The sequence below is a fragment of the Lolium rigidum genome, chromosome 1 (assembly GCF_022539505.1).
Source record: "Lolium rigidum isolate FL_2022 chromosome 1, APGP_CSIRO_Lrig_0.1, whole genome shotgun sequence".
In the NCBI taxonomy this organism is placed as follows: Eukaryota; Viridiplantae; Streptophyta; class Magnoliopsida; order Poales; family Poaceae; genus Lolium; species Lolium rigidum.
In genome coordinates, this window is record NC_061508.1 from 343,037,485 (window position 1) to 343,181,663 (window position 144,179).

Below are 144,179 nucleotides of genomic sequence, written 5' to 3' on the forward strand. Positions count from 1 at the left end.
ACACCTTATTGGGCTTCCGGGCTTTGTATTCTTCGAGTCATGGGCCTTCAGTAAACCCTGGGTACCTTCTTCGGCAGGCCCATTGGGGATGCCTATGTCACCCGAGGCTACGGGCTTTATCGGTAGCTATGTGGTCTATCTCTCTCTCCCATCGTGTGATCTTTATGTGATCATGAGCTTTATAATCTAGTTGAATAAGTAGATGTTACTCTTCATCTATTATGCTACTCGAGTGGTTTTATTATGTGATCTCCGGATACACCTTGTCCCACGGTGTGAAGGTGACAGTGTGTGCACCGTGTGTGTCTCTTTGGCTAAAGTTTACATAAATACTTATCATGAGTTGGATGTCTCTATGAAATTGTGGTATTTGTTAGTACTATCTTTGGATGCTCAAAGTGACAGAGTGGGGTACCCCTAGGTTTTGAATCCAAACTTTAAGGAGTGCTTTTGCAGCCCTTGATGGGATTCATAGCATAGAAAACAAAAAAATTCCTACTGCAAGAACGAATAACAAGCCAAGAACCAATCTAGAAGATGGTAGCAACGAGAAGATCATGAGACTAACCCTCGAAGATTTCCAAAGCCTACGAGATTAGATCTCGTTGTTGCTGTAGTCGATCACTTGCCGCATTCGAAAGCGCGTAGAAGATCTTGACGTTGCCACAGTTGGGTAGCACCTCCGTACTCGGTCACACGTTCGGTGTTGATGACGACGTCCTTCTCCCCGTTCCAGCGGGCAGCGGAAGTAGTAGATCCTCCTCGGAATCCCGACAGCACGACGGCGTGGTGTCGGTGGCGGTGGAGATCTCCGGCAGGGCTTCGCCTAAGCGTTGTGGGAGAAGATGGAGGAGGAGAGAGGCTAGGGTTTGGGAGAGGGTGCTGCTTGGGCACCGGCCTGGGGGTCCTTGGTGGTGCGGCCAACTTGGTGTAGGCTGCCTCCTCCCTTATTCCTCATTATATAGGTGGAACACCCAAGGGTTTGCCCAAAGATCTGAATAAGACTCCAATTAAAAAACTGCCATATGGACGAAACCTAGGGGGACAGGGACTCTCCCTTTCCCCCCTTTCTTGGCCGGCCAAGGAGGTGGAGTCCTCCATGGACTCCACCCTCCCACTTGGTTGGCTGGTTGGGGTTGGTGGTGTCCAACCGGGACTCCACCTTCCATGGTGATTTCTTCCGGAAGGTTCTAGAACATTCTAGCGCCTTCCATAAATGCACCGGATCATTTCCAAACTTGCAAAGTGACTTCCTATATATGAATCTTATTCTCCGGACCATTCTGAACCTCCTCGTGATGTCCTGGATCCCATCCGAGACTCCGAACAAACATTCGAACTCCATTCCATATTCCATTTCTACTTAAAACAACATCAAACCTTAAGTGTGTCACCCTACGGTTCGTGAACTATACAGACATGGTCGAGACTCTTCTCCGACCAATAACCAATAGCGGGATCTGGAGATCCATAATGCCTCCCACACATTCAAAGATAACTTAGTGATCGATTGAACCATTTACATATATACGATACCGATTCCCTTTGTCACGCGATATTTTACTTGTCCGAGGTTTGATCATCGGTATCTCCATACCTTGTTAAACCTTGTCTCTGACAAGTACTCTTTACTCGTACCGTGGCATATCATCTCTTGTGAACTATTCACATGCTTGCAAGCTAATCAGATGACATTCCACCGAGAGGACCTAGAGTATATCTATCCTTCATCAGGATGGACAAATCCCACTCTTGATCCATATGCCTCAACTCATACTTTCTGAATACTTAATCCCACCTTTATGACCACCCATTTACGCAGCGTTTGATGTAATCAAAGTACCCTTCCAGTATAAGTGATTTACATGATCTCTTGGTCGAAGGATTAGGTAACTATGTATCGAAAGATTATAGCAAATTGAACTTAATGACGTGATCTTATGCTACGCTTATTTTGGTGGTTCCATTATATCATTCATCTAATGACATAACCTTGTTCTTAATAACATCCAATGTTCATGATCATGAAACTATGATCATCTATTAATCAACAAGCTAGTTATACAAGAGGCCTACTAGGGACTCCTTGTTGTTTACATAACACACATGTATCAATGTTTCGGTTAATACAATTATAGCATGGTATGCAAACATTTATCATAAACACAAAGATATATAATAACCACTTTATTATTGCCTCTTGGGCATATCTCCAATAGTCTCCCACTTGCACTAGAGTCAATAATCTAGTTTACATTTGTAAAGATATAACACCTTGGCCTTCTGGTGCTTATCATGTTTTGCTCACGGGAGAGGTTTCAGTCAACGGATCTAACATGCTCAGAAACATATGTATTTTGCAATTCATTTGCGTCTTCACGCATCACTCATTTTCCAAATGAGTTGGCATTAAATATGTTTGGTCTTCTGGTGGAACCTTAATTCCGTGGTTTGAAATATGTCACTAATATTGTCACACACAATATAGCTTCAAAGTTCTGACACTATTGGAACTACACCAAGTTCTCAAAGAACTTATTGACTTAACATCCTCAGTCATTGTCAAAACAATGACATACTCTGCATTCGTTTGTAGAATCCGTCACAATATTTAGAACTCATCTAAATCTCGCATAGACTTATTCTAGCTCATTGTGCTACCTTTTAATCAACACTTAGCCTAATTGAGATTTTATATGTGACCAAACTAATATCGGTGTAGCACCTTACAGCGATTTGTTTGTCATTACAGCATATAAAACTATGTATATCCTTGGTTGTTCTAAAGCACTCAAGGATATTCTTAGTGTCATCCAATGATAATCACATGAATCATTCTAGTATATGCTCCTAACTTTTTAGAGCACAGGACATCTGATTTTGTACATATTATTCGTGATCTAAAGTCACTCATGTGTTTTTACTCATCGAGTGTCAAATACACTCAAGTCTTGTTAAACCTACACATGGAAAAGAACACCTTCTTAATATTTTTATATTGAACTACTTCAATATTCATTCTATGTATTTCAAACTTACTATATGTTTCAATCTATCTTCATAGATCTTGACACTAAATATGTTTCAGTTCATATCCTTTCATTGAAGTTAATTCTCAATGAAACCTTTTTAATCATGTATATAATTACATCATTTATAACCAACTATATGTCATCTACATAAATTATTATAAATATGTCTCAGCGCTCCCACTTAATTTCTTTCAAATGCAAGCTTCTTCATCATTTCTGATGAAATCAAAAACTCTTTGACTATTTCATCCGGTGAAGATTCCAACTCCTTTTTATGTAGTTGGTTTATCATTGTTCAAAATCAATCCTTTGTCAACAAATCATTTATTTGATCACAAAGTAAAACATGACTACAAGGTTCAATGGGTACTTCGATCTCCATGACTATAACTCTTTGTAGACATGGGAGCTATGATCGTCGTGGCCGCTTCCGGAACCATTTCCGATGCTACGCTACTCTGATCATTATGCTCATGTTCATAAACCTTACCAAGTTCCATTGTCCTCCCACTCAAATACTTCGCTAGAAACAATTTCTTGGAAATAAGTAACATCGACAAACACTTTTGTCTTTGTCTCCATAGTGGAAAGAATTCCCAATCAATTCTCTGGGATAACCAACAAAGACATTCATCCGATTTTGGTTGTAAACTTATTTACTTATGCTATGCATACCAAAATTTAAGAAAGGACTATTAGGGTTTATACCCATGCCATAATTCGTATGGTGTCATTTCAACGGATTATGATGATGCTCTATTTAGTGTAAAAGCGGTAGTCTCTAAAGCATAATCCACAAAATTATAATGGTGTCATATTATTTTATCTCATCATAAACCCAACAAGGTTTGGATACGTCTCTCGGATACTCCAAGAAACGTGAGTTGTAGAACAATTTCATAACTCTCTTAGATGTTCGCTAAACCTCGTAATTCAAATATTTCCACCATGATCCAATCATAGATATTTGACTTTTCTATTATGATGATTTCCACTTCATGCTGAAATTTATTTGAATCTATTCAAATGTTTCAAACTTCTTCCTTATCGAATATATCCACATATATATACTCAATTCATTGTTGGAAGTTTTCATGAAGTAGAAGAATATCCCGCACACAACTATGCCTAGTGAACCAAATGCATCATCATGTATGTTTCTACTAAGTTAGTTGAGCGTTCAACTCTTGGCCTATGAATGGTATTTCAGTCATTCTCTTTAGAAAAGATTTGCAAGCGCCAAACGATTCAAAAATGAAATGACTCCAAAAATCCATTTGCATGGAGTTCCTTCATGCGTTCCTTTCTAACATGACCTAAATGGCGGTTCCACTAATAAGTGGAATTCAAATCATTTGCCTTATGGCATATTAGCGTCAGTGTTATGTATGTGTGTTTCACCATTAACTTATCCATCGTACATGGAGTAAGGTCATAATTTGAACAACTCATTGTTTTCATTTGACCAGAGAAAAATAACAATTATTAAGTTCTTTATTATAAATCCTAAGGGCTAGGTAGAATGCCAACGATAAACATAATAACACTTTATTATGTTCCAGACGTGCATTATTACCATATTCCTTATCAGTCACTTAGGCCATCGTATTCTTGTATTGCGTTGTATTGTATGACATCGCATACCAACCAATCTGGTACAAATACCCAAGAACTTCATTGTGTGACCAATCAAAGAATACATTCATAACATGTATATCATATATATACACCTGAGCTAGACTTTCTAGTCTTTTATGTCTTTCTGCCAAAATATTTTGTAGTTTCTCTTTTGGTTTTCCTCATTCTCAGAAAACACTTCATCTTCAATAACTTCTAGGTCCATTGGTCAGATACTAATAACCTTGAGGTTCTATCCTTGAAGCTGATCATCACATGACAAGTGTTCCAGATTTCACTATTAGTAACCTTTTAATGTGATGAACAATTTCACTCATAATTTTTATCCATCAAATCATGATGTCTTTCTGAGACCATGTTTGTACGTGCTAGGCTCGTAAAGTTTTAACCTTAGTATTCGCATGTGCAAATCTGGCTTGCACCCGTTGAATGCACACGTAGAATCTATAACACCCGATCATCACGTGATGCTTCGAAACAACGAGTCTTAGCAACGGTGCATCCTAACGACGATCACTTCATGGATATGCGAATATCGTTAGTGCCCAACTAATTGGAGGATTGGGACGCCTGGCATTTTCAACCTTCGTACATTCCCATAAACTTATGAGTTTATGTAGTCTCACTAGATTATATTCTATCATCTTGCAATAAGGTCTTAGATATCACATATATCTCATACCTTGCTTATTTCTGAAAACCAAAATTTCCAGCTCCTTACTTTTCAAACGGATTTGAACTTCAAGTTTCACGGAGACAAGATGATTTTAGGTACTAATTGAAACCATTTCTCTTTGAATCAAAGTGAGGTTTACCAAAAATTTGCAGTAGGACTTAATCATTTTTTGATTCTTCAACAATACGGTACCAGTCCGTAAAGTTTCTTATCAGACTTAACAGTGTTTCTATCTCAATTACAAGACTAGCGCTTCGTAGATAATGGATGCCAATTTTACAAATTAATTCAAAATACTATTCAGACTATGTTCATGATAATTAGTTCATGTTTTAATCCAATTACTAAAGAACTCCCACTTAATACAACATCCCTCATAGTTGTTAAGTGGTACATGATCCATATCCACTACAACAAAACCGATCATCACGTGAGATGATGTAGCTTCAATGGTGAACATCAACATGTTGATCATATCATCCATATGACTCGTGTTCAACCTTTCGGTTTCCAATGTTCCGAGGCCATGTCTGTACATGCTAGGCTCGTCAAGCAAACCCAAGTATTTCCGCGTGTGCAACATGGCTTACACCCGTTGTATGTGAACGTATAATCTATCATATCCGATCATCACGAGATGCTTCAAAACGACGAACTGTAGCAATGGTGCATACGAGGGGAGAACACTTTATTATCTTGATATTAATGTGAGGGGTCATCTTATAATGCTACCGTCGCGGTCTAAGCAAGATAAGATGCATAAAGGATTAACATCACATGCAATTCATATGTGATATGATATGGCCATTTAGTCTTTTTGCGCATTTGATCTTCATCTCCAAAGCACAGACATGATCTCCATCATCAACGGGCATGTTCTCCATCATCGTCGGCGTAGCGTCAATGTCCATGGCGCCGTCTTCATGGTTGTTCACCACATGTAGAAACTATTACAACTACTTTGAAATAACACTACTACATGAAATATAAAGACAACCATAAGGCTCCTGCCGGTTGCCACAATACAATAATGATCATCTCATACATATTCATCATCACATCATGGCCATATCACATCACCAAACCCTGCAAAAACAAGTTAGACGACTCTAATTTGGTTTGCATATTTTACGTGGTTTAGGGTTTTCGAGTAAGATCGAATCTACCTACAAACATGAACCACAACGGTGATACTAGTGTTGTCAATAGAAAGAGTAGATTGAATCTTCACTATGGTGAGAGAGACAGACACCCGCAAAGCCACTTATGCAATACAAGTTGCATGTCGAGTGTGGAGCAAGTCTCATGAACGCGGTCATGTAAAGTTAGCCCGGGCCACTTCATCCCACCATCCCACAAGATGCAAAGTACACGAACTAAAGACAAAAAAAAGCATCAACGCCCTCAAAACCATTGCGTTCGACTCGTGCAACCAATCTATGCATAGACACGGCTCTGATACCACTGATGGGATTCGTATCATAGAAAACAAAAAATTTCCTACCGCAAGAACGAATAACAAGCCAAGATCCAATCTAGAAGATGGTAGCAACGGGAAGATCATGAGACTAACCATCGAAGATTTCCAAAGCCTACGAGATTAGATCTCTTTGTTGTTGTAGTCGATCACTTGCTGCTTTCGATAGCGCGTAGAAGATCTTGACGGTGCCACAGTCGGCGGCAGCACATTCGTACTCGGTCACACGTTCGGTGTTGATGACGACGTCCTTCTCCCCGTACCAGCGGGCAGCGGAAGTAGTAGATCCTCCTCGGAGTCCCGACATGTGGTGACCCTGCATACCACTGCATGTTGTAGTATGCCAGTCGTTGATATAACATTCACGAAGTACCAATCCACAAATATTACATCCATCAGAGTAGTACAACAGAACATAGCAGGTCCATACTCATTCATTTATTATTACAAGCAACATGTACATATCATCTCGGAGCTCCTCTTGGGTCCTAAGAGGGATACTCCTGGGTTCGAGGCGAACCCGACTTAACTTACAATATAAGAGTCTTACTAAGTTATACATTTTACTCTCCTCGAGCAGCTAAGTACTAAGAGTTCGTACTGCTCGGTTACTACTACTACTCTGTCGGTCTAAGCTTGCTCTCCTCCGGAACCCTCCCCGGTTCCGTAGACTATGAGGTAGTCTACACCTCCAGAGAGGTATGGTTCTTCATAGCCGATGACTTCGGCTCCTTCAGGGTCGTCGTTGTCCTCCTCCAGTCGATTCAGACAATCTACGCAGGGGATTTAAGAGTGGTATGAGTACGAGCGTACTCAACAAGTTCATTATAGAAAAGAGGTGTTTAATGCACTAGCTACGATATCAGACCAGAAAGTCTAAAACCAATGCAGGTTTTGATAAACATTTCTTCAAGAGGTTGCTTTTATTCCAAAGAACTACGTCCGTCAGCCTTCACCGGTTTACTAGAACTTCATGGAGTTCCTTTCCGGCAGCGTTCGCAGTTCCAAATCCCGCAACGGGGAGTGACAGGTCACGATTCATTACACTGCTGAGAGGTGTGTTGCTTTACCCATAAGAGATCTTAACCTTGGTGCCAACCGGGCAGCTTTCCCGTCCACACTCCTTCGGTGTGAGGCCCGGTATAAGGTCTAGCCAATCATGTTCCTCCGCTACCTCGAACACCCACTCTTTGTGGCAATCTCCGACCCTGGGTCCTCGCCGGTCCTCTTACACCAATTAAGGATGGACCCCGACCACGACGTCAATGCAGGGTTCTACCATACATTCCTTCGCCGGCAGTTGCAACCCATCATAGACCATGATACGTCTCCAACGTATCGATAATTTCTTATGTTCCATGCCACATTATTGATGTTATCTACATGTTTTATGCACACTTTATGTCATATTCGTGCATTTTCTGGAACTAACCTATTAACAAGATGCCGAAGTGCCAGTTGCTGTTTTCTGCTATTTTTGGTTTCAGAAATCCTAGTAACGAAATATTCTCGGAATTGGACGAAATCAACGCCCAGGGTCCTATTTTGCCACGAAGCTTCCAGAAGACCGAAGAGGAGATGAAGTGGGGCCACGAGGCGCCCAAACCCTAGGGCGGCGTGGCCCAGGCCTTGGCCACGCCGACCTGTGGTGTGGGGCCCTCGTGCCCCATCCTGACCTGCCCTTCCGCCTACTTAAAGCCTCCGTCGCGAAACCCCCAGTACCGAGAGCCACGATACGGAAAACCTTACTGAGACGCCGCCGCCGCCAATCCCATCTCGGGGGATTCGGGAGATCGCCTCCGGCACCTTGCCGGAGAGGGGATTCATCTCCCGGAGGACTCTACGCCGCCATGGTCGCCTCCGGAGTGATGTGTGAGTAGTCTACCCCTGGACTATGGGTCCATAGCAGTAGCTAGATGGTTGTCTTCTCCTCATTGTGCTTCATTGTCGGATCTTGTGAGCTGCATAACATGATCAAGATCATCTATCTGTAATTCTATATGTTGCGTTTGTTGGGATCCGATGAATAGAGAATACTTGTTATGTTGATTATCAAAGTTATGTCTATGTGTTGTTTATGATCTTGCATGCTCTCCGTTATTAGTAGATGCTCTGGCCAAGTTGATGCTAGTAACTCCAAGAGGGAGTATTTATGCTCGATAGTGGGTTCATGTCTCCGTGAATCTGGAGGGTGACAAGAACCTCTAAGGTTATGGATGTGCTGTTGCCACTAGGGATAAAACATTGGTGCTATGTTCAAGGAAGTAGTCTCTGATTACATTACGCGCAAAACTTAATGCAATTGTCTGTTGTTAGCAACTTAATACTGGAGGGGGTTTGGATGATAACCTGAAGGTGGACTTTTTAGGCATAGATGCATGCTGGATAGCGGTCTATGTACTTTGTCGTAATGCCCAATTAAATCTCACAATACTCATCATAATATGTATGTGCATAGTCATGCCCTCTCTATTTGTCAATTGCCCAACTGTAATTTGTTCACCCAACATGCTGTTTATCTTATGGGAGAGACACCTCTAGTGAACTGTGGACCCCGATCCAATTCTCTATACTTGAAATACAATCTCTCGTAATATCTGTTCTACTATTTTTCCGCAAACAATCATCATCCAAACTATACATCTAATCCTTTGTTACAGCAAGCCGGTGAGATTGACAACCTCACTTTGTTTCGTTGGGGAAAAGTACTTTGGTTGTGTTGTGCGGGTTCCACGTTGGCGCCGGAATCTCCGGTGTTGCGCCGCACTACATCCCGCCGCCATCAACCTTCAACGTGCTTCTTGGCTCCCTACTGGTTCGATAAACCTTGGTTTCATACGAGGGAAAACTTGCCGCTGTACGCATCACACCTTCCTCTTGGGGTTCCCAACGGACGCGTGTTGTACGCGTATCAAGCTCTTTTTCTGGCGCCGTTGTCGGGGAGATCAAGACACGCTGCAAGGGGAGTCTCCACTTCCCAATCTCTTTACTTTGTTTTTGTCTTGCTTAGTTTTATTTACTACTTTGTTTGCTGCACTAAATCAAAATACAAAAAAATCAGTTGCTAGTTTTACTTTATTTGCTATCTTGTTTGCTATATCAAAAATACAAAAAAATTAGTTACTTGCATTTACTTTATCTAGTTTGCTTTATTTACTGTTGCTAAAATGGGCTCTCCTGAAAATACTAAGTTGTGTGACTTCACAACCACAAATAACAATGATTTCCTATGCACACGTATTGCTCCACCTGCTACTACAGCAGAATTCTTTGAAATTAAACCTGCTTTACTAAATCTTGTTATGCGAGAGCAATTTTCTGGTGTTAGTTACGATGATGCTGCTGCCCATCTCAATAATTTTGTTGAACTATGTGAAATGCAAAAGTATAAAGATGTAGATGGTGACATTATAAAATTAAAATTGTTCCCTTTCTCGTTAAGAGGAAGAGCTAAAGATTGGTTGCTATCTCTGCCTAAGAATAGTATTGATTCGTGGACTAAATGCAAGGATGCTTTTATTGGTAGATATTATCCCCCTGCTAAAATTATATCTTTGAGGAGTAGCATAATGAATTTTAAACAATTAGATACTAAACATGTTGCTCAAGCTTGGGAAAGAATGAAATCTTTGGTTAAAAATTGCCCAACACATGGACTGACTACTTGGATGATCATCCAAACCTTCTATGCAGGACTAAATTTTTCTTCGTGGAATTTATTGGATTCAGCTGCTGGAGGTACCTTTATGTCCATTACTCTTGGCGAAGCAACAAAGCTTCTTGATAATATGATGATCAACTACTCTGAATGGCACACGGAAAGAGCTCCACAAGGTAAGAAGGTAAATTCTGTCGAAGAAACCTCTTCCTTGAGTGATAAGATTGATGCTATTATGTCTATGCTTGTGAATGGTAGGTCTAATGTTAATCCTAATAATGTTCCGTTAGCGTCATTGGTTGCTCAAAAAGAATATGTTGATGTGAATTTCATTAAAAATAACAATTACAATGATCCTAGGCCATATCCTGCTAATGGTAACTCTCATGATAGATATGTTTCACCTAATGAAGAAAAGATGCTAGAAATTGAAAGATCCACTAAAAGCTTTATGCAATCACAATATGAGCAAAATAAATTGTTTACTAAAACAACGAATGAGCAATCTACCTTGTTGAAGAATATAGGGAATCAACTTGAAAATCTAAATAGGGAGATCTCGGGGTTGCAAACTAAACTTGCTAATGCTGAAAATCGAATCTCATACATGTCTGCATCACAATCTTCTTTAATTAATAAAATGGCTGCTAAGCCCGAGGATTTAGATAACAAAATTACTACTACATCAAATGCCATCCAAGTTAGAATTAATGAGAATATAAGACTAATGGCTGAACTGCGTGCTAGGTGGGATAGAGAAGAAAATGAAAAACTAGCTAAAGAGAAGAATGTAGCTAAAGTTTGGACTATTACCACGACTAGTAATGTTGATGCTACACATGTTGCTGCACCTACTACTATTAATAATAAAAGAATTGGTGTTAGTAATGTTTCCACTTCTAATGCAAAGCGCGAGAAACTACCTGAAACTGCTAAAACTGCTGAAACTGCCTGTGATAAAACTGCTGAAATTTTTTCCAACATCGGGGATGATGATCCCATTGCTTTAGATTATAATGGTTTGAATTTTGATGATTGCCACATCTCTGAAGTTATAAAGTTCTTGCAAAAACTTGCTAAAAGTCCTAATGCTAGTGCTATAAATTTGGCTTTCACACAACATATTACAAATGCTCTCATAAAAGCTAGAGAAGAGAAACTAGAGCACGAAGCCTCTATTCCTAGAAAGCTAGAGGATGGTTGGGAGCCCATCATTAAGATGAAGGTTAAAGATTTTGATTGTAATGCTTTATGTGATCTTGGTGCAAGTATTTCCGTTATGCCTAAGAAAATCTATAATATGCTTGACTTGCCACCGCTGAAAAATTGTTATTTGGATGTTAATCTTGCTGATCATTCTACAAAGAAACCTTTGGGAAAAGTTGATAATGTTCGCATTACCTTTAACAATAATCTTGTCCCCGTTGATTTTGTTGTCTTGGATATTGAATGCAATGCATCTTGTCCCATTATATTGGGAAGACCTTTTCTTCGAACTGTTGGTGCTACTATTGATATGAAGGAAGGTAATATAAAATATCAATTTCCTCTCAAGAAAGGTATGGAACACTTCCCTAGAAAGAGAATGAAGTTACCTTTTGATTCTATTATTAGAACAAATTATGATGTTGATGCTTCGTCTCTTGATAATACTTGATACACACTTTACGCGCCTAGGCTGAAAGGCGTTAAAGAAAAGCGCTTATGGGAGACAACCCATGGTTTTTACCTACAGTACTTTGTTTTTATTTTGTGTCTTGGAAGTTGTTTACTACTGTAGCAACCTCTCCTTATCTTAGTTTAGTGTTTTGTTGTGCCAAGTAAAGTCGTTGATAGTAAAGTTCATACTAGATTTGGATTACTGTGCAGTTTCAGATTTCTTTGCTGTCACGAATCTGGGCTAAATTCTCTGTAGGTAACTCAGAAAATTATGCCAATTTACGTGAGTGATCCTCAGATATGTACGCAACTTTCATTAAATTTTAGCATTTTCATTTGAGCAAGTCTGGTGCCATTTTAAAATTCGTCAATACGAACTGTTCTGTTTTGACAGATTCTGCCTTTTATTTCGCATTGCCTCTTTTGCTATGTTGGATGAATTTCTTTGATCCATTAATGTCCAGTAGCTTTATGCAATGTCCAGAAGTGTTAAAAATGATTATGTCACCTCTGAACATGTTAATTTTTATTGTGCACTAACCCTCTAATGAGTTGTTCTAAGTTTGGTGTGGAGGAAGTTTTCAAGGATCAAGAGAGGAGTATGATACAACATGATCAAGGAGAGTGAAAGCTCTAAGCTTGGGGATGCCCCGGTGGTTCACCCCTGCATATTCTAAGAAGACTCAAGCGTCTAAGCTTGGGGATGCCCAAGGCATCCCCTTCTTCATCGACAACATTATCAGGTTCCTCCCCTGAAACTATATTTTTATTCCATCACATCTTATGTGCTTTTCTTGGAGCATCGGTTTGTTTTTGTTTTTGTTTTGTTTGAATAAAATGGATCCTAGCATTCACTTTATGGGAGAGAGACACGCTTTGCTGTAGCATATGGACAAGTATGTCCTTAGTTTCTACTCATAGTATTCATGGCAAAGTTTCTTCTTCATTAAATTGTTATATGGTTGGAATTGGAAAATGATACATGTAGTAATTGCTATAAATGTCTTGGGTAATGTGATACTTGGCAATTGTTGTGCTCATGTTTAAGCTCTTTCATCATATGCTTTGCACCCATTAATGAAGAAATACATAGAGCATGCTAAAATTTGGTTTGCATATTTGGTCTCTCTAAGGTCTAGATAATTTCTAGTATTGAGTTTGAACAACAAGGAAGACGGTGTAGAGTCTTATAATGTTTACAATGTGTCTTTTATGTGAGTTTTGCTGCACCGGTTCATCCTTGTGTTTGTTTCAAATAACCTTGCTAGCCTAAACCTTGTATCGAGAGGGAATACTTCTCATGCATCCAAAATACTTGAGCCAACCAATATGCCATTTGTGTCCACCATACCTACCTACTACATGGTATTTCTCCACCATTCCAAAGTAAATTGCTTGAGTGCTACCTTTAAATTCCATCATTCACCTTTGCAATATATAGCTCATGGGACAAATAGCTTAAAAACTATTGTGGTATTGAATATGTACTTATGCACTTTATCTCTTATTAAGTTGCTTGTTGTGCGATAACCATGTTCACTGGGGACGCCATCAACTACTCTTTGTTGAATTTCATGTGAGTTGCTATGCATGTTCGTCTTGTATGAAGTAAGAGAGATCTACCACCTTATGGTTAAGCATGCATATTGTTAGAGAAGAACATTGGGCCGCTAACTAAAGCCATGATTCATGGTGGAAGTTTCAGTTTTGGACATATATCCTCAATCTCATATGAGAAAATTACTAATTGTTGTTACATGCTTATGCATAAAAGAGGAGTCCATTATCTGTTGTCTATGTTGTCCCGGTATGGATGTCTAAGTTGAGAATAATCAATAGCGAGAAATCCAATGCGAGCTTTCTCCTTAGACCTTTGTACAGGCGGCATAGAGGTACCCCTTTGTGACACTTGGTTAAAACATGTGCATTGCGATAATCCGGTAGTCCAAGCTAATTAGGACAAGGTGTGGGCACTATTAGTATACTATGCATGAGGCTTGCAACTTGTAAGATATAATTTACATGATACATATGCTTTATTACTACCGTTGACAAAATTGTTTCATGTTTTCAAAATCAAAGCTCTAGCACAAATATAGCAATCGATGCTTTTCCTCTATGTAGGACCATTCTTTTACTTTCAATGTTGAGTCAGTTCACCTATTTATCTCCACCTCAAGAAGCAAACACTTGTGTGAACTGTGCATTGATTCCTACATACTTGCATACTGCACTTATTATATTACTCTATGTTGACAATATCCATGAGATATACATGTTACAAGTTGAAAGCAACCGCTGAAACTTAATCTTCCTTTGTGTTGCTTCAATGCCTTTACTTTGAATTATTGCTTTATGAGTTAACTCTTATGCAAGACTTATTGATGCTTGTCTTGAAGTACTATTCATGAAAAGTCTTTGCTATATGATTCACTTGTTTACTCATGTCATATACATTGTTTTGATCGCTGCATTCGCTACATATGCTTTACAAATAGTATGATCAAGGTTATGATGGCATGTCACTCCGAAATTATCTTTGTTATCGTTTTACCTGCCGGGACGAGCGGAACTAAGCTTGGGGATGCTGATACGTCTCCAACGTATCGATAATTTCTTATGTTCCATGCCACATTATTGATGTTATCTACATGTTTTATGCACACTTTATGTCATATTCGTGCATTTTCCGGAACTAACCTATTAACAAGATGCCGAAGTGCCGATTCGTTGTTTTACGCTGTTTTTGGTTTCAGAAATCCTAGTAACGAAATATTCTCGGAATTGGACGAAATCAACGCCCAGGGTCCTATTTTGCCACGAAGCTTCCAGAAGACCGAAGAGGAGACGAAGTGGGGCCACGAGGCGCCCAAACCCTAGGGCGGCGCGGCCCAGGCCTTGGCCGCGCCGACCTGTGGTGTGGGGCCCTCGTGCCCCATCCTGACCTGCCCTTCTGCCTACTTAAAGCCTCCGTCGCGAAACCCCCAGTACCGAGAGCCACGATACGGAAAACCTTACTGAGACGCCGCCGCCGCCAATCCCATCTCGGGGGATTCAGGAGATCGCCTCCGGCACCCTGCCGGAGAGGGATTCATCTCCCGGTGGACTCTACGCCGCCATGGTCGCCTCCGGAGTGATGTGTGAGTAGTCTACCCCTGGACTATGGGTCCATAGCAGTAGCTAGATGGTTGTCTTCTCCTCATTGTGCTTCATTGTCGGATCTTGTGAGCTGCATAACATGATCAAGATCATCTATCTGTAATTCTATATGTTGCGTTTGTTGGGATCCGATGAATAGAGAATACTTGTTATGTTGATTATCAAAGTTATGTCTATGTGTTGTTTATGATCTTGCATGCTCTCCGTTATTAGTAGATGCTCTCGGCCAAGTTGATGCTAGTAACTCCGGGAGGGAGTATTTATGCTCGATAGTGGGTTCATGTCTCCGTGAATCTGGAGGGGTGACAAGAACCTCTAAGGTTATGGATGTGCTCTTGCCACTAGGGATAAAACATTGGTGCTATGTTCAAGGATGTAGTCACTGATTACATTACACGCAATACTTAATGCAATTGTCTGTTGTTAGCAACTTAATACTTGGAGGGGTTCGGATGATAACTCTGAAGGTGGACTTTTTAGGCATAGATGCATGTTGGATAGCGGTCTATGTACTTTGTCGTAATGCCCAATTAAATCTCACAATACTCATCATGATATGTATGTGCATGGTCATGCCCTCTCTATTTTTCAATTGCCCAACTGTAATTTGTTCACCCAACATGCTCGTTTATCTTATGGGAGAGACACCTCTAGTGAGCTGTGGACCCCGGTCCAATTCTCTAGACCGAAATACAATCTCATCGCAATACTTGTTCTCTTGTTTTTCCGCAAACAATCATCATCCACACTATACATCTAATCCTTTGTTACAGCAAGCCGGTGAGATTGACAACCTCATCTGTTTCGTTGGGGCAAAGTACTTTGGTTGTGTTGTGCGGGTTCCACGTTGGCGCCGGAATCTCCGGTGTTGCGCCGCACTACATCCCGCCGCCATCAACCTTCAACGTGCTTCTTGGCTCCTACTGGTTCGATAAACCTTGGTTTCATACTGAGGGAAAACTTGCCGCTGTACGCATCACACCTTCCTCTTGAGGTTCCCAACGGACGCGTGTTGTACGTGTATCAGACCACATTACCGTGGGGACTTCTACGGGTTCCCCACCCTGCATCTTGTCTCTCGAGATCAAGTGCCTACAGTAATGCGCATCCGTTGATGAACGAGAGGTGGAAACACTTTTGACTACTCCGTCCTACTCCGGATCTTATGGTTAACACGGGTATTACGGCATAAGAATCACTGGACGACATTTGTTGTTTAATCCTAGATGGATATAACCCTTGCAATGGAACCTCCACCATATCAACACAATCCATGGTTCCATTTCCCACCACTTAGTCATATTCATAGTTATGAAAATAGTGGTTTTGCTTTTTTATGCAATAGTGGTAAACATAGTACTTTGCAAGTAATTTGGTAAAAATACTCGAATGACATGAGCAAGTGATGAACTTGCCTGAACACTGCAAAGTGTTGCAGTTGGATGGTGTGGACTGACCCTTGTCCTCTGTTGCTGAAATATAGCATCATTGTCCGATAATGGCAATGGTTAAAGAAGCATTTATGCATGATTCCATTTTTAGGGTTTGTTCCCCTCTTCTGATGTCTTATCATTTCATGTGAGAGGTTAATACTAAGAATGATTTAGGGATACTCTGTTTAGGGTAAAATACAACCTTGAAATGTTGTCAAGGTGTTTTTAAAGTCCAAAAGCATTTATGGACTTATTTTCATTATTGAAAATATAAGGTGTGATTTTAATGATTATTTTAATCATCAAATTTTGGGCTTAATCTTGTTTGTCTCCAAAAATTCCTTTTCATATTTTATTATGATAGAGAATTTTATCCGGAGTAGTTTTCATATTTTTAATTATTTTTTAGAGATATTTATCATTTTCTATGTATTTTCAAAGTTTCTGTTTTAATTGGAAATGTGAAAAGTCTTAAATGCCCCTGGGCCCACTTGTCATGGTGGCCCAGCGGGTTAACCCTAACCCGAGACGCACGTCCGGCTCGGTCGGATGCATCCGTCCCCTTCCTCTCGCGCACGCGCTAACCCTAATCGCTCCCGTGCTCTGGCGACTCCCGCGTCGCCGCCACCTTCGCCGATTTACTCCGGCCATCGCTGCCGGTCAGATGTGGTGCATCTGAACCGCCGTTCGACGGCGCTTCAAATCTACCGCGCCGATCTGTTCTTCTCCGCCTCCTCGTTTCGCCCCCAACACTTCTGCTCGCCTGGCCCTGGTGATCCACGGCGATCTCGTCGCCGCCGACGTTTCTGGTGCCGTGGCGCGGGCGTGTGCCTCGCCGTGGTTGCGCGGGCGTTGCGGCGAGATGGTGCCTGGCTTGGCTTGGCCTGGCGCCGCTGTTCGCCCGGCGTGTGCCGCCGTGCCGCCATGGCCGAGCTTCTCTCCGCTTCACCTGTAAGTTCTCACCTCCTCCTTCCTTCTCTACTACATGTTCTTCCTCTTCTACTTCCCTTCTTGTCTAACTCTGGCCACTGGCCTGCTTCTCCTTGTGGAGATGCTGGTCATGCCGTGATGCTGTTGCTGCTATGCCTCTGTGTGCCTTGCGCCATGCCAGCTCTGGTGTTGTGCTAGCTTCTATGCCTACACTCGCCATGGCTGCTAGCTGTTGTGCTTGTGCTACGACTTTGCTTATGCTGCTGTGCTATGTTGCTGCCATGCGTATGCTGCTGCTGTGTATCTGCCATGGATCCTAGCTGTTGTGCTATGCTATTCTGCTCTATGGTTTGCTGTTGCAACTCCTGTGTGTGCAATTACTTGTCCCTGGCTTGATCATGATGCATGATCCTTGCCTTTGGCAAGTACCAGTGCTCCTGATGTGCTATTATCTATGGTTTAATTCATGGATATGCTCAATTGAGCCTAACTGTTCAATTAACAGCTCCATCCCTTGATGGAGTGCTTCTGGATACAATTGTGCGGCCTTATTCACTTATCTGTGATGCAATTGTTCAGTTATATTTTTGATTTCATTATCTGGTCCATGTATTGATACTAGAATTGGTTCTAGCATGATGTAGCATGCTCTAGCAAGCTTCTCATGATCTTGTGATCATCAGTTGCTTGTAAAAGCTGCTGTGTTGTCCTGTGCCTCACTACTGCTCACCCTGTGATGTGTGTGTCACACAGGCTTGTCCTGATGTGTGCTGTTGCTTGCTCAAGGATCAGGTGATGCTTGCAGTGATCCTCTGGATCATGTGCAAGTGTTCCAGTTACTTGTGATTTATGAATTTCATTTATCTGTATAGCTTGTCCTTGTTTACTAGATAAATGAGATGAACTACTTGCAGGGATGACTCTTACAATTAATTGGATTGAGCTAGAGGGATGCCAACAGCTGTTGGGGACCCTAGTGATACGTCTCCAACGTATCTATAATTTCTGATGTTACATGCTTGTTTTATGACAATACCTACATGTTTTGTTCACACTTTATATCGTTTTTATGCGTTTTCCGGAACTAACCTATTAACGAGATGCCGAAGTGCCAGTTCCTGTTTTCTACTGTTTTTGGTTTCAGAAATCTTACACAGGAAATATTCTCGGAATTGGACGAAATCAACACCCAGAACCTTATTTTTCCCGGAAGCTTCCAGAGCACCGAAGAGGGGCCAAAGGAGAGCCAGGTGGGCCCACACATGGTGGCGGTGCGGCCAGAGGGGGGGCGCGCCCCCCTGGTGTGTGGAGCCCCCAGACCCCCTCCGACTCTGACTCTTCGCCTATATAAGTCTTCCTGACCTAAATCTTCGAGAGGAATAAGCCACGGTACGAGAAAACCTTCCAGAGCCGCCGCCATCGTGAAGCCAAGATTCGGGGGACAGAAGTCTCTGTTCCGGCACGCCGCCGGGACGGGGAATTGCCCCCGGAAGGCATCTCCATCGACACCACCGCCATCTTCATCGCCGCTGTTGTCTCCCATGATGAGGAGGGAGTAGTTCTCCCTCGAGGCTAAGGGCTGTACTCGGTAGCTATGTGGTTAATCTCTCTCCCATGTACTTCAATACAATGATCTCATGAGCTGCCTTACATGATTGAGATTCATATGAGCTTTGTATCACTATCAATCTATGTGCTACTCTAGTGATGTTATTAAAGTAGTCTATTCCTCCTCCATGATGTAATGTTGACATTGTGTGCATCATGTAGTACTTGGTATAGGTTATGATTGTGATTTCTTGTAGATTATGAAGTTAACTATTACTATGATAGTATTGATGTGATCTATTCCCCCTTTCATAGTCTGTCGGTGACGGTGTGCATGCTATGTTAGTACTCGGTATAATTGCGTTGGTCTATCATGCACTCTAAGGTTACTTAAATATGAACATCGAATGTTGTGGAGCTTGTTAACTCCGCCATTGAGGTGCTCTTGTAGCCCTACACAATTAATGGTGTTTGTCATCCAACAAGAGAGTGTAGAGTGGTTTTATTATGTGATCAATGTTGTGAGTGTCCACTAGTGAAAGTAGGATCCCTAGGCCTTGTTTCCAAACATCGAATCTCCGTTTATTTACTGTTCTGTTGCATGTTTACTCGCTGCCATATTTTATTCAGATTGCTATTACCACTCATATTCATCCATACTACTTGTATTTCACTATCTCATCGCCGAACTAGTGCACCTATACATCTGACAAGTGTATTAGGTGTGTTGGGGACACAAGAGACTTCTTGTATCGTGATCATAGGGTTGCTTGAGAGGGATATCTTTGACCTCTTCCTCCCTGAGTTCGATAAACCTTGGGTGATTCACTTAAGGGAAACTTGCTGCTATTCTACAAACCTCTGCTCTTGGAGGCCCAACACTGTCTACAGGAAAAGAAGTGTGCGTAGACATCACCTAGCTATTCTTTGAACCCATCTAGGTGATGATACAAGTGTTTGGCTTGATGGTTTGGGCTGTTTCAGTGGTTGAGGTGGCCTCAACAGCAACTCTTTGCTGTTCAGGAAGCTCCCACCGATGTTGGCTTGTTGTAGCTTAGTGAATACCTCACTGGATGATTCCTTGTTGGATTTCCAGTGAGCTTTGCTGTTGACAATCAAGAATAGACACAAGTTGTCTATCTGTCTGATGGTTAGTAAACCATGTAGTGCTAGGTGAGTTGGGCTAGGCTAGCTGTGGATCAATCCTTGCTGGATTCTTTGGTTTGCCTCAGTGATAATACACTGGGCTTGACCATTTCTTCCCTAGGATGATTTTCTTCTGGCTTATTTCCCTTTTTGCCAGCATCAAATGGTTTTAACACCAAATGATGATGCACACAGGGTAATCATACCCTCTGGCTTGTGTATGTGTTATGCACATGCTTATTTATGAGCAAAACAGATGTTTGCTCATGATTTCTTGTTTATACCTCACTCCAGCTCCTAGATTAAGTTGCTGGTGTAGAGGATTGCTTCTGGTGGTTTGGTTTGCTTGCCCTGCTCCTCCTTGCAAGCTTGTGGTGCTTGATTAATTTCTGTGGCTGTTTGAATAGGTTGAACAACAGTGGTTGTTCTTCCTGTTCTTGTGTTCTTGCTGTTCTTGTGTTCTTACCCAGAGGCTCCTTGTTGATGGAATGGTTAGGGTTTTGCAGTGAAAAGCTTAAGTATGCTCTGCCCTTCCTTCTCTGGTCGACAACAAGGCCTGGCACTTGTTGGTGACTCTCTCTGGCTGTGTGTGTGTTGTTGTGCATGCACACACATGGCTTGCTATTGCACATGCACTCAAGCTGTGTGAGCAGCTTGTGTGTGTGTGTGTGTGTGTGTGTGTGGCTTGTGCAGCTGGATGGATCAGCTCGGCTGGTTCTTGGTCATATCCTCTCTCATTTACCATTTTCTTGCTAACCTGCCAAGTGGCAATGTTACTTGGCATAACCCTGGTTTGGTCTTTGTGTGCATGCAGGGTACAATGTGGTGCTCCAAATGAAGATCAAGATCATCTTGAGCAAGATTTCCATGATGATCATCTGATGTAGTTTAGGATAGATCATGCAATTGTAATTTTCTTTCCTTTTCTTTTTCCATTTAGTCAATTCTTGTAATGTGTTGTAATGTTTCTTAATTCATTTCTGGATATTGTAAATAACAATGTATCTTGTGTGATTATCAATAAAGCTCCAATTTTCCTTAATGAGCTTTGTATAATAGTTGTACTATTTATATTCTTGATTATTTATAATTTGTTTAATGAATTACCTCAATTTTGGAATTATGAGATATTCATGTGATGTTTGAATTTGAAATTCAAACACAAGTTTGTTTGAATTCAATCAGGCAACTTAAGTTGTAATGCACGAACTCTCCTCTCTTCTCAAAACCCTAAATTAGCTAAGTGAGATGCAAGTTTGTCGCACTCTCGAAACCCTAACCCTGTAAGGTGTCGAGAGAGAAACTTGTCCCCCTTCGATGCAGTTTTGTTTTAAAAACGCGAAATTTCCCCAGAATTTACGATGCAATGCACATCCCTTTCTAAAATCTACCCCTCGATTATCTCTAAACCTGGGACATTACAGCCTTTCCCCCTTAAAGAAAACTTCGTCCCGAAGTTGTGGTTGTAATACCTGAACAGTTCTGGGTACGATTTCCTGAGGTCTTCTTCCTTTTCCCAGGTGGTTCCCTCTCGGTGTGATTCTTCCATTGAATCTTGCAGTACTTAATGGCTCTATTCCTGAGTTGTTTCTAGTTCTCCTCGAGAATCTTGGCTGGCTTCTCGATATAGGTCAAGTCTGTTTGTAACTAGAGCTCTGATACGCGTACAGCACGCGTCCGTTGGGAACCCCAAGAGGAAGGTGTGATGCGTACAGCGGCAAGTTTTCCCTCAGTATGAAACCAAGGTTTATCGAACCAGTAGGAGCCAAGAAGCACGTTGAAGGTTGATGGCGGCGAGATGTAGTGCGGCGCAACACCAGGGATTACGGCGCCAACGTGGAACCTGCACAACACAAACCAAGTACTTTGCCCCAACGAAACAGTGAGGTTGTCAATCTCACCGGCTTGCTGTAACAAAGGATTAGATGTATAGTGTGGATGATGATTGTTTGCGGAAAACAAGTAGAACAAGTATTGCAGTAGATTGTATTTCAAGTATAGAGAATTGGACCGGGGTCCACAGTTCACTAGAGGTGTCTCTCCCATAAGATAAACAGCATGTTGGGTGCACAAATTACAGTTGGGCAATTGACAAATAGAGAGGGCATGACCATGCACATACATATTATGATGAGTATAGTGAGATTTAATTGGGCATTACGACAAAGTACATAGACCGCTATCCAAGCATGCATCTATGCCTAAAAAGTCCACCTTCAGGTTATCATCCGAACCCCTTCCAGTATTAAGTTGCTAACAACAGACAATTGCATTAAGTATTGCGCGTAATGTAATCAGTAACTACATCCTCGAACATAGCACCAATGTTTTACCCCTAGTGGCAACAACACATCCATAACCTTAGAGATTTCTGTCACTTCCCCAGATTCACGGAGACATGAACCCACTATCGAGCATAAATACCCCCTCTTGGAGTTACTAGCAAAAACTTGGCCAGAGCCTCTACTAATAACGGAGAGCATGCAAGATCATAAACAACACATAGATATAAATTGATAATCAACATAACATAGTATTCTCTATTCATCGGATCCCAACAAACACAACATATAGAATTACAGATAGATGATCTTGATCATGTTAGGCAGCTCACAAGACCCGACAATTAAGCACAATGAGGAGAAGACAACCATCTAGCTACTGCTATGGATCCATAGTCCAGGGGTAGACTACTCACACATCACTCCGGAGGCGACCATGGCGGCGTAGAGTCCTCCGGGAGATGATTCCCCTCTCCGGCGAGGTGCCGGAGGCGATCTCCTGAATCCCCCGAGATGGGATTGGCGGCGGCGGCGTCTCTGGAAGGTTTTCCGTATCGTGGCTCTCGGTACTGGGGGTTTCGCGACGAAGGCTTTAAGTAGGCGGAAGGGTAGGTCAGGGGGCGTCGCGAGGGGCCCAGGAGACAGGTCGGCGCGGCCAAGGGTGGGGCCGCGCCGCCTGCCCTCCTGGCCACCTCGTGGCCCCACTTCATTGACTCTTCGGTCTTCTGGAAGCTTCGTGGCAAAATAGGACCCTGGGCGTTGATTTCGTCCAATTCCGAGAATATTTCCTTACTAGGATTTCTGAAACCAAAAACAGCAGAAAACTGCAACTGGCACTTCGGCATCTTGTTAATAGGTTAGTTCCAGAAAATGCACAAATATGACATAAAGTGTGCATAAAACATGTAGATATCATCAATAATGTGGCATGGAACATAAGAAATTATCGATACGTCGGAGACGTATCAGCATCCCCAAGCTTAGTTCTGCTCGTCCCGAGCAGGTAAACGATAATCAAAGATAATTTCTGGAGTGACATGCCATCATAACCTTGATCATACTATTTCTAAGCATATGTAGTGAATCCAGCGATCAAAACAATGTAAATGACATGAGTAAACAACTGAATCATAAAGCAAAGACTTTTCATGAATAGTACTTCAGGACAAGCATCAATAAGTCTTGCATAAGAGTTAACTCATAAAGCAATAATTCATAGTAGAGGTATTGAAGCAACACAAATGAAGATGAAGTTTCAGCGGTTGCTTTCAACTTATAACATGTATATCTCATGGATATTGTCAATGTAAAGTAATATAACAAGTGCAATATGCAAATATGTAGGAATCAATGCACAGTTCACACAAGTGTTTGCTTCTTGAGGTGGAGAGAAATAGGTGAACTGACTCAACAATAAAAGTAAAAGAATGGCCCTTCAAAGAGGAAAGCATCGATTGCTATGTTTGTGCTAGAGCTTTGGTTTTGAAAACAAGAAACAATTTTGTCAACGGTAGTAATAAAGCATATGTATCATGTAAATTATATCTTACAAGTTGCAAGCCTAATGCATAGTATACTAATAGTGCCCACACCTTGTCCTAATTAGCTTGGATTACCGGGATTATCGCAATGCACATGTTTTAACCAAGTGTCACAAAGGGGTACCTCTATGCCGCCTGTACAAATGTCTAAGGAGAAAGCTTGCATTGGATTTCTCGCTTTTGATTATTCTCAACTTAGACATCCATACCGGGACAACATAGACAACAGATAATGGACTCCTCTTTAATGCATAAGCATGTAGCAACAATTAATTTTCTCATATGAGATTGAGGATGTATGTCCAAAACTGAAACTTCCACCATGATTCATGGCTTTAGTTAGCGGCCCAATGTTCTTCTCTAACAATATGCACACTCTAACCATAAGGTGGTAAATCGCCCTTACTTCAGACAAGACGAACATGCATAGCAACTCACATGATATTCAACAAAGAGTAGTTGATGGCGTCCCCAGGAACATGGTTATCGCACAACAAGCAACTTAATAAGAGATAAAGTGCATAAGTACATATTCAATACCACAATAGTTTTTAAGCTATTTGTCCCATGAGCTATATATTGTAAAGGTGAAGAATGGAAATTTAAAGGTAGCACTCAAGCAATTTACTTTGGAATGGCGGAGAAATACCATGTAGTAGGTAGGCATGGTGGACACAAATGGCATAGTGGTTGGCTCAAGTATTTTGGATGCATGAGAAGTATTCCCTCTCGATACAAGGTTTAGGCTAGCAAGGCTATTTGAAACAAACACAAGGATGAAGCGGTGCAGCAAAACTCACATAAAAGACATATTGTAAACATTATAAGACTCTACAACGTCTTCCTTGTTGTTCAAACTCAATACTAGAAATTATCTAGACTTTAGAGAGACCAAATATGCAAACCAAATTTTAGCATGCTCTATGTATTTCTTCATTAATGGGTGCAAGGCATATGATGCAAGAGCTTAAACATGAGCACAACAATTGCCAAGTATCACATTATCCAAGACATTTTAGCAATTACTACATGTATCATTTTCCAATTCCAACCATATAACAATCTAACGAAGAAGAAACTTCGCCATGAATATTATGAGTAGAGCCTAAGGACATACTTGTCCATATGCAACAGCGGAGCGTGTATCTCTCCCACACAAAGAATGCTAGGATCCATTTTATTCAAACAAAAAAAAACAAAAACAAACTGACGCTCCAAGCAAAGCACATAAGATGTGACGGAATAAAAATATAGTTTCAGGGGAGGAACCTGATAATGTTATCGATGAAGAAGGGGATGCCTTGGGCATCCCCAAGCTTAGACGCTTGAGTCTTCTTGATATATGCAGGGGTGAACCACCGGGGCATCCCCAAGCTTAGAGCTTTCACTCTCCTTGATCATGTTGTATCATCTCCCTCTCTTGATCCTTGAAAACTTCCTCCACACCAAACTCAAAACAACTCATTAGAGAGTTAGTGCACAATCAAAATATACATGTTCAGAGGTGACATAATCATTTTTAACACTTCTGGACATTGCACAAAGCTACTGAAAGTCAATGGAATCGAAATATCCATCAAGCATAGCAAAATAGGCAATGCGAAATAAAAGGCAGAATCTGTCAAAAACAGAACAGTTCGTATTGACGAATTTTACTGAGGCACCAGACTTGCTCAAATAAAAATTCTCATATTGAATGAAAGTTGCGTACATATCTGTGGATCACTCACGTAATTTTGCATAATTTTGTGAGTTACCTACAGAGAATTTTGCCCAGATTCGTGACAGCAAAGAAATCTGTTTCTGCGCAGTAATCCAAATCTAGTATCAACCTTTCTATCAAAGACTTTACTTGGCACAACAATGCAACAAAACTAAGATAAGGAGAGGTTGCTACAGTAGTAACAACTTCCAAGACACAAATATAAAACAAAGGTACTGTAGAAAAATAAACACATGGGTTATCTCCCAAGAAGTTCTTTCTTTATAGCCATTAAGATGGGCTCAGCAGTTTTAATGATGCACTCGCAAGAAATGGTATTTGAAGCAAAACAGAGCATCAAGAGGAAAATTCAAAACACATTTAAGTCTAACATGCTTCCTATGCATAGGAATCTTGTGAATAAACAAGTTCATGAAGAGCAAAGTGACAAGCATAGGAAGATAAAACAAGTGTAGCTTCAAAAATTTCAGCATATAGAGAGGCATTTTAGTAACATGAAAATTTCTACAACCATATTTTCCTCTCTCATAATAACTTTCAGTAGTATCATGAGAAAACTCAACAATATAACTATCACATAAAGCATTCTTATCATGAGTCTCATGCACAAAATTATTACTCTCCACATAAGCATAATCAATTTTATTAGTTGTAGTGGGAGCAAATTCAACAAAGTGGCTATCATCAAATATAGGAGGCATATTGTAATCATAAAAGGAAATTTTCTCCTCAATGCTTGGGGGACTAAAAAGATCATGCTCATCAAAGCCAGCTTCCCCAAGCTTAGAATTTTCCATAGCATTAGCAACAATGGTGTTCAAAGCATTCATAGTAATAACATTCCCATTAGCATGCATATAAAGTTCCATGGGTTTTTTAATTCTCTCTTCAAACACATCATGTCCTAATTCAAGATAAAGTTCATAAAGATCTCTCATATTTTTGTTGTTTTCCATTATGCTTAACTAGTGAAATAAAAACATGCATGATATTAAGTAAAGTAAAACAAGTAACTAATTTTTTTGTGTTTTTGATATAGCAAACAAGATAGCAAATAAAGTAAAACTAGCAACTAATTTTTTTGTATTTTGATTTAGTGCAGCAAACAAAGTAGTAAATAAAACTAAGCAAGACCAAAACAAAGTAAAGAGATTGCGATGTGGAGACTCCCCTTGCAGCGTGTCTTGATCTCCCCGGCAACGGCGCCAGAAAAAGTGCTTGATACGCGTACAGCACGCGTCCGTTGGGAACCCCAAGAGGAAGGTGTGATGCGTACAGCGGCAAGTTTTCCCTCAGTATGAAACCAAGGTTTATTGAACCAGTAGGAGCCAAGAAGCACGTTGAAGGTTGATGGCGGCGAGATGTAGTGCGGCGCAACACCAGGGATTCCGGCGCCAACGTGGAACCTGCACAACACAAACCAAGTACTTTGCCCCAACGAAACAGTGAGGTTGTCAATCTCACCAGCTTTGCTGTAACAAAGGATTAGATGTATAGTGTGGATGATGATTGTTTGTAGAAAACAAGTAGAACAAGTATTGCGATAGATTGTATTTCAAGTATAGAGAATTGGACCGGGGTCCACAGTTCACTAGAGGTGTCTCTCCCATAAGATAAACGAGCATGTTGGGTGAACAAATTACAGTTGGGCAATTGACAAATAGAGAGGGCATGACCATGCACATACATATTATGATGAGTATAGTGAGATTTAATTGGGCATTACGACAAAGTACATAGACCGCTATCCAGCATGCATCTATGCCTAAAAAGTCCACCTTCAGGTTATCATCCGAACCCCTTCCAGTATTAAGTTGCTAAAAACAGACAATTGCATTAAGTATTGCGCGTAATGTAATCAAGTAATTACATCCTCGAACATAGCACCAATGTTTTACCCCTAGTGGCAACAGACACATCCATAACCTTAGAGATTTCGTCACTTCCCTGCATTCACGGAGACATGAACCCACTATCGAGCATAAATACCCCCTCTTGGAGTTACTAGCAAAAACTTGGCCAGAGCCTCTACTAATAACGGAGAGCATGCAAGATCATAAACAACACATACATATAAATTGATAATCAACATAACATAGTATTCTCTATTCATCGGATCCCAACAAACACAACATATATAATTACAGATAGATGATCTTGATCATGTTAGGCAGCTCACAAGACCCGACAATTAAGCACAATGAGGAGAAGACAACCATCTAGCTACTGATATGGACCCATAGTCCAGGGGTAGACTACTCACACATCACTCCGGAGGCGACCATGGCGGCGTAGAGTCCTCCGGGAGATGATTCCCCTCTCCGGCAGGGTGCCGGAGGCGATCTCCTGAATCCCCCGAGATGGGATTGGAGGCAGCGTCTCTGGAAGGTTTTCCATATCGTGGCTCTCGGTACTGGGGGTTTCGCGACGAAGGCTTTAAGTAGGCGGAAGGGTAGGTCAGGGGCGTCGCGAGGGGCCCAGGAGACAGGTCGGCGCGGCCAAGGGTGGGGCCGCACCGCCTGCCCTCCTGGCCACCTCGTGGCCCCACTTCGTTGACTCTTCGGTCTTCTGGAAGCTTCATGGCAAAATAGGACCCTGGGCGTTGATTTCGTCCAATTCCGAGAATATTTCCTTACTAGGATTTCTGAAACCAAAAACAGCAGAAAACAGCAACTGGCACTTCGGCATCTTGTTAATAGGTTAGTTCCAGAAAATGCACAAATATGACATAAAGTGTGCATAGAACATGTAGATATCATCAATAATGTGGCATGGAACATAAGAAATTATCGATACGTCGGAGACGTATCAAGCTCATCATGTGATACTAGCTCATCTGGGGTCTTCAAACACTTCCTGAGTTGAGACACATGGAATACATTGTGTACTTGAGCTAACCTTCCCGGTAGATCCAATTCAAAGGCTAACCCTCGGTTTTGACTCAGTGTCTTGAAAGGTCCGATGTATCTAGGGCTCAGCTTTCCCTTTACTCTGAATCTCTGAAGACCTTTCATCGGGCTTACCTTAAGGTATACCATGTCTCCAACTTGTGGCTCACATGTCCTTCTCTTTTGGTCGGCATAGCTCTTCTGTCAACTTTGAGCTATCTTTAGCCTATCTCTTATGATGTCAATGATCTGTTGCTTTTCCTTGACATAATATGGGTTGAACTCCTTGCTTGATCCTGCCTCACACCAACATATCGGTGATCTACACTTCCTTCCATACAGAGCTTCAAATGGTGCCATCTTGATGCTGCTTTGATAGCTATTATTGTATGAAAACTCTGCTAGTGGTAAGTGCTCCTCCCATGATCCTCCGAAGTCTAGGGCACAAGCCCTAAGCATATCTTCCAATATCTGGTTTGTTCTCTCTGTTTGTCCACCTGTCTGAGGAAGATAGGCGGTGCTATAGTCTAACTTGGATCCTAAGGCTTCATGTAGTTGTTTCCAAAATGCTGATGTGAACACGGATCCTCGATCTGACACTATCTTCTTGGGTACTCCGTGTTTACTCACAATCTTTTTGATGTAAAGATCGATGAGTTTCTCTCCTTTGTCCTGCTGGTTTACTACTAAGAAGTGTGCACTCTTCGTCAACCGGTCCACGATTACCCATATCATGTCCTTTTTATTAGTCATGGGTAGTCCGGTGATGAAATCCATTCCTATCTCCTCCCATTTCCATTCTGGGATTGGTAAAGGTTGCAACTTTCCTGCCGGACTTTGATGTTCAGCTTTCACTCTTCGGCAGGTATGGCATTCCGCCACATATTGTGCTATCTCTCTTTTCATGTTATTTCACCAGAACAATTCCTTGAGATCCATGTACATCTTTGTACTTCCCGGATGTATAGAGTATGGTGTTTGATGTGCTTCCCGGAGTATAACTTCCTTGATCTCATCAATATCCGGAATGCAAATCCTTTTCTGGAACCATAATGATCTAGACTCTCCTCGGTGAAATTCTGATGGTCTTCCCTCATCAATCCTTCTCATCTCCTCCACGATGAATGGATCGTCCAATTGACCCATGATTATCTCATTCTTCAGATTAACACTTAATTCATCGGCTACTTGTAAAGCCGATAGTCCTTCATGAGCTTCTTTCTCCCAAAGTTGTATCTGAGCTTGGCTTATTTCCTTCTTAAACTCCGGTGATATTTCTTGTTCAACTCCTCCAGTACTCTTCCTACTCAAGGCATCTACTACAACATTAGCCTTTCCTGGAGTATAATTGATGGTCAAATCATAATCCTTGATTAGCTCCAGCCATCTTTTCTGCCTCATATTGAGTTCCTTCTGAGTGAAGAAGTACTTGAGACTCTTATGATCCGTATAGAGCTCACACTTGGCTCCATAGAGAAAATGTCTCCAAGTTTTAAGTGCAAATACTACTGCTGCTAATTCTAAGTCATGTGTTGGATAGTTCACTTCATGAGGTCTGAGTTTCCTCGATCCATAGGATATTACTTTCCGATCTTGCATGAGTACGCAACCCAATCCATGTTTGGATGCGTCACAGTACACGGTGTAATCCTTTCCAACTTCCGGAACTGCTAACACCGGTGTTGTGGTGAGTTTCTCCTTCAGAGTCTGAAAACTCTTCTCACACTCATCATACCACACGAATGGTGTGTTCTTCCTTAACAGCTTAGTCATTGGTCCTACTATCTTAGAGAATCCTTCAATGAATCTCCGATAGTATCCTGCCATTCCTAAGAATCCTCGGATTTCCTTGACAGTCTTTGGTGCTTCCCAATCTAAAACTGCTGCTACCTTGCTCGGGTTAACAGCTATTCCATCCTTGCTAATAACATGACCAAGAAATTCTACTTGATCTAGCCAAAATTCACACTTGCTGAATTTGGCATAGAGTTGATGTTCTCTTAGTGTTTGCAACACTATCCTCAGATGTTCGGCATGTTCAGCTTTATCTTTGGAATATATCAAGATATCATCGATGAATACGATGACAAACTTGTCTAGACATGGCATGAAGATCTTATTCATAAGATTCATGAAGATTGCTGGGGCATTGGTTAATCCAAAAGGTACTACTAGGTATTCATGATGTCCGTACCTTGAGTCAAAGGCTGTTTTCGGAACGTCTTCCTTCTTGATCTTTATCTGATAATAACCGGATCTTAGATCAATCTTGGAAAAGACTCCCGCGCCTCTAACTTGATCAAATAGATCTTGTATTCTAGGAAGTGGGTACTTGTTCTTGATAGTAACATTATTCAGATTCCTATAGTCTCCGCACATCCTTCGGCCTCCATCTCTTTTATCCACGAAGATAACAGGTGATCCCCATGGTGAGATACTTTCTTGAATAAATCCTTTTTGTTCCAAGTCATCCAATTGCTCCTTGAGTTCTTTCAACTCCTTAGGCCCCATCTTGTATGGTGCTTTAGCAATCGGAGCTGTTCCTAGAATTAGGTCGATAGTAAACTCTATCTCCCTATCTGGTGGCATTCCAGGTAATTCCTTAGGAAAAACATCCTGGAACCCATTCACTACAGGTATATCCTCCAGCTTTACTTCCTTCATACTATTCAACTGTAGCTCTACTTCAATCTGTGTATGTTTGTCTCCTTGGTAGATCATTCTACTTCCATCGGGACTTTTCAAAGACACTGTTTTGTTCACACAGTCTATCAATGCTCCATTTGCCTCTAACCAGTTCATACCAAGAATGACATCAATGTCCTTCGTCGGTAAAATGAACAGGTCTGCGTCAAACGTGCACTTATTGATCATAATGACTTGTCCTTGTTTGGTGTGGGTTACTACTATCGTTCCCCCTGCGGAAAGTATGGTTATAGGTGTATCTAACTTAGTGCAACTAATCCCATGTTTGATGATGAATTGCTGAGAAATGAATGATGTAGTTGCACCAGTATCAAAAAGTACTTTGCCTGGATGAGTAAGTATCTGAAGCGTACCTATCACTGCCTGTTCGGAGTTCACCACCTCCTCCAAGCTGCTGCAGTTCAACTTGCCGAAGGGTTTCTTGTTCTTCCAATTCCCTCCGTTGTTCCCGCCTCGGTTTCCTCCTCCTCCTGACTGACCTCCTCCATTCTTTTTATTAGGGCAATCCTTCATCATGTGCCCCTCCTGCCGACACCCAAAGCATATTATCTTGGGTTTCCTGCAATCTTGTGAGAGATGCCCTTTCATTCCACAGCTACGGCAAACAATCTAGTTTACAGCCTGGAATCCTTGGTTCCTCCTCTGGTTGTTGTTGTTGTTGTTGTACCTTGGTTTGAAACTCAAGCCAAAATTAGGCTTGTTGCTGACATATCTCTTAGGCTCAAACTTGGCCTTCTTTCTCTTCTCCTCCTGCAGCTGCTTGAAATCATCTTCAAGAGTGATGGCTGCATCCACCAACTCCTAGAACTCGGTCGCTCTCATTATCCTGAGATGTACCTTGAACTGGGGATTTAATCCCCGCATGAACCTCTTCTTCTTCTTGTCCTCGGTGTTGACCTCCTCAACAGCATACCGAGACAGTTTGGAAAACTCCCTGACATAAGTCAGGATCGCCTTATCTTTCTGCTTGGGACTTTCAAATTCTCGACGCTTCAACTCCACTATACTCTCAGGGACATTGGATTCCCTGAACTTCCTCTTAAACTCCTTCCAGGTGAATACTTTCTCAGCTGGATAAACGGCTACTATGTTATCCCACCATGATGCGGCGGGTCCACACAACAAGTGTGTTGCATACCTAACCTTCTCCATGCCGTTGCATCCAACAGTATTGAGCTTTCACTCAGTGTCCATCAACCAATCCTCAGCGTCCATAGGTTCGGGCGCGTATGCGAAGGATATTGGCTTAGTATTCTGGAAGTCTGACAAAGTGACTCCCTGATTGTCTGGCCTCTCCACCCTGTTTTGTTGAAGCAGCTCCTGGAAGAACTTGTTTTGCTGCTCCATAGTCGTACGTTGCCTTTCCTCCAACATTTGCATGTATTGGAGGAAGTTCTGCTGCGTCATAGGTGGTGGTGGTGGTGGAAACTGGTTTCTGGCTGCTTCATCAGCCTCCTCCTTCTACTTGGCCTCGCGCTCGATGCGTTGTGCTTCACTCTCCTCACCCGTCGCTTCCGACATATTCCCCTAGTTCTGCAACACAAAGTGGTACTCATAATTACTCCATGCGCAAGTTTTCTGAGCTCAACTTTGTGCACAGAACTAGTCACGCAATGGAAATCAAGAAGCAAATCCAAATCATACCAAACATATACCATGTATATACATACTTAAGTGGTTTTATTACAATACTCAGTGACGATGTGAGTATGCAAACTCACTTATTGAAGTATATGTATAAATTTATACAAATATTACACACTACAATACAAGTGGTACAACTGTATTGTAGTCTCGCCTCCCATGGTGGTCTCTAGTCGTGCTTTACTCCCGGTACATCCCAGGCTTCCATCCGGTCGAACGTGTAGTCCTCCTGATAGAATCTGGAACATAGGGCCTTCCCGTCGGCTGGTAGTCGGAATCATAGGATGATCCCAGGGAGAAATCTGTGTTCATGAACTGATTATTCAATACATCATAATCCACCCATCGGGTGTACTCCCCTGTGACTCCGCCATAGGTATTTCCACCATCAGTATCTGACTCAATTAGTATAGGATCTCCTCATAGTCTCCCCTATTATACTGATTGTTCTGGAACTGGGTTGTGGCGTCCTCATTCATCTCAGAATTACCTCTGACTGGATCGCCAGAGGTTCCCATGTCTGACCCCCAACGCCAACCTGTGGAGTTCTCTATAGGAGTCTCGAAACGTTGATGGTTTCCGGATTCCTCTCCACCCTCATATCCTCCGTGGGAACTACTAGGATAATACCTAGGTGTAATGGGTGTGGTTTGTTGCTCGGGATGGTCAATACTAATGTAATCACCAGCTGAATAAACTGGTGTGTGAACCTCACCCTCCATTGGTTCTTTTCCCTTCGCCTCCTCCTTGTGCTCAGTGAACTCTTCTAACATTGTATCAATTGCCCCCGACAGATGTCGGTTCAACTGAAAGAACAATGACGATGAAGCTGCGTTGTTATCCGTGTACTTAGCGGCTTCTGCTGGTTTGCGTTTTGCAAGCTTGAAGTGGTTAAGCATAGGATCATCTTCCTCCTCCATATGAGGAATGTGTGCGAATTCGGAACCCATAAGCTCCTTCGTCTTATGCTCCCGAATATCAGTGATGGCTCTCATTATGGCTATGTGGTAGGCTGTTCGGATACTTCTAGCCTCACCTGCTGGCATCACTATACTCATTCCTAGGGATTCTGGAAGTCTTAGTCCTACCCTACACTTGGCCAATACTGTACTGTCATAGTACATGTATTTCATTACTTGGATCTGGGGATTGCACCCAAATTCAAGTAACATGGCTCGAAGAATATCCGCGAGTCCTCCGTCATAGTCACTCAATGTTGACTCCATCACTTTCACGTTACGCCCCGCACGTGAACTTGCCATAGTTGGCTGTAGAATAGAAAGGATATAATATTAGTAATGATGCATCATAATAGAGATAATAAAGAATTATCGCACTAAAAGATATGATTGCTTTATTCTCAAGTGAATATACACCATATTTTTAGAGAATTCTTTACTAATCCTATTTGACTCCTAACGTTCTAACCCATTTACTAGGTTCCAACCTAAGGTCAAAGCTTTTGCTCTGATACCAACTATGGTGACCCTACATGTTGGATAACGTTGCATAGAAAAAAAAACTCCTACCGCGAACACGCAATCCAAGCCAAGATGCAATCTAGAAGACGGTAGCAACGACGGGTTTATCGAGTCTCACCCTTGAAGAGATTCCAAAGCCTACAAGAGGAGGCTCTTGTTGCTGCAGTAGAAGTTCACTTGCCGCTTGCAAAAGCGCGTAGAAGATCTTGATCACGATCCCTCCGACGCCACGAACGGGCAGCACCTCCGTACTCGGTCACACGTTCGGTTGTTGATGAAGACGACGTCCACCTCCCCGTTCCAGCGGGCAGCGGAAGTAGTAGCTCCTCTTAAATCCGACAGCACGACGGCGTGGTGTCGGTGGTGGTGGAGAAGTCCGGCGGAGCTTCGCTAAGCGTGCGGGATATAGTGGAGGAGAGAGGCCGCTAGGGTTTGGGGAGAGGGGGCGCCGGCCACTATAGGGGTGCGGCCACCTTGTGGTTCTTGGGTGGCCGGCCCCCTCCCCTTGGCCCCTCATTATATAGGTGGAACCCCAAGTGTTGGTCTCCAAGTCTTCGAATAAGACCCGAACCCAAAACCTTCCATATGGTGGGGAAACCTACCCAAGCTAGGACTCCCACTAGAGGTGGGAGTTCCACCTTCCATATGGGGGGGTGGCCGGCTTGGTGGTTTCTTCCGGAATTTTCTAGAACCTTCTAGAACCTTCCATAGAACCTTCCGAATCATTTTAATTCACATAAAATGACATCCTATATATGAATCTTATTCTCCGGACCATTCCGGAACTCCTCGTGATGTCCGGGATCTCATCCGGGACTCCGAACAAATATTCGAACTCCATTCCATATTCAAGTTCTACCATTTCAACATCCAACTTTAAGTGTGTCACCCTACGGTTCGTGAACTATGCGGACATGGTTGAGTACTCACTCCGACCAATAACCAATAGCGGGATCTCGGAGATCCATAATGGCTCCCACATATTCAACGATGACTTTAGTGATCGAATGAACCATTCACATACGATACCAATTCCCTTTGTCACGCGATATTTTACTTGTCCGAGGTTTGATCTTCGGTATCACTCTATACCTTGTTCAACCTCGTCTCCGACAAGTACTCTTTACTCGTACCGTGGTATGTGGTCTCTTATGAACTCATTCATATGCTTGCAAGACATTAGACGACAATCCACCGAGAGGGCCCAGAGTATATCTATCCGTCATCGGGATGGACAAATCCCACTCGTTGATCCATATGCCTCAACTCATACTTTACTGGATACTTAATCCCACCTTTATAACCACCCATTTACGCGAGTGGCGTTTGGTGTAATCAAAGTACCTTTCCGGTATAAGTGATTTACATGATCTCATGGTCATAAGGACTAGGTAACTATGTATCGAAAGCTTATAGCAAATAACTTAATGACGAGATCTAATGCTACGCTTAATTGGGTGTGTCCATTACATCATTCATATAATGATATAACCTTGTTATTAATAACATCCAATGTTCATGATTATGAAACTAATCATCCATTAATCAACAAGCTAGTTTAAGAGGCATACTAGGGACTTCTTTGTTGTCTACATATCACACATGTACTAATGTTTCGGTTAATACAATTATAGCATGATATATAAACATTTATCATAAACATAAAGATATAAATAATAACCACTTTATTATTGCCTCTAGGGCATATCTCCTTCGAGTCTCCCACTTGCACTAGAGTCAATAATCTAGATTACATTGTAATATACCTAACACCCATGGCATTCGGTGTTGGTCATGCTTTGCCCTAGGGAGAGCTTTAGTCAACGGATCTGCTACATTCGGATCAGTGTGTACTTTGCAAATCTTTACTTCTCCATCTTCGATGTACTCGCGAATCGAGTGGTAACGCAGACTTGATATGCTTCAGCCTCTTGTGTGACCTTGGTTCTTATGCATTGGCGATGGCACCCATGTTATCACGATAAATGATTAATGGGTCCAATGCACTAGGAACCACACCGAGCTCTACAATGAACCTCTTCATCCATACCGCTTCGATGAAGCCTCCGAAGCCGCTATGTACTTTGATTCCGTTGAAGACTTCGCCACCGTGCACTCGCTTCGAGCTTGCCCAGCCTATCGCAGCACCATTCAATATAAACACGTACCCAGATTGTGACTTAGAGTCATCAGGATCAGTGTTCCAACTTGCATCGGTGTAACCGTTTACAACGAGCTCTTGGTCACCTCCATAACAAAGAAACATATCCTTAGTTCTTTTCAAATACTTTAGGATATTCTTGACCGCTGTCCAGTGTTCTATTCCTGGATCACTTTGATATCTGCTAGTCAAACTAACAGCATGTGCTATATCCGGTCTAGTACATAGCATGGCATACATGATAGATCCTACCCGAGGCATAGGGGATATTACTCATCCTTTCTCTTTCTTCTGCCGTAGCCGGTCCTTGAGTTTTACTCAAGACCTTGCCTGGTAACATAGGTAAGAACCCTTTCTTACTTTCGTCCATTCTAAACTTCTTTAGAATCTTGTCCAGATATGTACTCTGTGATAGCCCTATTAGGCGTCTTGATCTATCTCTATAAATCTTGATGCCTAATATATACGATGCTTCACCAAGGTCTTTCATTGAAAAACTATTATTCAAATAACCTTTAACATCGCTTAATAGTTCTATATCATTCCCGATAAATAATATGTCATCTACATATAATATCGGGAATGCTACAGAGCTCCCACTCACTTTCTTGTAAATACAGGCCTCTCCATGACACTCGTATAAACCCGAAGTCTTTGATCACCTTATCAAAACGTCGGTTCCAACTTCTTGATGCTTGCTTCAGTCCATAGATTGAACGCTGAAGTTTGCATACTTTGTCGGCATTTTTAGGATCGACAAAACCTTTGGGTTGTACCATATACAACTCTTCCTCAATGTCTCCATTAAGGAACGCCGTTTTGACATCCATCTGCCAAATCTCATAATCGAAAAATGCAGCTATTGCTAACAAAATCCTCACCGATTTTAGCTTCGCTACAGGTGAGAAAGTCTCATCGTAGTCAACTCCTTGAATTTGTCGGAAACCCTTTGCGACAAGTCGAGCTTTATAGACAGTAATATTACCATCAGCATCTGTTTTTCTCTTGAAGATCCATTTATTCTCGACAGACTTTCGGCTATCAGGTAAGTCTACCAAAGTCCATACTTTGTTATCATACATGGATCCCATTTTGGATTTCATGGCTTCTTGCCATTTGTTGGAATCTGGGCTCATCATCGCTTCTTCATACGTCGCAGGGTCCTCATCATTGTTATCCACAATCATGACATTTAGACAAGGATCATACCAATCAGGAGTGGCATGTTCCCTTGTCGATCTGCGAGGTTCGATAGTTTCCTCGTTCGAAGTTTCATGATCATTATCATTAGCTTCCTCTCGTTGCCGGTGTAGGCGGTACAGTACAACTTCCGTATCTGCGCTACTCCGATCAACGAGTATAGATTCATCAATCTCATCGAGTTCTACTTTTCTTCCAGATCACTTCTTTAGTGAGAAATTCTTTCTCAAGAAAGGTTCCGTTCTTAGCAACAAAGATTTTGCCTTCGGATTCGTGATAGAAAGTGTACCCTATAGTTTCCTTAGGGTATCCTATGAAGACGCATTTCTCCGCTTTGGGTTCTAGCTTGTCCTGGTTGTAACTTCTTTACATAGGCTTCGCAACCCCAAACTTTCAGGAACGACAGCTTAGGTTTCTTATTAAACCATAATTCATACGGTGTCGTTTCTACGGATTTTTATGGTGCTCTATTTAAAGTGAATGCGGCTGTCTCTAATGCATAACTCCAAAATGATAATGGCAAATCATAGAACGAACCATATCTAAAAGAGTTCGATTACGACGTTCGGACACACCGTTTCGTTGTGGTGTTCCCGGCGGTGTCAATTGTGAAAGTATTCCGCATTTCTTTAAATGCATGCCAAACTCATAATTCAGATATTCATCTCCATGATCAGATCGTAGAAATTTAATCTTCTTGTTACGTTGATTTTCTACTTCACTTTGGAATTCCTTAAACTTCTTGAAAGTTTCGGATTTGTGTTTCATGAAATAGATATACCCATATCTACTCAGATCATCTGTGAAGGTTAGAACATAACGATAACCACCGCGCAATGCTACGCTCGTTGGTCCGCACACATCGGTATGTATGATTTCCAATAAGTCAGTAGCTCGCTCCATCATACCAGAAAATGGAGTCTTAGTCATTTTACCCATTAGACATGCTTTGCATCTATCAAGTGACTCAAAGTCAAGTGATTCAAGTAATCCATCAGTATGGAGTTTCTTCATGCGTTTCACTCGAATATGACCAAGACGACAGTGCCACATATAAGTAGAATTATCATTCAATTTAATTTGCTTAGCATCAATGTTATGTATATGCGTATCACTACTATCGAGATCTAACAGAAATAAGCCATTCTTTTGTGGTGCTCGACCATAAAAGATATTATTCATAAAAATAAAACAACCATTATTCTCAGACTTGAATGAATAACCGTCTTGCATTAAACAAGATCCAGATATAATGTTCATGCTTAACGCAGGTACATAATAACAATTATTTAGGCTTAAAACTAATCCCGAAGGTAGATGTAGAGGAAGTGTGCCGACTGCGATCACTTTGACCTTGGATCTGTTTCCAACGCGCATCGTCACTTCTTCTTTCAGCAGTTGTCGTTTATTCTTTAGTTCCTGTTTCGAGTTACAAATATGAGCAACCGAACCAGTATCAAATACCCAGGTACTAGAACGAGAACCAGTGAGATGAACATCTATAACATGTATATCAGATATACCTTCTTTCTTCTTCTTGACAAGGCCGCTCTTCAGATCAGCCAGATACTTGGAGCAATTACGCTTCCAGTGTCCCTTCTCCTTGCAGTAATAGCACTCAGCATCAGGTTTAGGGCCGTTCTTAGGTTTCACAGGAGGCGTGGCAGCTTTCTTGCCACCCTTCTTGAATTTTCCCTTAGACTTGCCCTGTTTCTTGAAACTGGTGGTCTTGTTGACCATCAACACTTGGTGCTCTTTCTTGATCTCAATCTCAGCAGCTTTTAGCATGCCAAAAGAGTTCGAGTAACTCCTTGTTCATGTTCTGCATATTGTAGTTCATCACAAAGTTCTTGTAACTTGGTGGCAGTGATTGAAGGACACGATTAATCCCCAGTCTATTAGGAATCACTATTCCCAAGTCACTGAGTTTCTTCGCATGCCCGGTCATGGCGAGCATGTGCTCACTAACGGAGCTGCCTTCTTCCATCATACAGCTGAAGAAATGTTTCGATGCTTCATAGCATTCCACGGCCGCATGAGTCTCGAATATAGCTTTCAGCTCATTCATCAACTCATGAGGATCGTGGTGCTCAAAACATTTTTGAAGATCGGATTCCAGACTGCACAGGATGGCACACTGAACTTGAGAGTACCGAGTTTTCCGAGTCTCGTAAACAACTTTTACTTCATCGGTTTCAGTTTCTGCAGGAGGGTCACCTAGCGGTGCATCAAGCACATATTGCAGATTTCCGCTAGAGAGGAAGATCCTCACATGACGGAACTAGTCGGTGAAGTTGCTACCGTTGCTCTTAAGTTTTTCTTTCTCTAGGAACTTGTTAAAATTGATTGGGGACGCCATCTCTACAACATATATTTGCAAAAGTTTAGACTAAGTTTATGACAAATTGAGTTCAAATTTTAATTCAACATAATTAAAAATCTAGGTGAACTCCCACTCAAAACAATATCCCCCGCATTGTCTTAGTGATCACACGAACCAAATCCACCACACCTATGTCCGATCATCACGAGACAAGGTGTGATTTCGATGGCAAACACTCAAAGTGTTTATCATATCAACCATATGATTCATGCTCTACCTTTCGGTATCACGTGTTCCGAGACCATGTCTGTACATGCTAGGCTCGTCAAGGCCACCTTAGTATCCGCATGTGCAAAATTGTCTTGCACCCATTGTATGTACTTGTTGATTCTATCACACCCGATCATCACGAGATGCTTCGAACTGACAAGACTTGGTAACGGTGCTACTAAGGATGAACACTTTATTATCTTGAGATTTTAGTGAGGGATCATCTTATAATGCTACCGTCGCGATCTAAGCAAAATAAGATGCATAAAAGGATTAACATCACATGCAGTTCATATGTGATATGATATGGCCCTTTTGTCTTTGCGCCTTTGATCTTCATCTCCAAAGCACGGACATGATCTCCATCATCTTCGAGCATGATCTCCATCATCGTCGGCGTAGCGTCAAGGTCAATGGCGCCGTCTCCATGATTGTCCTCCATGTAGCAACTATTACAACTACTTTGAAATACTACTCAACATGAAATTTAAAGACAACCATAAGGCTCTCGCCGGTTGCCACAATACAATAATTATCATCTCATACATATTCATCATCACATTATGGCCATATCACATCACCAAACCACTGTAAAAACAAGTTAGACGTCTCTAATTTGGTTTGCATATTTTACGTGGTTTAGGGTTTTCGAGAGAGATCTAATCTACCTACGAACATGAACCACAACGTTGATACTAATGTTTTCAATAGAAGAGTAAATTGAATCTTCACTATAGTAGGAGAGACAGACACCCGCAAAGCCTCTTATGCAATACAAGTTGCATGTCGAACAAGGAACAAGTCTCATGAACGCGGTCATGTAAAGTTAGTCCGAGCCACTTCATCCTACTATGCCACAAAGATGCAAAGTACTCAAACTAAAGATAACAAGAGCATCAACGCCCACAAAACCATTGTGTTCTACTCGTGCAACCATATATGCATAGACACGGCTCTGATACCACTGTTGGATAACGTTGCATAGAAAAAAAAAATCCTACCGTGAACACGCAATCCAAGCCAAGATGCAATCTAGAAGACGGTAGCAACGAGGGATTTATCGAGTCTGACCCTTGAAGAGATTCCAAAGCCTACAAGAGGAGGCTCTTGTTGCTGCGGTAGACGTTCACTTGCCGCTTGCAAAAGCGCGTAGAAGATCTTGATCACGATCCCTCCGACGCCACGAACGGGCAGCACCTCCGTACTCGGTCACACGTTCGGTTGTTGATGAAGACGACGTCCACCTCCCCGTTCCAGCGGGCAGTGGAAGTAGTAGCTCCTCTTGAATCCGACAGCACGACGGCGTGGTGTCGGTGGTGGTGGAGAAGTCTGGTAGAGCTTCGCTAAGCGTGCGGGATATAGTGGAGGAGAGAGGCCGCTAGGGTTTGGGGAGAGGGGGCGCCGGCCACTATAGGGGTGCGGCCACCTTGTGGTTCTTGGGTGGCCGGCCCCCTCCCCTTGGCCCCTCATTATATAGGTGGAACCCCAAGTGTTGGTCTCCAAGTCTTCGAATAAGACCCGAACCTAAAACCTTCCATATGGTGGGGAAACCCTACCCAAGCTAGGACTCCCACTAGAGGTGGGAGTTCCACCTTCCATATGGGGGGGGTGGCCGGCCCCCATAGGGGGAGTCCACTTGGGACTCCTCCCCCCTTAGGGTTGGCCGGCCATGGAGGTGGAGTCCCTCCGGGACTCCACCTTCCTTGGTGGTTTCTTCCGCACTTTTCTAGAACCTTCTAGAACCTTCCATAGAACCTTCCGAATCATTTTAATTCACATAAAATGACATCCTATATATGAATCTTATTCTCCGGACCATTCCGGAACTCCTCGTGATGTCCGGGATCTCATCCGGGACTCCGAACAAATATTCGAACTCCATTCCATATTCAAGTTCTACCATTTCAACATCCAACTTTAAGTGTGTCACCCTACGGTTCGTGAACTATGCGGACATGGTTGAGTACTCACTCCGACCAATAACCAATAGCGGGATCCGGAGATCCATAATGGCTCCCACATATTCAACGATGACTTTAGTGATCGAATGAACCATTCACATACGATACCAATTCCCTTTGTCACGCGATATTTTACTTGTCCGAGGTTTGATCTTCGGTATCACTCTATACCTTGTTCAACCTCGTCTCCTGACAAGTACTCTTTACTCGTACCATGGTATGTGGTCTCCTATGAACTCATTCATATGCTTGCAAGACATTAGACGACATTCCACCGAGAGGGCCCAGAGTATATCTATCCGTCATCGGGATGGACAAATCCCACTGTTGATCCATATGACTCAACTCATAGTTTCCGGATACTTAATCCCACCTTTATAACCACCCATTTACGCAGTGGCGTTTGGTGTAATCAAAGTACCTTTCCGGTATAAGTGATTTACATGATCTCATGGTCATAAGGACTAGGTAACTATGTATCGAAAGCTTATAGCAAATAACTTAATGACGAGATCTTATGCTACGCTTAATTGGGTGTGTCCATTACATCATTCATATAATGATATAACCTTGTTATTAATAACATCCAATGTTCATGATTATGAAACTAATCATCCATTAATCAACAAGCTAGTTTAAGAGGCATACTAGGGACTTCTTTGTTGTCTACATATCACACATGTACTAATGTTTCGGTTAATACAATTATAGCATGATATATAAACATTTATCATAAACATGAAGATATAAATAATAACCACTTTATTATTGCCTCTAGGGCATATCTCCTTCACTGCATACCACTGCATGTTGTAGTATGCCAGTCGTTGATATAATATTCACGAAGTACCAATCCGCAAATATTACATCCCTCAGAGTAGTACAACAGAACATAGCAGGTCCATAACTCATTCATTTATTATTACAAGCAACATGTACATATCATCTCGGAGCTCCTCTTGGGTCCTAAGAGGGATACTCCTGGGTTCGAGGTGAACCCGACTTAACTTACAATATAAGAGTCTTACTAAGTTATACATTTTATTCTCCTCGAGCAGTTAAGTACTAAGAGTTCGTACTACTCGGTTACTACTACTACTCCGTCGGTCTAAGCTTGCTCTCCTCCGGAACCCTCCCCGGTTCTGTAGACTATGTGGTAGTCTACACCTACAACACCTCCAGAGAGGTCTGGTTCTTCATAGCCGATGACTTCGGCTCCTTCAGGGTCGTCGTTGTCCTCCTCCAGTCGATTCAGACAATCTAAGCAGGGGATTTAAGAGTGGTATGAGTACGAGCGTACTCAACAAGTTCATTATAGAAAAAGAGGTGTTTAATGCACTGGCTGCGATATCAGACCAGAAAGTCTAATACCAATTCAGGTTTTGATAAACATTTCTTCAAGAGGTTGCTTTTATTCCAAAGAACTATGTCCGTCAGCCTTCACCGGTTTACTAGAACTTCATGGAGTTCCTTTCCGGCAGCGTTCGCAGTTCCAAATCCCGGAACAGGGAGTGACAGGTCATGATTCATTACACTTTGCAGAGGTGTGTTGCTTTACCCATAAGAGATCTTAACCTTGGTGCCAACCGGGCAGCTTTCCCGTCCACACTTCCTACGGTGTGAGGCCTGGTATAAGGTCTAGCCAATAATGTTCCTCCGCTACCTCGAACACCCACCCTTTGTTGAAATCTCCGACCCTGGGTCCTCGCCGGTCCTCTTACACCAATTAAGGATGGACCCCGACCACGACGTCAATGCAGGGCTCTACCATACATTCCTTCGCCGGCAGTTGCAACCCATCATAGACCACATTACCGTGGGGACTTCTACGGGTTCCCCACCCTGCATCTTGTCTCTCGAGATCAAGTGCCTACAGTAATGCGCATTCGTTGATGAACGAGAGGTGGAAACACTTTTGACTACTCCGTCCCACTCCGGATCTTATGGTTAACACGGGTATTACGGCACAAGAATCACTGGACGACATTTTTTGTTTTATCCTAGATGGATATAACCCTTGCAATGGAACCTCCACCATATCAACACAATCCATGGTTCCATTGCCCACCACTTAGTCATATTCATAGTTATGAAAATAGTGGTTTTGCTTTTTTATGCAATAGTGGTTAACATAGTACTTTGCAAGTAATTTGGTAAAAATACTCGAATGACATGAGCAAGTGATGAACTTGCCTGAACACTGCAAAGTGTTGCAGTTGGATGGTTGATACGTCTCCGACGTATCGATAATTTCTTATGTTCCATGCCACATTATTGATGATATCTACATGTTTTATGCATACTTTATGTCATATTTATACATTTTCTGGAACTAACCTATTAACGAGATGCCGAAGAGCCAGTTGTTGTTTTCTGGTGTTTTTGGTTTCAGAAATCCTAGTAAGGAAATATTCTCGGAATTGGACAAAATCAACGCCCAGGGGCCTATTTTGCCACGAAGCTTCCAGAAGACCGAAGAGGAGACGAAGTGGGGCCACGAGGTGGCCAGACACCAGGGCGGCGCGGCCTGGGCCTGGGCCGCGCCGGTCTGTCGTCTGGGCTCCTCGTGCGGCCCCCTGACCTGCCCTTCCGCCTACAAATAGTCTTCGTCGCGAAACCCCCAGTACCGAGAGCCACGATACGGAAAACCTTCCAGAGATGCCACCGCCGCCAATCCCATCTCGGGGGATTCAGGAGATCGCCTCCGGCACTCTGCCGGAGAGGGGATCATCTCCCGGAGGACTCTTCACCGCCATGGTCGCCTCCGGAGTGATGAGTGAGTAGTCTACCCCTGGACTATGGGTCCATAGCAGTAGCTAGATGGTTGTCTTCTCCTTATGTGCTTCATTGTCGGGTCTTGTGAGCTGCCTAACATGATCAAGATCATCATATCATGTATGTGCATGGTCATGCCCTCTCTATTTGTCAATTGCCCAACTGTAATTTGTTCACCCAACATGCTATTTATCTTATGGGAGAGACACCACTAGTGAACTGTGGACCCCGGTCCATTCTTTTACATTGAATACAATCTACTGCAATACTTGTTCTACTGTTTTCTGCAAACAATCATCATCCACACTATACATCTAATCCTTTGTTACAGCAAGCTGGTGAGATTGACAACCTTGTTGTTTCGTTGGGGCAAAGTACTTTGGTTGTGTTGTGCAGGTTCCATGTTGGCGCCGGAATCCCTGGTGTTGCGCCGCACTACATCTCGCCGCCATCAACCTTCAACGTGCTTCTTGGCTCCTACTGGTTCGATAAACCTTGGTTTCTTACTGAGGGAAAACTTGCTGTTGTACGCATCACACCTTCCTCTTGGGGTTCCCAACGGACGCGTGATGTACGCGTATCAAGCTCTTTTTCTGGCGCCGTTGCCGGGGAGATCAAGACACGCTGCAAGGGGAGTCTCCACATCCCAATCTCTTTACTTTGTTTTTGTCTTGCTTTATTTTATTTACTACTTTGTTTGCTGCATTAAATCAAAATACAAAAAAATTAGTTGCTAACTTTACTTTATTTACTATCTTGTTTGCACTCTATATCAAAAACACAAAAAATTAGTTACTTGCATTTGCTTTACTTATTTCAACATGTTTCCTTTTAATTTTACTGTAAAAGCTATACCTGTGGGACAAGGGTGTCTATAATTGGAAGAGATAATATAGAAGAATTTTTCACCCACGTTAGTATGCATGAAGATCTTAAAGATATACCCCTTGCAAAAGCTGTCCCTACCTACGAAGATGCCTCTGTTTGTTTGGTACGCATGATGGAAGCTAGATTTATTAGTCTCAACCCCATGATACAACACATGTTTCTTACACTTTCTGATATGGAGAGGGGAGAGAAGAGAGATTTTGTTCTAAAAGTATTAGTGCGAGAATTTGCGGATATAGCTAAAGAAGCTAGAAAAGTTTTTAGTAAGCATGATAGGCTTGGTATGATCACTGATTTTAAAAGAACACTTGAAAAGATGGATATGGATAGAATTAAGTACACTAATAATGTTAATGATGGTGGGGAGATTAAAGCACCAATACCATGTAAGCTCCTAGCGATGCATGAAGCTCTAGATGATAATTATGCTTGGCTTGTTCCTGAAAATTTGTCTGATGAGAGTAGCAAGCCCAAGACTAATGAAAAGGGAGCCGCTGAAACCTATGTATCCAAAATACTATGCATGGTTGAGAAAACTCCAAACCCCGCTGTAGACACTTCGTCTCTTGATAATACTTGATACACACTTTCTGCGCCTAGCTGAAAGGCGTTAAAGAAAAGCGCTTATGGGAGACAACCCATGTTTTTACTACAATACCTTTATTTTATATTTGAGTCTTGGAAGTTGTTTACTACTGTAGCAACCTCTCCTTATCTTAGTTTTGTTGCATAGTTGTGCCAAGTAAAGTCGTTGATAGTAAGGTTCATACAAGATTTGGATTACTGCGCAGAAACAGATTTCTTTGCTGTCACGAATCTGAGCCTAATTCTCTGTAGGTAACTCAGAAAATTATGCCAATTTACGTGAGCAATCCTCAGATATGTACGCAACTTTCATTAAATTTTAGCATTTTCATTTGAGCAAGTCTGGTGCCTCAATAAAATTCGTCTTTTACGAACTGTTCTGTTTTGACAGATTCTGCCTTTTATTTCGCATTGCCTGTTTTGCTATGCTTGATGGATTTTTCGATTCCATTGACTTTCAGTAGCTTTGTGCAATGTCCAGAAGTGTTAAGAATGATTATGTCACCTCTGAACATGTAAATTTTGATTGTGCACTAACTCTCTAATGAGTGGTTTTGAGTTTGGTGTGGAGGAAGTTTTCAAGGATCAAGAGAGGGAGATGATACAATATGATCAAGGAGAGTGAAAGCTCTAAGCTTGGGGATGCCCTGGTGGTTCACCTCTGCATATTTCAAGAAGACTCAAGCGTCTAAGCTTGGGGATGCCCAAGGCATCCCCTTCTTCATCGACAACATTATCGAGGTTCCTCCCTGAAACTATATTTTTATTCCATCACATCTTATGTACTTTGCTTGGAGCGTCGGTTTGTTTTTGTTTTTGTTTGAATAAAATGGATCCTAGCATTCTTTGTGTGGGAGAGAGACACGCTCCGCTGTTGCATATGGACAAATATGTCCTTAGGCTTTACTCATAGTATTCATGGCGAAAGTTTCTTCTTCGTTAAATTGTTATATGGTTGGAATCGGGAAATGCTACATGTAGTAATTGCTAAAATGTCTTGGATAATGTGATACTTGGCAATTGTTGTGCTCGTGTTTAAGCTCTTGCATCATATACTTTGCACCTATTAATGAAGAAATACATAGAGCTTGCTAAAATTTGGTTTGCATAATTGGTCTCTCTAAGGTCTAGATAATTTCTAGTATTGAGTTTGAACAACAAGGAAGACGGTGTAGAGTCTTATAATGTTTACAATATGTCTTTTATGTGAGTTTTGCTGCACCGGTTCATCCTTGTGTTTGTTTCAAATAACCTTGCTAGCCTAAACCTTGTATCGAGAGGGAATACTTCTCATGCATCCAAAATCCTTGAGCCAACCACTATGCCATTTGTGTCCACTGTACCTACCTACTACATGGTATTTCTCCGCCATTCCAAAGTAAATTGCTTGAGTGCTACCTTTAAATTTCTATCCTCTACCTTTGCAATATATAGCTCATGGGACAAATAGCCTAAAAACTATTGTGGTATTGAATATGTACTTATGCACTTTATCTCTTATTAAGTTGCTTGTTGAGCGATAACCATGTTCCTGGGGACGCCATCAACTACTCTTTGTTGAATATCATGTGAGTTGCTATGCATGTCCGTCTTGTCTGAAGTAAGGGAGATTTACCACTTATTTAATGGTTAGAGCATGCATAATGTTAGAGAAGAACATTGGGCCGCTAACTAAAGCCACGAATCATGGTGGAAGTTTCAGTTTTGGACATATATCCTCAATCTCATATGAGAACATTAATTGTTGCTACATGCTTATGCATTAAAGAGGAGTCCATTATTTGTTGTCTATGTTGTCCCGGTATGGATGTCTAAGTTGAGAATAATCAATAGCGAGAAATCCAATGCGAGCTTTCTCCTTAGACCTTTGTACAGAGCGGCATAGAGGTACCCCTTTGTGACACTTGGTTGAAACATGTGCATTGCGATGATAATCCCGGTAATCCAAGCTAATTAGGACAAGGTGCGGGCACTATTATTATACTATGCATGAGGCTTGCAACTTGTAAGATATAATTTACATAACACATATGCTTTATTACTACCGTTGACAAAATTGTTTCTTGTTTTCAAAACCAAAGCTCTAGCACAAATATAGCAATCAATGCTTCCTCTGCGAAGGGCCTTTCTTTTACTTTTATGTTGAGTCTCGTTCACCTATCTCTCTCCACCTCAAGAAGCAAACACTTGTGTGAACTGTGCATTGATTCCTACATACTTGCATATTGCACTTGTTATATTACTTTGCATTGACAACTATCCATGAGATATACATGTTACAAGTTGAAAGCAACCGCTGAAACTTAATCTTCCTTTGTGTTGCTTCAATGCCATTACTATTAACTTATTGCTTTATGAGTTAACTCTTATGCAAGACTTATTGATGCTTGTGTTGAAGTATTATTCATGAAAAGTCTTTGCTTTATGATTCAGTTGTTTACTCATGTCATTACATTGTTTTGATCGCTGCATTCATTACATATGCTTACAATAGTATGATCAAGGTTATGATGGCATGTCACTCCAAAAATTATTTTTGTTATCGTTTACCTGCTCGGGACGAGCAGGAACTAAGATTGGGGATGCTGATACGTCTCCGACGTATCGATAATTTCTTATGTTCCATGCCACATTATTGATGATATATGCATGTTTTATGCATACTTTATGTCATATTTATGCATTTTCTGGAACTAACCTATTAACGAGATGCCGAAGAGCCAGTTGCTGTTTTCTGCTGTTTTTGGTTTCAGAAATCCTAGTAAGGAAATATTCTCGGAATTGGACGAAATCAACGCCCAGGGGCCTATTTTGCCACGAAGCTTCCAGAAGACCGAAGAGGAGACGAAGTGGGGCCACGAGGTGGCCAGACACCAGGGCGGCGCGGCCTGGGCCTGGGCCGCGCCGGCCTGTCGTCTGGGCCCCTCGCGCGGCCCCCTGACCTGCCCTTCCGCCTACAAATAGTCTTCGTCGCGAAACCCCCAGTACCGAGAGCCACGATACGGAAAACCTTCCAGAGACGCCGCCGCCGCCAATCCCATCTCGGGGGATTCAGGAGATCGCCTCCGGCACCCTGCCGGAGAGGGGATCATCTCCCGGAGGACTCTTCACCGCCATGGTCGCCTCTGGAGTGATGAGTGAGTAGTCTACCCCTGGACTATGGGTCCATAGCAGTAGCTAGATGGTTGTCTTCTCCTTATGTGCTTCATTGTCGGGTCTTGTGAGCTGCCTAACATGATCAAGATCATCATATCATGTATGTGCATGGTCATGCCCTCTCTATTTGTCAATTGCCCAATCGTAATTTGTTCACCCAACATGCTATTTATCTTATGGGAGAGACACCACTAGTGAACTGTGGACCCCGGTCCATTCTTTTACATTGAATACAATCTATCGCAATACTTGTTCTCATCGTTTTCGGCAAACAATCATCATCCACACTATACATCTAATCCTTTGTTACGAGCAAGCCGGTGAGATTGACAACCTCGATGTTTCGTTGGGGCAAAGTACTTTGGTTGTGTTGTGCAGGTTCCACGTTGGCGCCGGAATCCCCGGTGTTGCGCCGCACTACATCTCGCCGCCATCAACCTTCAACGTGCTTCTTGGCTCCTACTGGTTCGATAAACCTTGGTTTCTTACTGAGGGAAAACTTGCTGCTGTACGCATCACACCTTCCTCTTGGGGTTCCCAACGGACGCGTGCTGTACGCGTATCAATGGTGTGGACTGACCCTTGTCCTTTGTTGCTGAAATATAGCATCATTGTCCGATAAGGGCAATGGTTAAAGAAGCATTTATGCATGATTCCATTTTTAGGGTTTGTTCCCCCCTTCCGATGTCTTATCATTTCATGTGAGAGGTTAATACTAAGAATGATTTAGGGATACTCTGTTTAGGGTAAAATACAACCTTGAAATGTTGTCAAGGTGTTTTTAAAGTCCAAAAGCATTTATGGACTTATTTTCATTATTGAAAATATAAGGTGTGATTTTAATGATTATTTTAATCATCAAATTTTGGGCTTAATCTTGTTTATCTCCAAAAATTCCTTTTCATATTTTATTATGATAGAGAATTTTATCCTGAGTAGTTTTCATATTTTAATTATTTTTTAGAGCTATTTATCATTTTCTATGTTTTTTCAAAGTTTCTGTTTTGATTGGAAATGTGAAAAGTCTAAAATGCCCCTGGGCCCACTTATCAGGGTGGCCCAGCGGGTTAACCCTAACCCGAGCCGCACGTCCGGCTCGGTCGGACGCATCCGTCCCCTTCCTCTCGCGCAAGCGCTAACCCTAATCGGTCCCGTGCTCTGGCGACTCCCGCGTCGCCGCCGCCTTCGCCGATTTACTCCGGCCATCGCCGCTGGTGAGATGTGGTGCATCTGAACCGCCGTTCGACAGCGCTTCAGATCCACCGCGCCGATCTGTTCTTCGTCGCCTCCTCGTTTCTCCCCCAACACTTCTGCTCGCATGGCCGTGGTGATCCACGGCAATCTCGTCGCCGCCGACGTTTCTGGTACCGTAGCGCGGCCATGTGCCTCGCCGTGGTTGCGCGGGCGTTGCGGCGAGATGGTGCCTGGCTTGGCTTGGCCTGGCGCCGCCGTTCGCCCGGCGTGTGCCGCCGTGCCACCATGGCCGAGCTTCTCTCCGCTTCACCTGTAAGTTCTCACCTCCTCCTTCCTTCTCTACTACCTGTTCTTCCTCTTCTCCTTCCCTTCTTGTCTAGCTCTGGCCACTGGCCTGCTTCTCCTTGTGGAGATGCTGGTCATGCCGTGATGCTGCTACTGCTACGCCTCTGTGTGCCTTGCGCCATGCCAGCTCTGGTGCTGTGCTAGTTGCTATGCCTACACTCGCCATGGCTGCTAGCTGCTGTGCTTGTGCTACGACTTTGCTTATGCTACTGTGTTGTGTTGCTGCCATGCGTATGCTGCTGCTATGTATCTGCCATGGATCCTAGCTGCTGTGCTATGCTATTCTGCTCTATGGTTTGATGTTGCAACTCCTTTGTGTGCAATTACTTGTCCCTGGCTTGATCATGATGCATGATCCTTGCCTTTGGCAAGTACCAGTGCTCCTGATGTGCTATTATCTGTGCTTTAATTCATGAATATGCTCAATTGAGCCTAACTGTTGAATTAACAGCTCCATCCCTTGATGGAGTGCTTCTGGATACAATTGTGCTGCCTTATTCACTTATCTGTGATGCAATTGTTCAGTTATATTTTTGATTTAATTATTCGGTCCATGTATTGATACTAGAATTGGTTCTAGCATGTTGTAGCATGCTCTAGCAAGCCTCTGATGATCTTGTGATCATCAGTTGCTTGTAAAAGATGCTGTGTTGTCCTGTGCATCACTGCTGCTCACCCTGTGATGTGTGTGTGTGTCACACAGGCTTGTCTTGATGTGTGCTGTTGCTTGCTCAAGCATCAGTTGATGCTTGCAATGATCCTCTGGATCATGTGCAAGTGTTCCAGTTACTTGTGATTTATGAATTTCATTTATCTGTATAGCTTGTCCTTGTTTACTGGATAAATGAGATGAACTTCTTGCAGTGATGACTCTTACAATTAATTGGATTGAGCTAGAGGGATGCCAACAGCTGTTGGGGACCCTAGCTCTTCTTTGAACCCATCTGGGTGATGATACAAGTGTTTGGCTTGATGGTTTGGGCTGTTTCAGTGGTTGAGGTGGCCTCAACAGCAACTCTTTGTTGTTCAGGAAGCTCCCACCCATGTTGGCTTGCTGTGGCTTAGTGAATACCTCACTGGATGATTCCTTGTTGGATTTCCAGTGAGCTTTGCTGTTGACAAACAAGAATAGACACAAGTTGTCTATCTGTCTGATGGTTAGTAAACCATGTAGTGCTAGGTGTGGATCAATCCTTCCTGGATTCTTTGGTTTGCCTAAGTGATAATACACTGGGCTTGACCATTTCTTCCCTAGGATGATTTTCTTCTGGTTTATTTCCCTTTTTGCCAGCATCAAATGGTTTTAACACCGAATTATGATGCACACAGGGTAATCATACCCTCTGGCTTGTGTATGTGTTATGCACATGCTTATTTATGAGCAAAATAGATGTTTGCCCATGATTTCTTGTTTATACCTCACTCCAGCCCCTAGATTAAGTTGTTGGTGTAGAGGATTGCTTCTGGTGGTTTCGTTTGCTTGCCCTGCTCCTCCTTGCCAGCTTGTGGTGCTTGATTAATTTCTGTGGCTGTTTGAATAGGTTGAACAGCAGTGGTTGTTCTTCCTGTTCTTGTGTTCTTGTGTTCTTGCTGTTCTTGTGTTCTTACCCAGAGGCTCCTTGTCAATGGAATGGTTAGGGTTTTGCAGTGAAAAGCTTAAGTATGCTCTGCCCTTCCTTCTCTGGTCGACAACAAGGTCTGGCACTTGTTGGCGACTCTCTCTGGCCGTCTGTGTGTGCTGTTGTGCATGCACACACATGGCTTGCTGTTGCACATGCACTCAAGCTGTGTGAGCAGCTTGTGTGTGTGTGTGTGTGGCTTGTGCAGCTGGATGGATCAGCTCGGCTGGTTCTTGGTCATATCCTCTCTCATTTACCATTTTCTTGCTAACCTGCCAAGTGGCAATGCCACTTGGCATAACCCTGGTTTGGTCTTTGTGTGCATGCAGGGTACAATGTGGTGCTCCAAATGAAGATCAAGATCATCTTGAGCAAGATCTCCATGATGATCATCTGATGTAGTTTAGGATAGATCATCAATTGTAATTTTCTTTCCTTTTCTTTTTCCATTTAGTCAATTCTTGTAATGTGTTGTAATATTTCTTAATTCATTTCTGGATATTGTAAATAACAATGTATCTTGTGTGATTATCAATAAAGCTCCAATTTTCCTTAATGAGCTTTGTATAATAGTTGTACTATTTATATTCTTGATTATTTCTAATTTGTTTAATGAATTACCTCAATTTTGGAATTATGAGATATTCATATGATGTTTGAATTTGAAATTCAAACACAAGTTTGTTTGAATTCAATCATGCAACTTAAGTTGTAATGCACAAACTATCCTCTCTTCTCAAAACCCTAAATTAGCTAAGTGAGATGCAAGTTTGTCGCACTCTCGAAACCCTAACCCTGTAAGGTGTCTAGAGAGAAACTTGTCCCCCTTCGATGCAGTTTTGTTTTAAAAACGCGAAATTTCCCCAGAATTTACGATGCAATGCACATACCTTTCTAAAATCTACCCCTCGATTGTCTCTAAACCTGGGACATTACACGACAGCACAACGGCGTGGTGTCGGTGGCGGTGGAGATCTCCGGCAGGGCTTCGCCTAAGCGCTGTGGGAGAAGATGGAGGAGGAGAGAGGCTAGGGTTTGGGAGAGGGGGCTGCTTGGGCACCGGCCTGGGTGGCCTTGGTGGTGCGGCCAACTTGGTGTAGGCTGCCCCCTCCCTCTCCTCCTCATTATATAGGTGGAACACACAAGGGTTTGCCCAAAGATCTGAATAAGACCCCAATTCAAAAACTGCCATATGTACGAAACCTAGGGGGAGAGGGACTCTCCCTTTTCCCCCTTTATTGGCCAACCAAGGAGGTGGAGTCGACTCCACCCTCCCACTTGGTTGGCTGGTTGGGGTTGGTGGAGTCCAACCGGGACTCCACCTTCCAAGGTGATTTCTTCCGGAAGGTTCTAGAACATTCTAGCGCCTTCCATAAATGCACCGGATCATTTCCAAACTTGGAAAGTGACTTCCTATATATGAATCTTATTCTCCAAACCATTCCGGACCTCCTCGTGATGTCCTGGATCCCATCCGAGACTCCGAACAAACATTCGAACTCCATTCCATATTTCATATCTACTTAAAATGACATCAAACCTTAAGTGTGTCACCCTGCGGTTCGTGAACTATGCAGACATGGTCGAGACTCCTCTCCGACCAATAACCAATAGCGGGATCTGGAGATCCATAATGGCTCCTACACATTCAACGATAACTTAGTGATCGATTGAACAATTTACATACGATACCGATTCCCTTTGTCACGCGATATTTTACTTGTCTGAGGTTTGATCATCGGTATCTCCATACCTTGTTCATCCTCGTCTCCGACAAGTACTCTTTACTCGTACCGTTGCATATCATCTCTTGTGAACTATTCACATGCTTGCAAGCTAATCAAACGACATTCCACCGAGAGGGCCTAGAGTATATCTATCCATCATCAGGATGGAAAAATCCCACTCTTGATCCATATGCCTCAACTCATATTTTCTGAATACTTAATCCCACCTTTATGACCACCCATTTACGTAGTGACGTGTGATGTAATCAAAGTACCCTTCCGGTATAAGTGATTTACATGATCTCATGGTCGAAGGATTAGGTAACTATGTATCGAAAGCTTATAACAAATTGAACTTAATGACGTGATCTTATGCCACGCTTATTTTGGTGTGTCCATTATATCATTCATCTAATGACATAACCTTGTTATTAATAACATCCAATGTTCATGATCATGAAACTATGATCATCTATTAATCAACAAGCTAGTTATACATGAGGCCTACTAGGGACTCCTTGTTGTTTACATAACACACATGTATCAATGTTTGGGTTAATACTATTATAGCATGATATGCAAATATTTATCATAAACACAAAGATATATAATAACCACTTTATTATTGCCTCTTGGGCATATCTCCAACAGCCCTACATGGTGAATTGGTGTTCGTTATCCAACCGGAGAGTGGTTCAGAGTAGCATAGTGAAGAAATGATATTTATGTATTCAATTATGATATCATTGTTGAGAGTATCCACTAGTGAAAGTAAGATCCCTAGGCCTTGTTTGTAAGCATTGAAACACCATTTACAACCAATTCTGCTATATGTTTGCTTGCTGCCATTTTGATTTCAGATTGCAATTACCACTTATAATCATCCATATTACTTGTATTTCAATATTTCTTCGCTGAACTAGTGCACCTATACACCCGACAAGTGTAATGGGTGTGTTGGGGACACATGAGACTTCTTGTATCTTAATTGCAGGGTTGCTTGAGAAGGATATCTTTGACCTGTACCTCACTGAGTTCGATAAATCTTGGATGATTCACTTAAGAGAGACTTGTTGCTGTTCTACAAACCTCTGCACTTGGAGGCCCAACACTATATACAAGAATAGAAGCGTGCGTAGACATCACATGTGTAGGTATGCTATTGTATAATATGGACAAATGGCATCGTGTATTCGAAAGGGGCAGTTCCATAAGTACTAGCAGCGTGCAGGTGGAGCGCTCCCAGTATGTATGTACTGGCAGAGAGCCGTCGACACGCTACCATTAAACCTACTGGTCACGCGCCGGCTGCGCACGTGACTGGTAAGTAGCCTACTGATGCATATAAAACGCATACATGAACTTTGCATTTTATTGCCCCATATTACCACATATTTGCATCTTATATAATGTTATTTTTATGTTTTATATTATTTTCGGGGATTTTCTAAACAAACCCCTCTCCTCCGGTTTTAATTATGTTTGGCAGAAACGCTTCTTTTTAGTGTTGGGGGATGCACAAAGTTATCACCGATGCATATTAATAGGATGAGGGATAGCCGGAGTTTGACAGAAACCGAATCCCAATTCTTAGATTCATGTTGTATTAATTCATGGTTAATCAACCGGGGGGGGGGGGGTATAACTATGGAGACCTTTAAACTTACAATGATGGTTGGACTTTATGTCTTAGTAATTCCGGTGTTTTTTTATTAATTGGCCTCGGGATCAATCACTAGGGCTGAATTTGCTCATGTATATGGCTTCACCTATTTATGGATCCTCTCTAGAAGAAACTATGAAAAGACTATCTTTTTGCTTCACTAATTATGACAACCATACAAATGAAGTAGCAATTTGCTAGAACACTACTTCCTTGAGTTACTTACTTTTACACTATTTCATCTCACTTTAGTTTACTGCATTTTACTTTTTTCTTGCATTAGTTTTACTCATTGCATTTTAATTTCAGCATATATAGTTTCATAGTAAAAGCCTCTTCACACACACACTATAGATTCTAGTTTTGCATAGAAGGCCATATAAGTGAATTATATGACATGCAAATACTTAGCAAATTGTACTACTGTGATCCCATGCACTTGGGATTAACATTTACAGATCTAAAATTTTAGTACGTTTGAGCGAAATTCTGTTAATATTTCGATTTCAAGGACTAAGAAAAATTATAAAAGCAAGTACATTCGAACCCTTTTCTTGTCTTTTGAAATGCACGATCGATTCCTATGAAGACCTAATTTAATCGAAATGAAGAAAGAACGCGCGGAAAAACCCGAATATAAGAAAGTGCTAGACGTCCACATCATTATCATATCTCATCTTCTGAGCTGGAGAGGTAACGAGGCTGCTTGCCCTTCACTGCGGCGCCACCACCACCAGCGTTGCCGGCCGCGCCAGCGGCGTTGACATCACTGTTCGTTTTAGGCCCCTTCTGCTTCACATCCTCTAGAGGAGCGATGATGGTCGGTGCAAGCTTCTCATCAGAGGCGCCAGAGGCGGTGCCGACACTGCTAGAGCTCTTCAATATATATGGACGTCACAGAGGCTGGGGGTTCCAGAGAGAGTGTGTTCTTTTGTTTGCCTGATTCGGGGGAGAAGGTGAACGAGTGGACAAGACGACCAGACGAAGACCTATATACTGCTTTGGCACTTCGGGAAGTCACCGCACATGTGGCACACGAAGGCGAAGTGGCCACGGTCGTGCGTAGGGAGAAAACTATCGAATCGCCTTCTTAGTAGTGGCTACAATTTACGTCCGTCTGAGCTATCCTCACAACTAGAGACGGCTACAAAAATTGACCATCTGACGGAGACCTAGAGCCGCTTAGAACTTTGCGTGGCTCAGTGTTGGAAACAGCCGCAATATCGAACCAGCTCCATAGGTAGTAGAGACAGCGGTCAAATTTCAACCGTCCAGGGACAGTCTCTAATTCTCAGTTTTGTACTAGTGTTATCTTGAAAAATATATATTTATACGTCATTAAATTACATTTTAGTTAAAATACTAGTGCAAACAAAATACATAATATATTTTGAAACAACTGCAGTATTTCAGAAGCAACCGACTCGGTATATAGCGGAGATAAGAGCAAAGAGTGGTACTTACTTAGGTGAATTTTCTGGTGTGAAAAGTGAAGTTAATTTGCATCTCCAAAACTTTCATACGTGTCAATTTACATCCCAACAACGTGTTGTTGGACGGGAATTGTGAAGTATTGTAGTTGTACAAAGATATGTTGCACACCCGAATTTTCGCTACGAACAACAGACGCAGGACTCTGAGAGTGTGTATTCAAGGATGCAAGGGAGATCTACTCCTTACTCTTTGAATAAATATACTAGTAAGCAAGATTTTGGTTAGCGCCGAGCACCCCCGGTAAACACTCTTACCGGTCAAAAAATCCTGTTTTTTTCGAATTTAAACGCACAAGAATAGATAAATACCGTGTAGTTAGAAAGTTGCACAACCTGAATGCATGGCTTGGTTGTTATAGCCAATTGTGCGCAACGCTAGGTTCAGGGATCATTTTTTCGTCCTTATCTTTATTTTCAAAGATTATTGTCTCCGTGTCAAATTTATTGTCAATGTTCGAACCGTCGACCTGGAAAGAATATACAGCAATGGATGGAGAATGACCACTAAGCTAGAAGCGAGGTTGAGTAAACATCCGGTTCCAACTCGAAATAAGCCTTTCCTCAAAATTTGAATTCAAATTTCAGTTTTTGAATTTGCTTGGGAACCAGTCAGGATTTCTCGGTTACCACGGGAACCGGGAATCCCGAGCACCCTCGGGAAAAAAATCTGTCGGGAGCCAAAACCTTGCTAGTAAGTGATGTAGTACTGTTTTGGAAGATTTTTCTCTAATTTGGGCAAGCACTCTGTGATATTTGGTTAGATGCCTTAGAGCATCTCTAACAGAGCCCGCAAATCCAACCGAAACCGAACTTTTCTGGTGGATTTACGGGTTCGGGACGAAACGCACGCAGATCAGCGCCCGAATACATGGGCCGGCCCGAATTGGAAGTTCAGGGGCCCGAGAAACTCCCCGCACGGCCCCTATTAAAAGGGTTCGCGGAGGGGAGTTCGGTTCGGAAACCCTACTCCCCTCCCGCCGCTCCTCTCCCGCCGCCGCAGCCTGCCTCAGCTCCAACGAGCAATCCCAGGCCCTCTGACACCGCTCCGCCGCTACGGCCACCACCCCGCCGTCCGAAATGACGCATGCAAGACGCGTGGGTAGGGCGGTGGCCGTTCCGGCGGCGGAAGGTCAAGTCGGTGTCCGTCGGGCGTACGGGCGGAGCCGGAGCGCGCCAAGCGGTCGCGCTCTGATTGCGCATGGAAGTGGGCCGGCCGCAAGTGGCTGGAGCTAATGCAGCTAGCGCCTTCAAGCGCGCGCGGAGGCGGCTGCGGAGGGGGAAGCGGAGCCCCCCCACCCCCGCCGCTGCCGCTGTTTCCCCCGCGCAGCGACGATGACGACGATGCTGACGGACCGCCTCTCCTCTACGGGAGAACCTCCGAGGTGGCGGCCATCGAGGTGGCGGCGCTCGTCGTGGCCTAGCAACCGCCGGCGACCATAAACCCTCCTACGACGCCCCAGTGACAGGGGGACAACTTGGGTGGGATCTTGTTATCACCAGATTTTGGCCAAATCAGGAGGTGGGCCGTAAAGGAGATGGGCTTGAAAGATTACACGTGAAAGATCTCTGAAGCGGCCTCGCACGAGGAGTTTGGGCTGGGTTGCCCGTGTATCTTTGATTATGGTAGATTGTATCTTAGATTAGAAGTTAGAGTTTGTATCGTGCACGGTGGGGATTATTCCCACGTTAGAAAGTCCTCTGGACTATAAATATGTATCTAGGGTTTATGGAATAAACAACAACACACGTTCAACCAAACAAACCAATCTCGGCGCATCGCCAACTCCTTCGTCTCGAGGGTTTCTATCCGGTAAGCGACATGCTGCCTAGATCGCATCTTGTGATCTAGGCAGCACAAGCTCCACGTTGTTCATGCGTTGCTCGTACTAAAGCCTTGTTGATGGCGAGCAACGTAGTTATCATAGATGTGTTAGGGTTAGCATAGTTCTTCGCGTAACATGCTAACGTAGTGCAACCCTTGCATATCTAGCCGCCCTCACACCTATCTTAGGTGTGGGGGCGGCACCCCGCTTGATCATTATTTAGTAGATTTGATCCGTTACGATTGCTCCTTGTTCTACAAGGATTAGTTTAATATCTGCAATAGTTAGGCCTTACAAAGGGGGGGAGGATCCAGCGGCACGTAGGGTGTCGTTCGCAAGTCCTAAACAGGATGTTCCGGGGATCAACTTCGTGTTGGTTTTTAGGCCTTGTTTAGGATCGGCTTACGATCACCGTGCGTGGCCGCGAGGCCCAACCTGGAGTAGGATGATCCGATTATGCGGTGAAAACCCTAAATCGTCGTAGATCTAATTAGCTTTATCTTGATCAAGCAGGACCACCATATATTCGTGCACCCCGTATGAATCATGGGTGGATCGGCTCCTTGAGCCGATTCACAGGATAACCTGAGAGCCGATCGAGGCTCGTATTTAATGTTTACGTGTATGCCATGCAGGAAACTAAGCGAGGCATCTCCATCACCTTCCTGACCAGGTATAGGTCAGGTGGCACGCCCTTGCACTCGGCATCGGACGTGTGACCAGAAGTGCTTTGCGGGCCGTCGCTCTCAGCCAGCCGCAGCTCTAGGTTGTTCCCGGCTCTACAGTGTTGACCGTCGCTGCCCGCCGGTGGGTTTTGGCAGTCAACACATTCTGGCACGCCCGGTGGGACAATCTTCTACATCAACCACATCGCCATCTACATCTGAGATGGCGGACGGCACGCCAGTCACCTACGAGGAGCTGCCCGACGAGCTCAAGAAGAGGTATGACGAGATCAAAGTCACCCTCGAAGCCGACCTCATCGGCTCTTTTCAGAGAACCCGTTCCCATGGCATCAGATGGAAGGGGTTCTCACCGCAAGGTGCACTCGATGGGATAGACCTCTCTGCCCCGTCGGAGGAACGCACCAGGTCCCTGCGGCAGGAGATCAACTACTTGGTGGCTCACTCGCTACACCGTCACTCTGAAAACCTGGTCAACACGTTGGAGCGTGTCGCTCTTCGCGTGATCCAGGAGATCATGAGGCACCAGTACTCGCCGTCAGGACCAGCTCTCGGGACGCATCAAGGAGAGTTGCCACTCCAGTCCCGTCCACCGCTGCCATATGCGTTGGCAGCACCAGAAGTGCCGGCTACACCGGCATTCGTCGTCTACAAGATTGGTGGTGACCCTAGTGACTACCAGTTCTTGCCCGAGGCGCCTAAGGAGATCCCTCACGGGTACGCGTGCACATATGTGCCAGATTGTGGCAACTGGGCACTCACAAACCAGGCCACAACATCGGGGACTTACGGGAAAACGGGAGGAACGTCGGCGACGAGCTTGAGAAGCGAGACGTGGCTAACTAAGTACGCCACCCCGACGAACCTCCGGAGCTCAGCTCCTGCGGTTGGCTCGAGCTGGAAAAGCAAGCATGGCTGGCTAAGTACGCCACCCCGGCAAATCTTCGGAGTTCAACTCCTGCAGCCAAGCACGGCGGATCAGATCGATACGACATGCGAGAGACCGAGTTCGGCATGGTGCCGAAAAGGAGGGCAATCGGCTATTCCAAGCTGTACCCCGACGAATACGAGATGATCCCGCTACCACCCAAATATCGGCTCCCTGATTTCTCCAAATTCAGTGGATCAGATGGCTCCAGCTCCATCGAGCACGTTGGCCGATATTTGGCGCAACTAGGACCGGTTTCAGTGTCGGATCAGCTACGCGTGAGGCTCTTCTCACAGTCCCTCACGGGATCGGCTTTCGGGTGGTACACCTCGTTGCCACCGGACTCCATCCGGACTTGGAAGCAGTTGGAAGAGCAGTTCCATATGCAGTACCATTCAGAGGCTTCCGAGTCCGGCATTGCCGATCTAGCACAATTACGTCAGAAGCACGGAGAAACTGTGACAGAATACATCCAGCGCTTCAGGAATCTTAGGAACCGATGTTATTCGGTTCGTATAACTGAAAAAGAAGCAGTCGAGTTGGCGGTAGCGAGGCCTTGCAACACAGCTCAAGGACATGGCCTCCCAAGCGGATTATCCCTCATCGGCGCACATGGTTCGGAAGCTATCGACATATGAACAGCGCCACCCGGACCTGTACCAAGACAAGTTCAAGCGTGCGGTAGTCCTGGTCGATGCGAGAGGAAGACGAAGTTCCTGCGGGAGACCAAGAGGTAGCGATGGCTGAATGGACTCGGGGAGGGACCCCCGTGTCCTGCAAATGGGTAAAGCCACCAGGCCCACCCAGGGGATTTGATTTTGACGTGACCAAGACTGAGCAAATCTTCGACCTCCTGCTCAAGGAGAAACAGTTGATGATTCCTGAAAGTCTCAAATTCCCCACGGTGCAAGAGCTGAACGGAAAGCCATACTGCAAATGGCACAACTCGCTCTCCCATGCCACCAACGACTGCAGGGTATGGCGTCAGCACATCCAAGCGGCGATAGAAAAAGGGCGTCTAATTTTCAACCAGTACGCCATGAAGGTCGACACCCAGCCCTTTCCCGCCGTTAATATGGTGGAGTGCACTTACCCTGAAGGTTGCCAGCCAGGATCCTCGTTCAGCATCAACATGGTAGGACCTGGGAACCACTCTGGCAAAGATGGAGACGAGGGCAGCTGCTCTCGTAGCAAGGACACAGAGGAGGCCGCTCCACGCGATCGGCTCCGTCATGATGGCAAGTGCTACGTCACAGAGGGAGAGGTGAAAAACATAAGATATCAGCGACCCCTCTCTGATCACCTCCTCAACAAGTATGTAAGTCAGTATGACCAACGCCGACGGTCCAGCTATGATGATGAAGGAGATCGTCTGGCTAGAGAAGCCAGAAGACATCGTCGGCACGATCGCGATGAGGAGGAGCACGAGCGCCGTGCCACGGAAGGATCAAGGGAGCAAGATGGCAACGCCAGGCACTGGGACTGCCCCTTCTTCAGACACTGCTGGGATTCAGGGATGAGCCGATTGCCCACAATCGGCAATTGCCCAGAATGCAACCAGAAGAAGAAGGAGGCAGCCAACGTGTCTGTGTTCAAGCGCTTAGGACCTCTCCCGCCACAGAGCAAACGCGCTGAGTCCCCTCGCTGGGCAGATCTCGAGGATTCAGAAGACGAGGGACAAGAAGAGGAAGAAGACAGGTACCACCGTCCAAGGTGGTGCCCTGACGGACTCAGCCGTTCACAAAAGCGCAGGGTTCAGCGATTGCGCGGCCTGGAGGAAGCCGAAAGGTTATACCTGCATACTCTAAGGAAGGCACGACCTGATCTGGCTGCGAAAGTTCAGCGGACCCTGGATGAAGAGGGTCGTCCACGGAAAATGGAGTGGCGCCCCAAGCAAAAGAAAGCCGATGATGAAACATCGGCTGGTACAAACATGGTGCTCGTCCTTTCGACGGAACTTAGTGCCCCACGATTATACGATGCACTCAAGGTGGACGGCAGCAAGCGCATAAAGTCAGAGGTTGGGTTGGTTTTATCCAGCCTGACCGAGTAGCAAGAACACACCAATGAGCAAACAAGGCGAGGCTGATCCTTGTGATCGGCCCCATAAATTATGAAGGAGCATTACAGAACCTTCAGTCAGCGCTCCAATGGATATGGAGGCCGATTCCAGCAATCGGCCAAAATTATATTCACCACATATTCAGCACATATTCTGCTTGTGTTCAGCAACGATCCACTGGGCAGCGGCCACGTCGGCAGATGAAAGTCAGCATGAATCCTTACGGAGCCGACGTGCAAGTGCAGTGCCCTGACTAACCATAGAAGCCGATATCTGCAGTCATCTGACAGATTCGGCTCGGGGGGCATACAGTCAGATGAAGAACATGTGCAGAAAAACATGTGTAAACATGTGTGCAGTGAAGAACATGTGCAGATAAACATGTGTAAACATTCGTGCAGTGAAACATTGGGGGCCGATTAAGAAAAAGTCGGCCAAATAAAAAAAATTTAAGCACAGCCGATGCAGCAGACATCGACTTAAGGGTAGAAAGCTGATGCATGACCATCGACTCCAGAGGTACAACTGTTATAAGCAGAGGGTCAATGGAGCAGGAAATGAACCACGAAGAGAGATTCTAATGGAGGAGCTCCTCAATGGAGTGGTTTGATGACTCAGATCTTCTCTTCAAGAACCTTTGGATTCTTTTTGCAAGTATTCAAGTTCGCAGTATCAGCTGGGGCAGGTTTGAGGGATCATGACCCTGACCAATACCAAGAGCAGCATGGATATGCAGATCAGGTTAAGGGTGGGTTGCATCAGATCCACCAAAGGAAAGGAGCCGATCTAACCTGCAAGGCGCGAGAAGTGGACTGAAGAAGCTCGGGGGGCAGCTCGCCCTGAAGGTTCTCTGCTTTGGGGAGCCGATTTTGTTGAAATCGGCTGACCCTGCATAGGCAGCACATTTGGCTGATCCATTACCGTTCTCGCCTCGACTGAGACTCGGGGGGCAGCTGGCCTGGTGGATGCTCTGTTTTGGAAAGCTGATTGGTGGCCATCGGCTGGTCCTGCGCCGCGATTTTCGTCAAGGGTGGTGATCCGGCGGAACTCAAATTCATGGTTCGAAAGAACGAAGGATAGTTCATGAGGGCTTGATGCGCTGACATTGGTTTTTGAGTTTTGACCAAGATTGCAGTCACCCCGTTGTCAAAGAAAGGAGGGGCGGATTATGAGAGACCGATGCGTTGCCATCAGCTCATTAAGAATCGGTTAAAAGAGATCGGCAAAGTCGAATTGGGGAAGCTTCTTCATTCATAAACAGGATTTCTTACAAAGAAAGAGCCGATTGCTCAAAGAAGGAAGAACAAAAGAAGGGTCTATTGACCAATCTACTACTGCTAGGCCTACACTAGTAGATCCTAATCTACGGGCCACCACTTCCCTCGTCGTCATCCTCGGAACTCTCATCGGCACTGCTGCCGATGGGTTCCTCGTCGCTACTCCCATGGCCCTCTACGGGAGCTTCATCCCCGTCTTCATCGTCGCTGCTGTCGTCGTCCCACCACATGCGGAGGCGTTTCGCCGGTGGGTAGCCCTCGAGGGAGTCGTCGTCGTCGTCGTCGTCTTCCTCTTCCTCTTCTTCAGAGGTGGGGCAGCCGTCCCAGGGGAACCGGTCGTCCTCGCTTTCCGACTCCAGTTCCCCGACGGCAAGGAACTGAAGATCTTCATCCCCGCTGGTCAGGGACTGGTCGTCTTCGGACCAGATGGAGGAGGCGTGGTCTTCCAGGTCCCATTCTTCTGGGGCGCGGATGTCCGGCGGCGTCTCGCGGGAGGAGGAGGACCCGTAGGAAAGCTCGGAGGAGGAGTCATGGAAGACCGACGAGGAAGAGGAGGAAGAGGAAGACATGGCTATGGGAGATTGGGGGTTTTTGGGTGCCGATGGCCAGAACAGAGGATGAAGAGGGCTAATCGATCGGCACAGTTAAATAATGGGAAGCCTGGTGGAAATTTAACGCCATTACAGTTTCCAAGGAGGTGATGCCAGAGCTATCGAATTTTGCAGAGAAGCTGAGAAGACAGGGCATAATGATGACGGATGCTGCAACGACTCTGCTCTGCCACGACATGACCCTTCAGAGGAAAAAACAGAGTGGTTTTGGAATTATCATTGCCAAAACCAGGGGGCATGTGTTATCACCAGATTTTGGCCAAATCAGGAGGTGGGCCGTAAAGGAGATGGGCTTGAAAGATTACACGTGAAAGATCTCTGAAGCGGCCTCGCACGAGGAGTTTGGGCTGGGTTGCCCGTGTATCTTTGATTATGGTAGATTGTATCTTAGATTAGAAGTTAGAGTTTGTATCGTGCACGGTGGGGATTATTCCCACATTAGAAAGTCCTCTGGACTATAAATATGTATCTAGGGTTTATGGAATAAACAACAACACACGTTCAACCAAACAAACCAATCTCGGCGCATCGCCAACTCCTTCGTCTCGAGGGTTTCTATCCGGTAAGCGACATGCTGCCTAGATCGCATCTTGTGATCTAGGCAGCACAAGCTCCACGTTGTTCATGCGTTGCTCGTATCGAAGCCTTGTTGATGGCGAGCAACGTAGTTATCATAGATGTGTTAGGGTTAGCATAGTTCTTCGCGTAACATGCTAACGTAGTGCAACCCTTGCATATCTAGCCGCCCTCACACCTATCTTAGGTGTGGGGGCGGCACCCCGCTTGATCATTATTTAGTAGATTTGATCCGTTACGATTGCTCCTTGTTCTACAAGGATTAGTTTAATATCTGCAATAGTTAGGCCTTACAAAGGGGGGGAGGATCCAGCGGCACGTAGGGTGTCGTTCGCAAGTCCTAAACAGGATGTTTCGGGGATCAACTTCGTGTTGGTTTTTAGGCCTTGTTTAGGATCGGCTTACGATCACCGTGCGTGGCCGCGAGGCCCAACCTGGAGTAGGATGATCCGATTATGCGGTGAAAACCCTAAATCGTCGTAGATCTAATTAGCTTTATCTTGATCAAGCAGGACCACCATATATTCGTGCACCCCGTACGAATCATGGGTGGATCGGCTCCTTGAGCCGATTCACGAGATAACCTCGAGAGCCGATCGAGGCTCGTATTTAATGTTTACGTGTATGCCATGCAGGAAGCTAAGCGAGGCATCTCCATCACCTTCCTGACCAGGTATAGGTCAGGTGGCACGCCCTTGCACTCAGCATCGGACGTGTGACCAGAAGTGCTTTGCGGGCCGTCGCTCGGAGGGACCTCAGCCAGCCGCAGCTCTAGGTTGTTCCCGACTCTACAGTGTTGACCGTCGCTGCCCGCCGGTGGGTTTTGGCAGTCAACAGATCTTGCTTTAGATAGGATCAATGAGATCAAATTTTTGAAGATAAAAAACATGTTCAAAAATTCTCAACAAAATTTGACTACATACATCTATGTTATATATGCAACACTAAAAAATCGCTGCTTCAAATTCAACATACATTTAGAGAGCCAAAAAAGATAAATCTGGAAATGAATAGTGTGAAATACTATTCACCCAAAGCTGACACTATTCACAATAGAATTTATCTTTTTTGTTTCTCTAAAAGTACATTGAGTTTTGAGCTGTTTTTTTTTTGGAGTTGTAGATGCAGTCCGTAAGTGTGTTGTATAATTTTGTTTGATTTTTTTGCGTTTCGTAAATATGTTTTTTATGATCTGATCTTACAATCTCACCTAAGGAGAAGATCCTATACAAGTCTCCCCCCAGTGACAGTATAGTCTGCGGATGTATTTTGCCACTACTATTGTAAATTATGAATGAATTAAGCTTGATCGGATGAAATCGACTCCAATCGCGAGTATCGATTTCCTGCGACGTTTGATTTTCGCTGCGTTGTGCCTAAAAACGCTCGTAAATCGTTTTTCCGGAGGGCTCTGTTAGATTCGGATTCGGACGGGAAACTGATGGAGCCGAGAATGGGACCGGGCAGTTTGTTAATGGGACAATCGGTAATTGGTCTAACCGGCCCAGGCCCACCAAGGTCGACTCTCCTGGGCTGCTATGAAATAGGGTTGTGTCCCATCGCAACGCTTCTCCCATCCCATTTCCAACCACGCAGCGCAGCGCAGCGCAAGCCACCACCACCAAGACCAACTCACCGAACCGATGGCGGCCAACCCCGGCGGCGGCGGAAACGGCGACCTGCCACCGCAGCTACTTCCTCACCAGTGGATCTTGTCCGCGCTTGACCTAACCCGCCTTCCGGCCGTCGGTTCCATGGTCCGCTACTTCCCCAGGGGCCACTTCGAGCAGTGGGCTGAGCATCTCGACGCTCCGCCCGCCGGCCATGGCCCCTCCATCATCTGCACCGTCACCACCCTTCACGTCGTCACCGCCGCGCACGCTCCTTACGCCGTCGTCTCCCTCACCCCCGCTCCCCAACCCCACGACGGGCAACTCGGCGCTCCTCCGGCCGCCCTCGCCAGCCCAGGACCAAGCAACTTCCTCTACAACATCAAGAGCTTCAACGATACCGATCACAGGCCTACGATATCCCTCACCAATGTCATCCGCAGCGTCCTCCCCACTCATGGCCCCAGCCTCCAGTCACGGCAACTCCTCATGGACAGGGGCGGAGCTAGTAGGGTGGAAGGGTGGGGCGTGCCCCACCCTAAGATTCAGCCCGCTAGCCCAATACGTATTGTACGAGTGAAAAGGAAAACGCTATATTACAAGCCCAGGCGTGCTCCGTTCGAGGTTCGACTTCTATCTGCCAAGCCTCTCGATCTCGAGCCGACTACGGAGTCAATTCTGAGTCCCAATCGATCTCGATTTGCTTGTTCCTGATATAAAAATCCATCGCTGCTAGACGAACGGCGGCACGTCGACTAACTGCTGATTCGGCTCATCGCGCGAGGAAAAGAGACGATTAGACGAAGGGAAACGCTTGTAATCACCCGGGGGAAAAGCGATTCGATCGTCCGCCTCGCTGGCACGCGGGAGCGACCGAGTGAGACAGCGCAACGCGGCGATTGGGCCCCACCACGAGCATGGTTATCCTTCCCCCGAGCGATCTCCTCCACATGTTCGTCCTCCTTTTCTCCCCGAACAGTACAATGGCAGCCTGGCGCTCCGCCCCGCCCCCCACGCCGCCGGCAAGCCCACCTCTCTTCCTCGTCGCCGCAGGCCACCGCGCCGCCTTCCCTCACCGCCGGAAGTCCTTGCTATCTCTGCTTCCTCGCTGCCCATAGGAAGAAGAAGGGGAGGGTCTGCGCTTGCTCGACCTCCGCACCGCGCAGCCGCGCGTCTCCCCTCCGGCCGTCGGTCGAGCATGTCGGCGCCGCCTCCAAGGATTGGTAGAGCGCGCCCCCGCCTAGGTCGTTGCGGACGTTCGCGTCCCCCTCCTACCCCTGCTAGCCGTCCTCTCTCCACGAGATCTCTAGCTCGTGAGCCATAGCCTGTGTTGTACCTGCGTGCTGCAGGGCAGATGGAGGCCAGCCGATCCCCGCGCCTCCGTGTAGCCTGTGCTGAACTTCGTGCTGTCTCCCGCACTATTAAGTTTTTTTTTCTTTTTCTTAATGTGATGCTACATATGAACAGTGGTGGTGCTTTCCTTCGTGCTGTCCTAATGTGATGCTACATATGAACTGTGCTTGATGTTGCTACGCTAGATCACGGTTTTGTGATTTTGGGTGATTTTGTGACATACTTATATGTTTATTGCTACAATGATTATGTAGTTTGCGACAATAATAATATATTTTTGCTACCTTAATTTAATGTTTTTGCTAACGTAGTATAAATTAGTTGCTACAATTCTTTTGGGAAACTTTGTCTTGCTACCATTATTTTTTCGTCAATGCATAGTTTGCTACAATAACAAATTTTTCTTGCTACAATATTTATGCTTTCTTGCTACTATAATACATTTTTTCGGCTACCAAGTTTTCGGCGAGGTTTCCGGTGACGTCTCCGGTGATGTCTCCGGCGGCATCTCCGGCGATGTATCCGGTGAGGTTACTTCTGCTACATTTCTATAATTTTTTTGCTACAATAGCATAACTTTTTGCTACGTGATCTCCGGCGAGGTCTCCGGCGGACTCCGGCGAGTCTCCGGCGAGAATAGACTTTGCTACAATTAAAACGTTTTTTGCTACTTTGGTACATTATAGTAGCAAAAGTGGGATTAGGGGCAACTATGACACTGTCGCCATCTGAGCGGTTCATTTTGGCTAATCCTACGGCAGTCCACCCGGGGGATTAGTGATTAGATCCCCCGGGGGACGCCCAGCGCTCCCTTAGACGAAGGGAACGGCCATCGGCCGACAGGGATTTGTACGCTTGTAGATTCTGCTCGTTGGAGAGTGCAGCTACGAGCGTAGCAACTTCTGTAGTTTCTGATCTGCCAACAAATTCAGGTAAAGTGCGTAGCTTAGCTCCAGGTTGTATGTTTCTCTAATTCTCCACTAGATCTAATTGTTCTTTAATTTTAAGTAATATACTAAACTGCAATATCTATTCATTAGCGATGTGTGTAGACATAAATTGTCAAATTGATTCAATGTAATTAAACAATTGATAATTCTTACTGTATTTTTTGCATGGCAGAACTATTGAAACATGAAAAGGAACTCCGATATTGCATCACTTTTTCGGAAACATGAAGCAAAGAGGATTGCATCTTCTACGTCGGCAGCGGCGGAAGAGCAAACTACAGACTCACCTGAAGATGCTACATCACCACCACCATCACCGCCACCACCACCGCCGCCACCGCTGCCGCCACCGCCGCCGCCACCACCACAAGTTTATGATATTAATCGTCTTCCGCATGATCCAGGAGAAAGATTACCCATTGCAAGCTATAATGTCAATGATCAAGATGCGGTTCGGAGAGCATATATCCTTAAAGGTCCATGCCGACCATATGCACATCAGTTTGATACAAGGGAAATTGGAGGTAAAGATCGGCATTTTAGTATTCTTTGGTTTGAGAGATATAGTTGGCTTGAATATAGTATCAAGAAAGAGGCTGCATTTTGCTTCGTATGCTACTTGTTCAAAGAGAGGAAAAGCAAGGGCAAGGGGACAGGCGTATTTGTGGACGGTGGTTGGAGGAATTGGAATAGGGATGATGCACTTGACAAACATGTGGGTGGTGTAGCAAGTGTGCACAATCATGCTCAAGAGAGATACAACTTATTTGTGAATCCCAATGCGGCAGTTGATAACCTTATTGTGAAGGCAAACCATGAGGAACTGCGTCTTTACAAGCTCAGGTTGCTTTATTCTCTTAGATGCTTGAGATTTCTTCTGGGTCAAGGATTGGCATTCCGTGGGCATGATGAAAAGGAAGATTCTCGCAATAGAGGGAACTTTCTTGAACTTCTGGAGTGGCTTGCAGCAAACAGTGAAGAAGTGAATAAACTGGTTTTGAAAAATGCCCCAGGTAATTGCACCTTGACTTCCCCCAAAATACAGAAGCAGATTATTCAATGTTGTGCCATACACACTCGGAAGGAAATTATTGAAGAACTTGGTGATGACAATTATGCAATTCTAGCTGATGAGAGTAGTGATGTATCACATAAGGAACAACTAGCTATTTGCTTGCGTTATGTAGATAAAGTGGGAAGGCCAAATGAGCATTTTCTTGGAGTTGTTCATGTAGATGATACTTCATCTTTGTCACTTAAGGGAGCAATTCAGGGTTTACTTAGTCGTCACCATTTGACTCTCACTCAAATCCGTGGCCAAGGTTATGACGGGGCTAGTAACATGAAAGGAGAGATTAAAGGACTGAAAACGTTGATCATGAAAGAGTCACCTTCTGCCTATTATGTTCATTGCTTTGCACATCAACTACAGTTAGTACTAGTTGCTGTTGCTAAGGACAACACATATTGTTCTTGGTTATTTGCTCAAGTGTCTCTCTTGATGAGTATTGTTGGAGTTTCTTGTAAGCGTCATGACTTGCTTCGGAATGTTAGAGCAGTTAACCTCTTGAAATCTCTTGAAATTGGCGAACTAGAAACTGGGAGCGGATTAAATCAAGAGATGGGGTTAGCAAGGCCCGGTGAGACTCGATGGGGCTCCCATTTCAAAACCATTGCCCGCATCATTGGTATGTATCCCACAATTCGTGATGTACTCATAATTCTTGGAGAAGATCATGGGCAAAAGGGTGATTGGCCAAAAATACATGCGGTGCTTGGAGTCTTTGAGTCATTTGACTTTGTTTTTAGTGCCCAGTTGATGCTTCTTATTCTTGGATACACAAATGATTTATCTGATTGTTTACAGAGGAGAGAGCAGGATATTGTTAGTGCTATGTCACTTGTTGGTATGGCAAAGAGAAGAATGCAAGAGATGAGATCTGATGGTTGGGATTCATTCTATGAAAATGTGATTTTATTTTGCAATGAACATGGAATCCAAGTTCCTTCACCGGATGGTAATTATGTACCTTATGGGAGATCGACACGGTTTTCTTCACGACAAACTAATGATGATCATTTTGGAAGAGAAGTATACATTGGCGTCATTGATAAAATTAGTCAAGAGCTTGACAGTCGGTTTGATGAGGTCAATATGGAGTTACTTGGTTGTATGGCTGCCTTGAATCCTATAGACTCATTTGCTTCTTTTCATGCAAAGAAGGTACGTAGACTTGCTGAATTTTATCCTAGGGATATTTTAAAGGTTGATTTGATAAGACTTGAGACACAACTTGTTAACTACATTGATGATATGAGAAAAGATGAGAACTTCAAAGGCCTAAAAAATCTTGTTGAGCTATCGGTTAAGCTTGTTGAAACAAGGAGGCATGTTGTTCATGATGTGGTCTACTCTCTTCTCAAGTTGGTATTGCTTCTACCAGTTGCGACGGCAAGTGTTGAAAGAGTGTTTTCTGCGATGAATTTAGTGAAGCATAAGCTGAGGAATAAGATGACTGATAGTCTTTTGGATGATTGTCTGGTCACATTTATTGAGCGAGATACTTTCGTCAAGATAAATGATGATGATATAATTGAGACTTTCATGTCAATGAGGAAGCGTTATCCAGAGAAGAATAAGAAGAAGTAGTGTTGCTATATTTTTTTAAATTATTGCGGTCATGTAATATTCCTATATGCAAATTCGAGCCAGAATCGGTGAATTTATGCTATTTGTGCGACTTTATAAATCCATTTTCTTCATTCTATAGCAAATTTAATATGTGTTCATTGTTTCATTATATTTGTGACATTGGAAAAAAAAATTAGTTGCCCCACCCTAGCGTAAAATCCTGGATCCGCCACTGCTCATGGTTGACATAAAGGGCCGACCTTGGAGCTTCACTCACTACAAACATGGGACGAGCCACCGTCTCAAGGGTGACTGGAGGAATTTCACCGAGGACAAGAATGCCAGAGTAGACGACGAGGTCTACTTCCTGCGCGGCTCGGATGGGCGGCTGCTAATCGAGCTCCGAAAGGCCGCAAACAGCCAACAAGCCGCTGCGGAGCGCATCGCCGCGCCACCGCCGGATATTGCTCAAGAGATTGCCGAGGCGGCGCGCCTGTCCTCCCAAGGTATGGAATTTACTGCGACATACTATCCGCACAAGAATGTTCTGGGAAAGTTCATCGTTCCACTACGGGAGTTTGCGGACGCCATGGGCATCCAGTGGGTCGCTGGAATGAAGGTGCGTCTGCGCAAGGACGTGGTGGAGCACAACACCCATCCCCAATACTCCTCCCAGGAGGCCAGAGGCACTGTCAGGGCCGTGACGAACTCGACATGGCGTGGGCTTGAGGTAAAAAAATCAGAATTTTTCATGCCCCATCGGCTTTGCTTGCTTCCTATCAGAATGTCCCTGCTGTACGCCTTGCCTCAAAACGGATGATTGTTACGGCTGCAGGTTGAATGGGCTGACTCAACAACATCGATGGTTAGCGCCTGGGAATTGGACCTCGTCGGCGGTGATGATGATCCCGCTATGAAGAAGCGCAAGGTCGATGTTGCTGGACCAAGCGAGCCTGTTATTGTCTTTGGCACCAACCTCGACGTACGTCCCTGAGTTAGCTCCGGCCACAAGCAGGATCGAATCTGATGGTCCGATGAAGTTTGGTTACTTTTTTATCTGAATCTCTAGTATCCATGTCGCCGTTTATGTTATCTTGCTCATTTGGGGACTTGAGAATTATCACTGGCTCTATCGTGATTTCAGACAAGCATCTTCTGAATTAGATGATGATCGATGGCTCTATGGTGCTTTTACTAGTGGCTCAATGTGTGTATGCTGTTCTAAATTGCAGATTTCTGAACATGCATGCACAGTTGTTTTCTATATTGTTGCCTGTTGCCTGTTGGTATGCATGCCAAGTTCAGATATCTTGTTCGCATTAATGATTAATGGCTCAATGTTCTAAATTAGCTAATGATAAATGGTTATATGGTGATTTTGCCGGTGGCTCAAAGGTTCATTGTGTGCGTATGCTTTCCTCTGAATTGCAGATTTCTCAGCATGCACAGTTTATTTTCTGTCTTGTTGCATGTTGGTATATTTCCTGCTGATGAACTATATATGTCTGAATTTGCTGTTAGGTTGACAGACTGCAGGGTCGCTATATTTCCTGCTATTTTTTCTGATGACTTTGTTCGCACTCAAGCATGAAGGCAAGCATCGGTCGCTGAATTTCTAGTATCCGCATGTCACCCTTTACGTTGTCTTGCTGATTCGGTAACTTGAGAATTATATATCAGTGGCTCAATGCTGATTTGAGAGATCCATTTTTCTGAACTATCTGATGATCAATGGCCCTATGGTGTTTTTTCTAGTGGATGGAAGGCTTAATGAGTGTGTATGCGTTGTTCTGAATTGCAGATTTCTGAGCATGCAAAGTCTATTTCTCTCCTGTTGCCTGTTGGTATGCATGCCAAGTTCAGATATCTTGCTCAGATGAACTATATATGTCTGAATCTGTTGTTAATTTGACACTTATGATTTTCTTTGCGCCCTAGCACGATCGAAAGCAAGCATTGGTTGCTGAAACTGGCCAGCTGCGGCTACAGCTGAGCCTGACGCTGACGGCGGAGACCAGGAACCCATGCACCTTGACGCGCAACTCGCGCTCTCTTCTGAACATGACGGCAAAGTTGATTTTTCACTCTTTTCTAAACACGATGAAACTGTCGACACAGTTCAAACTGAAACTGGAACGTTGTCTAGGTGCTCAATTGGCAGCAGGGCGAGGATCTGTGGACGTCTAGGATCGCTGCCGCGACGAACTCTAACAGAGTCCAATCGTCGCCAACATGCCCGGAAAGCAACACGCGTCGCCAGCGGTTGACACAGCACAACAAACTGAGGCTAGCGATCACAACGCACCATATACATGACCAGGAAGCAGCTTAGCGAGACCGAACAGCCGATGTCGTGGATGCGGGCGGTCATATCGTAGCCAAGGAGGGCGTTGCAGCGCATTCGCTACCTAGGCGACGCCGAGCCTCTGGAGCAAGCTCCGGACCCCACGTTTGCGCACGTCAGTAGGCCCCAGCTGGCGCCGTCTGTCGAGGATGTATTCGCCGCCGGCGTGCTGGCGATCTTCGACTTCCTCTAGCGCCGCCACCGGAGAATGGTGCACCGTGCACGCGTGCACGGTACTATGGCGAAAGCACGGAGCGGTGCCAATGATGCGCATCGCGATCATGAGGGACAGGTCGGCGCCTCAAGTGGAGCCCGTCGGCGCGTTCACGAATACGCCCGCGCAGCAGATCGTTCCATGGAGATTGTTGCTACTTGCTAGGAGACGTCGAGCTGGAATGCTTGATCATGGAGCTCCTCATGTTCCCCAACACCACCGGCACGCCTCCGTTTCGGTCGTTCCGCGAGACGTCCAACTCTGGAGCGAGATGCCCTGCACCGTGGGTCACTGAGTCTCCTGTCGAGAGGGATTTTGGAGACGAAGAACTGTAGTTTCGGGAGGCCGAGCCGCATCACCGTGAGCAGAGAACACCGGCAACGCGCCGACCAGTGAGGTTCTCGCAGCTGGAGATCATGCCAGTGAAGGAGTTGTCGCAGAGGTAGCTAGAGGCTGGAGAACTGGAGTTGCTTGAGCTGGCCGAGGCTGGGCCGGATGGCGATGAGAAGGCGTTATCGGTAAGGCCGGTTTGAGGAGCTGGAGCCTGGAGGTACCCGAAACCGGCGACGGCCGGGAGAGAGAGCGTGCCGGCGAGGAAGCGCGAGGAGACATCCGGCGACGTGACGCGCCCCGAGGTGCAGCGCAGTTCCGGTCGATAATATCCCTCCGACCTCCCTACACGCCTGACGCAACAGCCACTGTCGTGTCCAACGCAAGAGCAATGCCAGTGTCGGCACCGCATGCATCGCCATGCATACGTATGCGTGATAAGACATCAGAGCAGTACGTCCGCCGTCCGCCTACGTCGCTGTCCATCAGGTCTGCATGCATGTTTGCGGCAAGTCGTCTCCAGTAGCCCGCGCCGTCATGCCTGTATAGAAAATCTATATACTTTTTTACTGCATGCATCGTGCACCTTCCCATCGGCGGTGGCTATTTTGTGCCACGTATTAATTAAGGAGAAGAGAAAGGAAGAGATGTTTTTTTATGTGCCTAGCAATTCATTAATTAGAGGAGAGATAGGGGCAAGTAGGGCACACTGATGCGCGGCAGACGCATTTGGTTCCCCAATATGTTCAAGATTTTGCGTCCTTACGAACAAGTCACTCAGTTTTGGTCAGGCCGCTAGGTTGGGGTGCAGACGTATTATTTGACCCCGCGAATATAAACGGTCTTTTTTACGTCCGTCTGTGTCAGGCCGTCTCGAGATTCCCTAAATTAATAGCTCAAGTGTGCAGTCACAGATGGAGATAATGTTGTTGTCGCAGAGGCAGAGGCTCGAGAAGTGGAGGTGCTTGAGCTGGCCAAGGCTGGCAGTACCCTTTGAACCTTGATGGCGTTGCGGTGCTGCACGCGCTGGCCCCGGGCGTCAGCCATGCCGATGATGAACATGAGGCGCGCTTTAGCCCCCAACCTGGCGCCAGATGTCGTGGTTTTGGTATCATAGAGAAACACAGGTACCTCGGTGAGACCTTGAGGTTATCATACCACTGGGGCTGGAAGAAACGCTCCAAGCTCACCACGGCCATGACGACGTCGGAGAGAAGCGGTAGTGGCACGACAGAGAGAGACACATAGTTACCCAGGTTCAGGGCCCTCGTGGTGAGGTAAAACCACTACGTCCTTCCTTGGAGTGGTATTGATATCTCTCATACAGAGAATGGTGTTACAAGGTGGTGGCTTGATGAAGCCTTGCTTAGATCTAGATCTGATCTACTTTAGGTAGAAGATGAAGATCGGGTGGATTGGAATCGAACAGAGATCCTTCTCTACGGAGTAGCGCCTTCTCCCTTTATAGAGGCACTAGCCCTCCTCCCCAACAAAACATGGCTGAGAGGTAACCACAGATGTGCACAAGGAGGAGGACAGTTGTCCCTAACTAAGCCCTTTAGAACCCTTTATTTACCTCCCAGCCCCAATCACTAGTAGGAAAACCATTATAGGTAGAAATAGCATCTGTGACGCACGTAAAATATATGCACCACAAAATTTATTTATGTGGCGCACCAAAAATATGCTCCACAGAAATTCGTAATTTTTATGGCGCATCTAAGATTGGTGCACTACAGAACTTTTCCTTTCTGTGACACATGTGGACGGATGCGCCATAGAATCTCCATGGAGCCCACGCGGGATCCAGCACTGCGCATGGGGGAAGGGAATTATGTGGCGCATCTGCCACATGCGCCACAGAAAGTCAAAATTTTGTGGCGCATGTAGACAAATGCGCCACATAAGTTCATCTTTCTGTGGTGCATGTGGTTTTTTTCTCCCCACGCAACTCCATCCCCCCCCCGATCGCTCTTTTTAGCACTATAAAATAAAAAAGAAATAGATAGAAATTTCAAAAAATAAAATCCTTGGAGGTGCCTGTCATATAGCACCACTGAAAATTAGCAAACATGAATTTCAACTTTTATTGCAAAATTTCATTGCAAAATCATCAAACTGGATTTCTGGTTGCATACGAACTCGGAAAAAACGCACAATATATCAAAATGTTCCCATGAATTTTTTTAGAATCTACAAATTCGAAAAGAGTAAAAATTTACGGCAAGTTAAAGTATTTTTGCTGTAAAATAGAAAATTCAAAAAAGAAATTTTGTGGCGCATCTTGTGCCCATGTGCCACAGAAGTTTTTGCCCGAATTTTGAATTTCGGAGGCGCCATTTCTCCTCCTCTTCTCCTCCACCACTTGTCCTCACTCCTCCACACCATCTCCACACTTCTCCTCCTTCTTCTCCACTTCTCCTCCCACCACCACCACTACCTCCTCCCTTCTTCTCCACCACCACCACCACCTTCTCCTGCTCCTCCGGCGACCACCACCTTCTCCTCCTCCTCCGGCGACCATCACCACCTTCTCCTCCTCCTCCGGCGACCACCACCACCACCTTATCCTCCTCCAGCGACCACCCACCACCACCACCTCCTCCTCCTCCACCACCACCACCACCACCACCACTACCACCTCCTCCTCCTCCTCCTCCACCACCACCACCATCTCCTTCGGTCGGCCTCCTCCTCCTCCACCCACCCTCCACCCACCCCACCCCACTCCACTCCACCCACCCAACCACCTTCCGGCGAAATTCCCAAAAAAACCGACGAAATTCCCAACGTAGCGATTTAGATTACTTGTTTTTTTGCGAAACATAGTATAAACGTAGACGCTCACACATACCTACATACACTCATATCTATAATGCACGCTCAAAGAAGCTCATAGAGGGAAGCCTCCATGAGCACCTTGGAAAGATTGAGTCGAAGAAACTGATCCAGCGGGTCTTGAAATTGACGAAGTTACCATAGGCGCCTCGCTGTCGACGGAACGTCATATCCCACTGAAAAAATATTCCACCTTTTAATGAGACGACAAAGTATCAATTCTGGTATTTAAACTCTGGTGGGCTGGGTACCACTGCCTTACGAGTTTACGGAATAGGGCTGGAGAATTGGTACGTTCATTCAATCTTTTTTAGAAACACATTATAAACTTGAACGCTTACATACGCACATACACTCACCCCTAAGAACGCATACATGCACACCTACCCCTATGAGCACCATCCAAAAGATTGAGCCAGCGGATGGATCTTGAAATTGACGAAGTCACTACAGACCCCTCTTATTTTGGACCGGATCATTTTGGGATTGTAATATCACTCATATTTAATTAATACAATCTTTTTCCTTGCAAAAAAGGTACGTGCCATGATAAGGTATATTTTATGTTACCCAAATACTCTCTCAGTAATAATATCACCATCAAACTAACCAAAACGGTGATATTCGTGATGACTCCGCACCTTAGGACATCTTCAATGGTGCGCAAAATAGTCTGCACTGACTCGTGGACAGGCCATGCACGCGGGGCAATCTAAATGAACCGACTTGCGTGGACCGATCTATCCGTCCGCCAAATTTGGCGCGCGTCCTCCCGTGTCCTTCCCTAGACCACCCGATCCTCCCGGTAGTGGCACACAAACCACTTCATTTCCTCCAAAAAGAACCTCCACCGAAATTGGCCGCAAAAAAGGAGGCGGAGGCAATGGATCCCGCCGCCACGCTTGTTGTGTTGTCTGCCCCAGCAGCACCGATAAGAAGCATGCCAAGTCGAAGAAACTCGCCAAGGATTTTCATGTAGGACAAGGGTCGAGCCGAGTTGGTCAAGGCAACCTCGCCACGTGGGTCGATGCCAACGGTGACTTGCTGGCATAGAAAGCTGCCCAGCGTGCCATCATGATGATGAAGAAGGAGGTGGTGAAAGTGGCATCCGACCAATGAGTAGTTATCCCTATGGCTGGCGGCCATGTCGTTTGTGAGCGGTCATCCTCCTTTTCAACCTAGGATGCCAGATATGCATAGGCCATCTTAGTACCGCGGCCATGGTAGGCCTAGAGGCGCTCTCCCGGCTCGGCGATCCCTGGACGACGTCGGGGCATGCCATCGCCCTCAACCGCACTCCCACAACTGGAGACACAACTCTAGCGGCTGCGAAGAAGCAACGGCGAATCTCTTCCTCCGATATGTCGTTGTGAGTCAACCTGTTCTGCGGAATTACTAGCTTGGTTGCATCGGACCGCAAGATGGTAATTCCTTTTCCATTGCCACCGCTAGTCTTTCCTATTGCAAGTTGGTAGTGTGCACGGCTTGTCATGGCTGGTGGCCATGAGGATGGTGGCGCACATTGAAGACGAAACTCAATATGCTGAGACTCAACAAAAGGGTTAGTCCATTGACAATTAACCATTGTTTTGGGGAAAATGGCTTCTCCATGGACAAGGGCATCACCCAAGCCACTGCCGCATCACTTGTCCTGTTTGTGATAACTTAAGCATCCAACTTTACGATACCAGTAGGCAGCAGCCAACACATAGAAAAGAAAAAAACCAAAAAGAATACCCAGATCACGAGCCCGTAGATAATTATTTTGATTCTTCCTCCTCGGGTGATAGGCAGCGGCACAACCCAACTCTCTCCCATCTCAATCGGCCAGCCCGTTGGTCCTCTGTCCCTCTATTTCCTGCCCCGGGGGCATGAGAGAAAGGGGACCTCGCCCCTCCGTTTTAGCCTAGCAGTTAGGGTTTGGGTTTGTCTGTTGTGCTGTGTCGTTGGGGAGGTGGGAGCGGCACACATGCGAATAAATATGCCTCAACTCTACTTCCACACTTACGGAGACCTTCACATCGACAACTCAAAGTTGATGGCAATGTGTGCTTGTCCATCCTTTAGATCGACAGCTTGGTCTTGTCTTCGTTCTTCAGACCTGGCGAGATCAGTTTCTCGGTGTGCCACTGACATTCGACATTATCCAAGGCCGTGTTGGGAGCTGGAGCGAGGTGGATGTTCTTGAGTGAGGATATTGTTCGGAGGTGGCGAATTTGTCGTTATTCCTCGACTTCATCAATGCGATGCGGTATGTAACATCCCAAATTTTAAAACAAAGATAAAATGAATTTCCCTTTTTCCAAAAATGAGAACCAACAAAAACATTTATTACATCATGTGCTATGCATAGTGCCCCTACTTAATTCTTGTGCTATTGCCATGATCATTGTTGGTATGCTTATCAAATGTTTCCTAAACCCTAAACCTTGCTCCTTTTTCATCATCCAAGATTAAAACAAAATAAAAAGAAACTAAATTAGAAAGAAAAGGGCCTATGTAAGCCTATGGCTATTATTGCAAATAATAAACTAGGCCATGTTCTACCTTGTTGGATGATTTAAAAAAAAAAACCTCAACAAACCCAACATATCACTTACCAACTAAATCCAATGTGAAACAAAAAGAAAATAAAAATATACATAGAGGCATATGTGGTGCATAGCCATAATGACAAATCTTGACCTATGCTCTTCTACCTTATCCAAATGGTTTGAAACCTTTACCAAACTCAATCTAACACTAAATAAACAGTAAACCATGCCTAAGTGAAACAAAGAAAAAGAAAAGAAGAAAATAAGAAAAATGCAATTCATCACATACATGTGCTTATGGCCAATTTTGCAAATCTTAACCTAAGCCAATTTTGCTTGTGCCATTGCTTGTAGAATGTTAATAAACACTTAATAACAATTTTTGAATCAAAGAAACTCAAATCAAATCAAATTTGAAATCAAATTGAGCTCACATGGGATAATGGTCAAATATGCCCTTTTTAACATGACACCTACTTTGAGCCTCTGTATTAAAAGATTGTTAAACTAAACAATTCCAACTCTTTGCACCTCATCCAAGACCACATCAAGGTGAACAACTTTGGTCAAAACCACCCCTGCAAATTATTGCTAGATTCAAAGTTATGCTCAAGCAAAGTAGAGACATTAAAACAAATTCTAGATTGTGCCATTTTTGAAATCTTGCAAATCAACTCAAATTTGCACACCACCACCACCATTGTGTCCCAATTAATATATGAATCCACTCCACCAAAATTCATTGCAAAATTTGAAATTTTATTTCTTTCGGCAATTACATCAAACACATGGTGGGCACTAACCTACGAACTCCACACATGCCTCTAACCAAAGGATTTTTGCCTAAACCAGCCAACCCTTGGTCAGCACTAGCTCCCTCATTCACCCAGCAAACAAAGCTAGGCCTTGGTACCCCCTGTACCTCAGTGATTGGACCATGCCAAGCCATGTCGTGGCATGACATGCCACCCACCATGCTCACCCTCTCTCCCCTCACCTCCAGCCAACCAAACCATGTCATTGGTCCTTCCCCCTCTCTGCTGAGCAAGGTAGACACGGCCCCTGGCCCAGGAGAGCACAACGACGCCCAGAACACGACGTGCCCCGACGTGCCCAGACGCGCCAGAGCACGCCAGACCATGTCCCTGGGCGCGCCAGTTCATCACCTGCTCCCGTTGACTCCACGCTCGCCTCGCCCTCTCCCCTCTCCTACGCACTCACCAGGTCACCACCTACCTCCCAGACACCGCCATTGGACCGCGGGAACCCTGTAGCCACCGTCATCGCCAACGCACTCCTCCACGGTACTGCACGGTCGCACAGAGATGACGACCGCCTCCGTCCATCCCCGTCCTCGCCATGACGCGCGTTAGCACCGCCTCGAAGACGCCTACAGGACGCCACCACTCCCCTGGCCCCGCGTGACCTTGATGTCTACTCACGCTTCTTTTCCTGTAGACAGTGTTGGGCCTCCAAGAGCAGAGGTTTGTAGAACAGCAGCAAGTTTTCCCTTAAGTGGATCACTGATACGTCTCCGACGTATCGATAATTTCTTATGTTCCATGCTTGTTTTATGACAATACCTACATGTTTTATACATACTTTATGATGATTTTATGTGTTTTCCGGAACTAACCTATTGACGAGATGCCGAAGTGCCAGTTCCTATTTTCTGCTGTTTTTGGTTTCAGAAATCCTAGTAAGGAAATATTCTCGGAATTGGACGAAATCAACGCCCAACATCTTAGAATTGCATGAAGCTTCCAGAAACCCGAGAAAACCTTCCAGAGCCGCTGCCATTGCGAAACTCCAATTCGGGGGACAGAAGTCTCTGTTCCGGCACCCTGCAGGGATGGGGAATTGCCCCCGGAGTCATCTCCACCGCCGTCTCCACCGCCATCTTCACCGCCATCGCTGTCTCCATGATGAGGAGGGAGTAATCCACCCCCGGGGCTGAGGGCTCTGTTGTAGCTATGTGGTTCATCTCTCTCTTTATGTGATCTAGTTGAATATCATCTATGTTCTACTCTAGTGATGTTATTAAAGTAGTCTATTCCTCCTCCACGGTGTAATGGTGACAGTGTGTGCATCGTGTAGTACTTGGCGTAAGGCTATGATTGTGATCTCTTGTAGATTATGAAGTTAACTATTGCTATGATAGTATTGATGTGATCTATGCCTCCTTCATAGTGTGATGGTGACAGTGTGCATGCTATGTTAGTTCTCGGTGTAATTGTGTTGATCTATCTTGCACTCTAAGGTTATTTAAACATGAATATCGAATATTGTGGAGCTTGTTAACTCCGGCATTGAGGGTTCGTGTAATCCTACACAATTAGTGGTGTTCATCATCCAACAAGAAGTGTAGAGTAGTCCTATTATGTGATCATTGTTGAGAGTGTCCACTAGTGAAAGCAGGATCCCTAGGCCTTGCTTCCAAGCATCGAATCTCCGTTTGTTTACTGTTTTGTTGCATGTTTACTCGCTGCCATATTTTATTCAGATTGCTATTACCACTCATACTCATCCATATTACTTGCATCTCACTATCTCTTCGCCGAACTAGTGCACCTATACATCTGACAAGTGTATTAGGTGTGTTGGGGACACAAGAGACTTCTTGATTTGTGGTTGCAGGGTTGCTTGAGAGGGATATCTTTGACCTCTTCCTCCCTGAGTTCGATAAACCTTGGGTGATCCACTTAAGGGAATATTGGTGCTGTTCTACAAACCTCTGCTCTTGGAGGCCCAACACTGTCTACAAGAATAGAAGCACCCGTAGACATCAAGCACTTTTCTGGCGCCGTTGCCGGGGAGGAAAGGTAAAAGGTACTCACACTCCGGATCTCGGCTACTAAGCTATTTTCCGGCGCCGTTGTAAGTACTCGAAGCTATTTCCTTTAGATCCTGCAATTGCATCTTTTTGTTTCTTGTTTTACACTAGTTTGGCATAATGGAAAGCAACATGGAGCTTTTTATTCTTTTTCCTGAGTTAAGACATGGATGGTTTGATGCGAAAATTAAAAAACCCATGGAACATATTAGTATGAACACTTTGAACACCATTGTTGCAAATGATATAGAAAATTCTAAGCTTGGGGAAGCTGGTTTTGATGAGCATGATCTTTTTAGTCCCCCAAGCATTGAGGAGAAAATTTACTTTGATGATACTTTGCCTCCTATTTATGATGATTATAATGATAGTAGTCTTTTAGTACCACCTGTTATGGAGGATAAATTTGATTATGATTACAATATGCCTCCTATATTTGATGATGAAAATAATAATGATAGCTACTTTGTTGAATTTTCTCCCACTATTACTAATAAAATTGATTATGCTTATGTTGACATAGGCATCCCCAATGGGCCTGCCGAAGAAGGTACCCGGGGTTTACTGAAGGCCCACGACCCGAAGGATAAGAAGATTCAGAGGCCCAAGATACTATTAAGGAAAGCTAGAGTTGTAATAAGAAGCATTATTTGTAATCTTCCGGGATGAGTTAGAAACCTTTCCCGGACTCTGTAACTTGTACATCACGAATCCCTCGGCTCCACCTCCTATATAAGGGGGAGTCGAGGGACAAAGAAAGCATCGAATCATTGTCTCACAAACCCTAGTTTTCATATCGTCGAGTACTTTTCGGCTGAAACCGTCGAGATCTACTTGCCCTCTACTTCCAACTAAACCCTAGTCTACAACCCGTAGGCATTGACAAGTTGATACCTTGTCAATTGGCGCCGTCTGTGGGAACTAGAGGCGTAAGGATCTGATCTCGATGGCACGTTCAAGATCGTCGACTTCATCAACAGCAAGCAACGCAATGGATCGAGGTAAACAGATCGCAACTGGTCTTGTTGGCCTCTGCAAGTTTTCTGCCAAAATAGTCAAAAATAAGTCAAAATCACGAGCAAGAAGTCATGGGCAAAGAGAAGCACGAAGTCAGTACCTTCAGCTTTGCTGGCATACTCGCGATACCCAACAAATTGGGCTCCGAAGCGGATGAACTCCTTAATCAAAGGCTGTTAAAGAAAGATAGAGAAAGAAAGTGTCGGTAGGGAGCAAAAGTGCGATAGCACAAAATAAAAAGAAGAAAACAGGGAAAATATCGACAGCATCAGAAAACATACAAGAACTTACATCGTCCAGAAGAGGAGTCGAGGAGCTACCCAATTGTAGGGTAGGCTCTGCGATTGTTTCAACCCCCACCCTTTTTGGTGAAGGGACAAGGGGGCTTGCAGGAGGAGTAGGCGCGTCGACGTTTTGTTGAGGAGGCGAAGATTCTTCTCCTTCAACTGGCGCCTCAGAAACAACTAGAGTATGCGACGTACTCGTTCGAGCAGTCACATCAACAGCTGCCATTTCTTCCTCGTCACCACTACGGTTAAATGGTGACAGCATAAGAAGCAAGACAAACAAAAATCTTCAAGTAGCAAAACAGTAAGAAACAAGGGGGTGACTTACGAACTGACGAGGGTATCAAGGTATGGATCAAAAGCTGCCTTCCGACGTGAAGGAGCAGCTTCTTCGTCTTTGGAGGTGCCGGAATCTTCGATGTCTGCTCTTTTCCTTTTGTTCCTTGGAGAAACAGCAGGAGGAGGAGAGTGTGCCGATGTGGTAGCTTCAGAGCCAGCCTCCTTTTCAGAGGATCCCGCAGATTTTCGAGAACCTGCGGGTTCACTATCAGGGCAAGGAGCATCTTGGTTGTCATCAGTGACAACGGCTCGTTCGTCGACTTCTCCACCTTCAGGAAGGGGAGGAAGAGAGACAAGGTCTGGATGGTTCTATAAAAAACAAACAGACAAAGAAAGATGTCAATACAAGAGTTAAGGAAAGAATGTCAAACAAAAAAGAGCAAGTCGACAAAGGTTACCTTGGGAAGCGCATTGGTGGCCCTATATGGTTTTACGCGACAAGAAGAAGGGGCAGGATCTCTCTTGCTGAGGGAGGAGATTTTCCGGACAAGCTTTTCTAAATCCTTGACCGACAAATCCACCGACAGCCGATCCACATCATTGTCGCCAGCATATTTCCAGAGGGGGTTTTTGCGAGCCTGCAGAGGTTGCACCCTGATCCTAAGGAAATAGGCTGTGATTTGAATACCCGACAGCTCTTTGCCGCGGGTGTTTTGCAGCTCGTGGATGCGGGTCATCAGTGCCTCCGTCGCCGTTTTTTCTTCATCGGTAGCCTCTCCATCCCAGGAGCGGCGGCGATAGATTTTCTCGGCACCATCAAAAGGAGGGATGTTGTCTTCAGCACATCCATGATTTTCCTCATGGATGTACAACCACTTCTTGCGCCACCCTTGAACTGAATCAGGGAATTTGACATCGAAATAATCGACATCAGGGCGAACGCAGATAACAACGCCGCCTATGTTATAGGCGACATTGGGAGAACCATTGCGGCAGCAAAAGAAAATGCGCTTCCACAACGCCCAGTTAGGCTGGACGCCGAGGAAGGATTCGCAGAGGGTGATGAAAATGGAAATGTGGAGGATAGAATTGGGTGTGAGGTGATGGAGTTGCAGCCCATAAACAAAAAGCAACCCCCGAAGAAAAGGGTGAATGGGGGCAGAAAGGCCGCGGATGAGATGATCAACGAAACTAACCCGATACTCCATTGGAGGAGTTGGGTAGCTCTCTTCGCTGGGGAAGCACAACGCCTTGGGCTTCTTGCTGATCCCCAGTTTCTTCAGGAGGTTGATGTCCTGGGCGGTGATCTTGGATCTCTCCCACTCCGCGCTCCCCAGATCTGCGGAAGCCATCGTTGATTCTGGCGTGCTGTGCCTGGTGAGTCTGCGCGGTGGCATCAACAATGGCGCAGGTGTGCGGCTCGAGAAAAGTTGAGCTCAGGGAGTTGTGGGGCGCAAGAGGAGATATTTGCAGAGGAGAGCAGAGGAGCGACGCGAGCGAAAGTGCTGGAGGAAGAAGAAGGGGCCCTTAAATAGAGGTACAGTGAAGCGGCGTACCGTTGGATAGAAAAAGCGTGCGGCAGATGATGTACACGTATAATAAGGGTACAAAAGTAATTTCACCCTGGAGGAGTTACAGTGTGTGCGCCAGGAAAAGCGGAGGACGTGTGTCCCCCACTTGCACGACGTGTCAATACGATGTGTGGTTTGGGCCCGCAAGGCAGCGAGAGAGAACATCTCGCGGTTTCCAGGAACTGCGGTCGTGGCTATCGTCAGCAATGACATCACTTTAGCAAGAGGAAAATTCGACTTATCAGCTTCATAAAAAAGGCGACAGCAAAAAATATTGGAGAGCCTTTGATCAAATACAAGTTTTTGATCAAATGCTCGGGGGCTACTCTGGAAAAAATGAGAAGTTCGAGAAAGTCAAAAAAGAAATGGTGTGAGCCTATGATCAAATACAAATATTTGCTCATAGCCTCGGGGGCTACTCCCATCGGGAGCGCTGTTCGCGCACCCGAGAAATTTGAAAGTAACGGGAAAGAAAAGAAAATATAGCGGCATAAGGCGTGGAGCCTACACCCAAGCACAAGTCCTTGGCTGTAGCCTCGGGGGCTACTCCCATCGGGAACGCTGTTCGCGTGCCCGATGAAATTATTAAAAAAAAGAGAGAGAAGAAAGAAGAAGAAGAGAAAAGAAGAAAGATAGAAGAACAAGAGAGTATATTTCGAGTTATGTGTAACTCTACATATACTCCCATCGGGAGGTCAATATAAGTCATCCGTTGACTCAATAAAATGTGCCATTCCAACAGCCGAATAAGCACTCGACAATATATTCTCAGAACGCCAAAGTTGCGAACAATTTCTGAATGCCGCAAAACTTTGCGAAGGTAAGACCCCAGATCCATTCTGTGTGGTGTGGCGCCGTCTCTGACGTCGGTTTGCTACTTTTATCCGTATCAACAGATACGAAGAAAAATCCTAACGGACGCGTTAGGTACCCGATAAATATTACTGGGACTCGACAAAATGGTAAGACGTTAAGCGGCACCTGTCGAAGTTTACACCAGTATCTCGAGATCATGTCCAGGGACGTGGTTTTGAAGTAAGTTTTTGCGGATTGCCACTAGAGCAGTTAACTAGTACCTGATCCGTCAGATGAACTAGCCCCAATTACCATTATCCCTGCACAATATAGAAATTCATATGAAGAAATATAGAGAAGTTAAAAGTTGTCGAGTAAATATAAACAGTGGAGATTTTCCCTGACTCTACGATTCAAGCAAAATCTCGGAGCTACTGACATAGGCATCCCCAATGGGCCTGCCGAAGAAGGTACCCGGGGTTTACTGAAGGCCCACGACCCGAAGGATAAGAAGATTCAGAGGCCCAAGATACTATTAAGGAAAGCTAGAGTTGTAATAAGAAGCATTATTTGTAATCTTGCGGGATGAGTTAGAAACCTTCCCGGACTCTGTAACTTGTACATCACGAATCCCTCGGCTCCACCTCCTATATAAGGGGGAGTCGAGGGACAAAGAAAGCATCGAATCATTGTCTCACAAATCCTAGTTTTCATATCATCGAGTACTTTTCGGCTGAAACCTTCGAGATCTACTTGCCCTCTACTTCCAACTAAACCCTAGTCTACAACCCGTAGGCATTGACAAGTTGATACCTTGTCATATGTTGGGAGTAGTAATAATTTTATGCATGAGACTCATGATAAGAATGCTTTATGTGATAGTTATATTGTTGAGTTTGCTCATGATGCTACTGAAAGTTATTATGAGAGAAGAAAATATGGTTGTAGAAATTTTCATGTTATTAAAATGCCTCTCTATGTGCTGAAATTTTTGAAGCTACACATGTTCTGTCTTCCTATGCTTGTTACTTTTTTCTTCATGAACTTGTTTATTTACAAAACTCCTATGCATAGGAAGCATGTTAGACTTAAATTTGTTTTGAATTTGCCTCTTGATGCTCTCTTTTGTTTCAACTACTATTTCTTGCGAGTGCATCATTAAAACTGCTGAGCCCATTTTAATGGCTATAAAGAAAGAACTTCTTGGGAGATAACCCATGTGTTTATTTTGCTACAGTACTTTTATTTTGTATTTGTATCTTGGAAGTTGTTACTACTGTAGCAACCTCTCCTTATCTTATTTTTATTGCATTGTTGTGCCAAGTAAAGTTTTTGATAGAAAGGTTGATACTAGATTTGGATTACTGCGCAGAAACAGATTTCTTGCTGTCACGAATCTGGGCCTAATTATCTGTAGGTAACTCAGAAAATTCTGCCAATTTACGTGAGTGATCCTCAGATATGTACGCAACTTTCATTCAATTTGAGCATTTTCATTTGAGCAAGTCTGGTGCCTCTTAGAAATTCGTCTTTATGGACTGTTCTGTTTTGACAGATTCTGCCTTTTATTTCGCATTGCCTCTTTTGCTGTGTTGGATGGATTTCTTTGTTCCATTAACTTCCAGTAGCTTTGGGAAATGTCCAGAAGTGTTAAGAATGATTGTTTCACCTCTGAACATGTGAATTTTTGATTATGCACTAACCCTCTAATGAGTTGTTTTAAGTTTGGTGTGGAGGAAGTTTTCAAGGATCAAGAGAGGAGGATGATATACTATGATCAAGGAGAGTGAAAGCTGTAAGCTTGGGGATGCCCCGGTGGTTCATCCCTGCATATTTCAAGAAGACTCAAGCATCTAAGCTTGGGGATGCCCAAGGCATCCCCTTCTTCATCGACAAATTATCAGGTTCCTCCCTTGAAACTATATTTTTATTCGGCCACATCTTATGTACTTTACTTGGAGCGTCTGTTTGTTTTTGTTTTTGTTTTTGTTTGAATAAATGCTTGTGTGAGAGAGAGACACGCTCCGCTGGTTCGTATGAACACATGTGTTCTTAGCTTTTAATTTTCATGGCGAAGGTTGAAACTGCTTCGTTCATTGTTATATGGTTGGAAAAAGAAAATGCTACATGTGGTAATTGGTATGATGTCTTGAATAACTTGATACTTGGCAATTGTTATAGCTCATGTTTAAGCTCTTGCATCATATACTTTGCACCTATTAGTGAAGAAATATATAGAGCTTGCTAAAATTTGTTTGCATGATTGGTCTCTCTAAGGTCTAGATATTTTCTGGTAAAGGTGTTTGAACAACAAGGAAGACAATGTAGAGTCTTATAATGCTTGCAATATGTTTTTATGTGAGTTTTGCTGTACCGGTTCATACTTGTGTTTGCTTCAAATAACCTTGCTAGCCTAAGCCTTGTATTGAGAAGGATTACTTCTCGTGCATCCAAATCCTTGAGCCAATAACTATGCCATTTGTGTCCACCATACCTACCTACTACATGGTATTTCTCCACCATTCCAAAGTAAATTGCTTGAGTGCTATCTTTAAACACTTCAAAAGTTATTACCTCTTATTTGTGTCAATGTTTTATAGCTCATGAGGAAGTATGTGGTGTTTATCTTTCAATCTTGTTGGGCAACTTTCACCAATGGACTAGTGGCTTCATCCGCTTATCCAATAATTTTGCAAAAAGAGCTGGCAATGGGATTCCCAGTCCCAAATTAATTAACCTTCATAATTTTACAAAAATAGACACTCCTCCATGGTATGTGATTGTTGGACGGCACCCGAGGATTCGGTTAGCCATGGCTTGAGAAAGCAAAGGTGGGGAGGAGTGTCATCTAAATAAAACTAAAATAAAAAGGCACTCCTTCATGGTATGAGATTGTAGGCAGGCACCCGAGGATTCGGTTAGCCATGGTTTGTGAAAGTAAAGCTTGTAAGGAGTGCCACCCAAAAATAAAATGTTTCATGGGATCCGCTCTTCGAAGGTTTGTCTGGCAAGGGGGTTAGAGTGCCCACTACCATTCGTTGACAACAACAAACACCTCTCAAAACTTTATTTTTATGCTCTCTTTATGTTTTCAAAATAAAAGCTCTAGCACAAATATAGCAATCAATGCTTCCCCTTTGAAGGGCCATTCTTCTACTTTTATGTTGAGTCAGTTTACCCATTTCTCTCCATCTTAAGAAGCAAACACTTGTGTTAACTGTGCATTGATTCTTACATGCTTGCTTATTGCACTGGTTATATTGCTTTGCATTGACAACTGTCCATGAGATTTACATGTTACAAGTTGAAAGCAACCGCTGAAACTTAATCTTCCTTTGTGTTGCTTCAATGCCATTATTTAGAATCTATTGCTTTATGAGTTAACTCTTATGCAAGACTTATTGATGCTTGTCTTGAAAGTACTATTCATGAAAAGTCTTTGCTATATGATTCAGTTGTTTAACCATTGTCTTTACCATTGTCTTGAATCACTTCATTCATCTCATATGCTTTACAATAGTATGATTAAGATCATGTTGGTAGCATGTCACTTCAGAAATTATCTTTGCTATCGTTTACCTACTTGGGACGAGTAGGAACTAAGCTTGGGGATGCTGATACGTCTCCGACGTATCGATAATTTCTTATGTTCCATGCTTATTTTATGACAATACCTACATGTTTTATACATACTTTATGATGATTTTATGTGTTTTCCGGAACTAACCTATTGACGAGATGCCGAAGTGCCAGTTCCTATTTTCTGCTGTTTTTGGTTTCAGAAATCCTAGTAAGGAAATATTCTCGGAATTGGACGAAATCAACGCCCAGCATCTTAGAATTGCATGAAGCTTCCAGAAACCCGAGAAAACCTTCCAGAGCCTCCGCCATTGCGAAACTCCAATTCGGGGGACAGAAGTCTCTATTCCGGCACCGTGCCGGGACGGGGAATTGCCCCCGGAGTCATCTCCACCGCCATCTTCACCGCCATCGCTGTCTCCATGATGAGGAGGGAGTAATCCACCCCCGGGGCTGAGGGCTCCGCTGTAGCTATGTGGTTCATCTCTCTCTTTATGTGATCTAGTTGAATATCATCTATGTTCTACTCTAGTGATGTTATTAAAGTAGTCTATTCCTCCTCCACGGTGTAATGGTGATAGTGTGTGCATCGTGTAGTACTTGGCGTAAGGCTATGATTGTGATCTCTTGTAGATTATGAAGTTAACTATTGCTATGATAGTATTGATGTGATCTATGCCTCCTTCATAGTGTGATGGTGATAGTGTGCATGCTATGTTAGTTCTCGGTGTAATTGTGTTGATCTATCTTGCACTCTAAGGTTATTTAAACATGAATATCGAATATTGTGGAGCTTGTTAACTCCGGCATTGAGGGTTCGTGTAATCCTACACAATTAGTGGTGTTCATCATCCAACAAGAGAGTGTAGAGTAGTCCTATTATGTGATCATTGTTGAGAGTGTCCACTAGTGAAAGCAGGATCCCTAGGCCTTGGTTCCAAGCATCGAATCTCCGTTTGTTTACTGTTTTGTTGCATGTTTACTCGCTGCCATATTTTATTCAGATTGCTAGTACCACTCATACTCATCCATATTACTTGCATCTCACTATCTCTTCGCCGAACTAGTGCACCTATACATCTGACAAGTGTATTAGGTGTGTTGGGGACACAAGAGACTTCTTGCTTTGTGGTTGCGGGGTTGCTTGAGAGGGATATCTTTGACCTCTTCCTCCCTGAGTTCGATAAACCTTGGGTGATCCACTTAAGGGAAACTTGCTGCTGTTCTACAAACCTCTGCTCTTGGAGGCCCAACACTGTCTACAAGAATAGAAGCACCCGTAGACATCAATCACCCAAGGTTTATCGAACTCAGGGAGGAAGAGGTCAAAGATATCCCTCTCAAGCAACCCTGCGATCACAAAGAAAGAAGTCTCTTGTGTCCCCAACACACCCAATACACTTGTCAGATGTATAGGTGCACTAGTTCGGCGAAGAGATAGTGAAATACAAGTGGTATGAATGTATATGAGCAGTAGTAACGGCACCAGAAATTAGCTTGTTGCTACAACTGGCGTGTGGATGATGGTGGTAATATTGCAGGAAGTACAGGTGCAGTAGAACAATAAACAAGCGATGATTGCAGTATTTGGGAACAAGGCCTAGGGATCATACTTTCACTAGTGGACACTCTCAACATTGATCACTTAACTGAATAGATAAATGCTATACTCTACACTCTCTTGTTGGATGATGAACACCACTAATTACATAGGGCTACAAGAGCACCTCAATGCCGGAGTTAACAAGCTCCACAACATTCGATATTCATATTTAAATAACCTTAGAGTGCATGATAGATCAACACAACTATACCAAGTACTAACATAGCATGCACACTGTTACCATCACACTATGAAAGGAGGAATAGATCACATCAATACCATCATAGTAATAGTTAACTTCATAATCTACAAGAGATCACAATCATAGCATATACCAAGTACTTCATGATGCACACACTGTCAACATTACATCATGGAGGAGGAATAGACTACTTTAATAACATCACTAGAGTAGCACATAGATGAATAGTGATACAAAGCTCATATGAATCTCAATCATGTAGGCAGCTCATGAGATCATTGTATTGAAGTACATAGGAGAGAGATTAACCACATAGCTACCGGTACAGCCCTTAGCCTCGATGGAGAACTACTCCCTCCTCATGGGAGACAGCAGCGGTGATGAAGATGGCGGTGGTGTCGATGGACATGCCTTCCGGGGGCACTTCCCCGTCCCGGCGGCGTGCCGGAATAGAGACTCCTGTCCCCCAGATATTGGCTTCGCGATGGCGGCAGCTCTTGATGGTTTCTCGTACCGTGGCTTTTCCGTATTGAAGTTTTAGGTCAGGGACCTTTAAATAGGCGAAGAGGTGGAGTCGGAAGGCTGACGTGGCGGTGACACAATAGGGGGGCGCCCCCCCCTTTGGCTGCGCCAGCCTGGCGTCTGGTGGCCCTGTGGCCCCCCTCTGGTGCCTCTCGGGTGTTCTGGAAGCTTCGTGCAATTATAAGATGCTGGGCGTTGATTTCGTCCAATTCCGTGAATATTTCCTTACTAGGATTTCTGAAACCAAAAACAGCAGAAAAGAGGAACTGGCACTTCGGCATCTCGTCAATAGGTTAGTTCCGGAAAATGCATAAAAACGATGTAAAGTGTGAACAAAACATGTAGGTATTGAAATAAAACTAGCATGGAACATCAGAAATTATAGATATGTTGGAGACGTATCAGCATCCCCAAGCTTAGTTCCTACTCGTCCTCGAGTAGGTAAACAAACAAAGATAATTTCTGAAGTGACATGCTACCAACATGATCTTAATCATACTATTGTAAAGCATATGAGATGAATGCAGCAATTCAAAGCAATGGTAAAGACAATGGTTAAACAACTGAATCATATAGCAAAGACTTTTCATGAATAGTACTTTCAAGACAAGCATCAATAAGTCTTGCATAAGAGTTAACTCATAAAGCAATAAATTCATAGTAAAGGCATTGAAGCAACACAAAGGAAGATTAAGTTTCAGCGGTTGCTTTCTTGTACCATGTATATCTCATGGATAGTTGTCAACATAAAGTAATATGATGAATGCAAATATGCAAGTATGTAAGAATCAATGCACAGTTGACACAAGTGTTTGCTTCTAAGATGGAAGGAAATAGGTAGACTGACTCAACATAAAAGTAGAAGAAAGGCCCTTCAAAGAGGGAAGCATCGATTGCTATATTTGTGCTAGAGCTTTTTATTTGAAAACAAGAAACAATTTTGTCAATGGTAGTAATAAATCATATGCATTATGTAAATTATATCCTACAAGTTGCAAGCCTCATGCATAGTATACCAATAGTGCCCGCACCTTGTCCTAATTAGCTCGGATTACCTGGATTATCACCGCAATACATATGTTTTAACCAAGTATCACAAAGGGGTACCTCTATGCCGCCTGTACAAAGTTCTAAGGAGAAAGCTCGCATTGGATTTCTCGCTTTTGATTATTCTCAACTTAGACATCCATACCAGGACAACATAGACAACAGATAATGGACTCCTCTTTAATGCTTAAGCATTCAACAACAGATAATATTCTCATAAGAGATTGAGGATTGTTGTGCAAAAGTGAAACTTCCACCATGGATCATGGCTTTAGTTAGCGGCCCAATGTTCTTCTCTAACAATATGCATGCTCAAACCATTCAACTCATGGTAAATCGCCCTTACTTCAGACAAGACGAACATGCATAGCAACTCACATGATATTCAACAAAGGATAGTTGATGGCGTCCCCAGGAACATGGTTATCGCACAACAAGCAACTTAATAAGAAATAAGATACATAAGTACATATTCAATACCACAATAGTTTTTAGGCTATTTGTCTCATGAGCTATATATTGCAAAGACAAAGGATAGAAATTTAAAGGTAGCACTCAAGCAATTTACTTTGGAATGGCGGAGAAATACCATGTAGTAGGTAGGTATGGTGGACACAAATGGCATAGTTTTTGGCTCAAGGATTTGGATGCACGAGAAGTAATCCCTCTCAATACAAGGCTTAGGCTAGCAAGGTTATTTGAAGCAAACACAAGCATGAACCGAGTACAGCAAAACTCACATAAAAACATATTGCAAGCATTATAAGACTCTACACTGTCATCCTTGTTGCTCAAACCCTTACTAGAAAATATCTGGACTTTAGAGAGACCAATCATGCAAACCAAATTTCAACAAGCTCTATGTATTTCTTCACTAATAGGTGCAAAGTATATGATGCAAGATCTTAAACATGATCCTTATGAGCACAACAATTGCCAAGTATCAAATTATTCAAGACATTCTACCAATTACCACATGTAGCATTTCCCGTTTCCAACCATATAACAATTAACGAAGCAGTTTCAACCTTCGCCATAAACATTAAAAGCTAAGAACACATGTGTTCATATGAACCAGCGGAGCGTGTCTCTCTCCCACACAAGCATTTATTCAAACAAAACAAAAATAAAAACAAACAGACGCTCCAAGTAAAGTACATAAGATGTGACGGAATAAAAATATTGTTTCACTAGAGGAACCTGATAATGTTGTCGATGAAGAAGGGGATGCCTTGGGCATCCCCAAGCTTAGATGCTTGAGTCTTCTTGAAATATGCAGGGATGAACCACGGGGGCATCCCCAAGCTTATAGCTTTCACTCTCCTTGATCATATTGTATCATCCTCCTCTCTTGATCCTTGAAAACTTTCTCCACACCAAACTCAAAACAACTCATTAGAGGGTTAGTGCATAATCAAAATTCACATGTTCAGAGGTGACACAATCATTCTTAACACTTCTGGACATTGCCCAAAGCTACTGAAAGTTAATGGAATAAAGAAATCCATCAAACATAGCAAAAGAGGCAATGCGAAATAAAAGGCAGAATCTGTCAAAACAGAACAGTCCGTAAAGACGAATTTTTACGAGGCACCAGACTTGCACAAATGAAAATGCTCAAATTGAATGAAAGTTGCGTACATATCTGAGGATCACTCACGTAAATTGGCAGAATTTTATGAGTTACCTACAGAGAATTCAACCCAGATTCGTGACAGCAAGAAATCTGTTTCTGCGCAGTAATCCAAATCTAGTATGAACCTTACTATCAAAGACTTTACTTGGCACAACAATGCAACAAAATTAAGATAAGGAGAGGTTGCTACAGTAGTAACAACTTCCAAGACTCAAATATAAAACAAAATTGTTGTAGCAAAATAAAAACATGGGTTATCTCCCAAGAAGTGCTTTCTTTATAGCCATTAAGATGGGCTCAGTAATTTTAATGATGCACTCCCAAGAAATAAGAGTTGAAGCAAAAGAGAGCATCAAGAAGCAAATTCAAAACACATTTAAGTCTAACCTACTTCCTATGGAAAGGAATCTTGTAAATAAACAAATTCACGAAGAGCAAAGTGACAAGCATAGGAAGATAAAACAAGTGTAGCTTCAAAAATTTCAGCATATAGAGAGGTGTTTTAGTAACATGAAAATTTCTACAACCATATTTTCCTCTCTCATAATAATATCCAGTAGCATCATGAGAAAACTCAACAATATAACTATCACATAAAGCATTCTTATCATGAGTCTCATGCATAAAATAATTACTACTCCCAACATAAGCATAGTCAATTTTATTAGTAATAGTGGGAGCAAATTCAACAAAGTAGCTATCATTATTATTCTCATAAAGTGTAGGAGGCATAGTATAATCATAATAAAATTTACTCTCCATAGTAGGTGGAACCAAAAGACCACTATCATTATAATCATCATAAATAGGAGGCAAAGTATCATCAAAGAAAATTTTCTCCTCAATGCTTGGGGGACTAAAAATATCATGCTCATCAAAACTAGCTTCCCCAAGCTTAGAATTTTCCATATCTTTAGCAACAGTGGTGTTCAAAGCGTTCATACTAATATGTTCCATGGGTTTTTTAATTTTCGCATCAAACCATCCATGTCTTAACTCAGGAAATAGATTAAAAAGCTCCATGTTGCTTTCCATTATGCCTAACTAGTGAAACAAAAACAAGAAACAAAAAGATGCAATTGCAGGATCTAAAGGAAATAGCTTCGAGCACTTACAACGGCGCCAGAAAATAACTTAGTTACCTGGGACCAGCGTGTGAGTGCCTTTTACCTTTCCTCCCCGGCAACGGCGCCAGAAAATACTTGACTATCTACTACTGGCGCGTTGTTGACGAGGGAGGAAATACCCGTGGTGAAGCTTTTCGGTCCCCGGCAACGGCGCCAGAAAATAGCTTGATGTCTACTCACGCTTCTTTTCCTGTAGACAGTGTTGGGCCTCCAAGAGCAGAGGTTTGTAGAACAGCAGCAAGTTTTCCCTTAAGTGGATCACCCAAGGTTTATCGAACTCGGGGAGGAAGAGGTCAAAGATATCCCTCTCAAGCAACCCTGCGATCACAAAGCAAGAAGTCTCTTGTGTCCCCAACACACCCAATACACTTGTCAGATGTATAGGTGCACTAGTTCGGCGAAGAGATAGTGAAATACAAGTGGTATGAATGTATATGAGCAATAGTAACGGCACCAGAAAATAGCTTGCTGCTACAACTGGCGTGTGGTTGATGGTGGTAATATTGCAGGAAGTACAGATGCAGTAGAATAGTAAATAAGCGATGATTGCAGTATTTGGGAACAAGGCCTAGGGATCATACTTTCACTAGTGGACACTCTCAACATTGATCACTTAACTGAATAGATTAATGCTATACTCTACACTCTCTTGTTGGATGATGAACACCACTAATTGCGTAGGGCTACAAGAGCACCTCAATGCCGGAGTTAACAAGCTCCACACCATTCGATATTCATATTTAAATAACCTTAGAGTGCATGATAGATCAACACAACTATACCAAGTACTAACATAGCATGCACACTGTTACCATCACACTATGAAGGGAGGAATAGATCACATCAATACCATCATAGTAATAGTTAACTTCACAATCTACAAGAGATCACAATCATAGCATATACCAAGTACTTCATGATGCACACACTGTCAACATTACATCATGGAGGAGGAATAGACTACTTTAATAACATCACTAGAGTAGCACATAGATGAATAGTGATAAAAAGCTCATATGAATCTCCATCATGTAGGCATCTCATGAGATCATTGTATTGAAGTACATAGGAGAGAGATTAACCACATAGCTACCGGTACAGCCCTTAGCCTCGATGGAGAACTACTCCCTCCTCATGGGAGACAACAGCGGTCATGAAGATGGCGGTGGTGTCGATGGAGATGCCTTCCGGGGGCACTTCCCCGTCCCGGCGGCGTGCCGGAACAGAGACTCCTGTCCCCCAGATCTTGGCTTCGCGATGGCGGCGGCTCTGGATGGTTTCTCGTACCGTGGCTTTTCCGTATCGAAGTTTCAGGTCAGGGACCTTTAAATAGGCGAAGAGGCGGAGTCGGAAGGCTAACAAGGCGGTGACACAATAGGGGGGCGCGCCCCCCCCCCTCTGGCCGCGCCAGCCTGGCGTCTGGTGGCCCTGTGGCCCCCCTCTGGTGCCTCTCGGGTGTTCTGGAAGCTTCGTGCAATTATAAGATGCTGGGCGTTGATTTCGTCCAATTCCGAGAATATTTCCTTACTAGGATTTCTAAACCAAAAACAGCGAGAAAACGAGAACCGGCACTTCGGCATCTCGTCAATAGGTTAGTTCCGGAAAATGCATAAAAACGATGTAAAGTGTGAACAAAACATGTAGGTATTGTCATAAAACTAGCATGGAACATCAGAAATTATAGATAGGTTGGAGACGTATCAGACCTCCATCGCCGTCATCACCACCGACTTGCCCCGCGCCCCACGGTCACCTCTCGCCGCTATAAAAAGGGGCACCCTGGCCTCCATTCTTCACACGATCTTGCTCCCCTCTCCTCTCTGACCTTCCTCGACACCTCTCTGCTCCACATTATCCACTCCGCCGCCGCAATTTAACCGGAGACCGCCGCCGCAGAAGCTCGATGAAGGAGAAGATCCCGGCCACCTCAGCCCCTCCCACGACCACCAATCGTCGCGCCGTTGTCAACAACGCCGCCCTGCGTCAACGCCCAGCCTCGCCGACCACCGGTGAGCTCGCTGGACCCTGACCCTCACCGCCAGTAAGCTTCTCTCCCACCGGAGGCGATGACGTCTCTGAGCCGCTTGATCCCCTTCTAATCCAACGGTCCACGCTCCGCGTACCGTTTCGCTCGTTTAAGACTCGCTGACAGCTGGGGCCCTCACTGTCAGGCGGCCCGCGTGCACCGTGGGCATAGCTGGGCCGGCCTGCTCCCCTTTTCCCTCTCCTGGCCCATTTTCTTTCCCGCGTGGCCCGTTAAATTCAAATCTGGTTTAATTCATTTAAATCAAATTGCTTGCAGATGCCCTATTCAAAATTAAATAGAATCAAATCTACTGCACCAAATTTCACAAATTTTATATATTTGGAAAGATCATGAAATGCTCTGTCAAACCACACTGGCCCCAACTCAAAATTTATCTTAGATCATCTACACCAAAAATAACAAATCAGTAACTTTGTAGATTTCAAATAATTCTTAATAATCAACCATGATGAATTTTGAGATGATTCAAATTCTCATAATTCACATTTCAAATACTCTAATTGTTTATATAAAAATATGACATAGTTGCTTCATATGATCATGGTGCTAGAATCAAATATTGGCTATGTAGTCAATACTAGCCCATTTAAATTAGTTTCAAATTTAGGATTTCAAATTTATGAGGTGTAGCACCTCATTTAAATCATCTTCCCAAGTACTGTGAAGTAAAATGATGACCTTAGTGCATGGTCTCATCATTGCTTACTTGAAGATATTAAATAAAAGTAGGATTTAAATTGCATGAGGTGTAATATCTCATTTAAATCATTTTTCTCAAATGATAAATGTGAAGTATTGACCTTGGTCAACATGATCTCACACTTATTAATTGAGGAGATTAAATCTTAAGAAGATTCAATGAGAGGAAATTATTTCTCCAAAGGAAATATATAGAAACCATAATAGAATTTTTTCAATGAGAGGAAACTATTTCCCAAATCCTAAAGAAGAAACCCTAGTCTAATGTTGAGTAATGATTGGGATGATGCTAGATCATCTTGTGTGAGCCATTAAGGCTAATTAGTCTACTTAATTATTGTTTGGTGATTGTATCCTCGTATTCGTTTATAGACGCTAGTACCGGAGACTATCTGGAGGAGGAGGTCTACTTTGAAGAAGAGGAAGAGAACTTTGATCACTACCTCAATCAAGGCAAGCTATATTATTGCAAGCTAATATTCTTGCAAGCTACCCTAATGCAAGAATCTACAAGAGACCATTACATATTACTTTATGCTTAATGATCCTATCCCAAGTTTTTACCTTACAAGTTTTTGACTTTGGTTTATCAAAATTTACTTTTTGATTCATGATTCACTTGGTATAGCTATGGAGTAGTACAAGAGCATCACACTTAGCCTAGAAATCTATAAGTTAGTCAGCACCCCTCATGACTAGTTGCTAGTGCTAACAAATAAAATTGACTACTCTATATGGAAACATATGAAATAAAATGACTTTGAAAACCTTGGAATGATGAGTCATTCTATTGAAAGATTTTGAAGGTGAATGTGACTTATGAATGACATGGTGAACTTTACAAAAACTGATGGTTGGGTTCGGATGCGATACCATTCCAATTTGAAAGTACCCCCACAATACCTGAATCTAGGTAGGGCTTAACTGGAAACTTATGTATTTTAGTATGGGTTCCCTCTGAACAAGCGTCATAGGGGTTATGCCGAGGCTGCCTCTGTTGAAAGTGAAATGACGTGACTGTCCTACCCAAGCCATGTGCAGTTCCCGGGTTGGTGGTTTGCTATCACCGGGAGGCCAAGCTCATGGGGAGAGGTGCCTATACTTGGGTATGTAAATGAAAGGTTATGATTGGTAGTTCGCGCACTGAGTGCGATAAATCAAGGCCAGTTACCCCTGACGGACTATTGCAATTATTGTGGCACAAGTGTACAACCTCTGCAGAGTTTAAACTATTCGAATAGCCGCGTCTGCGGTCATGGACAGTTGGAAAGGCCATACTGTTCCGTCATCAGAACTTTTCAAAATATGATAGGTGACTTGTGACTTGTGACTTGAAAGAGAAATGTGACTTTGACCTTTGAATCACAACTGAGTTGTGGGAATGACACTAATGTTCCCACTTGAGTTAAGTGAGGCAAATGAAGAGTCTTGTTTACTAAATGCTTATGAAATAAAACTGGCTTATGCAAATAAACCTAGAGCTTAGAACCCCCTCACTATAGTTGATAATGCTTACACTAGTATTAGTTTGCGGGTACTTTAAAGTACTCATGGCTGTGTCCCTGGCTATTCAAATGGTCAGACTATGAAGATGAGCCCCAGTACCAGGATGAAGGACAGTAGGACGTCTATGACAACTAGAACTACTCATGACGTCAATAGTTGCCTGTGGAGCAGATGGACCTCTACTACGTATTCCCGCTATTGTGTTATGTATTTGATCCTTAGATCAATTGTTGTAATGAGACTGGATCATGTGATCCTTTTGATGTAAGACTATTATGGAGTTGTAATGAATGATGTTCTGTGATATCAATCTATTATGTCTCGCAAAAACAATATTTCTGGGATTGCGATGAATGGCATAATAGGCATCTGGACTTAAAATCCGGGTGTTGACATGGTAGATCTTTGTCCAATGTAGCATGGGACGTCCCCGGTCGTTGTGCCACAGTGACATGTGCCTTCCTGCATGCAGCATGTTGATCGACTCGCAATGTCTCGTTGGCGATGTTGCTTCTTTGGATCTGATGATGGTGGAGGCTCGACATCTCTTTCAAGGTTCGCCTAGGCTGCTTGGAGTGCAGGAAACCCTAGGAATGGTTATGTATTTTTCTATCATTTATGCTTTGTTTGGCAAGAGTGTATTAGGGAGTATCGGAGAGTATCTTCCCAAGGGTGTTAGGTGAAAACACTCTTGTCACCCAAAACACTTTGTTACACCACAATCCCCTTCATCAACAATACACTCCATTGATTTATCTGTTTGGAAGGCAGGAATAATTCTACAACTAAAAATTCAATTTTCACAGCAATGCAAGGTGAACCATAGTAATTTGAATAAAAATTAAACTTTTACACTCTTGTTATAAACACGAGCACTTGAACATTTTCGCGAGTTTCCACTTCCATTTTGCCGCATACTACAGATCAGACCTTTAATATATACCAGTACGATACAAATTTGATCCAGTTATACATCACAACTTAAGTCTTTTCATGACATTTCATCGCAGGTCAAAACAAAAAGATATTTCATCACATATAGAAACTATATCTATGTGTGCCGTGCGGCTGTCCTCTTCTAGACCTTCTCAACAAATTGAAATTAGGTACATCTACGCAGTACTGCGAGGTTAAAATAAAGCAAATAAGAGTCCTGATTAAACTGCTATCTGAGAGATTCAGTTTCAGGTTATCATTCTCAAAGTAGAAAGTTTCAAACCATTAGAGTGCAATTAAAATGACTAAGAACTGAATGAGGAAAATGTTGCATTTCACTTCAATAAACGACACAAGGATTTTGACTCAGGGTTCGATTATCATGGGGACTGCACATGGTCAACTATAGTACTGCACATAGAAATGAAGAGTAAGATCCATCAAACGGAGTTGCGGTCAATTGAATGCTACAATCTGACGGTAAGAGCGGAACCTGGTGTGTGGGATGCAACATCAGTGAGGTGCTTTCAGACAGAGCTGTGGTGGCACCCTCGCAAGATTGAGATCCGCGTGTCTACTATCGCACGATGGCACCTCATAAAGTCGAGGGTCACGGGCGGCAGGGAAAGGACTCGCGCGATCAAATAACACATATGTAGAAGGGTTTTGGGGAAGCCTCTCGAGATGTAATACGTGAGGTTCCCGTGTTTATATATTGGGCCAAAGGTCAAGAGTTAGGGTACAATTACACCCCCTCCCCCGCAGTCACAACGGGAGACTCTCAGACACAAAGACTGGACCGAAAGTTGAGGAAGAGCTGAGTCGGCAGTCCCTTAGTCATCACTTCGGCGAACTGAAGTGAAGACGGAACATGCAACACCCGAACCTCGCCAAGAGAAACCTTCTCGTGAACGAAGTGGATGTCTATGTCGATATGCTTGGAGCGGCGATGCTGGACTGGATTAGGGGACATGTATATAGCAGAAACATTGTCACAATAAACCAGAGTAGCAGAACGAAGAGGTCGATGAAGTTGATGAAGAACCTGTCTTATCCAACAGCACTCGGCGACAACATGAGCCACAACTCGATATTCGGCCTCTGCACTGCACTGGACCATGAGACAGTCGTCTGTCGCCTAGAGGACCAGGAGATAAGGTTGTCATTATAGTAGACGCAGTAGCCAGATGTCGATCGGCGGGGGTCAGGACATCCCGCCCAGTCAACATAAGAGTAAGCTGTGAGTGTCGTCGAGGAGGAGGCACGGAGATGAAGACCGAACTCCAGTGTGCCGCGCACGTAGCGAAGCACTCGCTTCACCAGAGCGAGGTGAGGGGCACGAGGTGCATGCATGTGCAAACAGATTTGTTGCACTGCGTAGGAGATGTCTGGACGCGTCAGTGTGAGATACTAAAGTGCCAGCGAGACTCCTGTACTCGGTAGCATCAGCAAGAAGGTTACCATCAGAACCAGAGAGCTTAGCGTGAGTGTCAACAGGGGTTGCCACAGGATGGCAATCAGACAAGCCAGATCGCTGCAAAAGATCCATCGCATACTGCCGCTGAGAGAGGAAGAGTCCATCGCTGTTCCTTGTCACAACAATACCAAGAAAGAAGTGAAGTGGTCCAAGATCTGTCATGGCAAACTCTCGATGAAGTTAATCAAGTAGACCCTGAAGAAACTGAGTAGAGGATGCATGCACAATAATATCGTCCATGTAGAGCAGGAGATAGGCCGTATCAACTCCTGACCGAAGCACAGGCAGCGAGGTATCCGTGGCATAAGCAACAAATCCTAGCGTCGCGAAATGAGTAGCAAACCGTTGATACCACGCTCGGGAGGGCTGCTTTCATCCATACAAGGACTTGTGTAGCCGACACACATGATCAGGACGGGCTTCATCAACAAAACCAAGAGTTTGCTAGCAGTAAACCACTTCATCAAGATTACCGTTGAGGAAAGCATTCTTGACATCAAGCTATAGGCCATGAGCTAGAGACAGCGATGGTGAAAATCAACTGGATGGTAGCAGGCTTGACAACAAGACCGAACATCTCATCGTAGTCAATTCTAGGACGATGGGAATAACCAGGAACCACTCATCGAGCTTTGTACTGCACTATACACTACAAGGAAAAAGGCCTATTGCCGGCGCACCTTTTTTGTCTACTGCCGGCGCACCAAAGCCCGCCGGTGCGAACGGGCCGGTGATAAGTGGCTACTGCCGGCGCACCACCCTGTGCGCCGGCGGAAGGTCATCTACTGCCGGCGCACCAGCGTTGCTTCGCCGGCAATGGCTTGTTCCACCGGCGCAGTGGCACGTGCGCCGGCAGTAGGGCTGCCAGCACTGGCGCGTGCGATGTGCGCTGGCAGAAGGGCATGTAGGTGCGCCGGCAGTAATATTCGAAAATTCAATTTTGGCGCTTTTTCCAGCATATTACAATTCATATTTGCATATTTATATAGCAGTATATAACAGTTCACATTTAGACAGCATTACATGCAATATGAGAAGCACATAGAGAGCCAAGTTTCATTTCGGTATCAATACACAAATACGCAAGTCTTGTTCCGGAATGTGTTGATTCTGTTGCGGTCAAAACCCACCGGCGGGCAGCGACGGGCAACACAGTAGAGCCGGGAACAACCTAGGGCTTCGGCTGGCCCTGGTCCCTCCGAGCGACGGCCCGCAAAGCCTCTGGTACACACGTTCGATGCTGATGCAAGGGCGTGCCACCTGACCTATACCTGGTCAGGAAGGTGATGGAGATGCCTCGCTTAGTTTCCTGCATGGCATACACGTAAACATTAAATACGAGCCTCGATCGGCTCTCAGGTTATCCTGTGAATCGGCTCAGGGAGCCGATCCACCCATGATTCGTACGGGGTGCACGGATATATGGTGGTCCTGCTTGATCAAGATAAAGCTAAAGCGATCTACGACGATTTAGGGTTTTCACCGCATAATCGGATCATCCTACTCACGATTGGGCCTCGCGGCCACGCACGGTGATCGTAAGCCGATCCTAGATAGGGCCTAAAAACCAACACGAGGTTGATCCCCGGAACATCCTGTCTAGGACTAGCAAATGACACCCTACGTGCCGCTGGATCCTCCAACCCTTTGTAAGGCCTAACTATTGCAGATATTAAACTAATCCTTGTAAAACAAGGAACAACCGTAACAGATCGGATCTACTAAATAATGATCAAGTGGGGTGCCGCCCCTACACCTAAGATAGGTGTAAGAGCGGCTAGACATGCAAGGGTTGCACTACGATAGCATGTTATACGAAGAACTATGCTAACCCTAACACATCTATGATAACTACGTTGCTCGCCATCAAAAAGGCTTCAGTACGAGCAACGCATGAACAACATAAAGCTTGCTGCCTAGATCGCAAGATGCGATCTAGGCAGCATGATGCTTACCGGTAGAAACCCTCGAGACGAAGGAGTTGGCGATGCGCCGAGATTGATTTGTTGGTTGAACGTTGGTTGTTGTTTATTCCATAAACCCTAGATACATATTTATAGTCCAGGGGACTTTCTAATTTAGGCGTGCACCTAACCGTGCACGGGTAAAACTCTATCTCTTAATCTAAGATGCAATCTACTATATTACAGATACACGGGCCAACTAGCCCATATTTTGCATATAAAGGCCGATCCATATATTTCTTCCATGTATATTCTCCAAATCCATCTTGATCGCGGCCCACCTCTGACTCGGTCAAATTCTGGTGATAACACATGCCCCCCTGGTTTTGGAATTGGTAATTCCAAAATCACTCTGCTTTCCCTTCGTTGGGTCATGTCGTGGCAGAACCGTTGCAGTATCCGTCATCATGATGCCTTGCCTTCTCAACTTCTCCGCGTGACCTGGCAGTTTTTTTTTCTTAGGCACCACTTCCTCGGAAACTGCTGTGGCATTGAATTTCCACTATATCCCCTTTTATTTAACCGCTCCGCACAGTTTATTTTCGCATCTTCTTCGCATTAGCACTCCAAAAGCCCTCCTGCGCCACCATGTCTTCTTCCTCCTCTGCTCCATCGGATCTTTCCAGCCAGTCCTCCCCTTCCCGTGAGCCGACGCCGGAGCCGACCCAGGAGGAGGTCCACGCGGCGAACACCCGCCGCGCCATCGAAGCTGGGGAGGAGTCCAGCCATGACTTCTCCGTCTGGTCTGAGGACGATAAGTCCTTGACCGACGGGGAAAGCGACCTCTGCTTCCTCGCCGACGGGGAAACGGAGGAGGAGAGCGATGACGATCGCTTCTCCTGCGACTTCACCTCTTCCGAGGAGGAGGAGGAGGAGCAGGAAGAGGAGGAGGAGGAGGAGGACGACCCCTCCTCCGACGAGCCGCCGGCCAAACGGTTCTGCCCCTGGCCGGGGAACCTCAGCGACTTCGACAGCGACGACGATGACGCTGACGAAGAGGACGAGGACAATGAGGGCCCGGTCGGCGGCCATTGGAGCGACGACGAGCCCGCCGGGAGCAGCGCCGACAGCGGCGACGACGGCGACGACGAGGGCAGCGACGGCCCGTAGATAGGACCTCTAATATAGGACCAGTAGCAGTAGATGGGGCAATGTATCCCCTAGTACTTCCTTTTGAGAGCAATCAGCTCTTTATGTAAGAAATCTATCAATGAAGAACTTTTCCCAATTTGATTTTGCCGATTTCCTTTGAGCTTGATTTAGCCGATTTCCTCTCATACTGATCTTGCCGATTTGTCCCCTTTGCCAATGCGTAATGAGCCGATAGCAACGCATCGGTCCTTTAAAATTCTCCCTTCCATTCTTCAACTGATGATTTTGAAATCTGGTGGATAATGTAGAGCCTTCAGGGAAGCCTTTGAATTCTTCCAACCAAACTTAATGGTCTTCTGTAAACACTCATCATTTTGTGAAGAAGGTTGCGATGAAAAATCAGCCGATGGTACCCCAATCGGCTCCTGAACAGTGCGTCCACCAAGCCTGCTGCCCCCCGAGCCTTACTCGGGGCGAGAATGTCAGAAAGGTTGCCACAAAGCCGATCACCTTTCTTCTGTCGACACTGCTGAACCAGTACCAAGGGTTGAAAATCCTCGACAAGAAGGTTCAGGAACCCGGATCTGCAGAGGGCCCCACAGCTGAACTGGATTTGGTGGAGATCCAGTATAATTATATTAGAGTCGATGGCTGCGCATCGGCTTCGTCTCTTAGTTCTAAAGTCGATACCCTTGCATCGGCTGTATAAATTTTTTTTTACTGGCCAATTTTTTCCTATCGGCCCCAATATTTCACTGCACACATGTTCTCCTGCACATGTTCACATGTTCATCGTGTTTAGGTGCCCCCCGAGCCGAATCTGTCAGGGAATGGCAGAATATCGGCTCTGTAATTCGTACGTCGGCTCTGGTAGGATCAATGACGAACACAAGCAGAACATGTGGTGAGGATAATTTTGGCCGATTGCTGGGATCGGCCTCCATATTGATTGAAGCGCTGACTGAAGGTTCTGTCCCTTCATAGATTTTTGGGGCCGATCACAAAGATCAGCCTTGCCACGCTTGCTCATTGCTTCGCTTCAACTACATGGTCAGGCCAGTGGATAAAACCAGCTTAACCCTTCCCTTCGTCACGTCGATGCGCTCGCAGTCGTCCAAATTGATACCTGAGAGGGGTTCTTGGCCCGCTGCTTCCCATGCGTTCATGCCAGCCGCCGAAATTTCGGCTGAGTCATCGGCCTGGACGACCTCTACCTCATCTCCATCCCATCGTATTACGCATTGGTGCATCGTGGAGGGAATGCAGCAGTTGGCGTGGATCCAATCCCTTCCTAGCGAACAGCATAAGTGCTCGTGCTATCGACGATGAAGAACGTTGTAGGGATAGTTTTCCTTCCTACGGTCGGATCCACGTTCGAACACCTTGTGCGTCGGACGCTTGGCCGTTGAAATCGCTCAATGTCACGTTGGTCTTGATTAGATCTCGAGCTAGAGCGTCCCAGCCCGACGTAGCATAGAGTACGGCATGATGTTGATCGCCGCTCCGGTGTCCACCCAGCATCTTATTTACAGGCCTCCCATCGATATAACCTCGCAAGTACAGGGCCTTCAGATGTCTGTAGCTTCTTTCTCGTGGCTTCTCAAAGATAACCGGCCGTGGGCCGCAGTCAAGTTGTGCCACAGGTGCCTCGTCTAATCCTGGAGCACTGAACTCCGAAGGGAGGATGAACACCATGTTTGTGCCAGCCGATGTTTCATCATCGGCTTTCCTTTGCTTGGGACGCCACTCCATTTTCCGTGGACGACCCTCTTCGTCCAGGGTTCGCTGAACTTTCGCAGCCAGATCAGGTCGTGCCTTCCTTAGCGTATGCAAGTATAACCTTTCGGCTTCCTCCAGGCCGCGCAATCGCTGAACCCTGCGCTTTTGGGAACGGCTGAGTCCATCAGGGCACCACCTTGGACGGTGGTACCTGTCTTCTTCTTCTTCTTGTCCCTCGTCTTCTGAATCCTCGAGAACCTCCCATCGAGGGGACTCAGCACGTTTGCTTTGTGGCGGGAGAGGCCCTAAGCGCTTGAACACGGACACGTTGGCTGCCTCCTTCTTCTTCTGGTTGCATTCTGGGCAATTGCCGATTGTGGGCAATCGGCTCATTCCTGAATCCCAGCAGTGTCTGAAGAAGGGGCAGTCCCAGTGCCTGTCGTTGTCGTCTTGCTCCCTTGATTTTCCTTTGGCACGACGCTCGTACTCGTCCTCATCGCGATCGTGCCGACGATGTCTTCTGGCTTCTCTAGCCAGACGATCTCTTTCATCATCATCGTTGGACCGTCGGCGTTGGTCATACTGACTCACATACTTGTTGAGGAGGTGATCAGAGAGGGGTCGCTGATATCTCATGTTCTTCACTTCTCCCTCTGTGACGTAGCGCTTGCCATCATGACGGAGCCGATCGCGTGGAGCGGCCTCCTCTCGTGTCCTTGCTACGAGAGCAGCTGCCCTCGTCTCCATCTTTGCCGAGTGGTGCCCGGGTCCTACCATGTTGATGCTCGAACGAGGATCCTGGCCGGCAACCTTCAGTGGTAAGTGCATTCCACCATGTTAACGGCGGGGAAGGGTTGGGTGTCGACCTTCATGGCGTACTCGGTTGAAAATCGGACGTCCTTTTTCTATCGCCGATTGGATGTGCCGACGCCACACCCTGCGATCGTTGGTGGCATGGGAGAGCAAGTTATGCCATTTGCGGTATGGCTTTCCGTTCAGCTCTTGTACCGTGGGGAATTTGAGACCTTCGGGAATCGTCAATCGCTTCTCCTTGAGCAGGAGGTCGAAGATTTGCTCAGTTTTGGTCACGTCAAAATCAAACCCCCGGGCGGGCCTCGGTGGCTTTACCCATTTGCAGGACACGGGGGTTCCCCCCGAGTCCATTCAGCCACTCGCTACCTCTTGATCTCCCGCGAAACTTCGTCTTCCTCTCGCCTCGACCAGGACTACCGCACGCTTGAATTTGTCCTGGTACGAGTCCGGGTGGCGCTGTTCATATGCCGACGGCTTCGAACCATGTGCGCCGGTGAGGGGTAGTCCGCTGGGAGGCCATGTCCTTGAGCGGTGTTGCAAGGCCCGCTACTGCCAACTCGACCGCTTCCTTTTCAGTCACACGAACCGAATAACATCGGTTCCTAAGATTCCTGAAGCGCTGGATGTATTCTGTCACAGTTTCTCCACGCTTCTGACGTATTTGTGCTAGATCGGCAAGGCCAGACTCGGAAGCCTCTGAGTGGTACTGCATATGGAACTATTCTTCCAACTACTTCCAAGTCCGGATCGAGTCCGGTGGCAACGAGGTGTACCACCCGAAAGCCGATCCCGTGAGGGACTGTGAGAAGAACCTCACGCGTAGAGAATCCGACACTGAGGCCGTTCCTAGCTGTGCCAAATATCGGCCCACATGCTCGATGGAGCTGGAACCATCTGATCCACTGAATTTGGAGAAATCAGGGAGCCGATATTTAGGTGGTAGCGGGATCAATTCGTAGTCGTCAGGGTACGGCTTGGAATAGGCGATTGCCCTCCTTTTCGGCACCATGCCGAACTGGTCTCTCGGTATGGTGCCGATCCGATCCGCTGTGCTGGCCGCAGGAGTTGAACTCTGAAGATTCGCCGGGGTGGCGTACTTAGCCAACCATGTTTGCTTTTCCAGCTCTGAGCCAACTGCAGGAGCTGAGCTCTGGAGGTTCGTCGGGGTGGCGTACTTAGTTAGCCACGTCTGCTTCTCAAGATCTGTCGTTGACATCCCTCCTGTTTTCCCAGAAGTCCCTGATGTTGTGGCCTGGTTTGTGACCGCCCAGTTACCGCAATCTGGCACATATGTGCACGTGTACCCGTGAGGAATCTCCTTAGGCGCCTCATGCAAGAACTGGTAGTCGCTAGGGTCACCACCGATCTTGTAGACGACGAATGCCGGTGAAGTCGGCACTTCTGGTGCTGCCAACGCAAATGGCAGCGGTGGACGGGACTGGAGTGGCAACTCTCCTTGATGCGTCCCGAGAGCTGGTCCTGACGGCGAGTACTGGTGCCTCATGATCTCCTGGATCACGCAAAGAGCGACACGCTCCAACGTGTTTACCAGGTTCTCAGAGTGGCGGTGTAGCGAGTGAGCCACCAAGTAGTTGATCTCCTGCCGCAGGGACCTGGTGCGTTCTTCCGACGGGGCAGAGAGGTCTATCCCATCGAGTGCACCACTAGGCGAGAACCCCTTCCACCTGATGCCATGTGAACAGGTTCTGTGGAAAGAGCCGATGAGGTCGGCTTCGAGGATGACTTTGATCTCGTCATACTTCTTCTTGAGCTCGTCGGTCAGATCCTCGTATGTGACTGGCGTGCCGTCCGCCATCTCAGATGTAGATGGCGAGGTGGTTGATGTCGAAGCTTGTCCCACCGAGCGTGCCAGAATGTGTTGCGGTCAAAACCCACCGGCGGGCAGCGACGGGCAACACAGTAGAGCCGGGAACAACCTAGGGCTTCGGCTGGCCCTGGTCCCTCCGAGCGACGGCCCGCAAAGCATCTGGTACACACGTCCGATGCTGATGCAAGGGCGTGCCACCTGACCTATACCTGGTCAGGAAGGTGATGGAGATGCCTCGCTTAGTTTCCTGCATGGCATACACGTAAACATTAAATACGAGCCTCGATCGGCTCTCAGGTTATCCTGTGAATCGGCTCAGGGAGCCGATCCACCCATGATTCGTACGGGGTGCACGAATATATGGTGGTCCTGCTTAATCAAGATAAAGCTAAAGCGATCTATGACGATTTAGGGTTTTCACCGCATAATCGGATCATCCTACTCACGATTGGGCCTCGCGGCCACGCACGGTGATCGTAAGCCGATCCTAGATAGGGCCTAAAAACCAACACGAGGTTGATCCCGGAACATCCTGTCTAGGACTAGCAAACGACACCCTACGTGCCGCTGGATCCTCCAACCCTTTGTAAGGCCTAACTATTGCAGATATTAAACTAATCCTTGTAAAACAAGGAACAACCGTAACGGATCGGATCTACTAAATAATGATCAAGCGGGGTGCCGCCCCTACACCTAAGATAGGTGTAAGAGCGGCTAGACATGCAAGGGTTGCACTACGATAGCATGTTATACGAAGAACTATGCTAACCCTAACACATCTATGATAACTACGTTGCTCGCCATCAAAAAGGCTTCAGTACGAGCAACACATGAACAACATAAAGCTTCTGCTGCCTAGATCGCAAGATGCGATCTAGGCAGCATGATGCTTACCGGTAGAAACCCTCGAGACGAAGGAGTTGGCGATGCGCCGAGATTGATTTGTTGGTTGAACGTTGGTTGTTGTTTATTCCATAAACCCTAGATACATATTTATAGTCCAGGGGACTTTCTAATTTAGGCGTGCACCTAACCGTGCACGGGTAAAACTCTATCTCTTAATCTAAGATGCAATCTACTATATTACAGATACACGGGCCAACTAGCCCATATTTTGCATATAAAGGCCGATCCATATATTTCTTCCATGTATATTCTCCAAATCCATCTTGATCGTGGCCCACCTCTGACTCGGTCAAATTCTGGTGATAACAGATTCATACAACACATGTCCATATGCAACACCGAACGACGAAGTTTCACAAAGTTAGAAGTCTCGGTACATAGTCGTCACAAGTATCGTCATACACCTCACAATGTAGGTCCTAACCTAAACTACAATCACATAGAACATGACCAACATGGTCATGATGACCATCATCACGAAGGCCATGGTCTTCATCCGGTTCCTCCTCATGTCCCTCATCCGGGCATATCTTCCTTCAGCCTCCACCCTAGTGGGGTATCCCTTGTAGCTATTGCCGCTGAAACGGTGCACCTGTCTCCGACAGTCCTCCCAGTCGTCGTAGACTCCAGGAACCCTCCCCTTGTACACGACATATGTCGTCGGCATCTCCATTCACAAGACAAGTAAAACGTTAGTACCAATGCAATGAACAAGTGCCAACTCAAATAAGAGGCAAGTAGTATGAACTAAATAGCATGTGCCTCATACTTTGTTGGTCGAAATAAATAATAACATACAGGGATGGGGTCGATGAGGCTAGGTAGGATGCACAATAGATTGATATTTGTGGCCATCACACCAAGCCTCACCGGCCCCACCCCGGAGTGTACAAGTGACCGAACATTTTAATCATCGGCCAATGCAATTAAGAAGTGCGAACTCAAATAGAATACAAGTAGTACGAATTAAATAGCGTGCCTCATACTTTGTCGGTCGAAACAAATATTAACATCCAGGAATGGAGTCAGTGATGCTAGGTAGGATGCACAATAGATTGATACTTGTGGCCGTCGCACCAAGGCTCACTAGCTCCACCCCCGAGTGTACGAGTGACCGAACATTCTAATCATCGGCGAACTCCAAATACGAGGCAAGTAGTGGTCGAGTAAATGCAAATAATTATTAAGCTATGTACGCCATAATCTTGAAATATATAGCAAAGTAAATGAAACTATAGAAACATGTTCACATGCACATTCATACAACTAAATAAAAGCAACTAGTCGATTCTATGGGAATATATAGCAATTATTACAATACGGAAATTGAAGGACATATCGTTCAAGCTTTAGCAAGTGTTCCCGTCGTAGGATCAGGTTGTACGCCTAGGGGGGAATGGACGGCAGCCCTCAAGCGAGTTGAACGGCCTCTCATCACGCGACATCTCCAAGCAGAGTTCTATCTCGTCATTAGGTGGTAGACCGTAGCCGTAGAAGAACTCGCCAGACCTATTCGTGACATCCTGCAGGATTATCGTGCAAATGAAGTGCTGGATGCGACCCCAGTTCTTTCTAATCTCTCTATCAGGGACATCCGCCATGTTTGCAAACCTGTTTCTGAGATTCTCTGGCAGCAACATGTCATCTGCGTACTTTATGTACTCCTGCATCCGAAGGATGGCGTACCACGCGTCCATCCCATTGTCGTGCATCGATCGCCGAGAGCGGGGAAGTTGGTTGTGTGGGTTAAGACCAAGCCTCCTCGGGATTTCCTCTCTACTTTGAGGGGCCTGCCTTGTTGGCGAAGCCGGTGTGAGCATCATTGAGAAGGGCCTTGATGTGGGTGTAGTCTTTCTTGTGGTCCCTACCCGAGTCGAGATAGATCGCATGCGAGTGTTGCGGGTGCACGACGATGAGGGTGCAGTAACTTGTCTCTGCGGAAAACAGACGGATTAACCTTTGGAAATGCAAATGGAGATATAGGATAGAATGGTAATGGGGGACTAGCGAGTGATTACTTACTCGGGGAAGTAAGGGATGAGAATGGCGCCCTTTTTAATGTTCGCCAACATGAAATCCTCGACCTGCTGGGTGGCAATCGCTCGATCCCCAGCGTTGCAGATGATGCTCTCCCGCATATAGAAGGGGTCCATTATCGCGATGGTCGGCGTCTCCTCCTTAACAATCTGGGTAGAAAAGCTAAGAGCAACTAGGCGAACCACACTAAAGTGGAGTGCTTGCATGCGATAGATGCTGAAGATGTCGTTGAACCGGATGAAGCACAAGTTTGCGGGGTACTTCTCGACGAAGTTCATGCCAGTTGGCACCTTCGCCACGAAGAGAGGGTAACCAGGATCTTTTGATTTGAGAAGAAGGTTCTCCACATGCTCGACAGGTCTCATGCAAGCTCCTCATATCCGGGGTGAGTTTCTTCACGACATGCTCCGGCAGCATCGGTTCACCCAAGTGATGCAGAGGTCGCCAATTGTTTGGCAACTTGTCAAGGAGTGGTACCTTGTCCTTGGATTTGGCCGCCGCCGCCTTGTCTTGGGCATCCTTCTTATTTTGCCTCTTCCTCTTCTTGGGTTGTACTGATGGACCCTCCATCGCCGTAGTGGCCGTAGCACGGAGTGTGTTTGGGCTCAACATATTTTTGACGGCGGCGGTGGCGACCTCCTCAGGATTTTCCTCCTCACCCGTTTCTTGAGAATCGAACAGCTTCTTGGAGCACACATATTTCAAGGCCGGCGCATCCTCATGGACAACTTGTGAAGACGTAGGAATATCCCATTGGAAGTTGTCACGTTCGTATTCCTCGGCCTCCGGCGCAGCTCGGCTGTTGTGGTGGGGCGCCGACCTCCGGCGCAGCCGGCCGTTCGGTGGGGCGATGACCACCAGCGCCGGCCGGGCTGTCGTGGAGGGACGCTGACATGTGGCGCCGCAAGGTGCTTGTCTTTGCTTGCCGTCGACCCCGAGTAGGTGTTGATCCAAATTAGGGTCTTCGGCCATAGCAGTACCCAACCCTTCAGTGAGGCCAGATTCAACGGGCTATCGTCATCGGCACTATGCGGTTGATTAGGAGGTAACAAATCCTCATAGCCCGGTAACGCCCGATCCACTTCAACCCGGTAAACGTCATCCGCCATATCTCGTGTGTGCCACTTATTATCCAGGGGCCGAAGGATGGACCCCCTCGCGACGTCTTTGAGTTCGTCGTTTACTCTCATCAGGAAGGTGCATGGCGTTGAGAGCGCCTGCGAGAACATGTGTATGGCGTTAGAGAGAGGGCAAGGATGACGAAACTAATATATTAACTTGATGTACACATTAGTTAATTACCGTGAGGGCGTTGATCTCGGCTAATGTCGATGGGCCAGCACATGCGGCGGCGGGCGTGCAAGTGACGGAGGGGCTGCTACCCGGCATGGACGGTGAATCCCTAGCACCAGCGACATTGCCGGCGGCCGGAGGAGTCTCCATGATAACATTGTCATTGCCGGCGGACGGCGGCGCCATCGAGTTGCTGCCGTCGAAGCTAACCACTTGCATTTCGGGGGGGGCTTGTTTGCCACCCTCATACCACGTGTGTAGAGCGTTGAAATCTGCTTGGACTGAAGCGGCGACTTCAGCTTTGACTTCAGGTACGATTGTAGCTTTGAGTTGCGGTACCAGTTGCGGTACCAAACCAGCTTGGACTTGGGGTAGGATTGACTCAACCATTTCCTCCGCCTCCCACTACTTCCTCTCATTGCGCGCATTTTTATCGGCCGCAGATGACAAGCCGTAGTGATCATGCTTGTGGCCTGTACCGGCGCCAGCCACACGGCCTCTATGCGGCCTTCTCGTAGGTGAATGCTCATTGACGATGTTTAGCGCCCGTACGAGAGGCTTGTCCCATGCTACCCTACCCATCGACGCCTGGGACGAGGAGCCTTCGTCACCTTGAGAAAGTCTTTGTCTTTCTTCTTCCTGCGGAAGAAACGTGAACCATTTAGAAATGTTGCTACTATTATATGAACGATACTTGATCTAATAAAACCGGTAAATTGCTTACCAGTTTTTCTCCAACGACAGGACCTTCTGGTCGTTCGTGAACCAAATTATGTCGGTTACGACATTGGGGTCCGTGACAAGTTCCCCGGTTAGTTTCTTCTTATGGTACCGGGACCTGATGAATCTTCTTTCAAGCGGGTCCTTGTACTTGAGCCAGGGGTTCTCAATGCCGGCCTTTACATACGCCTCGTCCTCCTTCGCCCATTAGGGCTCCTTTCCCTCGTACCCACGGCTCCCAAGGTTGTGGTTGCCGATGTTAAGCTCCCGCATTTCCTTCCCCCACAACTTGCGATTCTTCGTCGCTTGTAGCTCTTCATTGGCCACAAAAGCATCAAAGTCCGCCTGGGAGACATGCGGAAAGGCAGAGTGGACCTCTTCGAAACCTTTGCCGTCAGCAATCATCTTCCGCACCATGTACTTATAGCTGCTGAGGTGTTTGGTGAACTTCAGGAGGGCTTGTGAGTTGACAATGTTCTTGGATTCATGAGTGGAGGCGTAGTCGCCTAGGAACTTGTATCGTGAGTGCAACCTCGCAATGAGCTGGGCTCGCAAATGCGCTTTGTTCTCAGCTCGGAGATCCGTCTCGTTGAGATTGATGACTTCTCGGAGGATACATGCCAGTTGGTTGCCGTACCCCTTGGCAACATCCTTAGGCTCCACCGGCAAACCACTGGCGGGGTCCACCTCTTTGACTGTGTCTCTGCCGGTGCCGACCGTGTTTTGGCGCCTTGCCTTCCGCGGCCTCTTGGCTCCACTTGTCCCGGTGGCAGTACTCCCGGCGGCGCCGCTAGGATCGTCGACGCTTGTCTCGCCGCCACCCCCGACGGTGCCGGTTGCCTCATCGCCGCTAGGCTCGTAGGTACTACCCCCGGCGGCGCCGCTTGCCTCGTTGCCGCTTGGCTCGTCGGCACTACCCCAGCGGCATCCTCCATCTCATGGTCCTCGTCGCCGCCAACACCAGCGGCCTCGGCATCCTCCTCCATCCTAAAGAAGTGCCTATTGTAGTGCTCCTCTAACTCTTCTTGAGACGACATGGTGGCTTGCACTAATAGAAGATGAAAAAGAGTTAGAATTCACGGAAAAATTCGGCATGACCTTTGCTAAAAATTGGTCATGCCGAGTGCTAGAATTGCCGGAACGGAAATGAATCGACATTCCGGCACTCAATAGCAACTCAATCCCTGTACAACAATGCAAGCATCTTGACAACACATGTAAATATTTACATACATGTAAATGTGTAACATACATCAACTAAGCAATATTTACTAAATCTGAACATGTATACAGTATCTTCATTTTCATTTCTTTTCCAACCATCAGCAAAAGAGCAGCAGCTTCATTTTCATTTTTACAGAATTTACAGATTATATATCTTGGCATTTACAGAATTTGTACAGAATTTACAGAATTGGAACTGCCGAGCAGATAACAAAAAATTGAATAATGCCAGAGCTCCTGCCTCTTTCGATGTCATCCAAATGTTAGCAGATTATACAACTCTGGCAGAACCACATACTTTATTTTCTTTTATTAGCAAAACCTAAATGAGCTAAATGAACCAGAGAACAAATTGATGTGCACACTGTCTTGTGCTGACTGTACAAAATTCTTTTATTTTCTCAAGAACAGTTGGAGTAGCAGATAACAGAATTCCTACTGCTTCTTTACCTACTGCAGAGAAATTTGCAACAGCACCATAGACATATTCAGATATAAAGCAGAAAGGCCCACATGAGTTGCACACCCTTATACAAGCACATCCCGCAAAGCAGCATTTTTTCGTCGAATGAGACAGTTTGGGACTACAATTACTTGGGCACTGATTCTATACCAATTAAAATTACAAGTTACAAGCAATGTGAGGAAGATAAATGATCTCATGTGACAAGAGTTGTAGGGCAGAGGGTTTTCCTGCTCTTTCATTTATTATAAGCAGCAACATCAACAAATAAATTGCTAACAATTATTAAAGGCATCTCTCTGCAAGACCAAGCACTAATGGAGCAGGGTGTGTATGAAGCTTAGTGGAAAGAACTTGCTTCTGCCATGAGAAATGAGTAAGGTCCAATGATTTAGTTAGCCACAACTAACAGAAATGAGTGCAGCAGCTTCATTTTCCAATGCAAATGCATAGTAGCAGCATAACAGCAAATTCCACAGCAGCTTTAAATGAACCAAAGAATGAACATAGCATCATACTAGCATCTTATTGATGAACATAGCAACATAACATCAAATTCCACAGCAGCATTTCATTCTGTTTTCATTTTCATTTTCATTTTGTTTTAAATGAACCAGGGAATGAACATAGCACTTGTTCTTTTTAAATTAAGTAAACCTACATACTAAACCAGAGAATAAGCATTACTAAACCAGAGAATAAATGTGAGGCATGCCTAACCCTAACACTTGCTACTGGTGGCATTTGATGCTTAATTAGTTTTAAATGAAGAACCAACATACTGCCTAAGTGTCTAGTTTTTATTTTCATCATAACCCAAATTCTTCAGAACATGTTCAAGATTTAACTAAACCAATTTATCTACCAAAACCATTTTCATTTTCATTTAATGAAGAACCAACATACTGCCTAGTGTCTAATTCAACATCTTTATTTGCAACCAGTGAGCATCAACATGAGCATTCAACCATGGTGAACTAATTCATACTGCAAGCATTTGCTATGAACCAGTGCATCAAATTTGCTATGAACCATGGTGAACTAATTCATACTGCAAGCATTTGCTATGAACTAGTGGCCAACCAGGGCATCAAATTTTCTATGAACCAGGGCATCAAATTCAATTTGCTATGAGTAATTCAAGAATCGGCGCAAGAATTCAACTACTGCAAGAACAAAAATAAGATGGAGTGGGATTGGGATGATCCTCACATGCTGAACTTGTCGATGCTCCTAGTGGGATTGGGGGCGGAGGAGGAGAAGGAGAAATTACCTGACTAGCAGTAGGGGGTCGACAGCGGCGGGCTAGCAGCAGGTCCGGGGCTCCCCTGCTCCTGCTCCTCCTCTCTGTAGCGGCGGGGTAGCGGCAGGTCCGGGGCTCCCCTGCTCCTGCTCCTCCTCTCTGTAGCGGCAGGCGAGCGGTGGATCCGGGCCTTCCACGCGGCGGCGTACGGGGCAGGTGGTGGGGGCTGGTGGAGGTGGATGGTGGCGGTGCAGAACAGTGGATGTGGCGGTGCAGAACGACGGGATAGGGTTCGACGTCGTCGTCTCGGCTCGATTTGGGAAGAAGGGATGAGGAAGAGGATCGCGCGGTTAAGTCCCAGGTATACCCGCAGTAGTCTTACTGCCGGCGCACCAGGCCTTTTGTTCGCCGGGGACAAGTTTTCCCCCGGCGAACCAAAGGCCTGGTGCGCCGGCAGTAAGACTACTGCGGGTATACCTGGGACTTGGCCAAATCATGCAATTCCCACTCTCTTTTGTTTTTCTTTATTTCTTTTCTATTTCTTTTATGTTTCTATTATGTTTCTGGCTTTTTCTATTATATTTATGTTCTTATATTTTCATGATAATAACAAAGCAATATGCATGAGTTATGTAAAAACATGAAGATATGAGTTATATATACATACACAAAATATTGACCAACACAATATTAATTAGTCATACATAAAATATTGGCCATGACCATATGAGTAGTTATGAATTACACAAAATATTAGTTATAGATTGCAAATAAAGTTTTACATCATCGATTGAGAAGAGTGTTTCGCTTTCTTCTTGCTTTTCTTGCTCGTCGTTGAATAATTTAGCCCCGTGTCGTGACTTCTTCTTTTGAAGGGTCGACCTGACCTCGGTAGCGTGGTCCTGCTTCTTCTTGTGGTGTATGTTCTGTCTTCGTCCTCGGATTCTTCCATCATTGGGTCTCCGACTTGTCCTTCGAAGTCTTCCTCATTGGCGACTCCATCCATTCCGACGATGGTCCTCTTGCCTCTCCTCACGATAACACGGCTAGGCCTGGATGGGTCGGTTATGAAGAAGCATTGGTGCACGTGTTCTGCCAGTACCCATGGCTCATTCTGCGCGGTGGCGTTCGTGGACTTTGATTTGTTGTCTTCGGGTAGAAACATGGTAGTGAAATACCGGTCTTCTTTTGTGACGCTCTTAGCCCATCTGATACGGAACATCGGCACTTTCTCCGCAGCGTAGCTAAGCTCCCAGATTTCCTCGATTCTTCCGTAGTATCTAGTCTTTACGTTACCCGTCCAGGAATCCATCGTTACCCCTGAGTTCTGGTAAACACTGTTCTTGTCTTTTTCTTCCGTGTAGAATGTGTACCCGTTGATATCGTACGCTTGGTAAGTAATGATGTTGGGCGCGGGGCCATGTGACAAGGCCAATACTAGTTTATCCTTGTCAAAATCCATTGGTGGGAGATTAGCATCAATGTGGTCTTTGAACCAGCGCGCGAAAGAGGAGTTGTGCTCTCTGTATATTTCTGCTTCAGTCATCATCGGCTTGCCACTGTTCTCTATCATGGTTTTGTGCTCTTTCAACCAAGGATCGATCAAGTCAATGTGTTGTAGCGCTACTAAGTTGGCCCTGTCAAAGTCGGAAGTCCGACCAGACATGTGCACGTGCAGTTCCTTCCTTCCATTTTTGTGGCCTACTCCCTCGAACTCGCGGAGGTGCTTATTTTGAGGCAAACCAATAGGGTCCTCGATGTCTAGATAATTCGTGCGTAAAGAGATGCACTCTTCGGTGAGCCAGCCCCGGACGATGCTTCCATCCGGATGTGACCTGTTACGAACGTATCCTTTAATGACCCCATTCATTCTTTCAAACGGCATCATGTTGTGTAAGAATGCCAGCCCTAGACTGACGATATCATCCATGATATGGATCAACAGATGGACCATCACGTCAAAGAATGCAGGCGGGAATTACATCTCCATCTCACATAGGATCACCATGATCTCTTCCTAGAACCTTGCGAGTTTCTGCACCCTTATCGACTTCCGAGTTATGACGTCGAAGAAGTTACAGAGCCCAGTCAGCGTTGCACGGATATGGTCATCCATTATACCTTGGATTGCAACCGGAAGAATCTGCGTCATCATCACGTGACAGTCATGAGACTTCATGCCGCTAAAGTTTCGTTTCTTGGGGTCCATGTATCTGCTTATTAGCCCGGAGTAACGGAAGGGCACTATGACTCCTAGAAGGCAATTGAAAAATTGATCGACCTCGGCCGGACTAAAAGTGAAGCAGGAGGGGGACAAGTAATAGTCCGGCTGCTTAATCCTTTTGCGCTTCGACCGCCGTCCGCCTCCTCCTCCGACTGTCCCTCTTGGGCCGGCGGGATCTGAAGCTCTTCCCTGATGCCCAAAACTTTCAGGTCGTGTCTTGCTTTCGGCCCATCTTTGGTCCGGTCCGGCATGTTGAGAAGAGTGCCAAGCAAGCTCTCGCACACGTTCTTTTTAATATGCATGACATCAAGGCAGTGAGGTGTATCGAGAATTTTCCAATACGGCAAGTCCCAAAACACGGACCTCCTTTTCCATACACCAATGAGCAGCGTCGTTTCCTTTTTCTTCTTCTTCTCTCCAGGCTTTTGACGAATCTTTCCCGGCGCAGGGCACTCCTTCCAACCTTTCAGTAATGTATCGATCTCTTCGCCGCTCTTCTTACGTGGAGGTCCTCGGGGTTCATTTGTACCATCGAACAGATCTCCACGCTTTCTCCACGGGTCAGTCTTCTGTAGCCACCTTCGATGATCCATGTAAACTGTTTTCGAAGAGCCGGGATCCTTACCAAGCTGCAAAAACATCGTCTCTTCCATGCACCTAACACATGCCTTGTGTCCATGGCACACCTGGCACAAAATGTAACTGTATCCGAGGTAGTCCTGCACCGTCGTGATCAACGCGGCTCTCAAAGGGAAATATTCTTCCGCGATGGCGTCCCATGTATCTACCCCTTCCTCCGCCCACAACGTTTCAAGCTCCTCCTTTAATAGTTCGAGATACATGTTGATATCGTTTCCTGGCTGTGTCGGCCCTTGAATTAGCATACTCATCTGTATGTATTTCCTCTTCATGCACAGCCAGGGCGGGAGGTTGTAGATCCATACAAACACGGGCCATGTGCTATGTGTGCTTGCTCGGTTTCCGAACGGATTGAATCCGTCCGTGCTCGCACCCAACCTGATGTTTATGGGATCTGCGCCAAAACTTCCGAATTCATTGTCTAATGCTTTCCACTGGCTTGCATCCGAAGGGTGCGTCAGCACTGGGTGCTCAATCCGCTCTTCATCATTCAACACTGCCTCCTTTCTTTCTGCGTGCCAACGCATGAGCTTTGCTTCCTTGTGGTCCGCGTAGAACCGTTGAAGCCGGGGGGCGAGCGGGAAGTACCACACAACTTTCCGAGGAGCTTTCTTCTTCCCTTTCTTGTACCGTTCAGCTTCACACACAGGACATTTGGTCTTGTCCATGTGCTCTTTGCGATACATGATACAGTCGTTGATGCAGGCGTGATACTCTTCGTGGGGTAAGTCGAGAGGGCACGTGATTCTCTTGGCCTCGGCTAGACTACCAGGACACGTATTCCTGGCAGGAAGGAGATCTTTCACGTATTCCAGGATGTCGTCGACGCTTGTGTCCGTCCATCCGTGTTTCGCCTTCATCTGCAGCACATCGAGAGCTACTCTCAAGCGAGACTCCCCCAACCCGCGACCTGAGTCGTACAATGGAGTATTCGAGTCTATCTCGAATTGCTCAAGCTTTTATTTCCGCTTGGCGCCTTTCGTCTTTTCGAGAAGCAGATCTTGAAGATGAGGTTCCCGCACGACTGAAGCTAGCGGCACCTCTTCGTCGTCGTCAAGGTTATTGTCGTCGTCAAGGTTATCGTCCTGTGCGACAAACTCTTCATCGTCATCAATATCATGATGCCCTCCTTCTTGCCGGCCATTATTACCACCTGCTGCCGTCGCCCCATTGACCTCCGCGCCATCATCACTCATCCATTGAGTGTGTCCATGCATGAAACCATTGGTGAGCAGGTGCCTCTGCAATTTTCCTGAATACGGGTCAAACCATTTCCCTCGTTTGCATCTCCGGCACGGACACAATACCTCCGTGCGGTTATTTTCATACATGTCGATGATCGCGTGTTTCAGATATCTCATCACGATGCTTTCACTCATCTCGATAACCATTGTCGCCTGCATGGTAAGATTACATAATTGATTAGAACCATGCATCCGTCGGTAGTTTTCACGGAAAATTTCGGCATGACCTTCCTACACGGTAGGACATAGGAGCGCCAGAAATGTGCCGAAACGGAAACTTAAAGAATCAACATTTCGGCGCAACGTTGGCAACTCATTTTCAATGCCAACACACACAAGCACAAGCACAAACACAACATATATATATATATATGCCACACACGAGCTTGTGCTTCAAATGTCCAATATATATCAATTTCATTCCTCAATTTGTTCATTAATCACCTATTTGTTTGATATATTCGTCAACGAGAACGAGACATCGCGCCGCGGCCACGGCGTATGGAAGCCGACTTTCTAGATCTAGATCTAGATTGAGCGGTCAATACGGGATAGTAGATCTAGATCTACATAGGGGGATGTGGGAGATGCATGTTGGAAGGGAAGATTTGCTCAAAAAATATGATTTTGTTTGGTCAAATTAGCTAAATTGGGGATAGGAATAGGCAAAATTGAGCTGGGTTGGGAGAAGGCTCGGGTTTGTGTGGAGAAGTGGAGTGTAGTGAGTGTGTGAGTGAGTGTGCTGGTTGGTGGCTGAAATAAGTCCCAGGTTATTGCCGGCGCACCTGGACCATGGTGCGCCGGCAATATATGCACCATCCGGCTATAGTTGCTCCGGGCCAGGCCCAGGAAACGCTGTCGGCGCACCAGCCCAGGAGCGCGCCGGCAACAACAAATTACCGCCGGCGCGCTCCTGGGCTGGTGCGCCGGCAGCGTTACCTGGGCCTGGCCCAAATCGGCCGAGCCCCTTCCAAACTTTGTCCCCGGCGCGTCATTTCCCAAGGTGCGCCGGCAGTATGCCTCCATCGCCGGTGCGGCGGAAAAGGGGTGCGCGGGAAACATTTTCCACCGGCGCACGTGCAAGGTGGTGCGCCGGCACATATTGCCTCCACCTATAGGCTTTTTCCTAGTAGTGATAGTTCCATCTGAGTGAAACTTATGCCGAAAGATCCACTTGCCGGTGACAATGTTGGCACCAGGAGGGCGAGGTAGAAGAGATCATATGTTGTTGTCGAGGAGAGCATGATGCTCATCAGCCATGGCCGACCGCCAGTTGGGGTCCTGCATGGCTTGACGGTAAGTAGTACGCACAGGTGCAACAGTCGTGTCGAAGACATGGAGATTGAGTCTGTCCTTTGGGCGATTGACACACCCAGACCTTATGATTTTGACCACAGGCGCAGCAGCAGAGGGTGCGGCAGGGGTCGATGACGAGGTCATGGAGGAGGTCTGCCGCGCGGCAGAAGAAAAGCCCGCAGCAATCTGCTGGGCAGCGGTGGCAGCCTACCGTGAATCCGCAGCAGTGCTCGTGACAGAGCTCGCGGCAGGAGTAGGGGCGGCAGCGGTAGCCTGTCCCGGGAGTGGCCTGTCTAGCTCGGTGAAGAGGAAGTTGAGCCGACGTGGCGACACCTACTGTGCCGTAGGAGCCACTGCTGCAATCTAAAACGGAAAAATAGTCTCATCGAAGACAACATGTCGTGAGATTAGCACTTTTTCTGTAGACGGATCATAGCATCATTACCCCCGATGATTGGAAGGATAACCAAGGAAAACACAAGGAAGAGAACGAGGACTCAATTTGTGTTTGTTGGTAGACGTCACATTAGGGTAACATAGACAACCGAAGACCCAGAGCCGGTCATAGGGAGGTGACCGACCATGGAGGAGGGTGTAAGGGATCCGAGACTTGATCGCGGTGCTAGGACGCCGGTTAAGAAGATAAGTGGTGGTGGCTAGCGCTTCAGCCCAAAAGTGGGAGGGAGCACGATGGTGCGCATAGTATCATTGATGGTGAGAATGACGCGCTCGGCCCTACCGTTTTGCTGCGACGTGTAAGGACATGAAAGACGTAGCATGGTACCGCTAGACTTTGTGTATTAACGGCCGAGTTGATGAACTCGATGTCGCTGTCGGTTTGAAGAGAACGAATAGTGGTGTTGAATTGAGTACGAGACGTACGCGAAAAAATTCACAAAAGTGATGGCAGCATCAGATTTGTTACGCAAAGGAAACATCCAATAATAATGAGAATAGACATCGACAATCACAAGGTAATATAGAAAACCAGAATTACTAATAATTAGAGATGTCCACTAATCACAATGAATCAAATCGAAAATAGCACTAGACGTTGTAGTAGACGAACTAAACGGCAACCGCACATGTTTGCCGAGGTGGCAGGCGTGGTAAACAGATGGGCAGCGCATTTTATTACACTTCATAAACTCTAAACGCCGAAGCGAGGACATAGCATCGTGTACAAGGTGACCAAGACGCTGATGCCAGAGATCTTCAGGGGCGGTGACTAGAAGGGTTGCGGTGGGCGCATGGCGGTGGCGACTGCGACTTCCGTCAGCTGGTCCAGGGCGGCGGCAGCAGCTTTTTAGGGTTTTGGGGGAAGCCTCTCACGTGTAATACGTGGGGTTCCTATGTTTATATATTGGGCCAAAGGCCAAAGGTTAGGGTACAATTACAATTAGAGTGCAAGATAAATACAACTAACTATAGCTGTTGGTACACGCTAATAACATATATCCATCAGAAAATGTGCGAATGCAAACAAATGCATTGTGCATTGGAAACTAAATTAGGAACGGGCCTGTTTGGTGTTAGCCCTGGTCAATCCATGTTCACTACACTGGCTAAGATCTTGTGTACTGCAAATATCAGTAAATTTATCATATGTACTACACGTGCCATGACATGGCTCTAATATACATTCCCAATTACTGAAAGTGATACTCCTTTCACCTTGGTTGAGAGCTGATACAATAAAAGGCTGCACAAGAATGTAAACAATGAACTTCCAATCCCAGTACAATGAGTGAAGACACCAGACCACCACCAACCTGAATGCTACTCTCAACTAGTACTACATACTAGCACAAATTCTTCAGCCACCAGTGTTGGCTACTCTATCTGTACTGTAATCACCAAAACATAGTATGCATCTGCATTGCTTCTCACTGAACGTTGCCTCAATCATCAATTTGTTAACTGGTAAGCACTAATACGGACGCAGCAAAACATACGGCTGCTCATAGTGGGGAGTAACATAAGGTGGTGTCATGCATAAGTTACTAGTCTATGTTACTACCTTCATAGTGGAAAGTAACTTAGAGATGGTATCATGCAAAGTCTCATTTATTTGTTAATATACTCATTTTATCTTGGGTTGTGTGATGTTATGATAACATAGCTAGTTACCACCTCCCCCTTTCTTCATTTATTGCTATGCCATGTTACTAAAATACCTTGAAATGTGTGATGTTACTACCTAAGATACTCCTACTATGAGCAGACAAGAAGACAGACACACAAGCACCAGGAGCAGCACAAATAACAACGTTGGTAGGTAGACCAGGAATCAGACCTCACATCAAGAACCCTACACCTAGGCCATTCATGTGCATCAACCAATACATGGGGAGAGGAGGAGACACCGTGGAGCAGGATTTACAGGAGAAGAATCAGATTAGTCGGAGAATAGGGGCGGCGGAAGGACCTTGACCTCGGCGGCAGCGGCTGCTGAGGTGGCGGTGATGTGTGGAGGGAGTGGCCTCCGTGGGGTGGGAAGATTTGACGTGGCTGTAGGATGGCTGACTGTGGTATGGACCAGCTGCCAGCGTCTGCGGCGGCAACATCATCAACGTCGGGGAGGGTAAATCGGGGCGTCACCAAGGTCCGAACGTGTCTATGTGTGTTTTCTATGTCTGAGCACGTCCAAGACCCACCTGCCAAATGCCTCACTTGAAGCTGGATCTCCGAACTCAAGACGAGTGCACGCTATCCATTTTTCGGAGGACGCTTGTGTTGCGGTCAGAAACCCACCGGCGAGCAGCGACGGGCAACACAGGAGAGCCGGGAACAACTTAGGGCTGCGGCTGGCCCTGGTCCCTCCGAGCGACGGCCCGCAAAGAACTCCGGCACGCACGTCCGATGCTGGTGCAAGGGCGTGCCACCTGACCTATACCTGGTCAGGAAGGTGATGGAGATGTCTCGCTTAGTTTCCTGCATGGCATACACGTAAACATTAAATACGAGCCTCGATCGGCTCTCGAGGTTATCCCGTGAATCGGCTCAAGGAGCCGATCCACCCATGATTCGTACGAGGTGCACGAATATATGGTGGTCCTGCTTGATCAAGATAAAGCTAAAGCGATCTACGACGATTTAGGGTTTTCACCGCATAATCGGATCATCCTACTCACGATTGGGCCTCGCAGCCACGCACGGTGATCGTAAGCCGATCCTAGACAAGGCCTAAAAACCAACACGAGGTTGATCCCCGGAACATCCTGTCTAGGACTAGCAAACGACACCCTACGCGCCGCTGGATCCTCCAACCCTTTGTAAGGCCTAACTATTGCAGATATTAAACTAATCCTTGAAGAACAAGGAGCAACCGTAACGGATTGGATCTACTAAATAATGATCAGCGGGGTGCCGCCCCTACACCTAAGATAGGTGTAAGGGCGGCTAGATGTATGAGGGTTGCACTACGACAGCATATGATAAGAAGAACAATGCTAACCCTAACACATCTAAGATAACTACGTTGCTCGCCATCAAAAAGGCTTCGATACGAGCAACGCATGAACAACGAAATAAGCTTGTGCTGCCTAGATCGCAAGATGCGATCTAGGCAGCATGATGCTTACCGGTAGAAACCCTCGAGACGAAGGAGTTGGCGATGCGCCGAGATTGATTTGGGGTGAACGTTGGTTGTTGTTTTTTTTCATAAACCCTAGATACATATTTATGGTCCAGGGGACTTTCTAACGTGGGAATAATCCCAACCGTGTACGAGACAAACTCTAACTAACCGACACGTATCCTAATATATTACAGATACACGGGCTAACTAGCCCAAACTCTTCACAACAGGCCGATTTACATATTTCTTCCATGTATATTCTTCAAATCCATCTTGATCGCGGCCCACCTCTGACTCGGTCAAATTCGGGTGATAACACATGCCCCCCTGGTTTTGGAATTGATAATTCCAAAATCACTCTGCTTTTTTCTTCGTCGGGTCATGTCATGGCAGAGCAGAAACGTTGCAGTACCCTTCATCATGATGCCTTGTCTTCTCAACTTCTCTGCAAAATTTGATAGCTTCAGCATCACTCCCTCGGAAACTGCAATGGCATTAAATCTCCACTAGGCTCCTTCTTTATTTAACTGCGCCGATTGATCAGCCTTCTTCATCCCCTTCCTCTGTTCTCCTCTGCTCTAGCTATCGGCACCGAAAAAACCCTCTTTCCCTGTAGCAATGTCTTCCTCTTCCTCCGTCTCCTCCGGCCTCTCCCTTCAGTCCTTCTCCTCGAGCGAGCCGGAGTGGAACTCCGATCATGTGCCAGACGACGACCTGCCTCTGACCGACGGGGAAGACGACCTCAAGTTCCTCATCGAAGGGAAGCTGATAAGCGAAAGCGAAGACGACCTCCATCCCTGGGTGAAACCCACCTCCTCCGACGGGAAGGAGGAAGAAGAAGTAGGGGAAGAAGAGGAAAAGGAGGAGGGCGACCCCTCCTCCCCCGCTAAGCTTCTGCCGGCAAAGCGATTCCGCGCTTGGGCGGACAGCGAAGACGATGATGATGACGAGGAGGAAGAGGAGGAGGATGAATCCTCCTCCTCCATCGGATACCCGTCGACAAAGCGCTTCCGCTCTTGGGCGGACAGCGAGGATGATGATGATGACGAGGAAGACGAAGCTCCGGCCGAGGGCTGGGGCAGCAGCGACGAGGAACTTCCTGGGAGCAGCGCCGATGACATCGACGACGGCGACGATGAGGACAGCGACGACTAGTAGAGTAGGACTAGTAGTAGCAGTGCACTAGGCACCAGATCCCCCTTTTGAGAGCCATCGGCTCTTTCCTGTAAAGCCGCTCCTTTGAATTAATGAGAATTGTTCTTCCAATTTATCTTTCAATTAATCCAATTTTAATCCTTTCGCCTGCCACACCAAGACCGATAGCAACGTATCGGATTCTTCTTCCTTAGACGCCCATGAAGCCGGACTCAGATATCGATTAGACCGTCAGTCAAGCACTTCTCAAATTCAGACTGTGATTTGATACCTGACCATGATATTTCGCAACCCTATAGCCGATGACTGTTCATCGGCTATTTTGAGAATCCAGTCCCCTTCCTTTTCTTGCAGCAGCAGGACGGTCCAAACCCTGTAAAAGACGACGGCTTCCCTTTCCGGCTCCTCTCCGTAGCCTTAGCAATCTTCTTCTGCAAACAGCTCGCCGCTTTCGGAGAAGGTCATGATGCAGGGTCAGCCGATGCAACTCCAATCGGCTCCCAAAAATAGAGCATCTACCAATTTAGTTGCCCCCCGAGCCTTAATCAAGGCGAGAATACCAGCGACTTGCCCCCATTGATCAGCTTTCTACCGCTGAACGCCAATGTTGTAGATGACACACCAACAGCTTAATGAGAAAGAGGCTGCCTTGCATGCCAAATTGATGTTACCGCTGAACTGGCGCAAAGGGTTATCGGCTCATTGCAGCCGAAGCCGAATTGAAAACCATCTTGGCGAAAATCTGAGCCTTGAACACGTACTAGAGTCGATGACTGTGCATCGGCTTTGTTCCTTAGTTATAATTTTTTTTTTACTGGCCGATTTTTTCTATCGGCCCCCAATGTTTCACTGCACACATGTTTATCTGCACATGCTCATCTGACTGGATGCCCCCCCCTCCCGAGCCGAATCTGTCAGGTGACTGCAGATATCGGCTCTGTAGTTTAGCCAAGGCATCGTATTTGCACGTCGGCTCCGGTAGGACCAATGTTGATTTTTCCTAACTCATCAGCCGACGTAGACCGCTGCCCAGTAGATCAATGTTGAACACAGGCAGAACATGTGGTGAAGATAATTTTGGCCGATTGTTGGAATCGGCCTCCATATTGATCGAAGCGCTCAATGAAGGTTTTGTAATTTCCCTTCATAGATTTTTGGGGCCGATCACAAGGATCAGCCTCGCCACGTTTGCTCATTGGTTTGCTCCAGCTACATGGTCAGGCCGGTGGATAAGACCAGCCTAACCCTGCCCTTCGTCACGTCGATGCGCTCGCAGTCATCCAAATTGATACCTGAGAGTGGCTCTTGGCCTTTTCCTTGGCACGGCGCTCGTACTTCTCCTCATCGCGATCATGCCGACGACGTCTTCTGGCTTCTCTATCCAGACGGTCTCTTTCATCATCATCGCTGGATTGTCGGCGTTGGTCATACTGACTCACATACTTGTTGAGGAGGTGATCAGAGAGAGGTTGCTGATATCTTATGTTCTTCACTTCTCCCTCTGTGACGTAGCGCTTGCCATCGTGACGGAGCCGATCGCGTGGAGCGGCCTCCTCTGTGTCCTTGCTACGAGAGCAGCTGCCCTCGTCACCATCCTTGCCAGCGTGGTATCCAGGTCCTACCATGTTGATGCTGAACGAGGATCCTGGCTGGCAACCTTCAGGGTAAGTGCACTCCACCATGTTAACGGCGGGGAAGGGGTGGGTGTCGTCCTTCATGGCGTACTGGTTGAAAATCAGACGTCCTTGTTCTATCGCCATTTGGATCTGCTGACGCCACACCCTGCAGTCGTTGGTGGCATGGGAGAACGAGTTATGCCATTTGCGGTATGGCTTTCCGTTCAGCTCCCGTACCGTGGGGATTTTGAGGCCTTCGGGTATCTTCAACTCGCTTCTCCTTGAGTAGGAGGTCGAAGATTTGCTCGGTTTTGGTCACGTCAAAATCGAACCCTCTGGGCGGACCTGGTGGCTTCACCCATTTGCAGGACACGGGGGTTGCCCCCCGAGTCCATTCAGCCACTGCTACCTCTTGATCTCCCGCAGAGCCTTCATCTTCATCTGCCTTGACCAGGACTACTGCACGCTTGAATTTGTCCTGGTACAAGTCCGGGTGGCGCTGTTCATATGCCGACAGTTTCTGAACCATGTGCGCCAGTGAAGGGTAGTCTGCTTGGGAGGCCATGTCCTTGAGTGGCGATGCAAGGCCCGCCACTGCCAACTCGACTGCTTCCTTTTCAGTCACACGAGCCGAATAACATCGGTTCCTAAGATTCCTGAAGCGCTGGATGTATTCTGCCACGGTTTCTCCACGCTTCTGACGGATTTGTGCCAGATCGGCAAGGCCAGACTCGGAAGCTTCTGAGTGAAACTGCATGTGGAACTGTTCTTCCAACTGCTTCCAAGTCCGGATCGAGTCCGGTGGCAACGAGGTGTACCACCCGAAAGCCGATCCCGTGAGGGACTGTGCGAAGAACCTCACGCGTAGTGGATCCGACACTGAGGCCGTTCCTAGCTGTGCCAAATATCGGCTCACATGCTCGATGGAGCTGGAACCATCTGATCCACTGAATTTGGAGAAATCAGGGAGCCGATATTTGGGTGGTAGTGGGATCAACTCGTACTCGTCGGGGTACGGCTTGGAATAGCCGATTGTCCTCCTTTTCGGCACCATGCCGAACTGGTCTCTTAGGATCGTACTGATTTGATCCGCTGTGCTGGCTGCAGGAGTTGAAATCTGAAGATTCGCCGGGGTGGCGTACTTAGCCAGCCATGCTTGCTTTTCCAGCTCTGAGCCAACTGCAGGAGCTGAGCTCTGGAGGTTCGTCGGAGTGGCATACTTAGCTAGCCACGTCGGCTTCTCAGGATCGGTTGCTGACGTTCCTCCTGCTTTCCCAGAAGTCACTGCTGTTGCGGCCTGGTTTGCGAGTGCCCAGTTACCGCAATCTGGCACGTATGTGCACATGTATCCGTGAGGGATCTCCTTAGGCGCCTCATGCAAGAACTGGCAGTCACTAGGGTCACCACCGATCTTGTAGACGACGAATGCCGGTGAATTCGGCACTTCTTGCGCTGCCAATGCGAATGGCAGCGGTGGACGGGACTGGAGTGGCATCTCTCCCTGGTGTGTCCCGAGAGCTGGTCCTGACGGAGAGTACTGGTGCCTCATGATCTCCTGGATCACCCGGAGAGCGACACGCTCCAAAGTGTTCACCGAGGTTCTCGAGTGGCGGTGCAGCGAGTGAGCCACCATGCAGTTGATCTCCTGACGCAGGGACCTGGTGCGTTCTTCCGATGGGGCGGATAGGTCTATTCCATCGAGCGCACCGTCAGGCGAGAACCCTTTCCACCTGATGCCATGTGAACGGGTTCTGTGAAAAGAGCCGATGAGACCGGCCTCGAGGATAGCTTTGACCTCGTCATACTTCTTCTTGAGCTCGTCGGTCAAATCCTCGTACGTGACTGGGGTGCCGTCCGCCATCTCAGATGTAGATGGCGATGTGGTTGATGTAGAAGCTTGTCCCACCGGGCGTGCCAGAATGTGTTGCGGTCAGAAACCCACCGGCGAGCAGCGACGGGCAACACAGGAGAGCCGGGAACAACTTAGGGCTGCGGCTGGCCCTGGTCCCTCCGAGCGACGGCCCGCAAAGAACTCCGGCACGCACGTCCGATGCTGGTGCAAGGGCGTGCCACCTGACCTATAACTGGCCAGGAAGGTGATGGAGATGCCTCGCTTAGTTTCCTGCATGGCATACACGTAAACATTAAATACGAGCCTCGATCGGCTCTCAGGTTATCTCGTGAATCGGCTCAAGGAGCCGATCCACCCATGATTCGTACGAGGTGCACGAATATATGGTGGTCCCGCTTGATCAAGATAAAGCTAAAGCGATCTACGACGATTTAGGGTTTTCACCGCATAATCGGATCATCCTACTCACGATTGGGCCTCGCGGCCACGCACGGTGATCGTAAGCCGATCCTAGACAAGGCCTAAAAACCAACACGAGGTTGATCCCCGGAACATCCTGTCTAGGACTAGCAAACGACACCCTACGCGCCGCTGGATCCTCCAACCCTTTGTAAGGCCTAACTATTGCAGATATTAAACTAATCCTTGAAGAACAAGGAGCAACCGTAACGGATTGGATCTACTAAATAATGATCAAGCGGGGTGCCGCCCCTACACCTAAGATAGGTGTAAGGGCGGCTAGATGTATGAGGGTTGCACTACGACAGCATATGATAAGAAGAACAATGCTAACCCTAACACATCTAAGATAACTACGTTGCTCGCCATAAAAAAGGCTTCAGTACGAGCAACGCATGAACAACGAAATAAGCTTGTGCTGCCTAGATCGCAATCTAGGCAGCATGATGCTTACCGGTAGAAACCCTCGAGACGAAGGAGTTGGCGATGCGCCGAGATTGATTTGGGGTGAACGTTGGTTGTTTTTTTTTTCATAAACCCTAGATACATATTTATAGTCCAGGGGACTTTCTAACGTGGGAATAATCCCAACCGTGTACGAGACAAACTCTAACTAACCGACACGTATCCTAATATATTACAGATACACGGGCTAACTAGCCCAAACTCTTCACAACAGGCCGATTTACGTATTTCTTCCATGTATATTCTTCAAATCCATCTTGATCGCGGTCCACCTCTGACTCGGTCAAATTCGGGTGATAACAGCTTGAAGCTGGATGCTTTCCTTGTTCATCCCGGGGGAGGATGTCGACCTAGTCTTCGCTCTTTGGCTATCGGTCTGTTAGGGGAGACCGACCCCAGTTTATTGTTGGTTTGTTAGGTGTTTGGCTAAGCTGTATGCCGCATCATGTAATGAATCTATGTGAACCTGCAGGGCTTTATTAATTTAAAATTGGGCACTCAGTGCCTTTTATCTAAAAAAATCGCCTCACTCGTGTTTTTTAATATTTCTGGGTTGGACATGGAAGAACTGATGGAAACATTGCTGCCAGACGAGGCCTTAGGATTTTATATGCAGAGTTTTCAGAACAATTGTTTTATCCTAGTATGTTTTTTAGTTTTCATCATTATTACTTTTTGTTCATGTATATTTTCTATTAACAAAATACGTGGTTAGCTCTAAAAAAACATAGAAAAAAGACCTAACATCAACAAAGCAATGTCTTCGTTCGGAAACAGAGCAGGAAAATACACGCCAGCTAGTTACGGATCTCTTCCCCAACGGGCGGCGTCCACGGAACCTCGACAGGTAATGTTGGGCGAAAAGCCGGAGCGGGATGACCGGGATCATCCTCCTGTTGCGCTGGCGGCGAGAGATCAGGGGTCCAATCTTCAAGGAGGCTGAGGCCACCCATCACAGCCCCACCGAAGGCAGCTCCGACAAGAGCGGACTGGCCGGCGTAACGGAGCCCCTTGTGCAAGATGGTGATTCCAGAGGCGCCGCCCATCGCGACGGCGCCGTCCAGCACCGGCTCCTCCTTCCGGCGCGCGGAGACCACGGCGTAATCGATGGCCGCGTGCACGCCGAAAAAGACGGCGGTAGAGCAGCTCCCGCGGGGTACGTTCTTGCAGACGGCCTGGAAGCCGCCCTTGGCCAAGTGATAGGCGGAGCCGAGCACGCCGCCCACGAGGAAGCCGGTCGCCACTTCCTCGCCGATCGTAGCCACCAGCGGTTTTCGCAGCCGCGGCGCGTGTCCATCATAGTATTCAGGTTTGGCAGGGAGAAGATCGATCACGAGTTAAAGGGCACCACGGTACAAACACAACGCCACACCATTAACAACACTACCCACTATAGCTAACCGGCAAGACACGCCTTGCACCGTCACCCTCCAACTATGGCACGGATGTGATGCACTAAGCTTCTAGATCGCGTCACAACCGAAGGATGAAAATTCAGGAGGCCGACTACAACTTCAAGATGACCCAAGCCAACGCAACTGTCCACCCATATGCGCCGAAGGGTCAGCGAGAGAACGGCATGACCGAACCAGACCGGAGGTGGCGACAACCAAGGAGCACCGTCGATGGTGTACATAGTGCCACAGAAGCCCACGCTCTAGGCGGTGGCCAACAACGACTCCAGCAAGTGCACCAATTGGACTCCACGAACCACGAAGATGACGCCTCCAAGGAGGGAAACAAATGTCGCCGACGCCCGATTCGATGACCAGATCTAGGGTTCCCCCTATGGTTGAGAAGGGGACGCACATACAGTGCCATGAAGAGGGCTCCAATGAGGCGACGACGCCTCGGGCGTCATCGTTGTCACCGTTGTCAGCATCACGCAAGGATTTCTCCTGGCCATGTTGTCAACCCCAACGCCATTAGGCACGCGCAGAAGGAGCCGCCTTGGCCTCACCACCGACGAGAGGCGATCCATGGCCATCAGCTGAGCACGGCGAGCCGACAACCTCCCCACCAACATTGGAAATTGGGGAGGACGGTGGCGATCCAGCCCACCGCTGCCTGGCTGGCCGCCGGCACCACCACGGGGCCTAGCAACCAGCGCCACCGGCCACCACCGCCCTTGCCTGCTGCCACAAACCCAGCCCAGCAGGCCCGTCCATGCCCAGATGGGTAGAAGCGGGCTTGGAGCTAGCAGCCGTGACAGCAGGGACGCCTCCATCGCAAGGAGGCCTCGTCGTGGCACGCTCACTGCATGACCTTCACGACACCTCGTGGGCTTGCGGCCAAAAAACCAACAATGAAGCACGCGTCGCTGCCAGGGAGGTAGCCACCACCGCCCGTGGGACATGACACCGTCATCGTCGCCGCCCGGATTTTGCGGATTCCACTTTGACACTCATTAATTGAATGCCGCTAGTGCGCTAGCCGAACAAGGTTTTTTTCTACTATTTATTCTTCCTACTCTCTCCGTTCAATCGAACGTGTGAATATATACAACTTCGATGAAATGGATGTAGTACGTTTAATTTGTTTTTTTTTTGAGAACATAGTACACCGCAGACGTTCACAAACACGCACGTACAAACACCCCTATGAACGCACGCACGCACACCCTACACCCCTATGAGCACCTCCGAGGGACTGAGCCGGCATATCTTGAGGTTGACGAAATCACCACTGGCGCCTCGCTGTTGACAGACACGTCACCTACCACTGAAAGCATAGCGCCGGTTAAATCCTGGAATAAATCCAGGCAAATACAAACACCCATGCCAAGTCTAGGACTTAAACCTGGATGGACTGGTTCCACCACAAGGGACCTAACCACCAGAGTCAGGCTCTGTTTGCACGTTTTATTTGTTTTACTACTATATGAACACAAAACATCTTCTCCTAAGAAGCCAAGGCTTGTCCAAATTTTCACCCATCATATATACATACAGAGCAGAGCACCATCACTGTGATGCAAATATTATTTTAGATACGTGCAGTTATTTTTGTTATATTTTTCACAAGAGAGGCAAAGCCAGTTAAGAAGAAACTTTGCGAAACAACTAGCTTCATAAATTTAGAAAATTAAAGATGGCCGTATGAAGGTCTCGTGGAATACACTAGCATAGAATTAAGTTGTTTTTGCACTGTGTCCGTCTCGTACGTGTTCGAAACAAAACCTAGCCATCGTCTTCACCTCCACCATACAGCTCGTCCCGCTGATGCCGGGAAGGGTGGGAAACCCAATCTATAATTATAGTTTTTTTTAACAAAAAGCAATGTTTTAAATATATTAGGTTAGGATTTTGGTATTCATCTTATTTTGGGCATCAACATGACATCATCTAGATCTTCGGCTCTTTCTTCGACGAGCTCTCCATCTCGATGTTAATTGTGGTGTTAAAATATTAAATTTTGATATCTAGATGTTCGGTTTTTTAAAATAATAATGGTGTTGGTACTATTGTTGATGTTGGTTCATTACTTTTATCGTTACGTCATGCACATAGCCTTGACATTATAACTCAAAAATATAAGAGAATCCTCGTTGATATTAAAAATCATTGCTTTGGCATCTATATTATTTTTCTAGGGTTGATTTCCTAAACTAAGGGATTCTTAATTAATTAGAAGTAAAAAATAGTTTGAAGAGCTTGAAGATTTTTATTGTTTCTTTTAAGCTTTATTTTGTCATCACACAGCAGATATATATTATTTACAAATCAGAAATATATTATTATTATATTGATAATAAAAAACGCATGAAATAATCTTTTTTGCAAAAACAATAGGCATCTGCTCACTAGTACCCAAAACTATACAGGTGGTGTTGGGCAAGCAGTTGACACGGGAAGACTGGGATCACCCGCCTGCTGGGAGCGATTCCGGAGTCGATTTTCGACTAGACTATGGACGGCTGTTAAAACTCCACCCACGGCGCCACCCATGAGAGCGGAGGTGCAGGCGTAGAGGATCCCGTTGGGCAAGGCGGCTATACCGTTGGCGACGGCCATCGCGACGGCACAGTTGAGCACCGGCTTCTCCTTCCCGCGTGCGGAGACCATGGCGTAATGGATGGCCTCGTAGACGCCGAAAAGAACCGCCGTATAGCAGCTGAAGCGGGGCACGTTCTCGTAGACGGCCTCGATGCCGCCATTGACGAGGTGGTAGGCGGAGCCGAGCACGCCGCCCATGAGGAAGCCGTCCGCCACGTCCAGGCGGAATTGCTCCCACAACGGCTTTCGCGCTCTCGACGTTTCCATCGTCGTCTTCTCGATCGGCTCGGCCGGTCTCCTTGGCTTTCGTTGGGTTGCAGATTTGTCAGCAGGGAAGAGACCGATCATGAGTTAAATATAAGGCTAGCTGTAGAATCGCTACCTAGTCCGATTGTTTCACAAACAAAACTTCTTTGTGTTGAATATACGAGACGTATAAGTATCGGATCACCACTAGTACGAAAACTCTAGTTTTTACAAGGACAATTTTAGGTAAACAAATCCGAATCAAGGACCAGTTTGGAATGAGAACTGCTGGGCGTTCCCCTTAAAAAGCCTAATAAACCGCTTTTGCTACCATATAATGTATCAAAGTAGCAAAAAAATATTTCGTTTATAGCAAAATCTAGTGTCAGCTAAAATCACACTTTTGCTTTCATAAAAGCACCAGTATAGCAAAATCAGAGCATGTCTAACAGACCCCTAAAAGGCCCAACCCCATAAAATAACCGCCGATATACAGGATATAGCTCTACCTGGCCGTCTAGCAGACCCCGTAAATCAGCCCCCCGTATCGAATTTTTCCAGTTTTGGCTACGGGGCGGCTCCTCGCCCCTACTTGTGCGGGGTGGAAGGCTGAATACAGGGCCAACACCCCACTCGTGGCCCGCTGAACTTTCAGGAAATCGCAACTGCTTCCGCCTCATTGACTCTCCTACACACACCCAATCGCGCTAGATTGAGATCCTGCACGCACCCAATCGCGCCATGCCCTGCACCGGCCTTCGGCCGCGCCCTGCCTGCGGAGTCCCACGCCTGCGACACCGTCTGGGGCGCCCTCCGGTCCCGCATCCTGGTGCGCCACGCTGCCATCGATCTGCAGTTGTGCGGGCGTGCTCCGCCAAGGAGCCCCGCTGGTACTCCCATATGCGCGCGTGGTGGGTCTCCCCTGCCTTCGGCGACCGCGCCTGGGAGCGGCTGGTGTGTGCGCGCGGCCTGGGTCCAAGCGACGTTTCAACACCCGGATTTTTAAGTCCAGATGCCTATTATGCCATTCATCGCAATCCCAGGAATATTGTTTTTGCGAGACATAATAGATTGATATCACAACACATCATTCATTACAACACATAATCGTCTTACAACAAAGGATCACATGATCCAGTCTTAATACATCATAGTGGATCTAGAGATCCTATTACAAAACACAAATAGCGGAAGCGAAGTAGCGGTCTTGGTTCATCTGTTCCACATGCAACTGTTGACGTCAGGAGTAGTCCTAGTTGTCATAGACGTCCTGCTGTTCATCTTCCTCGTACTGCTGTTCTCCTTCATAGTCTGGCTGTTTGAATAGCCAGGGATAAAGCCATGAGTACTTTAAAGTACTCGCAAACTAATACTAATGTAAGTACTAACAACTATAGTAAGGGGTGCTAAGCTCTAAGTTTATTTGCATAAAGCCAATTTTAGTTCACAAACATTTAGTAAAATCCTCTTCATTTACTAACTAACTCAAGTGGGAACATTAGTGTCATTCCCACAACTCTGTTGTGATTCAAGTCAAATTCACCATTCACCTTTCAAGTTCAAGTCACAAGTCATATGTCACATTTTTGAAAATGGTCTGATGACAGAACAATATGGCCTTTCCAACCGTCCTTAACCGTGGACACAGCTATTCAAATAGTTTTACACTCTGCAGAGGTTGCACACTTATGCCACAACATTTGATTACATCCGTCTGGGATAACCCTGAATAATCATACTTAGTATGCGGATCATCAACCATAACCTTTCACTTACATATCCTAGTATAGGCACCTCTCCCCATGAGCTTGGCCTCCCAGTGAAGACAAACAGTCAGCCTGGGAACTGCACAGGGCTTGGGCCGGACATTCACCTCATTTCACGTCATTTCACATCATTTCTTTTGTTGTAGAGGCAGCTTTGGGCATAACCCCGATGACGCTTGTTTAGAGGGAACCCATACTAAGATACATAAATTTCGAGTTAAGCCCTTACCTATAATCAGGTATTGTGGGGGTAATTGAGAATTGGAATGTTATCGCATCCGAACCCAACCATCAGTTTTTGTAAAGTTCACCATGTCATTCACAAATCACATTCACCTTCAAAATCTTTCAATAGAATGACTCATCATTCCAAGGTTTTCAAAGTCATTTCATTCCACAAGTTCCCATCTAGAGTAGTCAATTTTATTGGTTAGCACTAGCAACTAGTCATGAGGGGTGCTAACTAGCTTATAGCTTTCTAGGCTAAGTTTGATGCTCTTGTTCTACTCTATATCCAGACCAAGTGAATCATGAATCAAAAAGGTAACTTTGATAAATCAAATTCAATAAAGCTTGTAAAGTAAAAAACTTGGGATAGGACCATTAAGCATAAAGTAAAATGTGGTGGTGCCTTGCTCTTGTAGAGCTTTGCACTTTGCAAGAATATTAGCTTGCCTTGATTGGGGTAGTGATCAAAGTTCTCTTCTTCTTCTTGGTAGAAATCCTCCTCCTCTTGACAGTCTCCGGTACTAGCGTCTATAAACGAATACGAGGATACAATCACCAAACAATACTTAAGTAGACTAATTAGCCTTAATGGCTCACTCAAGATGATCTAGCATCATCATCTACATTACTCAACATTAGACTAGGGTTTTCTTACTAAGTGTTAGGGAAATAATTTCCTCTCATTACAAATATTAATTTGGGTTTCTATTTAATTCTTGAGAGAAATAATTTCCTCTAATTGAATGTTGTTTAAGATTTAATTTCCTCCAATAATAATGTATGACCTAGGTTGACCAAGGTCAACCTCTTCATAATCATCATTTAGGAAAATGTTTTAAATGAGGGGATGTACCTCATGCAATTTAATACCAACATAGTAATGATTTAATATCATAAAATAATTCAATATGAGAGTTAATAGACCATGGTCACTACCTCATATTGAATTACTTGAGACCAAGATTTAAATGAGAAGAATACCTCTCATATGATTTAATACATAGTTGTGACAAATTTAAATACTACTATTGTGGTGATTTAATATTCTCAAGAAGAACCCTATGGGGTCATGAAGACTAATTTCATCACCTCACATTGAATCACTTGGAATAATGATTTAAATGAGATGCTGTACCTCATATAATTTAAATACTATTTTTGAAATAATTTAAATGAGCTAGAAATGGCCACATAGCCACTATTTGATTCTAACCCATGATCATATGAAGAAAATATGGTATTTTCTTACATAATAAATTACACAACATAAAATATGATTTACGAGAGGTGGAATCAACTTAAAATAGTTTATGGTTGATTTTAAATAATTATTTGAAGTTTGCAAAGGCCCTGCCTTGTTATTTTTTACTATTTGAATTCTACAAAAGATCTTGGTTTGAATCCAGTGTGGTTGGATAGATATTTTCATAAGCTTTCCAAATATATAAATTTTATCAAATTTAGCCGAGTATATTTGGAGTTATTAAATATTTAGCAAAGCATCTGAGAGCAAATTTGCAGAAAAAGAAATAAGCAAATTCGAATTTTAAACGGGGGCGGGAAGGAGATTGGGCCGGCCCAGCTGCGGCCTGGGCCACGCATGCATGGCGCATGCACGTCGTGCGCGGGCGGAGCACGCGACGAGTTGGATCGGGATCCGACGGCGCTGGGCCATCGTCTTCCTCCCGAAGCAGTGAGCTTGCGGGGGCCATAACTCTCACCTCGGAGCTCGGATGAAGGTGAGGTTGGGCTCGTTGGACAGGGAATTTCAAGGGCTTCAACTTTGGTGTAGGGCTCGGGGGCTATGGTGGCAAAAAAATGGCACGACTTTGAGGGTGGCCGCCGGCGAGCTTTTGCTCCGGTGAGCTGCGAGGAGGGCGAGAGGGAGGTGCTAGGGGGGAGAGAGGGATGCTGCTGGGTTGGGTGGTGATGTCCCGGGGCGCGGAGGGGGTTTATATAGCGCCAGAGAGGAGGGGCGCGAAGTGGCCGGCATGGTGGCCATGTCGTCGGGCGCGTCATGTGCAGGGCTCCCTGGCACGGGGGCTGCGTCAGCTAGGGAGGTACTCGGGAGGGAGTGACGCGCGTGTAGTGGCTAGCCCTCAGGCGTCGTGTGCAGTGCGCACGAGGACATGGCCGATGTGGGCGTCCTCGCGTCATGGAGTCGTCCTGGCGCGGGGGAGGGTCAACGACCGTGTCTAGCGCGTGCTGGGAAGGGATAGGAGGCTAGTGGCTCAGGGGGAGAGGCTGGGATGGAGTGTGCACACAGGGAGAGAGAGATGTCCTCGGGTTGGTGATCAAGTACATGGCATGAGTGTTGTGGTCATCCACTTGCTCTCCTTGTCCCATGGTCATGTCTAGCAGGTGTCTAGGGTCTAGGGGAGTGTGTGTGACAAGGTGAGAGAGAGGGAAAAGGGCCAGGGGTAGGTGGTGACATGGTGGTGACCATGTGAGTGGCATGGTGTGGCATTGGTGTGTTTGGTGCCCAAATCTTTGTCTCTGATGGTTTGTCCTGCTAGAGGGAGATGAGGCAAGGGGGTTTGACAAGGTGAGCATGGTTGGAGAGGGGTATAGGGTGCTCATTTGATTTATGGTAAAAGTGTATGTGACATAGTCATGTCCTTTGGCATGGTTGGTGTCATAGTGGTCATGTACTACTAGAGGATGTCAAAGGGAGTTGTTAGAGGTACCAAGTGCACTATAGATGAGCCAAGATAGAAAAAGGGAAGGTGGTACATAGTGGTTGGGGGTGGTTGTACCCTATTTTTACTCTATGTAACAAACTGATCACATGTAATGGTCTCCTTTGGGTTTGACTTTTGACCAACTTTCTGCATGGATAGGTTCTAAATAATGTTTGGCACTCATTGGTAGTCTTGGTTTGAAATTTGGAGGTGGTTTGTGAAAATTCCAAAAGTGGAGGGAATCTAGAATTTGTGTTAAAGTGGCATTTTGGCTTGACTATTGTGAGCAATGGTCAATAATTTGGTCAATGTGGTCAACACAAAAAATGTTCATCTTGATGAGGTCTTGGATGAGGTGCAAATACTTGGGAGGGTTTGGTTTGAGAATTTCTTGATACAAGGGCTCAAAGTGGGTATGATATTAGAATTGTCAATTTTGACCATTAGTGCATGTGAGCTCATTTTGATTTCAAATTTGATTTGATTTGAGTTTCTTTGATTCCAAAAGTGTTAATAAGTGTTTAGTAACCATTTACAACCAATGGTGCAAGCCAAAGTGGTCTAGGTTAATGATTTGCAAAATTGGCCATATGCACATATGTGCACTTCATATTTTCATTCCCTTTTCTTTTTCTTTGACCCTAGGTCTTGGTTTTGAGTTCATGGAATGTTAGATTAAGTTGAGTAATGGTTTCAAGCTATTTGGGCCAAGTATAATGGCATAGGTTAAGATTTGATAAAATGGCTATGTGCCACATATGCCTCTATGCAAGTTTTATTTTATTTTGGTTTCACATGGGATTTTGATTGATAAACCCTAGATTAGTTTTGTGGAGGTGTTGCCAACCTTCTAATAAGATTAGAACATAGTATGGTTGATTATTTGTAATTATAGCCATAGGCTTGCATAAGCTTTTTCTTTTTAATTTAAATTCTTTTTATTTATTTTATATTGGATGGTGACAAGAGGGGTGAGGTTTAGAGTTTTGGAATATTTCAAGGTAGTTCACATAAGCATCATGGTAATAACACAATTATCAAGCACAAGTATTATGCATAGCACCTCATTCAGAAAAGTTTTTGTTGGTTCTCATTTTTGGAAAAAGGGAAATTCATTTTCTATTTGTTTTAAAATTTGGGATGTTACAAACGGCTATTAGCGCTAGTCCGTGCCTCGCGTCGGTCGCGGCAGGGGGCCGGGGCTGCGTCGCGCTACGGGGGCTATGGCGGGCGGGGGCGGTGATGCCTACGCCCCCTCCTTTTCCTGTAGACAGTGTTGGGCCTCCAAAAGCAGAGGTTTGTAGAACAGCAGCAAGTTTCCCTTAAGTGGATCACCCAAGGTTTATCGAACTCAGGGAGGAAGAGGTCAAAGATATCACTCTCATGCAACCCTGCAACCACAAAGCAAGAAGTCTCTTGTGTCCCCAACACACCTAATAGGTGTACTAGTTCGGCGAAGAGATAGTGAAATACAAGTGGTATGAATAAATAGTAGCAACGGCACGAGAAAAGTGCTTTGCCC